The 140,455-nt window shown below is 45.4% G+C and overlaps 8 protein-coding genes and 1 long non-coding RNA gene across 21 annotated transcripts in view; 6 read left to right on the top strand and 3 right to left on the bottom strand.

Moving 5' to 3' along the window:
• The window catches only part of ilf3a (interleukin enhancer binding factor 3a), a 23,248-nt gene extending 18,998 nt beyond the window's left edge, over window positions 1–4,250 (top strand). For 2 of the 4 annotated variants that reach the window (XM_035404890.1, XM_035404889.1), the window contains exons 17-19: window positions 147–194; window positions 2,192–2,632; window positions 3,219–3,349. In XM_035404890.1, coding sequence (XP_035260781.1) covers window positions 147–194; window positions 2,192–2,632; window positions 3,219–3,349 — 620 coding nt within the window. Of the gene's footprint in view, window positions 1–146; window positions 195–1,009; window positions 1,905–2,191; window positions 2,633–3,218 lie in introns of those variants that run through there. The other 2 variants (XM_035404891.1, XM_035404893.1) reach the window with 2 other exon arrangements.
• Window positions 4,251–6,404: 2,154 nt separating this feature from the next.
• acp5a (acid phosphatase 5a, tartrate resistant) lies at window positions 6,405–12,984 on the top strand. Of its 3 annotated transcripts, none has more exons than XM_035404894.1 (7): window positions 6,405–6,921; window positions 9,052–9,148; window positions 9,335–9,534; window positions 10,102–10,226; window positions 10,810–11,155; window positions 12,464–12,748; window positions 12,947–12,984. In XM_035404894.1, exons 2-6 carry the CDS (start codon window positions 9,052–9,054, stop codon window positions 12,719–12,721), a joined length of 1,026 nt encoding a protein of 341 aa, XP_035260785.1. In that variant the 5' UTR covers window positions 6,405–6,921; the 3' UTR covers window positions 12,722–12,748; window positions 12,947–12,984. The 3 variants fall into 3 exon arrangements, with proteins under 3 accessions (XP_035260785.1, XP_035260787.1, XP_035260786.1); XM_035404896.1 differs by lacking the exon at window positions 6,405–6,921 and adding an exon at window positions 6,960–7,021; XM_035404895.1 differs by lacking the exon at window positions 6,405–6,921 and adding an exon at window positions 8,315–8,632.
• An 11,379-nt stretch (window positions 12,985–24,363) lies between these two features.
• gcdha (glutaryl-CoA dehydrogenase a) lies at window positions 24,364–32,204 on the bottom strand. Of its 2 annotated transcripts, none has more exons than XM_035406651.1 (13): window positions 32,073–32,204; window positions 31,126–31,191; window positions 30,373–30,484; window positions 29,825–29,857; window positions 29,571–29,711; window positions 28,930–28,992; window positions 28,379–28,549; window positions 27,799–27,928; window positions 27,037–27,253; window positions 26,579–26,682; window positions 26,226–26,351; window positions 25,846–26,006; window positions 24,364–25,431 (listed from the first exon to the last, which is right to left on the bottom strand). In XM_035406651.1, the coding sequence occupies exons 3-13, from the start codon at window positions 30,473–30,475 to the stop codon at window positions 25,358–25,360; spliced, it is 1,323 nt and encodes a 440-aa protein (XP_035262542.1). In that variant the 5' UTR covers window positions 30,476–30,484; window positions 31,126–31,191; window positions 32,073–32,204; the 3' UTR covers window positions 24,364–25,357. The 2 variants fall into 2 exon arrangements, with proteins under 2 accessions (XP_035262542.1, XP_035262540.1); XM_035406649.1 differs by lacking the exon at window positions 32,073–32,204 and adding an exon at window positions 31,410–31,493.
• Window positions 32,205–34,956: 2,752 nt separating this feature from the next.
• slc44a2 (solute carrier family 44 member 2) lies at window positions 34,957–58,988 on the top strand. Of its 4 annotated transcripts, none has more exons than XM_035406643.1 (22): window positions 34,957–35,142; window positions 44,848–44,896; window positions 45,013–45,086; window positions 45,645–45,726; window positions 46,038–46,122; window positions 46,500–46,616; window positions 46,774–46,834; window positions 47,292–47,418; window positions 47,907–47,990; window positions 48,170–48,282; window positions 48,928–49,059; window positions 50,674–50,773; window positions 51,629–51,721; window positions 52,342–52,426; window positions 52,827–53,089; window positions 53,378–53,472; window positions 54,024–54,127; window positions 54,347–54,420; window positions 54,540–54,610; window positions 54,695–54,783; window positions 55,088–55,172; window positions 56,200–57,363. In XM_035406643.1, the coding sequence occupies exons 1-22, from the start codon at window positions 35,106–35,108 to the stop codon at window positions 56,673–56,675; spliced, it is 2,496 nt and encodes an 831-aa protein (XP_035262534.1). In that variant the 5' UTR covers window positions 34,957–35,105; the 3' UTR covers window positions 56,676–57,363. The 4 variants fall into 4 exon arrangements, with proteins under 4 accessions (XP_035262534.1, XP_035262537.1, XP_035262535.1 ...); XM_035406646.1 differs by lacking the exon at window positions 56,200–57,363 and adding an exon at window positions 57,801–58,988 and having other exon boundaries at window positions 34,961–35,142; XM_035406644.1 differs by lacking the exon at window positions 34,957–35,142 and adding an exon at window positions 42,849–43,143.
• LOC118221520 lies at window positions 37,620–42,474 on the bottom strand. Of its 2 annotated transcripts, XR_004764126.1 has the most exons (4): window positions 42,077–42,474; window positions 40,540–40,649; window positions 38,105–38,254; window positions 37,620–37,660 (listed from the first exon to the last, which is right to left on the bottom strand). It is a non-coding gene; the product is annotated as an uncharacterized LOC118221520 (long non-coding RNA). The 2 variants fall into 2 exon arrangements; XR_004764125.1 differs by lacking the exon at window positions 37,620–37,660 and having other exon boundaries at window positions 37,699–38,254.
• A 598-nt stretch (window positions 58,989–59,586) lies between the features above and the next one.
• ccdc151 (coiled-coil domain containing 151) lies at window positions 59,587–73,020 on the top strand. Its single transcript, XM_035406648.1, has 13 exons — window positions 59,587–59,923; window positions 60,448–60,569; window positions 62,291–62,368; window positions 62,557–62,736; window positions 63,608–63,709; window positions 64,311–64,436; window positions 65,020–65,142; window positions 67,460–67,606; window positions 67,930–68,090; window positions 69,038–69,194; window positions 69,579–69,731; window positions 71,186–71,270; window positions 72,096–73,020. The coding sequence occupies exons 1-13, from the start codon at window positions 59,842–59,844 to the stop codon at window positions 72,224–72,226; spliced, it is 1,647 nt and encodes a 548-aa protein (XP_035262539.1). The 5' UTR covers window positions 59,587–59,841; the 3' UTR covers window positions 72,227–73,020.
• Window positions 73,021–76,234: 3,214 nt separating this feature from the next.
• Window positions 76,235–96,059, top strand: rgl3a (ral guanine nucleotide dissociation stimulator-like 3a). Of its 3 annotated transcripts, none has more exons than XM_035397749.1 (19): window positions 76,235–76,295; window positions 77,251–77,634; window positions 78,583–78,809; window positions 85,463–85,758; window positions 86,361–86,405; window positions 86,535–86,704; window positions 86,870–87,036; window positions 87,145–87,396; window positions 87,491–87,594; window positions 87,925–88,009; window positions 89,483–89,554; window positions 90,000–90,086; window positions 90,752–90,784; window positions 91,185–91,306; window positions 91,498–91,593; window positions 91,847–91,982; window positions 92,344–92,643; window positions 93,196–93,310; window positions 93,844–96,059. In XM_035397749.1, the coding sequence occupies exons 3-19, from the start codon at window positions 78,618–78,620 to the stop codon at window positions 94,035–94,037; spliced, it is 2,466 nt and encodes an 821-aa protein (XP_035253640.1). In that variant the 5' UTR covers window positions 76,235–76,295; window positions 77,251–77,634; window positions 78,583–78,617; the 3' UTR covers window positions 94,038–96,059. The 3 variants fall into 3 exon arrangements, with proteins under 3 accessions (XP_035253640.1, XP_035253649.1, XP_035253658.1); XM_035397758.1 differs by lacking the exon at window positions 76,235–76,295 and adding an exon at window positions 76,676–76,919; XM_035397767.1 differs by lacking the exons at window positions 76,235–76,295; window positions 77,251–77,634; window positions 78,583–78,809 and adding an exon at window positions 81,454–81,944.
• Window positions 96,060–106,681: 10,622 nt separating this feature from the next.
• The window catches only part of LOC118220656, an 84,931-nt gene continuing 51,157 nt past the window's right edge, over window positions 106,682–140,455 (top strand). The window contains exons 1-2 of the mRNA XM_035404698.1: window positions 106,682–107,098; window positions 139,686–139,771. The gene's annotated coding sequence lies outside the window, so the exon portion shown is untranslated. The remainder of the gene's footprint in view (window positions 107,099–139,685; window positions 139,772–140,455) is intronic.
• Window positions 121,029–135,138, bottom strand: nfil3-5 (nuclear factor, interleukin 3 regulated, member 5). The gene is made up of 2 exons (XM_035404701.1): window positions 134,736–135,138; window positions 121,029–125,997 (listed from the first exon to the last, which is right to left on the bottom strand). The coding sequence occupies exon 2, from the start codon at window positions 125,396–125,398 to the stop codon at window positions 123,599–123,601; it is 1,800 nt and encodes a 599-aa protein (XP_035260592.1). The 5' UTR covers window positions 125,399–125,997; window positions 134,736–135,138; the 3' UTR covers window positions 121,029–123,598.

The following is a 140,455-nucleotide window of genomic DNA, read 5'->3' as shown; positions in this document are numbered from 1 at the left end:
GTGTGTGTGTGAGTGGGTGAATGAGAGGCATCAATTGTAAAGCGCTTCGGATAAAAGCGCTATATAAATGCAGTCCATTTACCATTTACCATTAGAATGTTGTGAGCTTACCACAGCTAAGATTTGCGCATTGTCTTCTTCTGCAGGAGGCTACGGAAGCTACGGCTACGGGAACAGTGGAAACTCTGGATACAGTGAGTACCTGTTCTCTTCTCCCTGTCGTTCCCCTCCCCGCCTCTCAGGCTTTCACACTGTCTGACAGGCTAGAGAGTGGCCGTTGGGAGGGGACAGTGAGCCATTACCGCTGCAGCACTGCTACAGTGCTGAACGCACACAGCCTCGTGTACAGACGTGTGTCGCGGCTCCATGTCCGCCCTGCAGGCGTGGCTGTGTGTTCCACAGCCCCAGAGCCCCGGTGTGTCGGTGCTTCACCTGAGACGCGTGGCGCGCTGTCCCGGATGAAGCTACCGCACATACCGAGCGTCACTGAGGGTCGCAGAGGGACATACTCTCTACACCTGTGTGCTACTTTAAGACACAATGTGCTGAATATGGGGAGTCACTGGTGATGCAGAGTAAGACTAAATGTGTAGAGTAAGACTAAATGTGTAGAGTAAGTGTGGTAGATGTAATTTGGGAGTAGCTCTTGCCCCTCCTGACTTCAGAGGGCAGTATTTGAGAGTGGTAGTGGGTACTGTCCTTCCTGGTGACGCTGTAACACTTTTACATTTCTCTGCTTTGGTAAGCCGCAGGACTCAATCCATCAGTTATTGAGTCCCCCACCCCCAACCCCACCCCCCCCAAATCGGCAAAAGGCACAGCAGCATGTTCTGAGGAAAAGCTCATCTAGAGGGTGACAGGAGCAGAGAAATCTAAAAAAAAAAAAATATTTTAAAACGGCAAACGCAGAATCCAGCACCAACAATGGCAGGACCTGCCTTTCTCAGGGACACGAAAATCAGAGTCTAATTTTATTTTTTTTCTTCTTCTCTGCTCTGTCTCACTCTAGGTGACTTTGTCTCAGACTGCTATGGCTACCACGATTTTGCATCGTAGAACAGCCTGCTGGTCCCTTAAATAAAACCTTTTTAAAAAATATATATAGTGGAAAGACCTGGGGCAGTCGTCCCAAACAGACCCCCCCCCGCCCCCAAGCTGTAGAGGCGAGAGTGGGGCTTCCTTCTACAGAACAGCACTGCTGCTGGGTGGACTCCCCCCCCTCCTCCCAAAACAACGCCGATGGCCCGCAAACAACGCCGATCGTGCTCTGGATGTGGAAAAAGCTTTAATTTCCTGAAGGACCGCGAAACAAGAAAAGTACTTTAAGACGAGACGTTGAGTCGGATTTAGTTTTTTTGTTTTTTTTCTTCTTTTTACTGTGGACTTCTGTTCCTTTTACTGTGATCATGACATATACTGTGTTGCTCAATTTTTAATAATCGCTTTGAATTATCAGTGTTAAGAAGAATCCTGACTGCAGATTTTTGTACTTTTTTTGTATTATATTGTATTAAGTGGACGCGTTACGTTTCTTCCTATGCACCCTCCAAACCTGTGTGTGAGAGGGAACGTGAGAGAGGGGAAAGACTGAACTGTTGTGGAGACTTCGCTGTTTTGACGGAAACTGCAGAACTCTGTTAGCGCCGTTAGCGTGCGAAATGTGCAGAGCAGCCGCGTGCGCCGACGTGCTGACCCCTCTGGGTGCCGCCTCCCGTCCCCCCCGTCCCCCTCCACTCGACGCGTTTCAGACGGAACGACGCTGCTGATCCTTGCACGACACTGTCATTTTTTTATTTTCATTCTAGAACCATGTGTTTGTATTTTTTAAAAAAAAAGGTCCATGAAGAGATTTTCTTTTAAAAAAATAAAAATAAATGTTTTGTCCCTTGGCAAGGGACAGAAACAACATTGTAGTGTATGTCTTTAAAATGCGTAAGTGTCCCAACGCATGAAGAACCTAATGCACATAAATGGGACTATTCCTGCTGTGTTCCTCTCGGTTTTTATGTGAAATCGTTCAACCCTTCGAAGAGTAAGTTTTTTGGAACGTTTTTTCAAAATTCTCCGCCAGTGTTCTAGAACTCCCGTCACTCATTAATAATAATGAGGTAGTTCCCCTGGAGTGACATCATGCATACTGTTTTTTTTTTTTTTTTTCTCAGCACGCTTATGCCTTGCCCTTTGTTCCTAGATAACTACTACAACAACGGTGGGGCCGGCGAGGGCGTCGGGGCTGCGGGGGGCTGTGCCATGGGTCCGGCCGGCGGCCCTGCGGGCGGGGGCGCCGGGGCCGGCGCCGGGGGCTACGGCGGCTTCTATCAGAACGATGGCGCGTACTCCGCCCCTCCGCCCGCCGTGCCGAAGCCGCCCGGCAAGAAGCCCCCCCTGCACCAGGGCGGGAAGCCGCCGTTCGCCGCCCCCCCGGCGTCGGCGGGGGGGGCGCCGGGAGGCTACCAGACCACGCCCCCTCCGGGGCAAGGCTCCTACAGCCAGTACGGCCAGGGCTACGGGCCGGGCAAGAAGAACTTCAGCCAGAACCAGGGAGGAGGCGGCGGCGGCTACTCCAGCTACAGCACCGCCTATCCCAGTCAGGTGACAGGGGGCGGGGGCAGCCAGGAGTACAGCTATGAAGGTGAGCGCCAAGGGCCTGTGAAGAAAGACGCCATGTATGGCATGTGTGTGTGTGTGTGTGTGTGTGTGTGTGTGCTTACCAGCCCCCTATCTTCAGTGAGCTCACACAGGGCTTGGAATGGCAGCTCATGCCTGATGTAGTCACAGGTAGTGCTGCCCTGACGTGGACAGCTTTCCTGAGAACTGGAAGGACTCATTCAGGAAACGGGGTGACATGCCTGCTGGTCATCTTGGGGCGCGGTGTCGGACAGTGGGGCACAGTAGAGTCTTTGCTGTGCCTCCGGTGCAGTGGTTTGCGTGTGCTTGTAATTCGTTCTTTGGTTACTGTAGCAACAGCATATATGAGTCATGTCCAGACGGGGGGGGGGGGGGGGGATAGCAGCTACCAAAGTCAGCGCCTCTGTGACACACTTGGTGTTTACTCTGTCCTTGCTTGTTAATAGTGCACGTTCAGTCAGTCGAAGACCTTCAGGATACAGGATATGTGAGTTGCATTTGAAATGGAAGGATGCTGGTAGTGTGATACGAAGCTGCATTAAGAACTGTGCCTCTTTCTTTCTTTCTTTCTTTTTGGTCTGTGTTCATAGGTTACAACAACCAGGCGAACTTCAATGTGCCAGGTGGCACCAACCCAAGCTATGGGGGAAACCAGGGTTCCTTTGGCAGTCCTGTGGGGTATGGGAGGGGGGAGCCCAGCATGAACTACCAGTACAGATAGACTGAAACTCCACTTCCCATAACCCCCTGTCCTCCATCCCTCTCTCAAGCTTTTTCCCAAAGCAGAAACGGCTCCCTCCTAAGTCAAGGTCCTCTCAGAGGAAAAAAGGCTAATTTTCATATTTCAGCTGCACAATTTCTGTTTGGATGTGTAAAAAAATGATTAGGTAACAGTGTTTATTCTTTTGTATGGAGTTTTCCTTGCACCCCCCCCCCCCTTGAGCAATGCATTGCTGACCCATTGATATTAAAAAATAAAAGTCCCTTTCGCAAAAAGGGCTCCCTGTCTGCTGGGCCGATAAGCATATTGTTACCTGTTCGTTTGGTTAACACTGTTGAGATCCCTGTTTTCTCCAAAAATTTTATCTCCAGTTCATAAGCTGCTCGTTGTGGAGGTTTGCTGAAGTGACCGAATCGCATTTTGATGTGAGACCGGTCATTTTCACTGTCTCCGATGGATGGTTAGTCAGGTTGCCTCATCTTAACTTTTTTTAAGTTTTAACTAAAGTAGGTTTTGGTCTCTGCCTTTACCTGTGACCGTTCCTGTGTCCCTATTAAAACGCACCTGTGCTTGTGTTAGGATCATCTTTGGCCTAGCCCGGCGTTACTGAAAACAATGACCTACTTGCCTCATTACCAAACAATGTATAGTTTTTCTTTCATTTTGCTTGTAATTTTAATGCTTATTTTTAATGTTTGAATTTATTTTATTTAGCGGTTTTCAGCCAGTGATTTCTTGAATGTAGGTGACTGGCAATTGAATGATTTTTAGTTTGCTCAATGAGTTATTGGGGGGGTGGGGTTTTTATTTTTTATTTTTTGTCCCCCCATTATTTTTCAGAATAATGTGTACCGATGTGCATCAGTTGTGGTTTGTATCAATAAAGGATTTTTATTTTGGATGGTGCCTTCATTTATGGTTCCTGAATTATACATGTATGACGTCAGTGCTTTTTTGTGTCACATTGCATTAAATTACGTTACGATCATTTGGCAGAGACCGTTATCCAGCGCGGCATACAAAAGTACCTAATCGCCAAAGAGACACAAAGGGCCCTTTTGTCATAAAACTGTATTTCACCAAAAATACCACTACATCGCTAACGTATCTGTACACAGCTGTAACTGTCCCCAAAGAAAAGCCAAAAACGGAGGGACGATAAGCAAAGAGGGCCCGAAAAGCTGGCGTCTGAAGAGGTTTGGTCTTCAGTCTCTGAAAATTGGTTCCGCGGTCTTGACCACTGTGGGAAGCCTTTTCCACCACCAGGGGGCCTAAACGGCCTAAAACAGACAGGAGATGTAATCTGGAAGCGCAGGTATGTAGAGGTGGAGGGGGCAGTTTCAGAATGTTACAAAATGTAATTTTTTTTATTGATTTGATTGGTCTAACTTTATTAGTTGCAGCCACAGTCCAACGATTTTTAAAACATTTTTGGTTATACTACCCCCCGTGGTAGATCACGCTCTGCTGGCTATTGAAAAAAGTAGATCACAAGCCAAAAAAAAGTCTGGGCATCCATGCCCTATAAAGTATATCATAGTGAAATTGTGGCTTACAAAACTCCTATCGGAATAATTTCATGCCGCGTAGTCAATGAAGTTCTTCCACGTTTAAAAATGTACAGAAGACATCCACCGGGTTACACCGCATTTGTGCTAGAAGAGCGAAGCTTCGCCAATCCCGTAGTGATACAGAGCCAAATCTTGCTTCGATCAGATCCACGGACTTGGCACACGATCATTACACACATTTTTAAGGTCATGAAAAAAAATGTATGTTACTTGTACAACTCGGGGAACAACTTAAAGCAATAATTATAAGCCTTTACTGTGTAGCCTACATTTAATGACTCGTCAATCCTCAGAATCTGTGGGGTCAAAATGCCTCCACCCCCAATCAATGTCTTTTCTTTCTATTCATTTTAGTGATTTAATTGAATGTGCTTCGCAGCGCAGATCATGAAATATTACAAGCGTTCTCGGGCGGTCCCTTCGTAATAAAATGAAATACTTAGCCTATATAAGAGTGGCAGCCTATTAAGCATGGACTTTAATCTTCATACCAGAAGTTCAACTTTAAATGGTTCGCAGGGGTGATTATACCTTTTGTGCACTTACCAATCGGAAGCCTCGGTTCTGATCATTCTCTTTAGTGATGTCTGCTAAATTAACACCCGTGAGTTCGTTCCAGCCCTATCTGCATCACAATGGCTGGAGTAAATCAGAAGTTCCGTTGGTAACTTCCGAGAACAATGAGTTCTCAGGAGTGTCCGAATCAGCACACTTGTCTACGATTTAGTACACATTACATTACATTACAGGCATTTAGCAGACGCTCTTATCCAGAGCGACTTACACAACTTTTACATAGCATTTTTACATTGTATCCATTTATACAGCTGGATATATACTGAAGCAATTTCGGTTAAGTACCTTGCTCAAGGGTACAACGGCAGTGTCCTACCCGGGAATAGAACCTACGACCTTTCGGTTACAAGCCCAGTTCCTTACCCACTGAGCTACACTCCGTCCTTTACACAAGGTGTATACAACTTGCATACTCACTAGTAGGCAAGTGCGTTGATTTGGACACGGACCTAGATGGTTTATCGCGTAGGATACAGTAGTTTCACTTATCACACACATTCAGTTTTGCAAAACAGTTGTTAATCAACCTACACTGTCATATTGCCTTAATCTCACAGAAGTCTATATGTACATGTTACGTTTAGGAGGGTATTGTTTTACAAAGTATTACAAAGTTTGCTATGTGAAGAGAACTTGTTTATATAGCCTGTTGCAAAGTAAGTAACATGTTCGTAGGAGAGAAGTGCCTGCAAACATTGGCTCCTTAAAAATATTAATACCCTATATGACAAAATCAATCTACCTTAAACTGCAGGAACTGTTTTCCAAATCAATGCAAACCCAGGACGAAGGAGCGCCCATATTCTCTAGTCTCCCTCTCCTTCCGCTATGCCCCCTAATCAATCGATCCAATGAAATCACTGACATAGCCGACCACTCAACTACGACCACAGTTGTCTGAGAAGTTTTTAACCGGATACAGGCCAGTCGGTTTCTCGGACACTATAGTGAGATATAGACTAGCCTACCCGAAGCGTCGTGCAAGAATTTGATATTTACGATGTGAGAAACGTGAATAGATTTTCCGGATATTTTGGTTAGGTGGTCTTCACATATTTACGCATAGTACTCTGTATTAACTTTTTAAATTCGCTCCAGCACAGTGCCGGTTCGATAACTTGACGCTTCGTTTACCCAAAAACTTTCAAACGTGAAGTTGGAGAGAATAGTCGATTAGAGAGAGTCAGCAAAATATTTTCTCTTTCAAAATGATTACTTTAAAAACGTATTTTTACCGCCAGCGCATTAAGCGGTAGCAAAGGTAACAATTAGTATTCGTTTAACAAAGGGTTCCAACACTTGTAATGGCTACGACGACTCGCAGATTGTCCTTATAAACAAAAAATACAGACACAGCCTGCTTGGCAGGTCCTGTGTGTTTATCCGCAACAAAATATACCCGGAATATCCACAAATTCCTGTAAGGTGAGTTATCATTATTCCTCATCTGTATTGTAAATCCGCATGCCTCTGTAATGCATGGAATGAAGTAGCCAACACTTTGCGAGAGTTACCATGCTGAAATGTAAGTTGCTGTAACAAAGAGTTACTGTTTTTTTTAATGCACGAGCGGTTGTACTGCCAGCACGCCAGTGGTATACTTATTTGAATTGCATTTATGGAAGACATTCCAGTAATGTGTCAAATACCGAATTGCGTGGTCGATAGATGTGTCAGCCTTTGCTTATGTTGTGCCTTTTTATTTCGTGAACTTTGCAGCACACTACGCGACTGAGTAACAAAATGTCATTTAGGTAGTGACCATTTAATGCAAGGTTGTTAGCAACTCCAAATTAAAAGAATAAAGAACAGCTTTATTGTAGAAGAAATGAAACTGTCATAAGAGCAGTAGAAAGACACTTGGTCTGTTGGATATTCAGCGTGCGCACGCGCGCACACAATAATAAACGTGGCTCGGGTAGGTTCTGTTGGTAGATATTGCTCAGACATACTAGTTACTTATATATGGTATTGTCGGTGTAGTAGTGCCTTGAGTTGTACTCACAAGTGTATATAAATAACACAATAAATCATTCACTATTTTAGGCTGATCTCATGATTCTTTGTAATATGTGGAACCTTCCTGTCTTGGAAAAGCAGATTATTTTACTTAATTTTTCCCTTCGTTCGTTGCTCATATTTTGTCGTCTTTGTGTCTCACCTCCCCGCTGTCTCACAGAGACCAGATTCCTGGCCGGTTATGATAACATCATGGTTTCCAACTGTAGTGATTCACAAACAAAGGAGTTACCATTTTATGTTAACTGGTTGCATCCATTTCCTCATGTGAAGTGCCATTTGATAGTCTGGTTCTAAATGGCACTATTCAGATAATGACTGACCGGTGGACTTTGCATCAAATCATTGGGCATGTCATGAATGGCTCTGAACGAACCCAAGATTTGGATGTGGCCTTTGAGAAGAAGTTTAATGATTAGTCCATTATGCTCAGAACACTCCCCCTGTGTTCCACTCGTGTACAGTCTCTGTCTGTATTCTAATATAGCAATCAGGCTTTATATGATTTTGCTGTTCAGTCTTGTCTAATGGCCAAAAGGATGGAGGAGATTTAAATTTAGCATCACTTAAAACAAACCTTAAACAGTCTGGCTGAAATGTGCAACTGAAAGAACTTTATTTCTTTTACTTTCGATGATAGTTCGCGTCAGCAGTGATGCCAGCTCAGACTTGCCACGGAGATATAGATGAAGTGTGATACGTGGGTTTCTGAGAGTGGGTGTGTGTGTGTCTCTTTATGTGTGTGGTCATTTAAAGCATGTGCCTACGTGAGTGTGTGCGTATGTGCGTTTGTGTGCTGTTGGACGAGGAGGTAGAGCAGGGGTCGGAAATTCAGTGTTCATATCTGACTCACGGCCAGAAGGCAAAAAAAAAAAAAAAAGGAATCAGAACTCAGAACCAGGGCTGTGGTCACATGTGTGCAGGGTAGCTAAAATGGACACTTAGTCAGAGTCAGCAGCATGCGCTGCCCGCCTGGTCCTGCACTCTTCACCTCTGTCTCCGCGTCCCCCCCCCCTGCACTTCAGCTGATAAAAGCCGCCAGGGGAGGGGTACGTAGCGCAGAGATAGGACTGGAAGCACAAACAGGAGCACTGGAGTACAAACCTATCACCTCACAGTGAGTCAATTATTGAACCAAATCATGAGGCCCGTGATACCTGATAGCAGATTCTGTGTCTTTGAGGACACACAAATGCTTATTATCAGTGGATATTTAGTGTGTGTGTGTGCGCCAGCAGGACTCTCATCATTGTTTACTTTGTCTAGCGTCGTGTGGCATCTTGAAGCATGAAGACTTGCACTGCTGTTGATAATGTTCATTTTGATGTTCACTTTATTCTGTGTTGGGTATTGATTTTTTTCTTCAAGAAATCATCAAAGAACGCTGCAGAAATTCTATGACCGACAGTCCATGGCAGCAAGTTTTCTGTATGACATTTTGAACAGCTGTGTCTGTAGTTTTATTTTTTATATGAAGATGTACTTGAAAATGTACTTGAAAATTTTCTCCCTGCTTCCCCATTGTTGCTTTTTCAGATGGCTCCACCTGTATTCCTCCTGTCCATGCTATTGACTACAGTTCCCACGATTCTCTGCTACCCAAGCTCTTTCATGGATCTCGAGGACAAGGCTCGTAAGCCTACTTCATTACATCATTGCCCTCATCTCAGCTTAAATGTGCTTATTCTCATGTATCACAAATGTAGCTACAAATGGATAAACCGAGTTTGCTGAGAAAGGCTGATCATGCTGTTACTGTCTGATTGGTTGCTTATTGTGGACGAGAATTTGCTTTTATAGTTTGCTTATTGTGACTCAGGTAACAAGTCCTCAATCCGGTTCCTGGCGATTGGGGACTGGGGCGGGCTGCCCAACCCCCCATACATCACCCCAATCGAGAAGGCTACAGCGCAGGAGATGGGCAAGGTTGCCCAGCAGCTGGGAGCTGATTTTGTGCTGGCTCTGGGAGACAACTTCTACTACAAGGGGGTGAACAGCGTGCATGACCCCAGGTTCCAGGTAAGACAGTTCTCAGAAAAGCGGTGTAACGCACGTGAATGCGGAAAAGCCAGCTATTTTGTCTGTTACACTGTGTGAATGGACTGCATTTATGTGGTAAATGGACTGCATTTATATAGCGCTTTCATCCAAAGCACTTTACAATTGATGCCTCTCATTCACCCATTCACACACACACTCACACACCAACGGTGAAAGGCTGCCATACAAGACACCAATCAGCTCGTTGGGAGCAATTAGGGGTTAGTTGTCTTGCTCAGGGACACTTCGACACGCCCAGGGCGAGGGATCGAACCGACAACCCTCCGACTGCCAGACAGTCGCTTTTACCTCCTGAGCTATGTCGCTATGTTGCTGTGTAGAACGTTCAGGTTGCTAAACAGTAAAGCATTGATTGGGTACGCTGATTTTGTTATGTGCTTCTTTTGATTTAGCATTCCCGTTATGAACACACACCAGTGTTTTCCTTCTTTGCCCGATATTTCAGGGTTTCCTTATTGGCTCTCTTCGCCCGAGCCCATTGTGACATAAGAGGAAGTAAGCCTGCTCTGATGGTTTGTCTCCCAGGACACCTTCGAGAACATCTTCACCGCGGACTCCCTGAACATCCCGTGGTACGTTGTCGCTGGCAACCATGACCACGCGGGGAACGTGAAGGCTCAAATTGAGTACAGCAGGCTGTCTGAGAGATGGTAAGGAGTCACTGTTGGCACAGGAGAAATAAAGACGGATGCACCCACCTCATTTATTTAGACAGGGAAGGCGGTTCAATTGTGGGCTAGGACTCGTGTCTGTAGGAGTAGTTCAGAAACTAATCTTTGAGTTTAGCTGTAGTCAGATTTTTAAATTCTAATCTGAGGTTAAAACTTGGAATAAGGCTCATTGGATATCCCATAATTAAGCGCAGAAGCACTCTAGGCGTCAATACTTAGTTTTTACGTCTTCTCTAACTGTTCTTGTTTTATTGTGATGGAAACCCATTCAGGGTTTGTAAATACTGATAATGCTGCTGGATGTGTATCGCCATTTGTAGTTGTATCTGCATTTCTTATGTATATTAGTTTGCAGGTAATTCCAGTGCAATGCCTCAGCGTTAATTTTTCTATTAAATTAATTTGATATTAAATATTGCGACGTTGTCCCTTTGAAATAAACAAAATAAAGTCAAAGTTATTGTGCTTCTGCCCATTACATTTCTGTCTTTACCCCTACCTTAACTTTTCTCCCCTTGTCCTGTACCCCCCACCCTGCACCTCCGTCTCCTCCACCCTGCAGGCGCTTCCCCAACTACTATTACGAGCTGAACTTCCGCGTTCCGCGCACGGGCAGCACCCTGACCATCCTGATGGTGGACACGGTGCTGCTGTGCGGGAACTCCGATGACTACGAGGACCAGAAGCCCCGGGGGCCGGTGAGCGCCGTGGAGGCCAATCGACAGCTGCAGTGGATCCAGAAGAGGCTGGAGAGATCCAAGGCGGACTTCCTGCTGGTGGCGGGACACTACCCTGTGTGGTCCGTGTCCGAGCACGGCCCCACGGAATGCCTGCTGAGGCAACTGCGCCCTCTGCTGGTCAAACACCAGGCCACGGCTTACCTCTGCGGTCACGATCACAACCTTCAGGTTAGTTTAAAGTTTTATTTCTCTTTCTTTTTTTTTCTTTCCCATGTAAAGCGACTTTAAGTACTTAGAAAAGCGCTGTATAAATCTAAGGTATTATTATTAGTTTACCAGCATTGGTTTATTTTTTTCCTTTATGGGGGCGTCAAGATCATCATCAGTCATTTGGTGTGGTGCATGTGAAATATTGCCTTGGTAACAGACAGTAATGCTCCTAAAATAAATCCCAAAATAAAGATCACACATTTTAAATGGCTAAGAGACATACATGCATAAAGAATTTGAATGCATTGCTATAAAGGATCAAGCTAATGTTTCACATATATTACAGGAACTGTTGAAAGAAGATCTTTAAAGATATATGACCAAAATACCTCTTTATTGCCTCTGAGTAAATTATCCACGCTACACTACCAATGGGCACTGTTCGCCTTTCATCCAGATGTGCTGCAAATTCCCATCGTAGGCTTTTAGCCCCAGAGATTATTGATATTTCTGTGCATATGTGGAGGTTTTAGATTGTTATTGGGAACTCAAAAAAAAAAATTATTGATTTTCTCAGTCGGTGCAGACAGTCTTTCACCGACTTGGCGGCAGTGTAGTAAAATGGGTAAGGAACTGGTCTTGTAACCTAAAGGTCACAGGCCCGATTCCCGGGTAGGACACTGCTGGGCAAGGTACTCTTGAGCAAGGTAGTCAACCTGCATTCTTTCAGTGTATATCAAGCTGTATAACTGGATATGATGTCAATGCTATGTAAAAAAAAGATGTGTATGTCACTGTGGATAAGAGTGTCTGCTAAATGCCTGTAATGTAAATGGAAATCCCTCTGATGCACAAGATAACTTTTGTACTGTGACTGTGTATGACTCGACACAAGGTGCCAGTGGAAATAAGCTGGAATCGCCCAGCAATCTGCGACAAATGCAGAGAAAATAGTTCCTGCTTTTTCTCTTCTCCATTTGTTGTCAATCTCTCTCTTTTTCTGAATTAGCTGCTGTGCACTCTGTACATACCGTGTGCGTTTCAAAATAGAGCTCCAAAAGGGTTACATTGAATATCATTGTATATGTATTTTCCTTTTGTGAAAACAGTATGTTTAACGTTTGCCTTTGGCTGTGTTTTACCCCAGTTTTATACCACACACCCCCCCCCCCCTACCCACAACCTCTCTTAGTGTCTTTTCTGGTGGTGATGTCACATTTTGAATGTTGGCGGGGAAAACAAGGGCATCATTAAAATCTTTGTTAAAATTGAACTGAAGGATGTGGTAGAAAGTAAAGCCTGACCTGCCTCTCTGATTCCCCACAGTACCTGCAGGAGTCGGGGGTGGGCTACGTGGTCAGCGGTGCGGGAAACTTCATGGAGGCAGACATGACTCACAGGCACCACGTCCCCCGCGGCTCCCTCAAGTTCTTCACCGGGGCCGCGTCCACCATGGGCGGCTTCGTGCATGCGGAGGTCACCAAGAAGCGCATGGACCTCACCTTCTACCAGGCCAGGGGCACCTCGCTGTACCGCACGAGCCTGCCGCGCCGGGACATCGACCAGTCAGACGCAGAGAATTAATGACAGCGGTCACACGCATGCTCACACATCCCTACAAACACGCGCATGCACGCAGGCACATCCCAACAAACGCATGCGTACACACACACACCCATACAAATTCATGCATGCTCACACATCCTTACAAACACATGCATGCACGCAGGCACATCCCTGCAAACACATGTATGCACGCACACACATCCCTACAAACACATGCACGCACACACACACGCATGCTCACACATCCCTACACACGCATGCTCACACATCCCTACAAACACGCGCATGCACGCAGGCACATCCCAACAAACACATGCACGTACACACATGTATGCTCATTCACTCACACACGCACACACACACGCACACACACACACACACACACACACACAAATGAGATCACATTTCCTGACAGGCACACAGCAGTGACATGGACAGACAGCAGTGTAAATAGCACACAAAAGACACTAGCACACAAGACCCGATTTGAATCTGAAGTTAAATACATTCCATGGAGTCATTCAAATTTATAAAGTTACATGTAATCAGATGTTTTTTTACAAGCATTTCTTATTTAATCAATGATTTATTCAAAGACGAAAAAAATATCAGAACACCCCAAACTTTAGTTTGATTATACCATTATGCTTACATTATAAATTACACTTTTGGCTTTAAGGTGATATGCTGTATTGATAAGGATTCATTTGATATGACAAGGAGATAGAACTATAAAATAATTTTAAAAAAAAATAATTTATGAAACAAGGTATTTTGGTTAAATTTAATGTTTCCAAGAGAAATAATCCAGTTTTAACTTAATATGTAGGTTAACAAATGAAAGCAAAAAAAAATAAGTTTAGATCATTATTAGTGTAATGATTTTGTATTAGTCTACTAGGCTTGGGATCACAGCTATACATTACATGAACACTCATTGCTTTAAATTTGGAGTTTGTGTTAGTTTTAAAATGTGCACAGTATAGTAGTGTCTGTCATTGCACCACAGATTGGATATAGCTGTGCAAACACCAAACGCCATCAAACACCATCATCTGATTAGAGTGCAAGTTAGAGATTAATACTGAGGACAGATAGTTACATTTTAAAAGATAACTGGTGTCAAAATATATGAATGAAAAATTGTTGTTTGATGGGACACTCAGCATACGATTTTAGCCATTCTAAGAAGCGATCTGTAATATTTCGGTTTGCACCTTAATTTATGTGAATATTTTAATCAGTTGTCCCTTAGAAGTATGTAATGGGGCTGTTGTATTTGTGCTGGCAATGCAAAATCTTAAATGTTAAAATTAAGGATAATAAATCACATCACACTACTCTTCAATTCATCAATGAAAAAATCTCTAATGAATATATGTGAAAGTGCATAATTGAACTACCTGTGTCTTAATAAATTATTGCTTAAGGCACTGCATTTCAATTCAAAGATCTGTCTGCCTTTTTGTGGTAAAAAAAAAAGAAATTTAGTATATTTCTTTGAGGTTATGGGCGGTACACAGTGTACAATTGTGTAGAAGGCTTGATCTTAAAGAGGAGGGCAAGACGAGACAATACTTTGTCAGTGGCACTTGCCTTATTCATGAGTTCATTCATTTGATTTATAATGGTCATTATCCTTTTAAGTTTATGAATTGTCTTTGATTTACGCAGGCCGTCTGATGGAGCTAGGCTCGCTTAGGCAGAGAGCGCGCTGGGTTGCAGAGCAGCTATGTACACAATCATCAGCTGCTACACTCCGCTATAAATCATCTAAAGCGAAGTGTTTATGTCCTCCAGGGGATACGTACGGTGGCCTGTTTAATTACTACAGCTAGTGGTACAGAGAATATTTATTACTGTGCTTGCAGCTCCCTCCTTCTCCGCCTCCGCTTGTTTTACCACATCTCCCAGGAGTATTAGCAGTTCTGCCCCTGACCATAAAACACTCAGAGCCGGCATGTTACTGCAGGTCGTGGTGAAAGCATTTCCTTATTAACAATCCAAACAAGGGGATAGGAGTCGCATACTGAAGGACACCTGCTTTCAATCAAATGCAAACTTCATAAAATGGAAAAAAAATAAAACGTTATGGCTGGGACCTGCAGGCCATATTGTCCGAAGCGTTGAGAATAAGTATTCTAAGCCAGTAAAATCGCTGCAGGTTTTTTTTTTTTTTGGCCTGTTTGACGTGTGTCAGACCAGCAGGGGGCAGCAGTAGCTTTTTGTTGTGATCTGGGGCACAGCGATAGACATCAACTGAAGCTTCAACAGGCTTGTTCCATACTGAGGTGCATTACCTTTAAAATGGTCTGCAGGTGAGCTGAGTGATTTTTAAAAATTAAAACGATGACCACTGGCAAATGTGAAATTTTAAATTTGAAACTTTAAACTTATTTTCCCTTAGTGGTTCTCTTGCCTCTTTAGTGGAAGCCTGCTTGGGTTAATTTGAATTAACTTGCATGTTTCAGATGTTTTTTGGCATCAGTATTCAAGGAACTGTTGTATTTGTGCGTCGATAAATATGCCATGTATATACATTTGTGTGACTTTTTCAGGCAATAATTATTTAATGAGCTACTGTACAGAGTGTAACTAACAGTATGCTTAACTGTCTCAGTTTGAGAATCAGAAAGTTAATGTTCACTTTATCCTTCAAAAAGCAGCTGTAGATTCAGACTACAGTATTGAAGAGTTATTATTGCAGTACATCATATTAGTGGTTATTTATCTGCCATATGCTTATTTTAATAATTTTCCGTTTTTATTTTCAAGTCATAATTTATTAAAATTACACATTTGCATTGTGTGTGTGCATGTATGCATACATGCAGTGTGTGTGTGTGTGTGTGTGTGTGTGTGCGCGTGTGTGCATATATGCGAGTGTGTGTGTGTGTGTGTGTACAGGCTTGTATGCAGTGTGTGCGCGTTCGTGCAGTGCCTGTGGTCTATTACCCCCCAGCTGACCTGGTTATTTGACTGGGAAAAGGGCAGCCTAATCCCATTAGCACTAAAGAGGCACTGCATCTCTAATTGCAGTTTAATCCAAAGCTAGAGGTGGACGGCCATGGATGGCCAGGTAGTGATCGGGTAGCCCTTCTCCTTCTGTGTCTCTCTTTCGTTCTCCTTCTGATTTCAATCCGAATGCCCAAAGGGCGTCAGGTTTAAAGGTCATTTAAAGTTCCCCCTGCCGTTTCCCCTGACCCGTTCTGACCTCTCTTCTTCTTCTCATGTCCCGCCATAATCCAGCACAAGATCAGCGAGCATTGTGGGACGCAAAGGTGACCTTCTGACACCATCTGACATTGACTGTGCGTGGACCGTCCGCCTGGTCGTTCCATCCACTGGACCCTTTTCAACAGGGCTGTGCAGTTAGGTTCTCTCTGACCTCCTGAGGTTCCATACATAAATATATAAATATATAAATAGATAAATATCACCTCCCTCAGGCCTGATTATTGTACAGTTCAGCGCTCGGTCAAAAGGATATTTCACTAAGCAGAGGCGGAAAAGCACCATATCAGTGTAGCCTGAAAACTGCAGACCTGGCTGCACGCCAGTGTGCTCGTCAGTCCCTCTGGGCACTATAGGGCCCTGTATTCTCAACCGAAGGAGCACACTCACCGGGGGAGACAGGAAGAGAGAACGTGAGGATCTTCAGTTGCGTGATTGTGCGGACAGCGCGTGCGATACGCAACACAGTACCTTTCCTTCCCATTTAATGATTATTCAGACACTCCGCCCACTTTCAGATTGCATTTAGTTTATCGTTACCCAGTGCTCAGTGTCCGGTTTGGATGCACCAGGGTGTTTTTTTTTAGAGATGATCATTTTCCTCTTAATCTCTCCTCTCAGAACCCAGAGATTTTACAGATTTTATATCATGGGTTTTGGTCGGGACACAAAATGCCAAAAAAGAGCACGAGGAACACTATGACAGGTACCCATGTACGCGTATTTACTTATCCTGCATGTCCGTGTGCAGGATTTACACATCCTAAGTAGAAACATCCATCTTAGACAGGAATCCGGAAATCTCTGGTGTAGAGCAGTGTCAGGATAATTCAAATGAATGGCCAGTGGACACCATGATCAAACAATACGCAAAAGAGTATGAACGCACTTGTCAATGAAAGGCAGCTGTGAAACAGTGAGACAGAGGCGGAGGCTGACGACACGTCCAAAATTCAATATCATCTCTACCTGTGTCCCAGCAGGTAAAACAGCCAGTAAGGGAGAGGGAACGTAGTGTGACAGCAGCAGACGCCAGACATCGAACAACGCTTAGTTGTGAATTCATGCCATCGCCTTGATTGTCCGATTGAATTAAGCTAAGTCCGCTCCTTAAATCCCCCCGGTCAAGATAATCCGCTACACTGAAAATAACATCGGACAGGCCTAGAAACAGGTGACGTCACCAGTTCAGTGAAGGCTGCACAAAGGGAAAGCAGGAGAGCTTTATGACCTAAAAGGTCACAGGACAAACATGCAGTTTATCACTGATCCATCAATGAATTTGAGCCATTTATGTAAAACGTCTTCAAATCTAAGATATGGATGTCTGTCCCGGAGCATGTGATGCAAACATGATTTAGTCAATGTGGATGATATCTGTGCACTGTTGATACCCATCTACAAAGAAATAGGCACAAGATACCTACATTACATGTATTATTTTATATATGAGGTTTCATGTATTTAATACATTATGTCATATATAGGTCTGAATTTACGCAGAAGTGATGCCACTACATGAGCTGAAGCAGAAGCGATGTCACTACACTACATCTGTAGATTACATTACTTACATAAACCTTAAACCAAGTAAAATTTGGTTTGTAGTTGTACTATAAATAGGACAAGAGCATGGTCAAAAGTAGCTATCAAGCTCAACATTATTCCATTACAATTTCAGTCCAATCCTTCAGTCCAGTTCAGTCCAGCCCCAGGAGGAAGAGACTTCTCATTTTAGGATGGATTTCAATGCAAAAAAAAAAAAAAGTGTTCAGTTGGCACCAATCAATAGAACTGTACACTTCCAAGCACGTTACTTGAACAGATCTGTCAGAAGGTCTTAGATGTGCCAAATATCAAACGAGAACCAAACACTCCCATCCAAGCTTGCATTCGGCTCAAGTGGCCAATATCCAGAAGTCTGCTCTAAAATTGTTCCTGCTCACCCCTCTTTCAGTAGTGGTCTGGTCTGTGTTGACGCTGCAGATTTGGTAGGTGGTGGGTGTTCCAGAAATTTCCCATTTTGTGTTCCTTGAAATAAGCAGATCTGAAATAAACTGGAGTCTATGACAGTCAAGCTATCAATCAAATCTACACAAATGTCCCTTCGTCTTACAGATCTTCGAAAAATCCCATTCTATCTTTGTATTCTTTCGCATGTTATTCAGTACATTTAGGAAACAGCCAAATCGATCAGCATATTTACCAGCAGGTAACGTAAACTTATGGATCTATCTGAGGTGTAAGCGCATTATCCTCATTTTTGGTACCCTTGTATTTTTGCTATTAAGGAAATATTTAACAAACAATTCTACTGCAGGTGCTTGAAATTGTTTATACTAAATGAAAATGAATGGTCATCCCCTGTATAATGTATACACTCCATAGTTGTGAGCGTGCCGGTATAAATGATGCCCGAAACCCGAGAGGCGTTACGGCAAACGCGGTCTGTTGCGACCGTAACCGGGCGCGGGATCAGCCGAGTCCTCATGCCTCAGGCGTCGGTAACTTCCTGGGACTCCCGGGACTCTTAAATCTGCTGGGGGAGAGGCTGAGCGCGGGGCTGCCCGCCGCCCCGTGGGCGGGGAAGAAGGACGGGATGTAGGGGATGGAGGCCAGCAGCGAGGGGCTGTCCTCCGGGTTCTCCTGCGGCGACAGCGGGATGATGACGTCGTCCTGGTCCCACAGGTGGAAAGCGTTGGGCTGCGAGTGGGTGAGCGCGGCGGGCGTGTGCTCGAGACTGAGGCTGGCCATGTCCTCCTTTTCCCGATCGTCCTCGTTGGGCCCCAGCACGCAGTCTGCAGAGAGAGAGAATGGAAGGAGCGGTGAGACGCACTCACATTGAAAATGGACTGTAGAAACAAATGCGGTCTTCAAAGGATCCATTTGCTGGTATAACTGCTGCTTAGTGACAATTTAGCTGTAGTTTAGTCTGTTCTGCAGCTGGCACACAATTACTGGTTGATAAAACTGATTTCACACATTCTCAATTATTCAAGAAACATTAACATTTATACCAATTAAAACGACTTGGAAACATGGAGACGTGCCTGCAATATCGTGCGCGAGGTCCTTGATCAGATGACCTACAATGGCATAAGCAACGGCAGCCACTACCAAAGCGGCCATCAGGAGGTACAGAACAGCTTTAGGTAATTGGATGATGTCCTTTGGAGGTGGTTTGTAGTCCTTGTACAGTGGGTCTTCGCTAGAAATAGAGTATTGATAAGCATGCCCCACTTCGTTGCTCAGGTTGAAACTCGAGCTATTCATGAAATCCATCGTCACTTTTGAATCGTGCAAATTTAAATTGGCATCGTTTGCGGATGCCTTCGTCGTCCGCAGATTTTTAATCCAAGTTTTGCGTCTGAGACTTCATTCCCCATCACTGAACATTCATCGGTGTTCTGATAATTCCCTTGTGGTATTCCTGAAGACTCTTTTCAGCCATTGCTACACTGAAGAGGGAAAAGTTTTTAAAAATCGACTGATCGAACACGCGGCGTAAAGCCATGAGCGGATGATTTGTGAAGTGCAGTTTCAATTAGCGTATATTCTAAAATCAAGTTTTCTATACCATGAGAACGATTATGTATGTTTCTTTGCCACTTGATAATAAAAATAAATGACACCAGCTAAAAAAAACGCTCTACATCTAGGCTAAAACCTCACAATTTGTTCAAGCACTCACTCAAGTGTGATTAGGCTATAACATAATTTAACTACTGGAATCTCCCATAATATAGCAACATTTAACAGCTGTAATGTCGTTTTTCAAAAACATACTTAAAAATAAAAATTCATACCTTTATTTTACACGAGCCAAATTTCCGAAATAATGGTTAATATTATATTTGTTGTGAAGAAATCCATTTCGGAAATGTAGCCTACTTCTTGAAGCGTAATTTTTTTGTCGAATAATTATCTGTCATGTTCCCAAAAAATTCAAATCCTTCCCTTTTCAGCGCAAAAATATGTCATCTTGATAATTCAGCATTGTGGGCTTCGCTTCGTGATGCTTAACATAGTCGCATAACTCCTAAACGACATTTCCCCAGTGCAAAGTTGACGCTGACTGTAGAGTATAGCAGACGGACTCATTTTAAATCATCCGTGTCACCAGATGGACGTCTCGTGTTGGCCCGCCTCTTCCGCACACACAATCACGCAGTCCATGCCAGTTTTTTTCTTCCCTTTATTCCCCCCCCCCCCTTTCTTGGATGCCAGTCCCACAATACAGAATCACTGTGGTCACTTTAGAGAAAATTTCTATGATGAGCAAGATAAAAAATTATGTTGTCTTATTATACTCAGTTCAGCTGTCTGATATTATCCATTCCTGGTTCTTCTATTCCCTCTCCCGTATTTGTTTGGAAACAGGTTTAGTTATCTGAATGTAACGGCAATGTGACGTATACATTCCTACACAACTGCTGTTTTTCAGTATGTCAGTCAGCTTTGCGTCGGTTAAACCTCTCTACTTGTATTTATACCATCTGCCACATTATGGGTTGGTACAACAGAGCAAATACACCAGGGTGGAAACATTTTCAATGTTTCCTTTCTATACTTATCAGTGTTTTTTTTTTACTGTTAATTCTCTATCTCTCTCTCTCTCTCTCTCTCTCTCTCTCTCTATACATATATATATATATATATATATATATATATATATATATATGCAGTGTGTGCTTCCTCTTCTTCTCATTAATAGTATTGCTATTATTGTTCTTGTTGCTGTAGCTAAGACACATAATCACATTAAGATCACTGTGACCGTAATCCATCCCCTGTTTTATTTGTGTATTCTGCCACAGCAGTGAATTCACACTGCATTGTGCTTGAGAAGCCACGAGGCTTTGCGTTCAGAAGAAAGGAAATGAAAAAAGGCCGCCCTAAGCTGTGCTTCAGTGTGTCGTTGCGTAATTCCACAGGCTTTAGCTCGCGTGGGATTTGATACTTTCATTATGTCCGACATTCCACAGCAGGTGCTGACATGAAAACATCCGGGAGAGGGTCGTAGCTTAATGCCCTGCTCAAACGAGGCATCGTTATCTGCGTCGACTGTGAACCGCGGTCACATTGACTACAACAAGAACGACAGCCCCCAAGAGATTATCCAATCAGTGGGCACAGAAGGCGAGGACCTGCCGCGTGGCATGGCTTTGGCATGCAGAAATGCATCTCTTCTCTCTCTGTGAGGTACTGGGTTTACGTACGGAATCTGCACCGCTTGTGTGCAATAAGCAAAGCACAATGGATCCGTCTGTCATATACGCGTTTATACAGATCTCACGGGGTTCAGATGCAATCTACTCCAACCGAGTAGGATTTGCACCATCAAAGTTGATTTAACAAACACGTATTCAGTAGTAGGAGACTGGCTTCCCAGAAGAGGGGAAAGCAGAAGCCATCAACATGAAATCCGGGCTTCGTACGAGAGTTGGATAACCTGAAATACTGCATGTTATGAAACCACAGAAGGATTTAAAATAAGCTTCTGTTATTGTTTATGTAAACAAATGAAAAACATTTGCAGTGTAGTCAAGTCAAGTCAAGTCACTTTTATTTGTATAGCAAAAAACAACAGGAGTTGTGCCAAAGTGCTTTCCAGTCACGACAATACAACACAACAAACCACAACACACATTACATCACAATACAATACATGTATTAACAATACAACATAAAACATAAAAAGAATAAGGAGTAAGAGGATAAAAGTACAGGATAAAATCAATTTAAGAAAGACTGAATAAGACCAACAACAGATTAAAAACGCAGTGAGAGGATGTTAAAAATAACTAAATAAATTAAGAGTGGAGAAAACCATAGGGCAACCTCAAACTGCACTAAAAGCAAGAGAAAAAAGGTGGGTCTTTAAATGTGATTTAAAATGATCAATGGTGGGACAGGACTTAATGTGGGAGGGAGATTGTTCCAGAGCCTGGGGGCAGCAACAGAGAAAGCCCGATCCCCTTTAGTTTTAAAACCTGAGTGGGGGACTGAGAGGAGTTGTTTTGCTGATGACCTCAGTGACCTGGGAGCAGAATATGGAGTCAGTAGATCAGTGATGTACTGTGGAGCTAATCCATTTAGGGCTTTAAATACAAATAGTAAAATACACAAATAGTAAAATACTTAATTTTGTATAGTTGTGGATACCTAAAAGTCAGATAAAGAAAAACTAAATTCAAATGTACATTTACGGTATATCCGACTGACCCTTGAAGAAACGATCACATAGCAGACAGAACCTGTTAAGTTCTGAATGCTGCCAAACAACAAAGACTGGACCGGCAGTACAGCTACACAAAATTAAGTCTGAACAGCCACAAGCATATTTAGCTATTCATATATATGCTGAAGACTAATACAAAATGACACTTAGACATTTTCAAAAGATAGTGCCCTATTCAGTACACAGAGTCATATGTCCACTGGTGTAACCTTGTGTAAGAAGCCTGGACAGAAAAGTTGAAAATTAAATAAATAAATAAAAATAAGAAGAAATAAAATTAGATACTAATTTTTGGCCTTGGACCTATTTCTTGGATGGCCTAGCGTCAAAAAGAGAGCTTGGAAAGACCTATCATGCTTTACAGAAGGTAACAAAAAATCATTTTATATCCACCCAGGAAAACAACATTTATTCTAAAACCAGATGATAAAACCAGATGGTAGAAAAGATGAATCAGTGTTGCATGATGGGAAGGAGATACTGAACATCTTCAAAGACAAGATTGTGGACATTGCATTTATTATGCCGTGAAAAGTCAATAGCCATTTTATTTTTTATTAGAATTCTTAAAGTTGATTTGTTCCATTAACTGTACACCTTTTTGGTGATATTGCTCTTTTGTATTTCTGAGACCGACACCAGTGTCCTCCGCTTTTGTAAGTTGTTCTGGATGAACGTGTCTGCTCAGAGATTGTAATGTAAACGCAATGGCCTACTTGATGGGTAAACACTGTATTACCTGCTCTGTGGCTCAACCCTGAGTGGAATTGCATGTGTGAATAACAGCTGCATGTACATTAGCCAGCACAGTGCTGATAGATGTGTTGATTTATAGATGTCAGTGCCAACGGTAGGGTGTAACGTGCTTTCCTCCCATGTGTGTTCTACACATGTATCTTTGAACCCCCCCGCTCCCCCGCCCCCCCCTTTCTCATGATCCCCCACTGGGCCCCAACCAACGCATCACTGTTACATAAAGAACAGGTAGAGATATCGAGGGAAATGGTTTTTTGTACATTAGGCTCATTTAGGTAAAGCGATAGCAATTTAAAATGTGAGAGTAGTAAGAGAGCAATAATTTTTAATAATTAAAAAAATTTTTTTTTTTGTTGCGTGAAAATTACAGCGACCAAAGTGGAGCGTGTAGGGACGTGTGGGCCAGGGTGGGGCACAGGCACCTAAAAAAACATCCCGGCCAACCCATTTATCTCGGCTCTACCACCACACCCAATTGTGAATGCCCACCTACTGTATATAGTTCTGTCCCCCTAGTTCAATGCAGGCCCAACTGTGTGAGTATCATCATCATCATCATCATCATCATCAGAGGCGTTTAGCAGATGCTCTTATCCAGAGCGACTTACACAACCTTCTGCATGGCATCCATTTATACAGCCAGATATATACTGAAGCGATGCAGGTTAGGTACCTTGCTCAAGGATACAACGGCAGTGTCCTACCTGGGAATTGAACCAGTGACCTTTAAATTACACGACCAACTTCTTACCTATTATACTACACTGCTGCAGTTATAGTTGAATATTTGAATATAGTTGAATATTCAACTATGTATTATTCAGTTACAGTTGAATATTTGAACATTTCTGGCCACGCCGCTGCATTCAGTAGTTTGAAAGCGAAGTTGTCCCTGCTGTTCACAGCCCTAAATAATAATTAAATTCAGCCCGATGGCTCTTGTGGTTTTACAGCCTCTATTCATGTCCGGTGTAATTTTTACCATTCTGGTGACCATGAATCTGTAGCAGGGGGAGATGTGCCCGCAGTCAAAGGAGCTGGTATTGAATGGATCAATGACGGGAGCAGTGGTGTGATATCCTAAAAGCTCCATGCCCATGGAGAGAAGCAGCCATCATATCTCTGAGCTGCAGGGTATCAGTCAGTCTCCCACTGCTTTCAATCAAAAACTTTACAAACGTCCAGACCAATTAACACAGCTCATTCAAAAAGATCTTTCCCTACCCATAGTGCCCTAGTGATTATTGTTACATAGCCTGCCCCAACTCTGTGCCAAAACAAAGCCAGTAAATTTAATCAGAATGACCAAAAGTGATCTTAAACAACATTTATCATAGAAAACACAAAAGAAAACCTGGTCATATATTGTTTTGCCTTTGTTTTCCTTTGTCCTTGTCTGTCTTTATACACAAGACTCAAACGGCTGACATATTGTTTTCACAACTTCTCATTTTTAATGTACCAATTCATTTATGCGCCTCCTTTGTCCAATTATACATAGTTATAGTTGATTTTGCAATCCTCCATGAAACCTGAGAAATGATAATACACTGACTACCGTAAAATTATCTGAGCAACAGACAATTCCCCAAAATCCCAAAAGAACACAACAGTGTGATTATGAAACATAAAAAAGTCACAGAAAACTTTTACAGGAAGTAAAAGCAAGGTTTGCTGAGTTTAACATCGTCACAGAGAGGTAGATTAGTTGGATCATGATGTCCATGTGTCAGTTATATCATAATAGAAATAGAAAACCCAAATTTGTGAAAATGGGGAACAACATTTAGCAGTTTAACAGTAACAGTAACCAGTAACAGTAGTCCTGCCTGAAGGATACAATAAATTAGTCAATCAAAAAATAAATTCCAATCGTTATCCTATATTATCATCACTCTTTAATAGTTAATACTTGTCATGATAATTAGGACAGCAAACTAATTTCCTTGTTTGCACAATGTCAAGCAAAAACCTCTGTAGCTTTTCTCCTTTCTCACTTTCACCACTAGAGATCATTTTCCTAAACATTACTTTTTTTTTTTAGATATTTTCTACAGTTCTAAAGTTCTGAAAAAAATCTGTTTAAATGAAACATACCCTCATTGTTCCAACAGTTCATTCTCAGAGTAAAACAATTACAACTGCAGATCTCCTACAGTAATGACAGGCCCAAACAGCACTGCCTTTGAAAGTGTGTAACGCAATATTCCAGAACTTTGACCTTTTCCGACATGCTTACATTGCAAGCTGTCCCAGGACCCCCGCCATTCCGAAAATGAAAAATTTTTTAAAGGCACATTGGAGTGAAAATACAACACTGTGCTCAGACTACAGTCTGTATCTCTTTCTCAAGAACCAGGTCATGATTTAGGTCCAGGTTTTTTTCGTCGCCACTCAGGAAAAAAAAAATCTTCAGTTCAGATCTACTTCTCCACTGTGAAAGACTGCAGTCCGGTGATGGCTCTGCCTAAGATCAGGGCATGGATGTCATGGGTGCCTGCAAGAACAGACAGGGGAAGACCCGTGAAACATGAATCACAAGTCATATGTAATATAACAATTAGTTAAAATCATATTTTGTTCTATACATGAGCTGCTGTCGTCAGAACACATGGACCATTACTGACCTCTACTGGTGATATGTTATAGTGCTGAGGATATGACAAAGATATCCCAGTCTTGTCTAAAGTTCTACAAGTTCTGCTTCTCACATATCTCATGTCTCACAGTGTATCTCTTAGGCTATGACTTTCTTCCATTTTTATCAAGCCTTTGCATCTTGTGCGTTGGACCCAGCCTCTGTGCCTGTCCTTCTAAACTTCTCGTTTCCCTTCCATAACTTTCCATTCCCGCATTTCTCTTTCTCTCAGCCTCCCACTCCCCCTCTCCCTCCCCCTCCCCCTCCGCTCACCCTCGTAGGTGTTGACGGCCTCCAGGTTCATGACGTGGCGGATGATGTGGTACTCGTCGGCGATGCCGTTCCCGCCCAGCATGTCCCGGGCCTGCCGGGCGATGTCCAGCGCTTTGCCGCAGTTGTTCCTCTTCAGCATGGAGATCATCTCCGGGGCTGCCCTGGGAAAAGGATGGACAGACGCATGAACAAGGGCGCGGCCCCCCCCCCCCAAAAAAAAACTAAGAAATGCATTTCTCTTCTCTGGCATTAATTGCCTTTTTACTTTCATGACTTTTTAAAAAATCACTTTTTCCTCATATTGTCTCAAGGGGAAAAAAAACACAAAACAAGCTCTAAGATGTCTTCAATTCCCCAATGACGGAATAAAGAAAGCTCACTTCTTCTCATCGATGAGTCTGCCAAGCTGCAGACAAGACTGCAGTCCTATGGTGATCTCTGTCAGCATGTCGGCCATCTTCTTCTGCATAAGCTGGTTCCTGGCCAGGGGAACGCCAAACTGTATCCTGTCACATGAGGATGGAGGAAGGGAGAAGGAAGATTTCAGACGGGGCACACAGCTGCACACTAACCCTTAACCCCTATTTCCCCTACTCCAAATCCAAAGTTAAACACACACTGCTGCACGCAAAGTGATTTCTCTAATAATTTATCACATCCCGCAGCAGGGCTGCTACTTGTCCCCCAAATCGTCCCCACCATTCACAGACCAGACTTTTTCCCGCCTCTTTACCTGTCCAGGGTGTACTGGCGGGCGGCGTGGAAGCAGAACTCAGCGGCGCCGAGGGCGCCCCAGGCAATGCCGTAGCGGGCGTTGTTCAGACAGCCGAAGGGACCCTGTCCAGAGGCGCGGAGGGGAGGGCAGTTCAGGAAACGAGCTCACGATTCGCTGTGCAGCAGCACCGATTACAACTTGTATTCATTGCAGCAAGTACACTGTGATTACTGTGTGTGTCTTGTTTCATTACAACTAGTGCAGCTGTGTTAATTGAAAGATATTAATTCGCCTTTACTTGTAAAGGGATGGTACAGTCTTAAAGGCCAGAATCAATAAATCAGTTTAAGTGGGTGTTTGGTTACTACACTAAGCGAACATTCATTTTAAGATTCAGAAACTAATTTTGACTTCTTGTCTAGGTTGCCTTTAACAGTATATAATATAAAATATTAATATTATGGTAAGTCACTCACTCCCAGGCCGGAGACTTTGGGCAGCAGGTTCTCCTCGGGCACCTCCACCTCATCCATCACGATCATGCCCGTGGCGGACGCCCGCAGGGAGAACTTGCCCTCGATCTTGGGCGTGGTCAGGCCCGGCATCCCGCGCTCCAGGATGAAGCCTCGAATCCGGCCGTCCTCACACTTGGCCCACACCACGCAGACATCCGCCACGGGGGAGTTGGTGATCCTGGCGCGGGGGGGGGGGGGGGGGGGGAGGGGGGGGGGGAGGCATGGGGAAGCGACACGGATAAAAGCCGCTGTGACGTTCCACTTCACGGACAAGGACATCGTAGTCAAGGGCGACAACGCAACAGAGTCGCTTATGCATGAGCACCACGGCTAAATATAGGGGTGGGGTCAGAAAGCGGGACGGCTGAGCAACAGGGGTTTCATAAGCTGCCAAAGTAGCGTGCGAGCACACTCAGACACCCGGATTAGGCTGTACACGTTAAAGTGCAGAGCGACAGTGATCTCAAACATAGCTGTAACTGACCTTCGCCCTGGCTAGCTCAAACAGAATTCGATTTGCGCCTCTAACTGAGTACCTCCTCCCGGAGCTGAAGGCAGTGCAGTAACGCTGCGGGACTGAGAGCTACAGCGTTTCCCCGAACCCTGGTCCCGAGGGCCTAACCGTGTACGTTGGGGTCTCATCCCAGGGGAGCTCTAGATTGAAAGTCAGGCTCCGGGTGAAGCGAGCGGAAGCTTCCCCGGGAGCTCGGATCCCCGGCTCACCAGGTCTTGGCGCCGGAGATGGTGAAGGTGCGGCCGGAGGGGTTGTACTTGGCCCGCGTCTCCATGCCGCCGGGGTCGCTGCCGTGGTTCGGCTCCGTCAGCCCAAAGCAGCCCAGGATCTCTCCGCGCGCTGCGACAAACACACATTACATTACATTACATTACAGGCATTTAGCAGACGCTCTTATCCAGAGCGACGTACAACAAAGTGCATCAGTTCAAGGTGCAGAGGTGCAAAAGAAACACACTAGAGTGAAGTAAGGATCGTAGTGCCAGAAGTGACCACAGAGATCAGGACTCCAACCCTGTAGAGTAACCTGTTCAACAAACAACACACGACCCGGGCGCGGGGGCGCGGGGGACGCATAAAAAAACCAACACATTTTACATTGTATAATTGATACAATGTAAAATGCTATGTAAAAAGTTGTGTAAGTCGCTCTGGATAAGAGGGTCTGCTAAATGCCTGTAATGTAATGTAATGTAATGTGCGTGCGTCCGATTCCTGAAATGCGCTCCGGCGCACAGTAACACGCAGCGTCGGGCCGAAGGGCCTCTCGGGGCTCGACGGTTCCCTTACCTAGCCTGGGCAGGTACTTCTCCTTCTGCTCCTCCGTCCCGTAGGCGTTGATGGGGTGCATGACCAGCGAGGACTGCACGCTCATGACGGAGCGGTACCCGCTGTCCACCCTCTCCACCTCCCGGGCGATCAGCCCGTACGCCACGTAGCTCGTGCCCGCGCAGCCGTAGCCTGGGAGGGAGACGAGCGCGCACCCACACGCCCGCGCAGCACGGGGGGAGAGGGGAGGGGCACAGGGGAACGCATCAGATTCAACACTGCAGTTACCACTCCGCCACACATAAGCCCCCTGTTCCTGTTCCCCGTGTTTGTGTGAGAGGTGGTGGCTCCATCCCACACTGAACTGGACAACAACGAAAATAAAGACAAACACTGATGATGCTAACTGGTCCACATGCACATCCCTGACGTTGTAGCTCCCAGCAAAGAGAGGGTACATGAGACAGGGTACAAGAGACGGTAATAATAATAATAATAATAATGTTATTATTACAACAAAGGCATGGCTACTAATTACTAATGTATGGCTGTTGCTTATGTGAATCGTTTACCTGTGATGGTAGGGCCCAGAACTCCCAGCTCCCCCATCTCCGAAACAATATCACGATGGAACACTGAGCATAAACACACACAGGCACGCACTCGAGTCCACAGACTTTCAGTCAGCTGCTGATAGGTGAAGGCAGACATCAATCCCAGCAAGATACACTGCACGCACTGCAACTTAAAAACACCGCGAATCAAAATGAACTGTTTGTCAATAGATATATTATATAAACAGAACCAGAGAAAACAATGAAATGATATACATGATACTAACACTATTTTATTCAGGGGATATTTTAAATAGTCTTTTTTTTATCTTGCTAGAATTTGTTATATCATTTGCAGACCGTGTTAATTGCGTACTTGACATTTTTCCATTTGAACTACTCAGCAGTGCAATGTTTATCGGAATGCTAATCAGAAGTAATCTCGAACTGAATATCCATACAGAACAAACATGCATGTCAGACCTTCTGTGCCCAGGTTTATAAATGATTTTTGTTACACTAAAAGGAAATATTATTCTTTTTGAAAAATATATATACATATCAATCTTGCAGCTTAAATAACATTTCAAATGCAATGAAGCACAGGGTAGTTAAATTCCATAACCTGTTCCATCACTAATGTACTCATAAGCACTAACCCTCCTTCCTGTTGGCCATCAGGATGCGGGGCATGAGTTTCTCCTGGCAGTACGTGCGGAAGGAGTCCCGAATCATTATCTCATCTTCGGTCAGAAGCCCGTCCAGATCCAGGGCATCTTGCCAGTTGAACTGCACCTTGGCTGGGGTTGAATAAAAGCTCTGTTCATCCCAATACAATTCAGAACTAACACTATTTTTATTTTAGAATATAAATTTCAATTTCAACCAACAACAACATCAAGAAAAGACTCACGTGTTTTAGCTGCTTTTTTGTCCTTTGCTGTCTCTGTAAATGGAAAAAAATATAAAATTGCTATTTACGGTTTAAAAACTGGAGCTGCACAGTTACATAAATACAAGTGTCATCGCAGTTAACTGTGTGAAACCAAGCGATTATTAATCTTTATTTATACAGGGAATGCATGTTATTTTGCTCTGTGAATACCTCCCCCCTCCCCAAAGTAGACTAACCTGCATGAATTTGGATTGTGGGAAGAAACCGGAGTACCCGGAGGAGTACCCACGTGAGCACGGGGAGAACATGCAAACTCCACACAGAAAGGCCCCGACCGGGATTTGCTATGAGTTGACCGCGCTACCCACTGCGTACATTTTCTATTAAGTCTTGTGGGAGTTGTTAGTGCATGCAGTGTCTACATTTTTTTTTTTAATGTCAGTTTTTAGAGTATGAGCAATAAGAAACTCTGTTCAAATACTTTATAACTTTAACAAAATATCTCCACTTTTATCATAAGTAGTACTTCAAAAAAATGAATTCTTAAAGAACATGAAGTGGTTTACCTAGTTGAATTTGCGCGGCAGTTCCCTGTGCTCTTGATATTGAAATAGGAGCACATCTCTGGTAATTGGTGAGCAAACGAAAAACTGCATTTCTTAAAGCCATATCTGGTATCTGGAATAAAAAAAAAGAGAGATACTGTTACTGTACTTTAATGTGCACAACAATTTCATTTCTTAAATGTAAATTTTCTTGTTTATGGTAATTTAATTGTATTTTTCATATTTTGTATTTTCTGAAATATTAGCGCAAAGTATTAAAACGGAATCAGTATGCATAATCAGAGCTGGTCATTTAGCTTTGAATTGAATTTTTTCCTACTCATTTTCTTATAAATTTAGAAATTACAATTGCATTTTGATTATATCTTTGAAGTGTATTGTGTACTGTACTTTGAAAATCTCACTACTTAGTTGTGTTCAATATTTTATCCTTCACTACTGTTTTTGTGTGTCTTTGTAAATTACTTTGTTAGCGTTTACCTAATTTGCAAACTCAAGCAGTCGAACCATAAGGGGTATAAAGCTGATGCACGTTTCATAATATGGTTATTTCGCGTTGCATAACTTCTCAGACTATACCATACTATACCAGAGACTGTAAAAAATACATACGACACAACCAAGACAAACAGCAAGGGAGGAGATTATCATAAACTCCCAGAAGTAATGCTTTCCTGCTTCACAAGCTATAACGTCATGTTATAAAGTGATGCTTGATTTGTACAGAAATATAGCAACACAAAAACTGTTTACCTCTAGAAAGCCCGACAGCTCCCCGTTCCAATACTGTACGCCCAAGTATCACGCCTACAGAGCACGCTGTTAACAAAAGATCAAAGCTGACGTCACGGTGAGAATCGTCACGTGACTTCCCATAAACTGCTAAGGTAACTCCGCCATGTCTAATGTGGCCAAGTCTGAAACGGTGTACAAGTTGCCTATAAGTTTTTTTTTTAAACCGAATGTAAGCCACCGTAAAATATTTACGCAACGCAATGCCAAATATTAAAGCTGTTAATAATCATGCAGGGACTAACCCGCTTTGATTTACGAATAGTGCAAAAACATTGCGACAGTTCCCTCATTCAACATGGCGTTTGAACGACTGTCAGACAACCGAAACGACGCAGGTGGTGTCAGTTAAACTGGTTGCTTGATTGGTTTGTTGTAGAGGCGTGGTAAATCTAGACTGTCCATTGGTAGTAAAGGTGCGCTCAAAACATACCGTTCATATATCTTGGCTATTTTCAGATGCGGCAACAGTTACACAAGTGTCCTACCACTACAGTAGTTCATGGAAGAATTTGAACAACCACTGCCTAGCCAACTAATATGCATTCATGCACAGGTCATACTATGCTTTGGTATACATTCTACTTCAATGTCAAATGTTTCAGGAAACCATCACAAGTATTCATGGAAATATATTAGGGAGAGTTGTCACAATGGAATATAGCTCCTGAACTGCTGATTTTTCTGTTTTTGCCTTTTATTATGGATGTGGAATGTTCCATTTCTCCTGCAAATTATTGGATAATGAAACAAAATGCAGCCATTTGCTGAACTGGAAAAGTAAGTTGGAATTGTATGACACTGGGGTGAACACTCATTTTGTTTGAATTAACCCCAATGAATTAGGGGTTATTAATTTGACTTATCGCCTGAAGGATGACAACTATTAACGTGTAGAGCCTCCTTACCTTTGCTGCGGCACTAGATTTATACTTGGTCCAGCGGGAATAGTGCCCACTACTGACCCATCAACACCTCAAAGCTGCAATTCTGTTTTCCCAGGAGGTCTCCCATCTAAGCACAAACAAGCTCACACCGGCTAGCTCCAGCAGCTGGACGTGAGAAGGGTATAGTGTGGTATGACCCACACACACACACACACACACACACACACACGATGAAGGATGACTCATCTGACCATATCACTTTCATTCCACATCTTTGCTAGCCAGAGCCTATGGTTTTAGCACCACTGAACTCCAAAATGTGCATTAGTCTTTGTAATGAGGGGTTTATGCAAGGCAACCCGGCTGTAATATCCCTCTCTGTGTTGTTGTTGTTGTAGGCAGTCTGTTCTTGCTGACACAGTCTGATCGCATCCTGCATTGACATTCTCAGTCAACTGAGGAAGGGTTGCTCTTCTGTTTTTCCTTAAATATCTCAATAATGCACGAGGATCACAGTCATCAAATGTGCGCTTTCGACCACAATTTCCGACCTTATTTACTGATGTCTTTCCCGTAGATTTCAATGCAGATGTCACTTTAGTCACCGTTCCTATTGAAACACCAGCCAGTTGAGCAGTCTTTGTGACTGAAACTCCTGTCATCTGTGCCTCAATAATGAACCCTCTCTCAAAGTCACTGAGATCTTTTCCTCTTGCCGTCTTGATCCAAAATCGAGGTCAACTGGGCCTGCTCAGCATTTTTATACATGCCACAGAGAATTATAGGATGCTAATTGCTTAATTGTATCATGCAGTACACCTGTATGGAAACATCTGCATTCATTATGTTTCTCCACTCATTTATTCATATTTTTCCATTATTTTGCCACCCTTCTGTATATTTATATATATATATATATATATATGGTGATGTAGGACTGGGGGTGGCCACTGCTCTATGTGGTGAACAGGCAGGAAAACATAAAAAAGTGTTGACTTGCCACCTTTTACTGGTCAAAAGAAAAAAAAACCCAGCAGAATTCTCAACCAAAAAAAAAAACTTTAAAAAGGAATAACAAAAACCACACAAACAAAAAAAAAAAAAAATTAAAAAAAATAAATAAATAAATAAATAAATAAAATTCTACCACCCAGTGCATCGCTCAGCTCCATGGCCATCCAAAAAGCTCTCCCCCTTTAGGCCTGCGAACCAGGCCTTTTATTAAGGGCAGTGATTAGATTATGAGCCACAGCTGTAGCGATTACAAAGCATCAGAGATGTGGCCATACCTTCGTATGGGGTCAGTGATGCCCCCTAGTGGCCAGCACCCCAACTCCCTTACTCGCAACACATAATATACTGTATATATTTTTATGTACACATATATATTCAATATATTGCTATTTCAATATATATGCTATTTATGATTTTGATAATATGACTTATTTGAATATATCATATATTTTAATTAGGTTTAAGACAAACCTTACATTAGAATTCTGTGCTGCAGATTAAGTAAATAATTTGCACATATACATGACAAATTAATGAACAGTTTCCTGCAGGTTTGGGCAGTCAGCCACATTCCATCATTAAAAATTCAACAAACAGCCTGTGACTGCATGAGCGTGTCTGTTTCTTGCTCTTTCTCTAACAGCTTGGCAGACAGAGCAGTATTGTCACCCAACTTCTCAGGGATTCCTTATGGGACAAATCATTATAATCTGATTCACCAGTCACCAATCTTTTTCTGACGTAGTTAATTATATATAACTAATAAACAGCCACACAAATCATAGTGCTTGTGATTACTGTATTAGAGCATTTGTTACAATTCTTCTTTTGCACGCAAATTGAACAGATCTACCTACAAAAAACGAAACAAAACTAAACAAACAAACAAAATAAAAACAGTTACAAATGTCAAAACAACAAAACAGTGATGTTACTGTTCTGTTGCATTCTTCTATCGCCCAGCAGCAACATAATATGAATAAGAAATGCTGTGAGTGTGAAAACTGAAATGTCCAGCACTTAAGCCAATGCTACTCAATGGAGGTAATTCCTTTCAACAAATAGCATTACAATCTGTGTTGTATAAACCCAGACAGAACTGCAAATGTGAAGAGTGAGGCAGCTACGTTACACTTCCAAGTAACTGTTCTGGGTGTTTAGTTGAACTCACATCTTTGTCAATTTGTGCTTCAATGTGAAAGTTAATTTTTAAGTTGTTTACATTTTGTAATAGATACATTTTGTCTGATTCCTATAGTGGTAGGCATAGATCCCTGGCTCCTAATAGAAATACCTATGAAGACAGAACATTAAAACAAGGAAACAATTTTGTAACGTTTTACCACATAATTGCAATGCATTTTGACAGAATCATATCCTTACCGACCATCAATGTAATCATTGCCAAATACGTTATACAGAAATTACAGAAGCAACAACAATAACACTGAATAGAGAACAGCCCAAACACAGCGAATGAGAATCAAGTGGAATGGCCGAACAGAGCAGAAATACAGCTATTATAGCCAACAACCAGTAATTCATATCATATTGTACCTGTAGACCTCATAAAGCATAACAATAATCTTTAATAGCAACATTTCCCTGTGGTTGCTACACGTAGGCTACAGACGCTCATTTCAACACTCGGGTACAAGTTTAATCGTGTTCAACAGTCTATGGTTCCTCCTCAAAGTTCTCCAGTCTCCACTGTAATCCAAAACAGTGTAAGACTCAGTCTTATTTTTATACCGTATATGCTAAGAGTAGGGAAATCATTCATAAAGGCCCGCCTATCTAATCCTTGATATGTCTGCACGGCCGTCAGTCATGTTTTTAAATTTCCAATTGGTCTGTTCGAGCGATGGAATGTATTTTTTGTGTCGGTAGTCTAGCCTTTATTTCGAAGACGCCTAGCGGTCAGTAAAAAGCATAAATGGCAACGTAGGCTACCTACCGTAGTGGTCTTCTCCATTTTTTAAGATATTTGATCTGTCATCTCCTCAGTTTAGCTTTTGAAATTTAAAAATAAACTCTAACATGGATCTCGAGGAGAAAAGCCCCGACTCGAAATATGGTAAGATTGATTGATTTTGTAATGTTTTCTTATTATCCCTGCCTTCCTTTCGTAGGGAAGCAATGATCACGAGAGGGTGGGGACAGCTGTGTGGTGGTCACATCTCTTTACTATATCTAAAATAAAAATTATCCTGCTAGCTACCATTAGTCAAGACAAATAAATAAAATCTTTTAACATCGTCCCACGGGGCATTACCAAGGCAACAAGCTGTACATCGCTCTAGTTCGAAACACCAAGAGTCTGCAGTGAAACGAGCGTGTCCCGTGCCAGCATAACCAAGCCTTTGTATAGTAAACAGGATCAGTAGGCTATGTGTTTGGGAATTCTTGGGGTTAAATTTTTGCTCTTTTTATTTGAAAAATGTAAATGTATTTTATCGACACGATTGTGTGCCAGTCTGTTACACTTTAAGGGCTGGGTTGGGGTACGGCGCCCGAATATAATTCCTGATAGCGATCTTGCCGGAACTCCTCCCATGTTTCCTGCTCCTACCGTTATTTCAATGGGCAAAACACTAAAGCGAAAATAAAATAATTTGAAGTCGCCTCCGAGATGTGGGGGAGAGCGGGGAAATACCTAACGGTTTTCTTATTTGAGTCAATTCTGAAAATATGACTAGAGATAGATTAATCTTTTTTTAACACAAACAGTCTGCGCCCCTTGGCTATGATTAGGGTCGCTGTAATGAAAATTCTGGGATATACGATTTTCTAGCAATCTGACGGAAAGTACCGAGAGTGAAATGCTACGTTTAAACCAGAGCTTGGGGTAAAAACTGACGTGGGGCGGCGTACACCTAACAGTCTTAATAGCTTAAGTTAACTCAAAGTTAAGACAATTCAATACAATTCCATGTCATATGATACAAACAGTCTTTAATTCATTTTTTGATTATATTAATATGTTTTTCGTTACCACCTATACCGGTGAAAGTCCATCACAAGACTAAATTATTCTCCGGTTCCCGTTTAATGTCTGTTCGATCTAAACAGCTGTATCAGTCGGATGTCACTGATACTGATACTCGCAGTTGGTATTCCAGTTCATTCCAAAGGTGTTTTGATGGGCGGTGTACTATGCACCACTCCAGCCAACGCTTGGCATTGCGCATGGTCATATTGTGTATGGCTGACTCGGCCATCGAAACCAAAGCTCTTGGCGAACAGTTCTTGTGCTGACGTTTCCAGTTGCAACCTGAGGACAGAGGATTTTTACGCGCTTCATGCTTTACCACTCGGCAGTCCCGTGCTGTGGGCTTGTGTGGCCTACTGCTTTGCGACTGAGCTGTTGTTGCTCCTAGGCTTTTCCATTTTACAAGAACAGCGCGTACAATTGACCGGGGCAGCTCTAGCAGGGGAGAAATTTGGCAAACTGACTTGTTGGAAAGGTGGCCTCCTATGACAGTGCCACGTTGGAAGTCACTGAGCTCTTCAGTATGACCCATTCTACTGCCAATGTTTGTCTATGAGAATGCATGGCTGTGTGCTTCATCTTATGATCCTGTTAGCAATGGGTGTGGCTGTAATAGCCGAAAACTATTAGAAGGGGTGTCCTAATACTTTTGGAAATGTAGTGTGTGCGTATATATATACTGAACTTTAAAAAAAGTAGCATCATTGTGATCAATGGGAGTTGTCATATATTCAGCATTTCCCCTCAAGTTTCTTACTTCCTTTTACGACCTTATTTCTGTCTCATTTCTGGGGGGGGGGTGGTTTCTGATATGGGTTTACTTGGTATACCGTATGTCCAGGCAACTCTTGTTTGTTGTGGCAGATTTTTCGCTTCATGGCTATTGAATCACTTGCCAAGATCATGTGGAGTCAAAATCTGGAGTCACAAGAGCTGTTTAGTCATTTTCACAACAAAGTATACCACATATTGTACAGTTACAGCAATAGCCAATAGCTATATTATTGTAGTAAGTAGGCAATACTGCACCCTGAGATGTCAAATTCCTGGGCATGTGGTTGGTGTCATTTTAATATAACATATTATAATCTGTTTCAAATCAATATTGCACCCTTTCAAGACGAGCTTAAGCTGTTTTAACAGGGCTCTCCTGACTGTTTCGTCTTCTGTAAATTGTAGTCAATGTCAGACCTAATGCCGATTTTAGCCATATGCTGTATAATCTGATTTTGCCTTTAAGACAAAAGGGCCATGTAACCATAGCCATAGACCCAGAACAGTACCTCTTCATTTTTTTAAGTTTATGCCATTTTACTTTGTCAAATAAAGCCAAGTTGTGAATGGTGTGGGTATTTGGTTCTGTTATGTTGCAGCCCCACAGACACATAGACACATGATCTTGTTAGTTTTGTACTTGGCAGGATTGTTGTTTATTTGCTGAACAGGTTACTGTTAGGTTACAGGGTTGGAGTCCTGATCTGTGGTCACTTCTGGCACTACGATCTTTACTTCACTCTAGTGTGTTTTTCTGCACCTCTGCACTTTGAACTGATGCACTTGTTGTAGGCCTACGTCGCTCTGGATAGGAGTGTCTGCTGAATGCCTGTAATGTAATGTAATGTAACATAGCACAAATACATATTCAGTGAGACATTATTTTTACTTGAATTTCAGGAAACTGTCAAGCTGCACACAGAAAGCTGACCCGCCTATAAAAGTATTGGATGCAGGCCTTCTCTATATATTCCCATCTGTTTCGCAGATCCTTTTCTCTGCTTGAGTGTTGCAATACCCTGCGTCAACTGGAACCACTTAAACCTAAAGTGGATTTGCTTCATTTAGTAATGTAGAGTAGGCCAGTGCAAGCTTACACCAGCCCGCCTCAAATGACTACATTGGCCCATTGACAGAACAAAAATTAAATTAATGAACAGCAGAAAAAATATGCTTATAGGTCTACTAATAGGTCTACTAATAATACTACTGCTGCTACCATTGCTGCTACTACTTCAGTCTTGGGGGTAGGAGGTTGGGAATTGGAGCTTACTGTTGCTGGTTCTTTCTGGTTGTTCTGAGCTTTTAGGGAAGATTTTGGTGAAGCGGTGATGTCATCCTCAGCAGCTCCGCCCTTCTTAGTCTCCTCTGTGTCGAGACAGGACAGTGTCTCGCTGGCGAACACGTGTTACTCCTGGAAACACTAATAACAAGGTTGCATTGCTTGGATTACTGTTGAGAAACACACAGGTCTAGTAACACTGCCATTAAAATCTATTATGAAGCCCAGAGATTAGCTGCTGTAGCATGAAGCTCTGTAATGATACAGTATGTGGCTGATTAGGCCTTGGCCTACCTCAGCTTCTTTCTGAAGGCTCTGTAGTGCAATTTGGCAAACTAGTGTTTCCTTTTTATTTATTTTTATTTTTTAACTTTTCTTAAGAAAGAGCAAGAGAATGCTAAAAAAAAAATCCCTCAGGAAATCCTTGTCTATTTTAAGCTGTCTCTTTACACATGCTCAAAACATCGACAGGTTTCGCAATAGCTGCCATTTACAGTATACAGTCTGCTAATGCTATTTTGTCTACAAGTATTCGACGTGTGTGTCAATCTATTTTTTACAGTCTCTGGTGTCAATGCTGCAAAATGCATCACAAGAGAATGAGTGGGCGGGCTGCCCTGTGGAGCACACAGCATATTAAGAGACTTTGGCTGTGGTGATATTGCCAGCGCTGAAGCACAGTGCCCACTGGTGCTGCCTTAGACTTCCATCCCTCAGTGTTTGTGTTTGTTATCGTATCCTGCTTCCACACATTAACTTGCGGCTGGGCGTGGCTTTTGATGGCTCGGAAAGGATGAACAGCCCGGGTGGAGAACAGCACAATCAAGCCAATGGCCAGGGCGGCCATTGGCTTGATTGTGCTCTTCTCCACCCGGGCTGTTCATCGTTTCCTCGGAAGCCTGCTGCCTGGCTGGGCGTCAGCTGGGAGACAGTTTGAAAAGGGCCTGTATTTCGCCCATGATTTTTTGGGCTCCAGTACAGTACAGTGCAGTGCAGTACAGTACAGTCAGGGACTCCGGATCAGAGAGATTTATTGTTTTAACTGGCTCTTGTATTGTGGAAATGACATCTCAAAGGGACGCGAGTCAGTGCAGCCCACACCACATAGCGAATAGGGAGGAAGAAAAAATTGCACTGGGTTTTTTTGGCGACAAGTCGAGACACTTCAAAGTGTATAATAAGCGCACCTCTTTGTCATTGGAAAATTTGCAAGATGATTCTTAAATGTTTCATCAAAAAAAAAAAACAAGTGTCATGAACAGTTTAATCATTTCTTGTTATTAGGTAATGTTTATGGAAAGGGATGTGACTTCTCGCAGTCTGAATGAATAAGCACTTTCCTTGATCTACTTGGTAATCGGCTCACAAGCCTGGTAGCACCCTAGACTGATTTCCAAAAGACCCAAGGTATTCACGTCTGGCTGAGTCTTGTTCATTGAAGACAGGAGCTAATTCAATGGTTGGCAGAGGCTGAAGACAGTGGAAAAACACAGCACATTGGCCGAGAAGATGAAGTGAAATTACACTTTGGCTGGTGATAACCCGCCCATAAACACCAAAATGTCGAAAGTGAAGACATAAAATACACTATATGACCTAAAGTATCTGGACACCCCTTGGCCTGGGGCTGTTTTCCATGGTTTGGGCTAGGCCCCTTAGTTCCAGTGGAGGCAAACATTTATGCAATGACATTCTAGATGATTCTGTGCTTCCAACATTCTGGCAACAGTATGGGGAAGGCCCTTTCCTGTTTCAACATGACAATGCCCCCGGGCACACAGCGAGGTCCATATAGAAATGGTTTTGCTGAGAATGGCATGGAAGAACTTGACTAGCCTGTTCAGAGCCCTGACCTCAACCCCATCCAGCACCTTTGGGATGAATTGGAAACCAATGCGAGCCAGGCCTCACTCAATCAGTGCCCAGCCTCTCTAATGCTCTTCTGGCTGAATGGAAGCAGATACCTGCATCAATGCTCCAACATCTAGTATAATGCCACCCCAGAAGAGTGTAGGCCTTTATAGCAGCAAAGGGTGGACCAACTCCACATTAATGGACATAATTTTGGATGACATGTTGGATGTCGGGTGGCCATGCTTTTGGCCATGTTGTGTATGTGTTACCCAGTCATACTGTCCAGAATAAGACAAGCATTTTACTATGTTCTTTAAGTTTTAATTGTATAATGACTGGCATAACCACCCTTCCACCATAGTCAATTATCCTATCTATCCTATCAAAATTTTGGAGGCATATTTATTGTCTTTTAGGGGACTTTTTCAGGAATTAAATATATTTGGGTTTCCAAATGTATCAAATTTAAATGTACTGATTACATTTTAAATAATATTTTTTGTATGTACGGTAATGTTTACCGAGGTCGGGTTTGAAGGTTCGATATAATGTGGTGATGTGGTGAGACTCACATGGCCTTTCAGTAGAAAGAACCCTAGGATCAGTGTATTTTTCCTTCCTGTTGTCCCTCCATGCAGAATCTGTTCCTGGTTCTGTCATTACGTCTCATGACTTTTCTTACCTATAACTTAACATAACATAACATAACGTAACATAACATAACATAACATAATATAACATAACACAACATAATATAATGACGAGAACAGGCCATTCAGCCCAACAATGCTTGCCATATTGCACACAATACTCCCAAGTGTGGTCTAACAAATGTATTGTATAAGAAAGTATAACTTCCTTGGATTTATACTCAATACTTTTGGCTATACAGCATCTTGTTGGCCTTTTTTTTTACTGCTACAGCACAGTGCCTAGAACCAGAAAGGCTTTGATCAACCATTACTCCCAAGTCTTTTTCAAACTGAGCGCGTTCCAATTTTGTTCCTCCCATAAAGTAATCCTGCCTAATGTTTTTATTTCCCACATGCAGAACTTTACTATTTGGCACACAGCGTTGCATGCCTGAACAACATTTAAAACTGTGTGACTCAACTTCTCCGAAGCAGAACTGCTGTGACTCCTACGCCCTTCCTGCGCTACAGTCTCTCTACCCTCCCCCGACTTAAGCGAAAGCAGCATACGCAATGGACTGGCGCGACCTCGTGTGACACTTGATAACAAGTTGGCTTTCACGGATAAGGCAGTATCTGTGGTCCACAGCTTAGAATTTTTTACACAGCGCCTTGTTAATTTTTCACCCAGTGCCTGACGCAGACTCTAATCCAGGCCTTTGCGCTGTCCCGTCTGGACTGTACTCTAACTCTCTACTGGTCCCTCTGTGTGTGCCACCAATTATTCTAACGAGAGGTTCCTCCTTCAGTGAGATACCAGTCAAGGCTCATGTCCTGCTAGTGGTGAAACAAACCATCTGCCTCTGTCGGAGTCTTGGGGTGAATTGCCACATTCTGCGTAATTGAAAACTGACCTTAAGGGCACACTATGCAGGACTTTTTTTTTTTTTTTTGCCCGTGTGTACTATCAAAGAAGTCTCCTCCTCCGTCTTCACCCCTGCCCGCTCACTCCTGAGTACCCGACCGAGTCCCTGATGTGTGATTTCATTTGACACCATCGGTTAAATTTCTCCCATCAATTGCTCGGACCAGCGTTATCTACATTGTCCGGTCGGGACCAGGAACCGGACATGCGCAAATAACTTGAATACCGGACATCCTGGTAAAAAAAAGAAAACAGACATCTAGCAACCTTAGCTGGATAAATTGTTCTTGGTAAATTGGTAAATTGTATTTGTCCTAATACTGTAGCTTATTCTTCTGCCTAGTTTGGCTTTGCAGATGTTAGACCAGGATAGTGTTCATTGTTTTTGGCTAGAAATAGCTGTACAAAATAAGTAATTGTACCTTACTGAACCCGTGTTCAGCAGTTGTCTACGATCATGAAAATGTACTTTTGTACGTCGCTTTGGATAAAAGCGTCTGCCAAATGAATGTAATGAATGAATGTAATGGATAGGTAGTGTATGTCACTTACCCCAGGGTCTCAGGTTGGATCCGTTCTGTGCCAGTGGCGGCTGTGGCTGGTAGATCCGTAGGGCAACATGCAATGGGGTGGTTGCGTTGTCCAGGGTGTGGGAGGGGTCGACTGGTTAGGGGGTCCTCATTTCATTGTTCTCTAGCGACCTCCGCGGGTCAATCAGGCACCCATGGACTGCAGGTCAAAGCCACATATGACAGGTCTTCCTCTGACACCACTCTATGAGAGTAGTTTTCGCTGTAGTTTTCTGGGTTCTAATGATTGGCCATTCCAACTTATGGAGGGAATTGGAGTTGCTCAGTCCCAGGTTGGGTGCCCAATATATAAAAAAATATGTGTACAAAACTGTTGTTGAATTATTTCATTTTTGCATATTCACGTAAAAAAAAACCGTCTGTTGCCGGGTTTATTTGCATTATTACCGGTTTATCCACCTTCCCTCTGGTCTCATTGATGTCAGTTACGTAGCAGATTACTGTAGCTCCAAATCATTTCAAATTACAGTTTCCCCACCCCAAGCCAAAACATGTAGCGAACATTAAGCATGTTAAAAGATCACGGAAAATAGTGCTAAACGTACACGGATAATAAAATTTTCTGTTAATTTCAGGTTAAATTACTGAAATCTGAACACTGTACCGCACGGCTCTGTACCAACGAGTGTGTGTAGTTTACGTGTGCTGAGCCTTTTGGGGAGTGTGTGGGAGGGTCTTCATGAAGGGAAAACAAGTGGCTGTGTTCAACCACTTACCCATCGCTTTCCGGCGTGTGACCTGCTGCCATTGGAGACGCCGAAAAAGGGCGGCTGAGACTGTCTGGGGGGGGTGTGAGATAAAGGGGTTAAAAAGCTACAACACAAAGGATAGCACCGGAAGGCAGCACGGGCGGTGGCTCGACTTTCAGTTTGCATTCGCGTAGCGAGGAAGTGCGTCTGAGCGAGGAAAAGAAGCGCGTTTGGCTGAAAGACAGACACCCCGCCGCGCACCGCCGCGCATCGCCAGGCCGTTAAAGCGGTTGATGTTTAACGATGGCAAAGGAGGAAGAAGAACATTATGGAAAATATGGTACATTTTGCTCCTGTTTTTCTTTGTTTTTTTTTCTAGTTTCGTTTTTGAGTTCCTCTGTGTTATTGCTGGCAGCGTAAACTGGATGTTGTGGCGCCGTAGTTTTGATAAGAACAGAGGGCGTCGCCGTGCAAAGCACGTCAGTTCAAAGTTCATTTTTAATATTGACACCACGGAATGACGTTCTGCGTATTCTCTGCATATTGATATTGATTAATAATAGAGTGAGCAGGGGAAGTGCCCGGGGAGCAGTGGGTGTAAATATGTCCTCGCCAAGGGTGGAGATGGGGGTGTTAGGCCTGCACGTTCATTTTCCATTGTCTGCCTTTTGCTGTCGTTTTCAGCGCGACTAGCTTATTAAATAAAGTCATACAATAGACCGGCTGTTCATCGCAGAAGCCATTCATCTAGAAATGTAGTGCACAATTGACCGTGCGTCTGGTGTTTAGAATTAGGAATGAGTTTAAACCGACGGCGACACCAAGGAAGTCTTTCGCGGGCAGGTTTCATTTTCCGTTGCTGCCGTTTGGTGTAGGCGCACATTTCAGATGCGTGTGCGGGCTCTCTGAGCACGCTCTAGCCACGTTGGGTGGCGAAAATTCTCACCTATCCGTGTTAATGAATGCTCTTGTATTAATGTTCCAGCAACAAAGTGAGCCTGTTGTAGTTCATAACACTTTAGATGAGTAAAGCCAAAAAAATTTTTTTGTGGGACGCTGTTCCTCATTTGACAGGAAGTTAGGCTAACTGTTCTCCTTCTGAACGTTTCTGTATAAAAATATGCACAGCTTGGTCAGGTTGTGTATGTTACGCCACCTTTCTATGTGCGCGGTTGCGTGGGAAACTGTTTTTCAGGTCAGTTCCTGTGTTTCAGGAAGCCCTGTGCTTTGTGGGTGTGGGTTAGTTGGGGGTTGGGGTTACGCCATGTGGCTTCTGGTAGCATGAGAGGCTTGTGGTTCAGAAAGAAAACATAATTTTGTTGAACTCCTTGGGATGGAATGGAGGCTTTGATGCGTAGGCTAAACTGTGTCTTACCAATCATCTCAACAGTGGTTCTATATCAGAGCTCTACTGTGGGTGGCCTGCACACTGAATAGCCTATATTTTCTTTTTTGCAGTTGACAGCTCTGTGACTCTGCCTTGCGCTATAAACCGAACCATCGTTTTTATTGTGCCTCTGCTTGTACTGAAAGTAGTTTCTTGTGAGTATGCCAGTGTTATACGTTTCATCGTTATGGGTAACAGTCCAATTCTACAGAAGAGCAATAAAGAGCAAATAAATCCGCATTGGTCTGCGAGGTTGCCTCTCGTGTGGTTGCTGAGCAGCGTTGCCATGGTTCCCTGTAGCTCAGATGGTACTGGGACACTGGGGAGAGGTTTTGCTGTTTGTTTGGTGTGTCTGCCACATTGTGAGACCCTCTTTGCTACACACAGCGTGTTTACGCGTTGGCTTGCTTTTTACTTGGAAATGCAATGTCGCATTTGCCGGCACAGGTGTGTGTGCACACTCATGCATACATGCACACGCACACACACACATGTACAAACTTATAGATGCATACACTTGAACCCAGCTTATCACTCATTTTATTTGTGAACGGTGTGTTAACCATGTACAATGAGCAGTAAGCCCCAGGGATCTATCTGACGGACTTCAACCTTAATTTTTAGAATTCTAAAAATTCTTCAATTTTTTTTGTACAGGTGAACTAAGGAGGTTTGACCCCACCTTTAAAGGCCCTATTTATAACAGGTGAGCGGGTGGTGATTTTTATCCTTATAATTATTGATATTGGCATATTCTAAAAGACAGAAGAGTCTGTGTTCGCTCTTAATGTTCTTATCCCCTGCCTGTTTTCTATCTCACAGAGGCTGCACTGACATCATCTGCTGCATTCTGTTCATTGTGGCCATCGTGGGCTACTTTGCCGTGGGAATTCTGGGTAAGTGGCTCATATCATTAGGTGGAGAAATATGATGCCAGAAAATTCCACGTAAGAAATCACAGTGAAGCTCGGTGATATATTTTAAAATTGATATTTATGTTGCTGTATTGATATTTTGTATCTGGAGGGTTTGCAAATTGATGAATTACTGGTAATAATATACGCAGCATTTCTTCTCAGAATTGTACCAGCCATGATATTTGTCTCTTCTTTCTGGATAAAGGAAAAAAGATAAATGAATGTTTTATTGGCAGCAGTGCGAAACAATTATTGGATTATCCAAAACTATGTAGAAATGAACTGGGGAGCGAGGAACCGCTTCCATCATCTGTGTGCAATGGAGGTTTGTTCTTTGACACAACGGACTTCTCCTGTGTGCCGTATGGCTGCTGCTAAATGCTGCTCTTGAATAGATGGAGCACAGGGAGCACATTTTTACCTGAACGCCACAGCCTAATGTAGATTAGTGGAAGTAATGGGGATGGCGTGTAGGCGGTGAAGACAGATATTGCTGTTAAATGTCGAGTAATGATGCCCCACCACCCTGTCCCTCAGCCTGGTCTCATGGTGATCCTCAAAAGGTGATCTACCCCACTGACAGCAAGGGTCAGTTCTGTGGACGGTCACCCAACCTGGAGTAAGTGTTGACCTCCTCTCCGTGCTGTCTGTTGATTGCCAAAATGATGGTGTAGCACTGTAGTAAATAGGTTCCCCCGTTTTTTCCCTACTTGATTCCCAAAATGTGTTTTGTCTCTTGCTCTTTATCATCTCTCCCTTTCCTTTCTATTCTCCCCCATCCCCTTGACCGACCCCCCCCCCCCCCCATCCTGGAAATGGTATTGATTGTATCTGCCTGTTTCTCACGATTCCACTGCAATGATGGTGGCTTTGCCAGGTTCCCACCATTTCCTGATGCTGATTGTGTTCCTCCGCTTTTTTTTTCGGCAGGAAGAAGCCGTACTTGTTCTACTTCAACATCGTGAAGTGCGCCAGCCCTTTGGTGCTCCTGGAGTTCCAGTGTCCCACCATACAGGTCAGACTCTTCCTCTACTCCTGCTGTCCTCATGTGCTTCATTTACTCTTTTCTGTCTGCATTCAAGTCTTCTTCTTTTTTCTTATTGCCCTTGTTCCTCCCTTTTTCATGTCAAACTCTTACTCTGCTTCTGCTCTGTCGTTTCCATCCACCCCCTGTGCTTCATTTATTCTTTTCTATCTGCATTCAAGACTTCTTCTTTGTTATTGCCCTTCTTCTTTACCTTTTTCCTGATGTTCTGGTCATTACGTCATGAAGGATTCCTTCTCAACAAACCATTCAGCCATGGCGTGTAATCACCTTTTGTTCAGTGTATTCCAGTAATGAAATCAGGTGGTTTGTCCCTCTCTCTCACATTTCTCTGTATTCCTGGTCAGCTGTGTGTGGAGAAGTGTCCTACTAAATACATGACCCTGGTGACAGCCAAACTGAGCAAGGAAGCCATGGACGAGTACAAACCGTTCTGCAAGGAAGGAACAGACATTCATCTGCTGGTGAGCATCAGAAAATTCCAATGGGAAAGAAAAAGAAAATGGATCTCTCCAGGTCAGAACAGTGTTGGTTATGATGCTGGATGAGTTGCTGGAGGGTTGGGTGAATAGCTTGTCCTGGATGTCCTTTAATGGTGTTCCGTATTCCTGTGCATCTCAGAGTGTTCCTCAACTCCTGAGGGAGCCCCTGTGCCCGGCCATGCTCATCCCCAGCCGACCATGTGAGCTCTCTCCTCTGTCTCCTCAGCCTTACAGCCTTTCATTCATCTCTCTCTCTCTCTCTCTCTCTCTAGAACACTCTCCAAACCCTTTGCCACTATTTTCTGGGTACTCCAAAGAAATCCTTGGCCTGTTGTGGCTTCCCATGCTTTCGCATTAATCGAAAGCAGCATAGAGTATTTACCTATCACGTGTGTGTGCGTGTGTGCATTTGCGTGTGTGTGTGTGTATGTGTGCATGTGTGCATTTGCGTGTGCGTGCGTGCGTGTGTGTGTGTGTGTGTGTGTGTGTGTATTTCAACCTTTTTCATCCTTCTGTGTATTTTCACCTCTTCCCTCTTGTCTAGTTCAGGACCTAGCCCCCCTAATCTCTATGGTCTCTGTCTCTTCCTGCCGCATGCAGTGCATGATCGCTGAGGTTTGTAGAATGGCCGCTGAGGGGCTTCTTCTCTGCCAACAGATGCTCACCGGTGTCTTCCTGCCCTCTCCTCAAAGAATGGCAAAGTGTCCGTCGAGGGGAACAACGTCACGTTCAAAGATGAAGACAACAAGGCGATAACCGCTACCGATCTCCTGGCGGCGGCAAAGTTAGTCCCGAACCTGTCTTTGCTTGCGTTACTGTATGCTAGCGCCAGAGTGGCTTGTATTATTTGCATAGACTGCTTTGTTGCTGTTTTTGTTTGTGTCAATCAGATTAACCTACAGGGTCCAAGTTAAACTACGCGGTCGTTCCCTGAACTTGGAACTGTGCTTCCCACTAGGGTTTTCAACACACTTGTGCCTGGTTGTGGTTATACACTTTGTTGTACGTCGCTCTGGATAAGAGCGTCTGCCAAATGCCTTTAATGTAATGTAATGTAATGATGTGGAAGCATTGCTCAGGAAAAGTCAATGAACTTTTTTCAAAGTGAAAGTAAAGTTCCACTTAATTGCATACCGAAGGTAGACATTTATTGATCCCTTAATAATAAAAAAAAACAAACCCTTGGATGGGAGTGTATTGAATGTAGCTTTATGTCACTTGATGCGATCTCAGCATAAACATTTGGCGCTTATGGTTCTTGTCCCTCTTTAGGAATGCTAACAGACTTTCGGAAGTGCGTCAAGTGGCCATGAACATCTTTGAGGATTACACACAGTCCTGGCACTGGATTCTGCTGTGAGTGCTTCACCCAGAGCGGTCTGGCCAGTCTCACTGTCTCGGAACTCCCCCCAGCTCACATCCTTGGCTGTGCCCCTCAGTGACGTTTAGCTAATGGCAACCTAGTGTGTGGTTCAGTGTGAAATCCTTATACCCGTTTCTTCTATCTCTCTCTGTCTCTGTACGGCTCGGTTCAGGGGTCTGGTGATAGCCATGGTCATCAGTCTCATCTTCGTCGTCCTCCTCCGCTACCTCGCAGGAATCATGGTCTGGATCATGATCGTCCTCGTCATCCTGGTCATCGGATCCGGTACGAAATCTCTTCCTCTTAAGTCAAGTCAAGTCAATGAGGGGGTCAGTAAGGACAACAAACAGTCATGGCATTCAGAGACATTAAACTGGACAAGATGCTGAACTCACATGCTGCCACAATACATACAGTGATGATCAATAGAGATTGATAAACCACAGACATGCTCAGTCAGTGTACATTCAGTGACAGAGAGATCAATTATCATATGAAAACAGTAGCTAAAAATGCAGAAGGAGCACAGCTGGCACAGCCCAGTTACAACAGTATATATCTTGTGATTATGCTGTGGTTTATGATGGTAAATGGTAAATGGACTGCATTTATATAGCGCTTTTATCCAAAGCACTTTACAATTGATGCCTCTCATTCACCAATTCAGACACACACTCACACACCAACGGTGAAAGGCTGCCATGCAAGGTACCAATCGGCTCATTGGGAGCAATTAGGGGTTAGGTGTCTTGCTCAGGGACACTTTGACACGCCCAGGGTGGGGGATCGAACCAGCAACCCTCCGACTGCCAGACAACCGCTCTGACCTCCTGAGCTATGTCGCCCCTGATGTGCTGACTGGTCTCCCTGCCCCCCCCCCCCCCCCCCCTCCAGGACATCCCTGATTTACTGCTCTCTTACACACTGCAGGGATCTTATATTGCGCCGTGGCGTACAGCAGACTGAGGGGAGAACCTGGAGCCGACGTCACCATCACGGAACTGGGGCTTCTGACCGATGTCTCTGTCTATCTGCACATTAAGCAAACCTGGCTGGTGTTCCGTGAGTCTCACGCTACACCGCTCAGTCACATTCATAACGGCATGGAGATCGTTTCCAAAGGCTGACACTATGAGATATGCATATTTTGTGACGACTGTGGAAAAGAGTTGATTGAAATCCATGCTTGTATCTCAGTATGTACGGTATTGCATAGTGCAGCAGACTGCGGGTTTTGGTAGTGTTTCTTCCCCTGTCACTAGAAAGTCGTCTCTGGCAGCTGTGTCTTTGTGTAAATGCAGTTCTGCTTATCCATGGCCGTAAAAAATACTCTGAGTTATCTTTTCTGCACTTGCAGCCAGTGGCGATAAATTGCGCAAGGCAGTTCATGTGCATGTGTCTGCAAACTATACTTCCACATTTATGTTATGTGGCATCAGAACTCAGAGAAATGCATATGCACTAAGGCTGATGGGTAAAATTAAACATCTGGGAAACAAATTGTGGTTATATTCCCCAGAGGAGACAATTGATTGTCTTCTTAATATTTATTTCAATTTTTCCACCCAATGAAAAGCATTAAAAAGTTCAAGCAGGTTACCGACCCTTAGAGCGTGATGTTGATGAATCCACGCTCTGGCTGATAGGTTTATCGTTTAATGCGTTGGTCAGTTGCTACAAACAAGCTAACGCAGGTCTACATGTAAATTTACTGCCAGTGCATTAGCATTTTCCAGTAACAGCCATAATGTGTAGCATCTGGTGTTTACCTGCTTATTTAAAAAAAAAAAAAAAAAAACGCTATGCTTTCCTACAGTAACAATAACATTATAATACCAAACGACATGAAAGAAAGCCACATAAAACTAGGAAGCAAGGCTTTACCATCCTACAGTTAAACCAGCATGTCATTGTGTGTGTGTAATATCGTCGTGACGCTGAGCTACTGTACGCTAACATTAGACTCGACAGCAGTCTCAAACTCCAGACGTTGCTCACGGAAAGGCCTTGATTCTGAACGCCTGAGCTTGAAAGCTATTTAATTTTCCCTAGCTAGGTAGCAGAGCCAGCCTGTCCATTAGGCCATGTAGACGAACACCCAGAGCCCTGGTGTGGTTAAGGGGCACCCGTGTGACGTTTTCTTTTGTTTATCATTTTTATTATATATTATTTGGGGGTCCATTTTCAAGATCTGGCCTAGGGCCCCACAGACTCACGGGGTCCAGCTCTGCTAGAAATAATTTCACCGGTCATCGGGTCTTAATGATGCGATTCGTTTTCGCCAGACTCGTTTTCAAATGTTTCTGGGCCATTTGCGGATGTGAGAGAGCGTTGAAACAACACAGCAGCTAAGAATTCACAGATTTTAAAAGAGCTTCTGCTTTTCTCACTTTTCACGAGCGCTGGAGGCAGGAGAATCAGCTCGGCGAACATTGGACGAGAATAACATTGCATGGTTTTGGGTGTATCCCCCCCCCCCCCAAATGCTCCGTATATCTATAAATAATTTTGCACCCTAAACGCAGTCTGATGTCTCCATTTTGTGCTGGAGCTGTGAAAGCTGGTGTCACGCAGCCGCCGCACTTTAATACTGGCAGTAATGGATAATGCTAATAATAAGTGAAATATGCATTGCGGTGAATATAACCCCCCCCCCCCCATTTCTTCTTCTCACAGTGATAATTCTGTGCATTGTGGAGGTGGTCGTCATCCTGCTGCTCATCTTCCTCAGGAAAAGAATCGTCATCGCCATTGCCCTCATTAAGGAGGCCAGCAGGTCAGGCAGTGTGAACAGCCCTGTATATTTAACAGAGCAGGTCAGGCAGTGTGAACAGCCCTGTATATTTAACAGAGCAGGTCAGGCAGTGTGAACAGCCCTGTATATTTAACAGAGCAGGTCAGGCAGTGTGAACAGCCCTGTATATTTAACAGAGCAGGTCAGGCAGTGTGAACAGCCCTGTATATTTAACAGAGCAGGTCAGGCAGTGTGAACAGCCCTGTATATTTAACAGAGCAGGTCAGGCAGTGTGAACAGCCCTGTATATTTAACAGAGCAGGTCAGGCAGTGTGAACAGCCCTGTATATTTAACAGAGCAGGTCAGGCAGTGTGAACAGCCCTGTATATTTAACAGAGCAGGTCAGGCAGTGTGAACAGCCCTGTATATTTAACAGAGCAGGTCAGGCAGTGTGAACAGCCCTGTATATTTAACAGAGCAGGTCAGGCAGTGTGAACATCCCTGTATATTTAACAGAGCAGGTCAGGCAGTGTGAACAGCCCTGTATATTTAACAGAGCAGGTCAGGCAGTGTGAACAGCCCTGTATATTTAACAGAGCAGGTCAGGCAGTGTGAACAGCCCTGTATATTTAACAGAGCAGGTCAGGCAGTGTGAACAGCCCTGTATATTTAACAGAGCAGGTCACCAGCACTGATGACACAGACCCAGGCATAGGTGACAGTGGAATTAATGGAGTTAATGCTGTTATGATGTTATGAAGCTCTGATGTGAGGACTGGTGGCAGGCTTTAGGATTGTGTTTTTGGTGGGGGATATAGATAAAGCAATGAATATGTTTAAATGCTCATTTAAAATGCCTGATAACTCTTAATTAAACATATTATACTGTATTATAGGACCATTGGCCATGTGATGTCCTCGCTGTTTTACCCTCTGCTGACCTTTGTCATGTTGAGCCTGGTCATTGCCTACTGGGCCATTACTGCAGTGTATCCTTTCTGACCTCTGACCTTCAGATGAACTCACATATGAATTTGTATGAAGAGTAGAAGAAACAACTAATCGCACTAGTCTATTCTTGCTGTTGGCAATGACATGATTAGTCTTACAGCAATAATATCTGTTGTGCAAATATATACAGAAATACTATGTGAATTGTGTAGTCTGTATCATGTAACAGCAGTGGCATTCATATGTAGTAATCTTACCTTTTTTCAGTTTGAGGAATTTTTCCAGTGCAGTGTACTGCACTGTGATTAGCACACCTGGGTCAAATACGCAATTGTTTTGGATTCAAATACTATTCTACGCTTTACTGATCTTGTCTGGTGTATTGGAACCAATGAAATGCTCTAAAAAAATGCAAACCCCGCCTTCTGGTCATAATTGGCAGGCCCAATTACACTAGGCAAGATCAATAGAACAAAGAAAAGTGTTTGAATCCAAAACAAATATGTATTTGACCCAGTTCTGGTGATAAGTCAATAAGTAAAGAATTTATGAAGAGTATAGCTAAAGGCTGCTGTCTTTTTTTGAATAACTGCAATTAATTTGAATTGGTCCCAGATACATTGTGTGCCATTTTAGGTTCCTTAAGTGTCGTGCTCAGGTTCCTATCCACGTCTAAAGAGCAGGTTTATAAAGTGGTCAACCAGACAGAATGTAACTACTCTATGCACACTTGCGATCCCGAGGTAAGTCATGTGGTTGGCAGTGCTTACGACAGGAAATAGGGGCTATTTAATGAAACTGATGTTACCCAACTTTTCCAGTCAATTGATTCCTTCATTCAGCCGTTTTATTGCTTATTCACGCTTTATTTTTCATTTTGTTGTTTTTCATTTTAATGTTTTATACATTAATTTTTCATTTTAATATTTTGTGAATATTTTTTATTCTCTTTCTTAATCTTTATTTTTTTATCTTGTATAATTGACTATGATCGTTGTGTTTTTCCCTGTCTTCCTTTGCTTTTTATTATTCCTGTTAAGCACTGTTGAGCTGCGTTCTGTATTAAATGTGCTATAAAAAGAAAACTATTATTATTATTATTATCCATCCTGACTCAACTGTCTGTGTCCCTCACTCCACCAGAAATTCAGCCAGTCCAACATCACGGATGCGTGTCCAGGCGCTGAATGCCTGTTTGCCTTCTACGGAGGAGAGACCAAATATCACAAGTTCCTCATTTTCCTGCAGCTGTACAATGTCTTCCTCTTCTTTTGGTGCGCCAACTTTGTCACCGCGCTGGGACAGGTCACTCTTGCGGGGGCCTTTGCCTCCTACTACTGGGCCTTCAAGAAGCCCAACGACATTCCGGCAAACCCCGTCCTGTCCTCCCTGGGGCGGGCCCTCAGGTACCTCATTTACCTGAGAGCATCGCCTTAATAGTGTGTGTGTGTGTGTGTGTGTGTGCGCGTGTGTTTGTGTGTGCATGTGTGTGTGTGCGCGTGCATATGTGTGCGTGTGTGTGTGTGTGCGTGTGCGCTTGTGTTTGTGTGTGCATGTGCGTGTGTGTGTGTATGCATGTAGGTTATATTGCATTTGACTGTAGTTCAATAACACATGGGAGACTTCTCCCTCCATCTTTATTTCCTCTTTCTCTCCCTCCCTCTCTGTCCTTGCCTTCCTCTGACCCTCCACAGGTACCACACTGGCTCCCTGGCTTTCGGGTCCCTCATCCTCTCCATTGTGCAGGTGATCAGGGTCGTGCTGGAGTACCTGGACCAAAAGCTCAAAGGTGAGGGAGATGAACACGAGGCATCTCTCGCTGCAGAGCTAATCAAAGCTGTGAATTACAGATCCCCGGCTGACTTGTACAGTCAGCAGTTTCTGTCGGTCTTTTGGCTTCCGCATCAGGCTTTGCTGTATGCATGTTTTGTCTTGCACAGAACATGTCTGCCCGTTTCCTCAAAATAGAAGTGAAACGACTTCTGACTAAATGAAACATTTGCCTGTGCAGATTGTTGGTTATGAAGTCAGTGTTCTTAAGTATGTCAGCTATGTTACTTTATATACTTAATATTACTTGTTTTTTTGATGTACATTCAGATAATAATAGCAAACTGTTCTATGCCTGAACAAGGTGTGATAAGAGACTTAAAATATAAAGTTACAAAACATGAAATTTTAACATTGTTTATAGTTTCGACACTTAATTTGAAAAAGAAAGTCATTAATACATTAGCCAATATCACAGAAATACTTGATTCATGTGACATTTTTAATTGAATTCTTATAATATAATATTTAATATGTTCAATTTATGTATTATTTTAATTTCATTCTCAGGAGCCCAGAACAAGTGTGCAAAGTTTATGCTGACCTGTCTGAAGTGTTGCTTCTGGTGTCTGGAAAAATTCATCAAGTTCCTGAACAGAAACGCCTACATCATGGTGCGTGTGTCTGTTTGCCTGAGTGTTTATGAGCTGAGGCCAACAGCAATTGTGTCACGTTATTAATTAAACAATAATGGGTGATTAGTGAAGGCACACAAGGTCAGATGTGGCAGTCTTGCTGTTAATTGATGACTAGCTATTTTAATAGTTAATTTTGTGAGCAACAGTTGCCACACTCTGTATCCTATGTCATGTTCTACCATGTCCTTCCTCTAGATCGCGATTTATGGGAAAAACTTCTGCACGTCTGCCAGGGATGCCTTTTTCCTCCTGATGAGGAACTTCCTTAGGTGAGAGCTGAAAGCTGGGCTCTGTGTGGGGTATATTCAGGTATATTCCAGATCCGGTCATAATTCTTCTCCCAGCACAATATGACCAGGGTGACACACAGCTGCTTTTGTCTCTGTAGGGTGGCGGTTCTGGACAAAGTTACAGACTTTCTGCTGTTTCTTGGCAAGCTTCTGATTGTTGGGATTGTGGGTAAGTGGTGGTCAATGAACAGGAAGTTGGACCATTTTTAAAAATTTCTCTGACAGTTCCTCTGTTTCTGTCTCGGTTGTCCAGGAATCATGGCATTCATCTTCTTTTCTGGGAGGATAAGTGCCATTGAAGAACAGGCCCCCACTCTCAACTATTACTGGGTCCCAATTGTGGTGAGCCATAACGATCATTTTCATGGCTGTTCCTATTCCAGAATTGTGTGCTACGGGCAAACCGGGGTGGGTCTGTGGGGTGGCCCGCTAGCCTTCTGATGGATTTCTAGCCTGTTTCAGTAGCAGGGCCAAACAACACCACTCTGAAGTCCCTGCAAAAGTCATGTAATGCCAGCGGAGACTGGTGCATGTGTGTGTTTGTGTTTGTGCGTGCGTGTGTTACTGATTATCTTGATACGTGAATAGTTAAATATACAGTGAACATAATGGCTCACAGGATGATGCTATGTTGGTTTCTCCTCAGACTGTGGCGATTGGCGCCTACCTCATCGCGCATGGCTTCTTCAGCGTGTATGCCATGTGTGTGGACACACTCTTCCTCTGTTTCTGTGAGTAAACAACACACACTGTACAGTTTTTTCCATCTTAAACATACACACCACTTTCAGAAGGGCGAGTTCTGTGGCCCTAAGCCCAGTAACATTTTTTTTTTGTTAACTACAAGAAACCTGTGGCAGAGTTGCTGCTTCTGTCGCTAAATCTGTCAGGTTCGTTTTAAAATGATTAAGATGGTAGACAACTTCCAAGAAAAATCTGAGAAGGAAATATCTGTTTTAAGAGGTTATCATCAGATTAAGTCAGCCTATGTAAGTATTCTCTGCTCATAGGTTCAGAGAATGTTTAATATAACCTCTCTTAAAACAGATATTTCCTTCTCAGATTTTTTGTCATTAAAAACACTCTTTTCTAAACTGTAAGTCAGATTACCATTAGTAAAACATTGACTATATTGGTGAGACATTGTTGAGTCTTTACTAATAGACAGTGAACATTCCAGGAAATGACAAGTTTGTAGTCATATAAAATCTTTTACATGTACATTTTAGCTGCCTAACGTTCAAACATTTCAATACACTTCAATAATAACTGTTTCTTTTCTGCGTTTGGTGGTGGCGGATTGTCTTCTTTTCTGTTAAGGAAACGTAATGCCTCTTGATTACCTATGATTGGTCGAGCCTGGCAGTGGGAGGGTCAGTTGGGAATAACTCTGTTAAAGGAAATTCAGTGGAAACACAGATCTCAGGTTCTGATACTGTAAAATGGGTTGTCCTGCATAACTGGATCTCTTTCTAGCCAAGGAACTATTTGCATCCCAAAATTGGCTATGTGAATTAGAATCTGGATTACATATGGTTGCTTTTGCTGGCTTTGTTTCTGACTACTCTCTCCTTTTTGTCTTTTTTCCTCCTAATTTCACATCTCACGATTCCCATCATTTGCCCTTCATTATCCCTTGCTCCTTCCTTGTTTCTGTTCTGTTGTGTTCTGCCTTGCATTAACCCAATAACTCATTAACCCTACTAACACATTATGCACAAACACACACACACATACATACATGAACACACATACAAGGCGAGGACTTGGAGAGAAACGACGGGTCAACTGAAAGGCCCTACTTCATGGATCCGGAACTCCATGAGATCCTCTGTGGGTCCAAGTCAGTGGGGAGCAAGGACGAACCAGATCTACAAGAAATGCAATCTGAACCACAACAGCGGGAGATGGTGGAAGAAATCAAGCTGAAGCACCAGCTGTTGCAAATGCGAGAGAATGAGGAAGAGAATGCCCAGGAGACCATCTTGGAGACCATAGAGGAAGCACCGCTGGGGACACCTCAACAAACAGACGTACCTCAGGAGAAACCAGCGGAGGTAGCACAGGAGAAACCTGCTGAGAAGCCTGGGGAGACACCTGTTGAGACACCTCAGGAGACACCTGTTGAGACGACTAAGGAATCACCTGCAGAGCTAGCTCAGGCGACACCAGTGGAGACAAACCTGGAGGAACCTACAAAGATGACAAATGAGACGTCCCAGGAAAAGATATAGTTGCAGGATAATCGTAGGGATGACCGACGAATCAAGTTGATAGAAAAGTATTGTGGCAATGCCAGGAAAAATCAAGGATGGAGAGGTGTGGTCAGAATTCAGTTATCTATTGGGGTGTGGCTCAGTTTGGTTTCTCGGTGGGGTAGCGGTGTAGGCTCCACTGACGAAATGCTTTAATATTTGGGACCTTAACTGTACTGGCTTTAGAAGGCACTGTTTCGTATTGAGGATGTGTAAAAGAGTAGTAGTTGTGATGCAGAATTAACCGTGTGCCTAACCTCTATTGTCCATTTTTATTATTGTAGTGATCGTATTTAAAAACAAATGCAACACAGCTACTTCTATTAATGTTTACAGTTGAAAACTAACAACGCGCATTACTGTCAGTTTACACTGATACCAGCAAAAGCCAAATGGTAACAGACTTTGATACTGTATGTATATATTATTTGTTACTTTGATTGATTTGTCCGTGTTGTAGCTCCTAGTGAATGCATTTGAAGAAAAATACAATACCTGATTGTCTTCACATGTTAGATATGGTTTATTTTGTGTTTCCGTGTGAACTTTGACTGTAAATCCACCGGCCCTGTCGCCAGAGGTGCTGCCTTCCTGCCTGTCTTTCTCTGTATCGCATGCTCGTACCAAGGCCTTTCTTGCTTACTATTAAATCTGCCTTTGTATATTCTTTCCTGTACGTTCTTTCTGTGTTCTTTCCTGGATGGTGAGAGCTGCAGAGGGAAACAGGTTCTGTATAAGGGTATTACCATGTTAATCCAAGGGTAACTCAAATTGGCTTTAGTGGATGCCTTTCTGGTAAGTTAAAGGTCAATTAACAAAGTAGGGTGCGGTGCACTCTGTATGGAATAATTAATTCTGGTACACCTGTAGACTGTAGGCTTTCTGTGAATGGCAGGTAGTATATGTTGAGTTTTTTTCATCTGTATGGTACTGTATGAATTATGAGGATGCTTTTTAATAAAATAGTCCAGGGCTCTTGAGTTCATTTATCAGCTCACTGACAAATGTTTTATTGTGTCTGCTCACATTTTGACCATTTGCCATTTCTCTTCCTTTGCTCTATGGCTCACACCTCCTTTCCCTTGCTCCGCCCCCGATCCGCAGTGGAGGATTTGGAGAGGAATGACGGCAGCACAGAGAGGCCATACTTCATGTCTGAGAATCTGCTCAAAATTATGAAGGGCAATGAGGGAAAGAGCTCCAAGTAGCCTGGGCACGAGCGAGGGGAATGGACTGAGTGAGGAGAGACTGCACTGGGCACAGCTGTGGTCTACTGTGTTCAACTCCCATGTCTGTATAGAGGAGCATCCCTGAAACACAGAGTTTTGTGCTGCTTTGTTAAAAGGCTACAGAGAGAGAGAAATTTCTGTTACAGACTCCCCAAAGGTATAAATAAGGACGCATTATAATACGCAACAATATAAATCAACTTCTTTATCTGTTGCAAAATGAATCATAGGGAGTTTACCTCCCTGCCAGATTACTAACAAAATGAACATTATCAAGACAAAGTTGTGACTTATAAATAGATTTTTAGATGCTGTTGCATGGTTGTAAGGATAAAAAAATGTTTCTACGAATTCTACGAATTAGCAGCTCAAGATCTCTCGCTGTTGAATGAAAACCTGTGAAAACCTGTAGGACGGTAGATCTCCAGGAACAGGACTGGGAACCACTGATGTAAATGTACTATTGCATTATTAAAATGTCCTGTTAATTCTGAAATATTGTTTTAGTAAGTAGCTTTTTTATTTTTTACATTTTGGCTATTTATATTAATGTTTTATGATATGTGCGTATTAGCTTTCACATAATGTATGGGGGTCCATTTATGTCTGTTTTCATATAAGCGACGAACTTACCACACAATTTGCTCAACCTGATTTTTTTCTTATTAGTTTCTGCATTGAATCTAGTTCAGCTCAACTCAAATCCAGGTCCTGTGGGACACAGTGCCTACAGGTATTTGCTCCAACCGTCCACTACACCACCTGATTTCACTAATGATCTTACTTCCTGAACCAAGGAGGTAAAGTAATTAGTGATATCAAGTGATCTAATGCAGAATTGGAGGAAAAACCTGCAGACACACTCTGCAGGAACTGGAGTTGGGCAGTGCTGATCTAGTCTATTGAGCTTGTAGTGGCATAGTAGTTCCACTGCAGAAACTGTTTTGCTTTTTAATTAAAAAAAAAAAAAACTATTTGTGTTGTGATTTGTTTTTCCATCTGTTCTAATTTACACTGTAAAACTTGTAAATGTAAAATTTGAAGTAAAAAGTATTATACCTGGCTCTGTTCTACATATTTCTTTTTATTCATGTACAAAACTAAAGAGCCTTATCAGTGGACCTCAGATTTGACTTAAGTTAGATTTTTACCTTAGGTTAGAAATGAGGTTGTCAACTGTCATTGATCTCATGAACATACTGTATGAGTTAATCTCTGCTTCAGTATGTGGTTGTGTGGTTACCACAAAGGTAATGTTGTGAATCTTAATGAGAATATTCCTTGTTCTTTATGTTCTTTTAAAATAAATATTCCTACAAACCTGTAAAAGAAATTAGGTGCAAACAGTATTGACTTTTACTCTTTTGTCCATTGCTAAAGCTGTACCAGATTCTGTGTGTGTACAGGTTTTCATCTTATGCATTTTTGGAGTTAGTTGACTACTGGCTACATCGTATTTTCCCGGAGTTTATTCTTCCCACATGGCCAGCAGGCGATTACAATTTAATGTAAAACATTATATTCCTCAAAGAATTACACCACACAAAAGTGACAAAGAGTTTATGGCATGCTACTTTCTCTGACAATACCACGTGTGTGTGTAGCAAGCAATCATTTTCTATCCTGACATGACGACATATGTGGGGTGAATCCACTGACTAAAGAATATGCGCAGGAACCTCTAGGCAACCTCGAGGTGTTTTGTTTACTGCCATTACTAGCCTGCCTGTGGGACTGGGGTAGGTTGCTAGGCGACCAGAGAAGCTCTGTGTATGCAAGTGTGTAGCTATGCGTTCTCGCTAAAGACAGTCAAATATCCTGTAGTTAATAACGAAAAGTCCGTCTCCCTGAAAGTTTTGTGTTTTATGATGTATGTAAATTAATCCTGGGTTGTGTGTTTAAACAACACTCAGAAAATGCCGGGTCCCTTTGAGTTTGAAGGCATAAAACCTTCCCTTCGTGACGGGGCGGACCTGCAGCGGAAAATCCAGCTACTTGGTAACGTTATGTCGTTTGTTGTTATAAATTTGGCGTTGTACAACGAAATGTCGATTGTTTCTAGAATTAGTTAACTATTCGTAGAGTGCAGGGTGCAGTTAGCGTTATTCAACATTAGCTGCAGGTAGCGCATTTTAACGTTCCGTTAGCAAGCTAGCAATCCATTTATACAAACAGCTACAATAACTAGCGAGCTTAACGTGATTAACCCAGGACATCAAGATGCGTAGCTAGCTAGTCAGTTTGAATACTATGTTTTTCGTATTTTTAGCTGTGTTTAACCGTTTTGATTCCGTTTAAATAAGAATGAGTTGGCTTTTTTTCCGTCACTCAGTTTCACTGGAACATGTCTATCGCTGGTGCCAACTAACGTTACCAACTAGTTAAACTTACCTAACTACGCTAACTTAGTTAAGCGGGTTTGGAAGTCAGCTAGCTTGGTAATGGTAGAAATGATGCTGACTAACCTGTGCCGTGTGATACATGAGCGGGTAAAATAAACGAAATCCTTTTCTGGCCAACAGAGGGAGACAGAAGTGCGTACTACGAGAGCTCGCAGTCCGCGATTAAGAAAAACAAGGATGTCATTCTGCAGCTCCGACAAGAGAACAAGCGGCTGCATAAGAAGTTGGCCGACGCCCTCACTGTATGTAAATAGATTTAGCTAATAATATCTTTCATCTAACAATAGCTATATTTATATATAGAACCAATAGATTTGTCCAACGACTATTTTAGTTTTAGTCCATAAACGCGTGACTGCTGCGAACTTCAATGAAGTTAGCTAAATAAAGGGGCGACATAGCTCAGGAGGTAAGAGCGTTTGTTTGCCAGTCGGAGGGTTGCCGGTTCGATCCCCCGCCCTGGGCGTGTCGAAGTGTCCCTGAGCAAGACACCTAAACCCTAATTGCACCCAACGAGCTGATTGATACCTTGCATGGCATCAAAATCGCTATATTAATGCAGTCCATCCATTTACCATTCATAAGTATATTAACTGCGTTAGCAGCAGATTTCACGCTTGTATCTCAGTGGCGGTCATCAGAATCCAGTCAAAGTCTTTGGGTCCAGGGGTAGCTAAGTGGGTGTAAGAATGCTTGCAAATTCATTTACTTGTTAACATTGTTGCAAACATAAACAAAATATATTGGGGGTAGTGAAAGCAAAACTTTCCAAAATACAAACGAAACATCTAAAAGATGACAAAAATCAGATATTAGTTATTATTACCATTGCTTTCACAAGTTTTGGCATCAGAGACCACACAATGAAATGCTAATTCCTTATCTAACTCCAGCAGAATTTATACAAATCCTAGAGGAATCAAGTTCTGTTAGAGTGAAATATCACACTGGCCTGTTCACTCTAGCCTAGCTTGTTCACACCTATCACACTAGCCTATTTGCTCTATCCTAGCCTGTTCACTATCTCACAATAGCCTATTCACTACCCGAGCACTATGCAGCCTTTATTGAGCTTCAGCCAGCCAATTAGTGCTGCCCTATCCAGTAACAGCATAGTAGAATATTAAACAGCGCAATAAATAATTCAGAGTAAATGGTAAATGGACTGCATTTATATAGCGCTTTTATCCAAAGCGCTTTTACAATTGATGCCTCTCATTCACCAGAGCAGTTAGGGGTTAGGTGTCTTGCTCAGGGACACTTTGACACGCCCAGGGCGGGGATCCAACCGGCAACCCTCCGACTGCCAGACAACAGCTCTTACCTCCTGAGCTATGTCGCCCCCACAATCAAAGAGTTTCATGCACAGAACTAGTCGTGCTGGTTATCTAGCTGAATTGATTTGAATATGAGAGTAGAAGAGAGTATCTTTAGGCGTAATTTTCATAAATGATAGGGATAGTTTTCTTTGTCTGAAGTTCAGTTTGTCTTGTTGCTTAGTAGACATCCCATTGTACAGTAAGTAAGTACAGAGGAGAGCAGAGAGGCTATTTCACTGTGATTTTGACAGTAGCACTGTTTTTCCTTGAACTTTTATGCAAAATTGATCATTTATGTGTTTTGATTTCCTTTCTTCCTTGTTATTGTACTATTGTAATTTTCTTTTTCTTGTGAAGTTATACCGAAGACCTGAATTAAGAGCCATATAGCCAAAACTTACATTAAACTACTTTAATTCTGCTGAGAAGGAAAAGGATGTTAACACCAGTATCGTATAAGCATACATTTTTGTTCCTTTTTTAAAATAACTAGAGTTAAATAAATTGTGCGGAGCACACAATTACAGTGCTAATGCATTCGTTTAATAGAAACAGCATGCTGGTGGGAGGGGATTGCTTTTCAGACCTTTAAAAACAGATTCAGGGCCGTGTTAAAAGCCGGGGCTGTAAACGTGTCCTCCCAGGGGGACGAGCAGGTGATAAAGGATGCTTTCCAGAGCCGAGGGATGGAGATCGCTCCTTTCAGGAACAAGTCTGGGAAGGTGAGGCGTCCGAAAGTCCACAGATAGCTCAATTTTGAGCGTTTGTTTTGAGTCTGGCCGTGTAGTCAGAACACAGGCCGAACGCGTGCCTGATGTATAAATCCGCAGGTGTCCGTTTTATGATCTCTTAACGAAATGGTGCTGCAGCGTTGCCACAGACCCGGTCTCCGTCTCCCCCTGCTGAACAGGCGGCTCTTCAGATCCTGGACCAGAAAGTGTGCGACAGGATGAAGAAGCTGAACGCCCTGCGGCACAGCGCGGAGACTCGCCGGCGCCGCCTGGAGGAGCTGCAGCAGCAGTACGACAGCATTCAGGCCCAGGCCCAGGCCCCGCAGCCAGACGCCACGCGGCGGGAGGAGGACGCACAGGTACGGCGGAGAGAGAGAGCGCACCTGTGCTGTGCCTGTGTGCACAGGTACGGAGGAGAGCGCACGTGTGCTATGCCCGTGAGCACAGGTACGGAGGAGAGCGCACGTGTGCTGTCCCTGTGTGCACAGGTGCAGGGGAGAGCGCACGTGTGCTATGCCCGTGAGCACAGGTACGGAGGAGAGCGCACGTGTGCTGTGCCTGTGTGCACAGGTACGGCGGAGAGCGAGAGCGCACATGTGCTGTGCCTGTGTGCACAGGTGCAGGGGAGAGCGCACGTGTGCTGTGCCTGTGTGCACAGGTGCAGAGGAGAGCGCACGTGTGCTGTGCCTGTGTGCACATGTACTGGGGAGAGCGCGCGTGTGCTGTGCCTGTGTGCACAGGTGCAGGGGAGAGCGCACGTGTGCTGTGCCTGTGTGCACAGGTACGGAGGAGAGCGCACGTGTGCTGTGCCTGTGTGCACGTGACTGCACAGCCCGTGCTGAGGATGAGCCCTGTTGGTGTGCCCCTCGCTGGTGTGCCCCTCGCTCGTGCGCTGCACTTGCCCACAGAATGAATGGGAGGCTGCAGAAGAGCGGCCCCAGCGGGTTCTGCTCACGGCTCTGCGTGCACATTGCTGGTGAACAGCGCCCCCTAGCGGTGCACACCTTTTTAACATGGCCCACTTGCAGCATGAGTGCTGTGTGATTACACTCAGAAAACCAGGGCCTCCTTTGCACGGGACAGCCGTGCTTGTTAATCACATCAAATCAATCAAAACTTTATTTATATAGCGCATTTGGTGCAGTAAAACGCAGTGCGCTTCAGTCCTGCCGCTTTGGCCCTGTTTTTCCCAGCTGTGGCAGCCTGTCTGTGTGCCTGTGTGTGTTTCAGAACCTACGCGTGCTGGAGAATCGGCTGGAGAAGGCCCAGCTCAAGTGCCAGGAAGCTGAACACATCATGCGGAGCTACTTAAAACTGAAGGCTCACCTGCAGGTAGCTGCCAGAATAATAATAATAATAATAATAATAATACAATAAAACAACAATAATTAGGTGCTTTGTAGAGTGCTTTCAGGGCACAGGATCAAAGGACTTTACAGTGACACCATAAACATTACACATGGTAACACATAAAGAACTGCACTGTGCTGGGGCTTTCACAGATCTCTTTTCACAGAGTACTGTGAAATCCCTCTCTGAGTTTAGATCACATTTAGGGGCTGGGATGTCTGGGTGCCATTTAGCAGACTGAAAGGTTGCCCAAGAGTTAATTATCAGGTAGGCAAAGGACACATAAATTATTTTAGAGCTAGTGTCAGCATAATGACTGAGCAGCGGTGAGAGCTGTGTCAGGCATGAACAGGCACCTTATTTCCATCGTCAGGAGGAATTTTGTGTGGAAGGCGGTGTAGACCCAGAAGCGTTCTGCCCTCTCGCCCAAAACACAGAGTGCTTAATTCAAACCGGCTGAGCTCCATTCAGCAGCCGTGCTAACGCTGCACCAGGCTAGCCCTGCCCCCGCCCACCCCCCCGCCCCCAGGTCACTGCACTGTGTTCTCTCCGTCTCCCGGGGCGACCGGGCCTCTCCCCGCAGGACGAGAGCCTGACCTTCCAGTCCCAGCTGGACCGGCTGGAGGCGGAGATCCTGAGGCAGAGGCAGGAGCTGCAGGACCTGCAGGTGATGAAGAACGACGCCAACCTGTCCAAGGACGTGGCCAGGGTGAGTCACGCGCTCCCAGCATGCCTGCAGAGCGTCACCGCGGTTACCTGTCCTCCAGACAAGCTTCCACTTTAGATTCAGTTTATGAACAGATAGCGGCTATAGGAAAAGGCTCTAAATGGTCTATGCAGTTCAATTCATTTGAGACCATTTGTAGGTATTTCTCATGTATTAAAAGATATTGAATGGTTTCCATTTTAAACACCCGGCAGATTATGCCCCCTGATTTTTTAAATGTGAATTCAGAACCCATATGATCATGTCATTCAGTGCACCTTAAATGTGAATTGATTTATTTTAATAGTTATTTTAAAAGGAACATTGTGAATCCTGTGTGTGTGTCTGTGTGCACGTGTCTGTCTGTGTGCGTGCTTGTCTGTGTGTGTGTGTCTGCGTGCAAATGTCTGTGTGTGTGTGTGTGTGTGTGTGTGTGTGTGCCTGCGCGTGCATGTCCGTGTGTGTGTGCGTGTCTATGTGTGTGTGTCTGCGTGAAAATGTCTGTGTGTGTGTGTGTGTGTGTGTGTGTGTGTGTGTGTGTGTTCCTGATGCATACTCCCCCCCCCCACCCCGATGCTGAGTGCAGGCGGAACTGCAGCGGCAGGAGGAGTTGGTGTACAAGGAGCGCAGGGAGAGGGACGGGATCCTGGCCTGCTACAAGAAGCAGGCAGAAGAGCTGAAGGCTCACAGCGAGAGGCTGGAGAGGAGAGTAGGTGTACCGCACACTGTCTGCACCTGCTGTTCTCCGGGTAACCCGTTAGGTGTACCGCGCACTGTCTGCACCTGCTGTTCCCTGGGTAACCCGTTAGGTGTACCGCGCACTGTCTGCACCTGCTGTTCCCTGGGTAACCCGTTAGGTGTACCGCGCACTGTCTGCACCTGCTGTTCCCCGGGTAACCCGTTAGGTGTACCGCGCACTGTCTGCACCTGCTGTTCCCCGGGTAACCCGTTAGGTGTACCGCGCACTGTCTGCACCTGCTGTTCCCCGGGTAACCCGTTAGGTGTACCGCGCACTGTCTGCACCTGCTGTTCCCCGGGTAACCCGTTAGGTGTACCGCACACTGTCTGCACCTGCTGTTCTCTGGGTAACCCGTTAGGTGTACCGCACACTGTCTGCACCTGCTGTTCCCCGGGTAACCCGTTAGGTGTACCGCACACTGTCTGCACCTGCTGTTCTCTGGGTAACCCGTTAGGTGTACCGCGCACTGTCTGCACCTGCTGTTCCCCGGGTAACCCGTTAGGTGTACCGCGCACTGTCTGCACCTGCTGTTCCCCGGGTAACCCGTTAGGTGTACCGCGCTCTGTCTGCACCTGCTGTTCTCTGGGTAACCCGTTAGGTGTACCGCGCACTGTCTGCACCTGCTGTTCTCTGGGTAACCCGTTAGGTGTACCGCGCTCTGTCTGCACCTGCTGTTCTCTGGGTAACCCGTTAGGTGTACCGCGCTCTGTCTGCACCTGCTGTTCTCTGGGTAACCCGTTAGGTGTACCGCGCACTGTCTGCACCTGCTGTTCTCTGGGTAACCCGTTAGGTGTACCGCGCTCTGTCTGCACCTGCTGTTCTCTGGGTAACCCGTTAGGTGTACCGCGCACTGTCTGCACCTGCTGTTCCCCGGGTAACCCGTTAGGTGTACCGCGCACTGTCTGCACCTGCTGTTCCCCGGGTAACCCGTTAGGTGTACCGCGCACTGTCTGCACCTGCTGTTCCCTGGGTAACCCGTTAGGTGTACCGCGCACTGTCTGCACCTGCTGTTCCCTGGGTAACCCGTTAGGTGTACCGCGCACTGTCTGCACCTGCTGTTCCCCGGGTAACCCGTTAGGTGTACCGCGCACTGTCTGCACCTGCTGTTCCCCGGGTAACCCGTTAGGTGTACCGCGCACTGTCTGCACCTGCTGTTCCCCGGGTAACCCGTTAGGTGTACCGCGCACTGTCTGCACCTGCTGTTCCCCGGGTAACCCGTTAGGTGTACCGCGCACTGTCTGCACCTGCTGTTCCCCGGGTAACCCGTTAGGTGTACCGCGCACTGTCTGCACCTGCTGTTCCCCGGGTAACCCGTTAGGTGTACCGCGCACTGTCTGCACCTGCTGTTCCCCGGGTAACCCGTTAGGTGTACCGCGCACTGTCTGCACCTGCTGTTCCCCGGGTAACCCGTTAGGTGTACCGCGCACTGTCTGCACCTGCTGTTCCCCGGGTAACCCGTTAGGTGTACCGCGCACTGTCTGCACCTGCTGTTCCCCGGGTAACCCGTTAGGTGTACCGCGCACTGTCTGCACCTGCTGTTCCCCGGGTAACCCGTTAGGTGTACCGCGCACTGTCTGCACCTGCTGTTCCCCGGGTAACCCGTTAGGTGTACCGCGCACTGTCTGCACCTGCTGTTCCCCGGGTAACCCGTTAGGTGTACCGCGCACTGTCTGCACCTGCTGTTCCCCGGGTAACCCGTTAGGTGTACCGCGCACTGTCTGCACCTGCTGTTCCCCGGGTAACCCGTTAGGTGTACCGCGCACTGTCTGCACCTGCTGTTCCCCGGGTAACTCGTTTGGGGGCATTCTGTTCATTTGCAGGTGGTCACGTTCTTCTCCTGTTTTCTGCTGGCTGCCAGCTGTTCCCGTACTTGTGTATGATTGACTGGGACTCGGTGCTTCCTGCAGTTGCCTGGAGCTCCCTGAGTGACAGGCTGTGCTGTGCTGTGCTGTGCTGTACTGTGCTGTACTGTACTGTACTGTGCTGTGCTGCCCTGTACTGTGCTGCATGTGCTGTTCTGCCCTGTGCTGTACTGTGCTGCCCTGTGCTGTACTGTACCGCACTGTACTGTGTTATACTGTGCTGTGCTGCCCTGTGCTGTGCTGTACTGTGCTGTCCTGTACTGTTATACAGTGCTGTGCTGCACTGTGCACTAATGTGCTGTACTGTGCTGTGCTGCACTGTGCACTAATGTGCTGTACTGTGCTGTGCTGCACTGTGCACTAATGTGCTGTACTGTGCTGTGCTGCACTGTGCACTAATGTGCTGTGCTGTGCTGCGTCCGCAGGCCCAGCGCACAGCGATGCACCCGGATGAGCTGAGCAGTGAGGCCCAGCGCAGTGCCGCTGCCGTGGCTGAGGAGGACAAGGTCATACACACCTTCGAGGAGGCCTTCCACCGCATCAAAGAAGCCACCGGAGTCACCGACACACACGTACGGCCACACGCGTGCACACACACACATACACACACACACACATATACACACATACACACATACACACATAAACAGACACGCGCGTGCACGCACACACGCATACACACATAAACACATACACACACACACACACACATACATATACACACATAAACACATACACACACACACACACACATACACACACACACACACACACATACACACACACACACATACATATACACATACTCACAAAAACACACATATGCTGTTTAGGTAGCGTGTGCATGACTGTATCTGCCTGTGTGCATGTGTATGTCCTGTGTGCGTGAGAGCAGGAGGTGGTGGAGAGGTTCATCTCTCAGGGGGACACTCAGAAGCACCTGGAGAAGCTGAAGGAGGAGAACGAGCGCACGCTGGTGCAGCTGAAGGAGGAGAGAGACCAGCTGCAGGCCCAGTTCCAGGAGCTCAAGTACTCTGGGGAGGCCAAGCTGTCCAGGTGCAGAAAAGGGGCCTCACTCTGTGCTGCACAGGCACATGTGGGAGGCAGTGTGAGACAGGGCTCAGTCAGCCCTGAGCCAGGCAGGCACAGCGCAGTCTCTGAGCCTGTGTGTGTGTGTGTGTGCCGAGTGTGTGACTGTGAGGCTGTGTGTGTGTGTGTGTGAGGCTCTGTGTGTGTGTGTGACTGTGAGGCTCTGTGTGTGTGTGTGTGTGACTGTAAGGCTCTGTGTGTGTGTGTGTGACTGTGAGGCTCTGTGTGTGTGTGTGTGTGACTGTGAGGCTCTGTGTGTGTGTGACTGTGAGCCTGTGTGTGTGTGACTGTGAGCCTGTGTGTGTGCCGAGTGTGTGACTGCGAGGCTGTGTGTGTGTGACTGTGAGGCTGTGTGTGTGTGACTGTGAGCCTGTGTGTGTGTGACTGTGAGGCTCTGTGTGTGTGTGACTGTGAGCCTGTGTGTGTGTGACTGTGAGGCTCTGTGTGTGTGTGTGACTGTGAGGCTCTGTGTGTGTGTGACTGTGAGCCTGTGTGTGTGTGTGTGTTATTGTGAGGCTCTGTGTATGTGTGTTATTGTGAGGTTGTGTGTATGTGTGTGTGACTGTGAGGCTGTGTGTGTGTGTGTTATTGTGAGGTTGTGTGTATGTGTGTGTGACTGTGAGGCTCTGTGTGTGTGTGACTGTGAGGCTCTGTGTTTGTGTGTTATTGTGAGGTTGTGTGTATGTGTGTGTGACTGTGAGGCTCTGTGTATGTGAGTGTGACTGTGTGGCTCTGTGTGTGTGTGACTGTGAGCCTGTGTGTGTGTGTGTGTTATTGTGAGGCTCTGTGTATGTGTGTTATTGTGAGGTTGTGTGTATGTGTGTGTGACTGCGAGGCTGTGTGTGTGTGTGTTATTGTGAGGTTGTGTGTATGTGTGTGTGACTGTGAGGCTCTGTCCTGCTCTCCCCCGCCAGTGGGCAGCAGATGGTGGAGGAGTGCGAGGGCCACCTGCAGAGGGAGCAGGAGAAGCGGGACGAGGCCAGCGAGAGGCTGGAGGCGCTCACCCGCACCCTCAACGCCGTGCGCGCCGGGGTCGATCACCTCAGCGACAAGCTGCAGCACATCAAAATGGTACAGGAGCCTTTTCCTTTACACCCCCCTGAGACACGGACTGCCGGGACACTGCCCCACACGCCTCTGATCAGGCCTGGCCAGTACACCGCAGCTTTATGAGCACAATAACAAGGCAGCATTGATGACATGCGGCACATTGGCTTTCTTTCGCCTTTCCAACCAGCCGCGAGTGATTGACAAAAACACATCACGTGATCATATGGAAGCTGTAGGACCTTTGCTGCTGATTGGCTGTCTTTTCAACACCCAGTAGATATCAGTGGTGATGGTTTTTTTTTTTGTCTGTCTGGGTGCTGCTCTCTCTCGTCGCCCTCTTTCGCTCTGATCTCTCCTCCCTTCTCCCTGCCCCCCCCCCCCCCCCCTTCCCCCCCACTCCTGCAGAAAGGGAAGCCCTCGAAAACTCAGGTGTCCCCCAGCTCGGACGAGTACGCGCTGGAGCTGCTGACGCAGTCGGAGCTGAGGCTGGCGTCTCTGGTGGACCTGCTGCAGGGCAAAGACCTGGCCGCCGTCCTGAAGGAGATGGAGGAGGAGGAGGTGAGGGAGCCCCGTGGCTCAGCTGGAATAAAGCAATACGTTCACCTTTCACCAACGCGTTCCTGTTATAACTCCGTGTCCATTACTGCTCATCCCTCTCCATGCTAATGCACGCAGGCGCTCAACCACCCCCTGTGGCCGAGAGAACACTCTAGGTTTGCTCCAGGTACAGCCGTCACTCTGTATTCTGGTTTCATGTGGCGCAGTATTTTCCATTTTCCTGGAGTTCAACTGGAATACTTTCTTTGCAAAGGAGAGCAGACAGTCTGAGTTCCTTTATCCTGAGTTCCTTTATTTGCTAGAGAGAGGATCATGGTACAGAAAGTGCCACAGCGGGGGCTAGTATGGAACCCCCCAGCCACACACTGGGGGTGGGGAGTCTGTTGACCATGCCGCAGGAACTCCCCTCGCAGTTTTAATAAGGGGCTCAGAGAAGACCTTTCTGCTGCTTTCCCATTCTCTAGCTTCTCCTCCTGTTCCCTTAGGAAGAGTCGGTGCGATTTCCAACGGCGCTATTATAAATAAAGCTTTGATTGAGTCTTTGAGAAGAGGGAACAGTTTCCCTTAGGAAGAGTCGGTGCGATTTCCAGCAGTGCTATTATAAAAATAAAGCTTTGATTGAGTCTTTGAGAAGAGGGAACAGTTGTTATTCCTAGTTGTTATCTATTTCCCCTTACCGTTCAGGAGTGCTGGCGCTGCAAAAAGCGACCGTGATGACCTCATAACGCGGAGGAGAATGTGAAATGGCCGCTCGGCGTGAGAGCGTGGCCCCGGGGCCTGAGATCAGCATCTGTCTGTGGGCCAGTCTGTCTGACGCTCCCCGCCCAGCACGGTTCCTTCGTGAGGAACAGCGATTACGCTGAGCATCAGTCAAGGCCTTGTCTCGGTGCATTAGTGACAGTCTGCTTCGCCTCCTACAGAAGAAAAAAAAGAAAACCTGTCTGTGGACAAAGTGTTCCCGGCCCAGGACTCTGATAACCTTGTGGTGTACCTGCCCCGGGTGATCTGGCACGTAGATTCGTAGGGCTGACACGTCCCCGGCATCATTCTGATTTTAACATCTGCGGTTCCTTCAGAATTCATTCACATGAGGAATTCATGGTTCTCGTGTGGAAGAGAACTGTTATCACTGTCACTATTCTGTATTTTTAGACCCTTTGACATGCAACTCTCACAGCTTATTTAGCGATTAGCTTGTGTTTAGCAACAATGTTAAGTATTGTAAACTCCCCATCTTCTTCACCCCCTAACTGTCCGAATGTCCCGGAGAAGAGAAGCGTGGTTTTGTGCTCTGGCCAGTGCGATGACGCCAGCCGTGCTCTCCGTGCGGTCCCCTTCAGCCCCCCCCCCACCCCCCACCCCCCCGCTGTGATCTCACGCGCTGCACAGAGTGTCCCATTGTCTGCCGTTGTGTGTGTGTGTGTGTGTGTGTGTGTGTGTGTGTGTTTGCGCAGTTCCAGACCAGCATCGAGGGAAAGCTGCCGCAGTACAACATGCGCATCCAGCTGCCCGAAGCGCAGAAGCAGGGCCCGTACGACGGTGAGCGTCCCTCGCCGCGTTCCCGCGGTCTCCGCCGCTCCCGCCGTTCCCCCTCGGCCGCGCTCGCACAGACGGGGGTGGGGGGAGGGGGGAGGGGTGCCGCTGGCCGTCCGCCTCGGTGCGTTCGCTCCTTTCTGAGATCTGACGAGGCGTCGACTCACCGACACCGCAAACGTTGGCGGTTGTCACGCCCGTGCTTTGAGGGCTTCGGTGCCTTCGCTGTACGACGTTTGAAATGAGAAAAATGTGTGAGAAGAATATGCGTCGCGTTTTTGAAAGTAAACAAAGATAAGATGATGTATGGCAGCTCTCATTCCAGAGAGCTTGAAGTCGTGCTCCGTGTGTGATGGATCGACTGCTACTTCAGGCATGTGCTCTTGGCCTTTAAGAGAAGAATGCTTTCTTTAGCCTTAAAGACACAACAGCTTTTAGAAATCCCTTGTGCAGACCTATCTTGTCTGACACATTATTGGGGTCATCTCTTGGAGACATCTAAGTCAGTCATTGGAACTTGGCCTTTACTGTAAAAAAAAGAAGAGGTCAGCAATCCAACTGGCAGTCACATAACATAAAACACAAAAAAACTCAGTTACTGAATACAGTTTAGAGCCAAAGTAGTAGGTCTGTATGAAAAAGATTATTTATTTATGGGACATCAGTAAGAGAATGCAAATTATTCCAAAGCAAAATTGCAGCCTGATTAAAACTTTAAAAGTTATTGTGTGAAAGTGTTTGTATAAGGCAACAATAGCTTTAACTTGACATTTAACCATTTTAACTGGTCACCCCCCCCCCCCCCCCCGTGACCTTCATCATCATCATCAGAAGAAGAAGAGAGCGGGGACGACGAGGGTGACATCATCACCCGGGCCGCCCTGAAACGCCAGTCCCAGATCATCATAGACTCCAAGACCAAGAGGAAGACGCGCACCAAGAAGAAGAAGGGCAAGCCCTGAGCCGCTCCCGGGACGCTCCGTGGCTGGGCGTGTGGAGGGCCTGTGTGAGGAGAGCTCAGACACGTTCCTGATATTTAACTAATTACAGGCTCTGGTTCAAATCAGGGATTGAAACAATTTTTGTCAGTTGTATGTGGTGTTTGAATTATTTCAGGGTTTATTTCAGCAGGTTCAGTGGGGCACCCTTTTTGAGCTGGTGAGGCAGGGGACTTACCTACATTGTTTAGGTACGGGTCGACCTCATGCGCAGGATGGAGCAAGCACAAGGCAGATGGCCCACCAAACACATTCGGAATGGGAGTGTTCTTGTAAGGCTTGTGCGAATTAGTAGTGTAGCAGTGAACCTTATTTTATTATCTTTTTTTCTTACAAGAATCTTCTTCAATTTTCTTTTGTAGATTTGACCCCTTTAATGATAGAAAAGGAAGGAAGGTGAGGGGAAGGAATTAAAATACTGAAACAGGTATTACGCAATTCGGTGAAATCCCACTCCCCTTAGGTCCGCATATACAGAGATTAAAATTGTTACGGCCAGATTACACGGAAGAACCAAACTCACCTTTCCATGACATGAGCCATTGTTAGTCTGAAGGTGCAGTCTGACAAGCCGCTTCACTTTGTATGACATTCTATTCATACCTGAAACCTTAGTGGACTGCTGTCAGTAAGGCAGAGCTTGCTGTGGCTCTCTAGAGAGCTATTCATATCTCTTCCAAATAAACGCTAATTCATTGATTGTATGGTTGAACTATTAATAATCTCTCTTCTAAATAAAAACACATGATTTGATTGCATGTCCTGGTGCGTGTATTCTACTTGACAGTTCCTGCAGACACGTCTGCATTTTGTCTTTTGACAGTTTTTGTTTGATTTTAAATCGAAAGGAAACAAAAAAAGTCCCTTTCAATGAAGGGATGCTGAAAACCTGTTGCTACATAACACAGTCCCAAGATGCACTGCGGCTCTCACGCAAGACCGGGAGCACAATGGCGACACAACAAAGACATGGGCACAGAGGCGATGTCATGTATCCAATCCCGGGGGGATACTGTCTCATTGTGAATGAAACCTAATAATGATGTGACTCATGAACTTACACAGAGGAAAACTGGGTCCATTGTGCGGTCTGAACGCACGGGTCTAAAAACATGACGTTCCGGAACCTTCGTGAGGCACAGCTCGCGTAGTTACCGTCGTGAGGGATCGCTGGGAGGCGCGCGGAGGCCAGTCCCGTAGCTAAGCGGTCACCTTTTCGGCCGAGCCGTGCGTCAGCGCCGATGCGGTCTGCAGGGGGGGGGTGGCTCGTTGACTTGTGGTCTGGGGATTCTTCTCATTCTTGACTCTTTTTGAAGTTTGAGTGCAAGGCCATTCACGGGCGGCCTCCCCCCCCCGTGCAGCCCGCCGCACGCCGCGTCCCCCTCTCGCTGCGTTTGGCTCTGCACCCTCCGACTGGATACAGGGTCCCAACTCTTGTAACTGTTAACCGAAGAAACAGCAATGGCAATGGCCATGTTTGCTAAATGACGTGGGGCTGCATGAAATGCTCCATCGTAATCCGCAATTAATATTCATTATGTGGTTGAAACAGCCCGGGCTCACAAGAAAAAGATGTTTATCTCAGTGGGGGGGGGGGGGGGGGAGGGTTGAGACCACACAGACCACACACAGGGGTAACATCGAAAGGCCCTTGGCCAGGATCAGTGGAACCTGCCTGGATAAATAAAGGATAGTAAAAACCTACCAGGAAGTGTATTTCAAATTCATTCTCGGGGGCCGTGGATCGACAACGCTGCGGTGGAACATACTGCTGGACAGACTTTTACTAAATCGAAACAAATCCTTGTTTCTGCCTTTAATGCTTCTCGTTAATTTTTTTTACTGTTACCGTGTAATCCGTTGTTGTTCTTTTGTTAACGGCACAGTGTGTCTTTGCTCAAGAATATCAGACCCTCGAGAACAGTCAGTCGCCACTCACGCAAATGGCGGGAATTGTTGGGCTCTTAACATAATCTGACCAATTACTGCGGAGGACGGAGGAAGTTTCTCGAAAAACGATCCCGCGTGAGATCTTAACTCTGTCATGTGCCCAGTGTGTCACTTGCCGTTCGCATCGTTTGGGCTGGAATTCAGTAGTACATCGTTTCTGACAAAATGCAGATGGATAGAGGATAACAGCAAGGTGGCTTTTTCTAATCACAAGGAACACAATGTATTTGGAATAAGCATGAAACCAACATGTCTATCTACAGAACAGAAAGTTAATATGTTTATTTTCCATGCTGAAACTGCATTAGCTTGGATCAAACAGTGCCTTTAATGCTGGCTTGTGGCAGCTGAAGTGAATTATAAAGGGGCCGTAAAGCTGTAGAACGAGAACTATGTTAACATTTCCGGGTTTCTATAAGAAGCAATAGCTGCGTTCTTATTCAGTTGGGTCTTCATACCTGAAAATATTTGGATTTTTCATATTGTGTAAATGTAGTGTCCAACAATGGAAGCGGTGGTATCAGTGCCCAGCTGAACAGGTAAAAGGTAGGTTAAAATGAGTATTTGCTATTTGGTGAGGAAAACTGATGGTGAAGTGGAGGGGCGGTTGGCGGGACGTGGAATGAATACTCAATCCATCATGAGCTTAAGGGGCTCGGATAATGAAGAAAGTGATGAGATGAAAGTCAGCGCACGCTGAGATTGTTGTAAAATGTCATAGTATTAAAGAAAATATATTTAGAATGAGAACTATTGGAATTCCGTGTCCATCTCCCATTTTTTTCCTTTCAAACCCAGCTGAAACTGCATTTCCTGGGCTGCAGTTAGTGTAAAAAACTTCTTTTATAAAGTACCTCCCCAGTTCCTGTCACTCAAACTGTACATAATGCACACGAGAAGCACACACAGTTCTGTTTTGCTTGATCAAAGGGAAGGCTTATAAATAATAATTATTCACATTATGTAATTCTGAAATGCAGTGTGAACACATTGTGTTACAAAGCTGTTCACCCACTCAGTGCTGATGGGAAATAAGGACACGTTCCAGCCAGGTGTGAACCAACTGTCTGATAAATGTACCTATGATGGGACTGTGAGCGAGAAATTTAAACCTGCTGTAAGAAATGTGTAACATAATGCTCCTGATCTGCATTTACAATAAATAAATAAATTAATAAATAAATAAATTAATTAAAAATTCACAATGATCAATATCATTTTCAGAATAAGAGAACATTTCAAATAATTTGGTTGCTGGTATTTTGTCAAGAACCAGATTAATTCAACAAAAAAACAAAATTAAAAAAAATTTCTAATATTTGAAATTGGCAGAATATAGTGTCAGCAAAAATATGGTTTTTCCTTGATGAGTACAGCCATCAATAAACTGAGTTTAAAAACACACACACACACACACACACACACGACTACAGCAAGGAAAAAAAATTCTGCATAGAATGCCTTTAAGCTGTGTGTGACTTAAAAGTGATGCGTTTGTTTTCCATTTTTAGCATTCCATCCTCTTGGCTGATGCTTCAACGTGTGGCAGCCCAGTACGATATATACATTCCGCTGATTTATCACTGTTCTCTCGTCCCTTTTAATGACAGGTGGGGCTCCATCAGAACCATCAACATCACTTGATACGAGCACATGATGCTCATAAAACCAGTTTGTCCTCTCCGATTTTTGGGAGACGCGGTGCCACATTTGAACTACAGACACATGGCAAAAACTCAAACCTGATTCTAGTCACACGCACACACATAGGCCTCTTCCAATTTCATGGTTCACTTAACTGCGTTCATAATTTAGCTGACTTTACAAAAGCCAATTTAAATTAAAAAATGTTTAAAAAAAAATTTTTTTTTTTAGAGATCATAGCTAATAGATAAATGTGGCTATGAACAACTGTCTTAAGGAGACACGCGTGTAGGTAGATTAAAGTTCCTACTACCAACCTGCAGCACTGCGCTCTATCAGCGTCGGTCCCTTGTCTCTTTTTATAATGGATTCAGAACCGGTAGTAATTACGCACGTGTTTTATAATTTGAAGACGCTTGTTCTGACTTTGCCAGTTCAGGTAACAATGTAGCATATTTTTGTTCTAATTCAAATCAAAACGTGTCTATGAAATATGACATTCATAAAATGGTTATAATCATGGGGAAAAGTTGGGATTTCGTGTTAACCGAAGCTAATGTGGCCACAGAATGCAGAAAAAACTACGTAATACGACTTTGGAAGGAATTGTCTATATACAGAGTAGCCTACGGCAATGTCAGGCGAATCATTCAAACTGTTGACTTATTGCTTTTTTTTCCTGGACTCACGACGTTTCTCATTTCCCCCCAAAATAACATATAGGAATAACGAAAAACCTTTAAACTAGTATGGCATTTCCCAAATTTTGTTGTTCATCCAGTTTAATAGATCGATGAGGTCAAGGGGTCGAGCTGAAATGGTTTTTACGGTCTGCCTTACATCAGCAATGATATATAAGACGTGATATTTAAGCGATTATCCGCCTGACGGGAAATAGTAGAGTTCTCTTGCCAGTTAGTGAGCAGCTTCGCATATTAGGGGAAGGAAACGCTGAAGTACAAATAAAGCTTTGTCTCGTGTATTTTTGTTTAGTAACAATTTTTCTGACAGGCTGTGCCATTTCTGACAGAAAGCCTGGTTATTCATTCATTCACCATTTTCAGTGAGTCAAACTTTTTTAAAAAGCCTTTTCTAGTGATACCATTACCAAACCATTTTCTGGTTGAATAGCCTACTCACTTATAGGCTACCTTTTTATCGCCATGGAAAGCTGCCCTCATTCTTTGCGACGATATCTACGAATAGGAAACGGATAACTGCCCGTGCGGTGCGGGTATAAGCATTGTTCCATTCATTTGAACTTTCGGTCGACGTAGTGGATCATTTCCTTGTACTTTTAATACACTGTGCTTTTTATAAATTCGGATACGCTCTATAATTAGTCACATGAATTGGGGATATGTCAAGTTCACGTGACTAAATTCTCTTTGCAGATGGCCACTGCCGGGGGAGAAAAGAAAGGAAAGGCCAGAAAGTGGGTGTTCTTTTTAATGATGCCTGCTGCTTATGCAGAATAATTTGATCTGACAGCTCTATAATCACTGGGGACAAGTTTACAAAATCATACAAAAGAGAGGGGATGCCTTCCCCTTAGCGTTGGAGATGGGACCCCGTACACACGGACGGCTGTGCCACGGAGAACAAAAAACAATGGCCTTTCCACAAGTGTCATTGTCACACTGAGCTGAACACAAACCCTCTACTGTAAAATCACAGAATGTTCTTCCCACTGGAATACTCTAAGCATGCCTCACAGGACCGTTGATTGATCTGCCCTTTTGAAGTTTTATATCATTCTGGAGTCGGTGCTCTTAACCGTAAGTACTGTAGCTTACCGTTTGTACGCGCGTGTTTGTGTGTGATGTGTATGTACATTTGTATGTGTAAATATGTTTGTGAAAGTAAGAGAGGAGGCATGGTAAAATTGAGAAAATGTGAGATTGAAAATTAATGAATCACGAAATCAGCAGGAGACCAGACTGAGTGTGTTCACGTCTATTTTGCGTTTAATATTGAACAATGTCCAGAACTAATGCTGATTATTCAACCACCACAGGATTTTGCTGATGTATTTCACGCAGCCCATCTGATTTTGTTAAAGGAAGTATTGGTCTATGTAGTGGCATGTTTTGCTTTGTCTTGAAGATGGAGGAAGATCTAAGCAATGCTAGGGACTTTTTCCTTTTGTGACACCAACTCTGAAACTGTTCAGGAAGGACAGATCATATCTGCTGTGATTCATATTCTCTGGACCTGCTTTTTGTGAATGCCTAACAAAGGATTAGAGGTTCCTGAGTAATGAATTTAAACAAAAATTATGTTTGTCTTCATTTCTTACACCCCCCCCCCCCCCCCCCCAAGTTGGTAAGCCACTGGAGGTAATTTGGTGTTTAATAAAAAAAAAGTATAATGGTTGCCTGAATGTAGCGCACAAAGTTGCTGACAGAATTCCATGGCAGTCCGATGGAATGGCTCTGGTGATCAGTAAAAGGAAATAACGTGCACAGTGCCCTCTGAGAGGAACATTTTTTAATCTCCTCCCTCCTTTAGAGAATGGCTGTAATGCTGTCTAATGAAAACAGGTGTGCGTTCGTGCAAAAGGTGGTGCAATTGAAATATTTCTCGCCGGTTTACTGTGGGTGCTGTCATAGGTTTCTAAGGTAAGGTGTGTCTAATGATTCAGGGCAAGAATTTCCCATAATGTGTGTATACATCTGAAAATCTCCAGTACAGCTCACTCAGAGTGTCTTTCTGTCGGTGAACAGTGGATCCTGGACTGCCGGTACCGCGTGTGAGAGAGATGCGACAGTGGAGCCGGTCCAGGCTGGTTCTGGCTGGGCGGGACCGGGGCCTGCGGGCCCGAGTGGGCCAGGTGAAGAAAAGGCTGTGCCTGGGGAACGCCCGCCACATGGGCCTCGGCCTGGAGCTGGACCTGGAGCCCGGGGTCTGGCTTCGGAGCTTCCAACTCCTGGACACGGAACGTCCCAGTCCGGTCAGTGAGTCCATGCTGGGCGCTGATGGTTCTCTTCCCTTTTTTTTTTGTTTTTAGGCGAACGTTGGGGTTCGGTTCAGTTTCTGTGTGTTCGCAAATACCAAACTGAGAGTTGGGGTCAGGCTTAGTATTGTAATGTCAGTCATGGTTTGCACTTTTATTTTTGGGGTTAGTACTGAGAGTTGGGGTCAGGTTTGGTATTGTAATGTCAGTCATGGTTTGCACTTTTATTTTTGGGGTTGGTACTGAGAGTTGGGGTCAGGTTTGGTATTGTAATGTCGGTCATGGTTTGCACTTTTATTTTTGGGGTTGGTACTGAGAGTTGGGGTCAGGTTTGGTATTGTAATGTCGGTCATGGTTTGCCCTTTTATTTTTGGGGTTGGTACTGAGAGTCGGGGAGCATGCTTCCAGACCCGGAATTGTGGCAAACTTTTATGTGGGTGTTCAGCCTCTGAACTGAAGTGCACATCAGTTCACAAAGTAATGTTTCCATGCGATTAGCATAGTGGAGGCGAGTTTGTTAGGCTGTGGGTGCTGTGGCTTAACATGGGCTGAAGCTAGCAAGGAATTTCCACATCTTAAGTTTACAAAACATTTTATCTTACCACTACGAGCTCTCTGAAGTGGCAGTTAGAGTTCAGTTTAAAACCTGTGCACAAAGCTACTGAGGCCAGCTTCTACTAAGAAATAGGGACGACACGTAACCTAAGAGAAAGGGCAGATATGACATTGTTGCTATGGACGACGTGTTTCATGAATGAGTTTTCTTATTCCCACAGTAATTGGACCGTAGGAGATGGGTCTGTGTTGGTGAATTTATCATAGAAGTATTGCAGCAGGAGGTAGAAATCATGTTGCCATATTCAAATAAAGATTTTTATTTAAAAATGTAGGCTAAGTGTCGCTGACTATACAAAGCACTGAAGTATGTATTCGGCTAATTGTCAGCTTCTAACATGTCTGCCATCGTCTAAAATAATTTACAGATATGCATTTAAACTGACTTATTAGGTTATAATAACTGTGGCTGACGGCAACAAGGGATCTAAGTGATGTTTTTCATTATTGTTTAATTATAGATTTTATTTCCTTGGCCCACCCTGCAGGTTTTAGCAGTTCTTCTATAGATGTCTCTCCGCCATGCCCTCCCCTGGGGAGGACATGGCAGAGAGACAATGTTTTAGACGTCAGAGAGTAAGACAAAACCTTCAGCTTTGTTTAACTATGTCTTTCATTTCTCCTAGCAAATAATCAGTTCGGCAGCTATTTCAAATAAGAACCTTAGTGGAAAGGGACATCAATGAAGAAACATGTTTGTTTGAAAGCGATATATTTCTGCATGTGTAAGGAATCATGGACAGTGTGTGCAATGCTTTGCTGTGCAGGGTTACTTTGAAACTCCACAGAGTAGCATTTCATTCAGAATAATTCTTGACCAGTCACTGAAGCCACTGTTCCTCCACTGTATCAGTCACTATAAAATAATTAAAGTTGAGAATACTGGATATTGATTCAGATTCAAGCTAGAACTGAAGCATTATTTTCTACTGTGTTTGCAGTGCCTGTTTAATCTTAGGAATTTTACAATGCCAGTTAATGTGGTTTCTGCAAAATTCATTTTCTACCATGTGTATTCGAAATCAAGTTACTTTCTAAACATGCATTCATATGCAAATACAGCAATAAAGCACCATTTGGTCTCATCTCTTTTGAAGGAAAATTGAGCATTCGTAATCTGAAAAGAAACTGGTTTCACTGAGAAACGTTCAACCACCCCACCCCTAACGTCATGGGTTCTCAGAGGCTTGTACTGATTGGATAACAGCAAATGACAGACCATAAGATCCTCTATGATTGTCTCCAATCGGCAAATCACAGAGGCCAAATGCTGGTATCACGTGTCATCTCTTTTTTCAGCCATCATAAAAAGAGATCACCTCACATTGATGAAATCTTTCTAAGATAACTCATTGTTGCACACTCATGTTGGGCAGACTCCACGTATCATATTGCATAAATGCCACATCAATGCCAAGTAATGCAAAAGTATTTTAAGGACGGGACAATTGGCAACATCACAAATCTCATCAGTGTCATGCTATTTTAAGCACTTTGTTCAATTAAACATTGATATTAAATGGTTTCCTGATAGCTACGTGGTGATGATACCGTGTACGTGCCGAAGGAGCGCATATACACCGTACTTCTTTTACTTCCTGAAGTAGACTATGGCCTGAAGATGGGCTTCCAAAGAACAAAGTTTCAGTTGTCCTATACTCCGGGTACCGCAGACTCTGAATTTATGATTTCTAATTGAACAGTCTGCTGGATACTTTCCTAACAACTACACTTCTGAAGTTTGATTTAACAAAGCTGTTCATATGGAAGTGTTCCTCTGTATTTTATGAATTGTTTTAGATTTTATGTTTGCCCCAAAAATATGTATTTGCGTGCATGTATTTCATATCAGAAGTATAGCTGTGTGCCTACAATTGAATAATAATTCACTTTAATTTCTTAGGCTTATCCCATGAGATATGCAGTGCTCATCATTTAGTGAGCTTTCCTCGAGCTGCTGAGATTGTCGCCCGCATTCGCTCCACCTTCCTGTTAAATTTCGTTTAAAAACTGGCCCCTCCCACCGCAATCGTGTGGTTCTCAGGTGAGCAGGTGTTTAATACCCTGAGCGCTGCTTGCTATTCGGAAACTTCTTGCCACGGCTCCGACAACTTCGGGTCTACGGGGATTTAACACAGAATTTGGAGAGGCTGTTGCATTATAAATAATGCAACTTTAATTTTAAGAAAACAGCCGGTCGCGATTTAACCATTCCGTTGTAACATTTAATTTATATGATAAACCTTTTTATATTAATTTAAGTTGTAACCCCGTCTCGCTCGTCAAGATGAAGCACATATTGCGCCGAAGTCGACCAGCAAAAGTCAAAGCGCTCAAATCCCCGCGCATTATGCAGCCTTAAATCAAATCAAGTTTCGTGAAGCGGGATTTCATTCTTAAAACACAGAAATATCGAAGATGGAAGAAATGGCTCCATAAGTAACGAGCACTTGGCGGCAGAATTTCATTATCCTTATCATCAGCTTTGGAAAAATGGGAAAATGGCAGTTAACAATGGTAATTATTATTATTATTATTATTATTATTATTATTATTATTACTTGGTAATTGTATGTAAACTGTTCCTTTGCACCACGGGAATTTCTGAGGAATGTGTTACACTATACACCACCAGCTTGTCAAAATGTTATCAATGGGGTATGTAACACAGTTTATCCATTTAAATCTTTTGCGCGGTTATAATTTTTGCTCATGGCGGGCTTATGCTCATCCTCTTGCTGGTTGCTTCTCGGCGGTACAGTCGTTGCACATAGTCAATATTCCTCTGACAGTGTTGGTTTGTGTTCTGAATCTTTTTGCTGTTGCTCTGCCGTGATGAGGGCACTTTGGCACAGCTGTATGCCCGTGGCCTTGCAGTCTGAACATGCTGAAATAAGCATGCAGCTGTTAACTGTCAAAAAATGTCTCTACTCTTCAGCTTCATTCATCCAGAAGTGTGTAGGCTAGCTAAATCTTTTTGATTGAACACAGGCTCCTGTGTGTGTGTGTGTGTGTGCGCGTGTGTGCATGTGCATGCGCGTGTTTGTGGGTTTGCGTGTGTTTTAATAAGACAGTCGCACAGTTGTTGATGAAATTTCTGTCCTTGTAATTAACAGACAGTTTGTCTATGCCAACCCAGGGGTGTTTTACCTTGTTGGAGCAAGGATGGCTCTTTAATGATTGGGAGTGCAGTACCTGCTTTGGGGTTCGATTAACTCTTCTTCATTGGCATGTATTGGCATGTCTGAACTGGCATTCAGACACTGTGTATGTTCATCTGGGTAAAACAGTGATTTGGATTTGAGCACTGCTCCTTGAAGCAGTCTCTGCCCCAGAAATATGGAAGGAGTAGTTGGCACATCTCTGTTCCTTTTAATATTTTATATGGTACAGGCATCTTCCATCACAGGAGCGTTTCCTTAAGGTACTATACTTGTTTACTCTGCACTTGTCTTACAAAGGGCAGGCCTGTCTGAATTACCTTGTTTGGAAAAAATATCCTGTCATTAAACCCCCTTGTACAGTTCCTTGGACATTTTACCTGCTATATCTCAAAGTGTCTCAGGAGCCCCCCTCCCCCCTGATGTTTTTGCCAGCACCCATGGTTTCTGATGATTGACTGCTAGACGCGATGTTCGCTTCAGTTGATGGTTTTTGCTGAGTTAAATGGTTACACTTAAAAAAAAATTTTTTTTTTTACTGTATATGACAGTGTGTCATTTATGATATCTACACTTCCCTGTTGCCCATAATCATCCAGCTTTAGTGTTATGTATGCTTAATTGCTTGGAGTTCTCTATGCTGTAGTAGAGGGCAAATGGATAAGCGTGACCTCATTACCCTTCCCCAAGACTTGCTTGTCTTACATAAAAACCGCAGGTACCCTTAACTGCATTGATCATGGTATGTGGGACCTGTGCAATATCCCAAAAAGGAAACAAATTGATCCATATGGGTATGGGACATTGCCCAGGTTGAGATATTGTCTTCTGGTGTTCTGGTGATAACAGGAAAACTAGTCCTATGTGACGAGGCCTGTGAGGTCAAGGCCGTCCTATGGAGGTTTGTGAGTGATTTTCATGTGAAGTAGTGCAGCTGTGTTCTGCCTGGGTGGCTGTGGTTCAGAAGAGCTTAGTCTCGCAGAACGGTTGAAAAAAGAAAAGAAAAAAAAAAACAGCATCAAGTTTTTTTTCTTTTTCATGTGCCTCTTTAAATACTAAAGTGTTGGTGTCAGTCACCTGCTTTTTTTTAATCTTAAAATGCAGGTGACTGCATTCTTTTTCCATTGAGCCTTGAGTACTGGATCTGATCGTCTTGTGCTGATTCCTGGCTTGATTAGATCAAGAAAGTTCCAGTGATGTCATAGTCGGGCTTTTTGAGGAAGTGTGAACGGAGCACCTTGACACTTGGAATACCCACCCTCTCTATGCTCAAGCAATTCAGTGAAACCAAAATTTTACTAATGTGTCTGCTGCCAGATGTTTTTTTCCCCATCCTGTGAAGTTGACTGGTGTGAAAACCCGGGACCATTAAGCCTCCAGGTCCATGGGATACGCAGTGTACTCAAGCTCACAATGCGCAAATGGGTGTTTCATTTTGTCACATTCTTATTCAACTGGTGATAATGGATTCTTTACAGCACACAAGCCAAGCACAGGGTAGTCATGCCCCCTCCCACCCCACACCTGTGAAACTGGAGTGGTGGTGTACTTCTTCCTCATGATGCGCTGGTACCGACTGGTAGTCATTATTCTTGCAGGTCCGTAGGCCTTACGGTGGCTGCTGTTTTAAAACTGGTGTTCAGCACTGCCATGCAATGTTGAATTTTTTTGCCGTTTCGCAACCCATCAACATTCCATCCCTTCCCAGTGAAACCTGACGGGCAGGGTGGGTTTCTGGGCTCTGATGTCACCTCTTAAACACACACCTTTTGAAAGAAAGACCCGTCCCTTCAGTTTCACGCAGAACCTTATCTGCATTTGAATAATAAGCCAAGCAAAGGGGATAATCACTCCATTCACAGCATTAAGGCACCCACACACTTGGAAATGCATTTCTGTTAAAAGAGCTGAACCCTCCCCATTCCCATTGGACAGAACTTCTCTCTTTTTTTTGCTACACCAGGTAAAGAAATTAATAAGCTGTGTGAATAACATATCACTGATCTGTCCTTTCCCATGAATACAACCCACATTGATTCGATAACATGATTAGAATAGTTGCAAGTCCAGTTATCTAAAGCAATTTTCCTTTAGTTTTTCTCCTCTGTTCTGAGATTTCTAGATGTGAAGAAGGCATATCTTCCTTACTGGTATACTGAGACATTCTTTGTGGAAATTCCACGGCATTGTTTCGGTCACCTGACAGATAGTGTTTCTAAGTTGTATTTTTTTTTGTGTTTTCTTTTCCTGGATTCCTGTGTCGCATGACAACACAGGAATTAAATGGCTTCTCTTGAGAGATTTACCGAGCAGCAGTTGACACTGTGTGTGTGAGGCAACTTAGGCTCATGTTGTGTAGTTATGTGGTGTGTATTGTGGTGTAGTGCAGTGGAGTGCTGTTTTGTAATACTGTGTTTTAGAGGGGTATATAGTACAGTGCAGTGTGATCTGGTACTGCACTATGGAGTGTGATGTGCTATAATGTTCTGAAGTACCTTTTTTGGATATATGGTTTTGTCCTAGCCTAGCAATCCTTTGTCATCAAAATCTGAAATAGAGTAAGGAACGATAAGTGAATAATATTCTCGTTTCCAATGTATTTTTTTGCCTAACAACTGTTGGTCTATAATTGTGCATCTGCTAATTGATAGAGTTAAAATTTAAATCCTGACTAAGAATACGTAACATTTGTCTGTTTATTACGCATGAAACTCCAGTATTTAAAGTTAACAGTACGACACATTCTTTTTTCAGCATCACAGTAATGATTGCCTGCAGATTGGTTCTGCCATTGATTTGTGTCCTGTGGCCACAGTGGCTACATACATCATTTATTTAATGGCCTAAAACCCTGCCTCTCGTTACATTACCCAGGATCCCGTGCAGGAGTGGGGGGAGGAGGTGGAGGACGGGGTGGTGTACGGGATAACCCTGCGGCGGGAGGCGGTTCAGGACCCCCCCGGCCCCGTCCCGGCCGCCGCCCAGCCGTCCCGGGCCTTCGTGCAGTACCGCACCTGCAGGCTGCGGCGGCTGAAGGCCGCCACCCTCAACCAGCTGATCACTCACCTGCTGGACCCCGCCCGTCCCGAGCCCGACTTCGCCCGCATCTTCCTGTCCACGTACCGCGCGTTCTCCGACACCCGCACGCTCATCGAGCTCCTCTTCCAGAGGTACGGGGCTGGGAGGACCAGGGTGCCCTTCGCCGTCATTGTGCTCTTATCTTCTATGGTCTCGCATTTGGTGTCTTTTTTATTTATTTTTTTGGTGCAGAAATTCCCATTAGTAGTCTTCCTATTAGCCATTCTTAACCGTAGCTTTTTCTCATCATCATGAAACTGGGAGAGAGGGTGCCTTCTTTGCTGAATTTCTTCAGTTAAGTTGAATCTTTTTTGAAGAGGGTGAAAAAATGTAACGAAAGAACAGAATACCACACAGATTTCTGCACGCAGAATATCAAAATGTATAAGCCGTATTCTGGGTAAACCTTTAGCAGTGACACAGACACTTCACACCATGTTGCACTGAGTAGACTCATTGAGTAGATAAGTAGTTGTCCTCCTGACCTTAAAACTCTTGCTCAAAGTGTAGGCAACTCAACTCAAATCAGACGGCAGGAGACACCAGGCCATTGAGAAGGAAACCTTCAGCTTGCTCTCTGTGTGAATCCTGTCAGACTGAGGTCCAGCCTCTGCTCTGCTATGCCTCATGGAGCTTGTGAGACCCGTCCTGTTCACACTCACCCCTGACCGCTCCTCTCTGGCTCTTTCCACAGGGATGACATGGTGTCTGAGCTGGACAACAGCGAATGCCAAAAAAGGTGAGGGGCCAATTTTATGCCAGAATATGATAATTCACCTGGCTTTGGATGTGCTCAGACCTCCCAGGACATGAGTTTCATTGTCATGTCACCCCCTCCACCCAACCCCGCTCTAACCCCCCCCCACAGTGCCCTGATGCCCCTGATCCGGACCTGGCTGGATGAGTACAGCGAGGACTTCTGGGAGCCCCCCCAGCACCGCCCCCTGCGGCTGCTGTCGGCCCACCTGCACCACCGGCCCTGCTTTCGGCGCCTGGCCCAGCGCACCTCCGCCCTGCTGAAGAAGTTCCAGAGCGAAGGTACGGAAGGGCGGCGGCTCCTCCCCGGACGACGCCGGGAACCGTCTCCGCCGTTTCCGGAGGACGTCAAAACGCTGGACTTGTGTCAGACCTGAGATGAGATGTTTGAATGATTTGTACTTCCTTACCCATTCGCTAAAATATCACCCCCCCCCCCCCATGCAGAGTACAGACCTGCTGGCCTGATTACTGCAGTACAGAAGCCAGCAGTGCCGGGGGAAGAGGAGGGGACTAGAGAGGAAGGGCCCGTGTGGGAGACCAGCGAGGAGCTGGGAGACTTTATGCACTTCCCTGTCCGAGACATCGCAGAGGAGCTCACGCGATTGGATGCGGTAAATGTCAATCACTTCGGCTGTGTTATCGCTGTGGGGCTCCCAAAAGCCAAACTGTAATAACCCGCCTCTTCCCTCTCTCTCTCTCTCTCTCTCTCTGTCTATTAGGGACTCTTTGTGAAAGTGGTCCCGTTCCAGTGTCTGGGCTGCGTGTGGTCTCAGCGGGACAAGAAGGAGAGCCGAAACCTGGCCCCCTCTGTCCGCGCCACCATCGCCCAGTTCAACGCCGTCACCAACCGGGTCATCACCTCGCTGCTGCTCTGCCACGCCCCGCCCGCCTCCCCCCCCGACCACCGGCGCCAGCCCACCGGCCCCGCCCGCAGGGCCCGCATCGTCGAGAGGTGGATCGGCGTGGCGCAGGTCAGCACGGCTCCTGCGCCGGTTAGCGCGCGCGCGTTAAAGCTAGCGGAAGCGGCCGAGGCGTGACGCTCTGTTTCCGCTGTGTCTCTCGCAGGAGTGCCGGCAGCTGAGGAACCTCTCCTCGCTCCGGGCCATCCTCTCGGCCCTGCAGTCCAACGCCGTCTACAGGCTGAAGAAGACCTGGGCCGCCGTCAGCAGGTGTGAAAACGAGGGGGGGAGGGTGCTCCAGGAGGGGTGGGGCAGCGCCGCAAGCGGCGACGCGTTCTGTGACCTTTGTGGAATGAAATATATGTTTACGAGCCAATCTATTTCTGTAATCTGCGTTTCTGTCATTCATGTTGCCATAGAGATAGGAATTCTGTGTATTGTGCCGTGATTCACTTTGGGCGCAAGTAATTTTGGATAAGAAATGAAATGTCGATAATGAAAGTGAAGGGTACTCCCTCATTTAATTGAAATGATTCTTGGTGTCTGATAGCTTGCAGTTGCGCTGAGTTAATAAAGCATCTGCTGTGCTGGTCATTGCAGGGAGTGTGTGGCTATCTTTGAGAACCTGTGTGAGACCTTCCCGGATGAGAACTGCGTCCTGACCAGCAGGGAGATCCTGGTGGAGGTGAGTCCTCTCCCTGTGTGCAGCGGCGGGACCCTCCTGTACCCCACAATGCATCTGGAGTAATGTGTCGGTTGCTCGGGCGAATGCTCACCTGTCACCTGTCACATGAACACAGGCGGGCCAACATATTTAAGATTGTTCTTGTGCGCAGGGCGGTTGTTCTAGTCGCTGCTTCTCATCACTCTGAGCGTTAACAGGAAAGAAGGTTTAGTTCAATTCCTGAGGAGGAAATTTGCGCGTGTGTGTGTGGCGATTTATCAGCTGTTGTTTTTGTGCTCAGCGGGAATGTTTTAATAATGTTTGAAACATTCTGAATATGTTACCGAAGTCTTAATTAGCCTGTGGCTGTAATTATGTGCAGGTAGTGTAGAGGGTCTGTTTACACATACTGCATGGGGAAAGGGTTGTCTCTGCTCCTGTGCTTTTGTGGTGAAAAAGGGGCTTGTTGTTGGTCGTGGTGCGATAGGAGTGTATAAGCAGTTCTGCGTGGAGCTGCAAAGCCGAACCCCTTTGCTGCATTTCTGAACCTGAATTGTTAGAGGTGGGGGTGTGGCTCTTTTGGTACACTGTGGTCTGTTTTCGATAAAGGGGTCTGGAATCACTAAAGGACAGGGCCGCGTCTGTTTGCTGTCCCCGTGTTTGAAATGGTTTTTGTTGACCCGCGGCCTCATTCTGACACCCACGGAGAGGTGCGGTGTTGTGAAAGGGTTTAATTGTTAACTGCGAAAAACCCCAGAGGTGGAAAAACATGAAAGGGCCCCTTCAGCAGAGCCAGAGATATCGGAGTCTCGACTGCTTCACATACTTGCGCAGAAGTTTTTTTTTTTGTTCCAGTTCTTTCGCATTAGAAGTAAATAAAGTTTAAAAACCAAATTAAAATCATTTTTGTTGGGGTGGAGGACTGTGGGGCATGTAGTTTTCTTCCATTCAGAATGAGGGGTGCTGTCAGTGTTTACAGGGCGCTTGGATTCGTTCACGTGTTCAAGCTGTAACGGCCTCTTGCACAAAAGGACTACAGTGCAAATGCAGTCAGGCTGAAAGCTGCACTTTTTGTGTACGGTTTGTTGGCTTTTGCTAGCGTTAAAATCGCTCGCAATTCCGCTACGCCAAGAGCCATTGCTTGAAATGAATGAAACACAGAGCAAGACTGAAAGTCAGCAGAAGCTGTGAATCATCTCTCAGTCACTGTAAGCCTGCTGCCATTTGCACAGGTATGCGTGCTGGCGCAAAAGAAAAAAACAAAAAAAAAAACAAAGCAGTGTAATTTTAGCACCTGATCTGAATTTTATTACTTCTTATTTTATCGTCACAAATATTTCTGCTGCCTACTTACGAACACGAGAGCAGAGTTATATATGTAGCAGGGTGGGGTTGGTCTTGGTATCTAGCTCTGTGAGCCTTTGTGTCACACCCAAACCCAGTTCACGGTGCTAAACGCAGGTGTGTTGCTCTGTGTTTTTGTTCGTGACGTAGGATGGGAACCGGCACACTGAGGACTCGTCCACCCCCAGGCCTCCCAATCTCTGCACCCTCCCCCGACAGATGGTAAGGCTTCCCCTGGAAAGGTCACGTTGCGATGGTGTCATCCGGTGCGCTGTGCAACCTAAAGGGCGTGAAAGTGAAAGAGTCAGAAATAACATCAGTGACGTTAGAGTGACATCATTCACCGCTTTCCTCATTCCTTCAGAAGAATGGAAGAGTAATTGGGAGTATAAAATTAGACCTGTCACTGCGTTGATGGACGTGCGCCTCATAACCTGGCCTTTAAATAAATCCGCGAAGGGATTGCCTGTCTGAGGCCGATATCAGTTTCACTTAATGGACTCAAACAGAACTCTTCAGTTTTCCGTTCAAAGCAGCCATTTCCCAAAAAACTGAATCTTTCCGTAAGACCAATATAGTTCCTTGTTTTTCGTGGCTTGGCTCGTGACTTCAGTGACTATAGGTAAAGTTTTAATTTCGAAATAATGTTTACCTACTCTTTGTGCAGAATGGCGCTGCTGGCGTTGTCCCATACCTGGGCACCTACCTGACTGTTCTGACCATGCTGGACACGGCACTGCCTGACACTGTTGGGGTGAGTGGACACCAGAGATACTGACATGGTTGGAGTGAGCATGCACTGGAGTGACTGTCACACTGACTGACTCTGTAGAGCTGAGTTCTCACTGGAGTGACTGACCACTAACTGACACTGTAGAGCGGAGTTCTCACTGGAGTGACTGTCACGCTGACTGACTCTGTAGAGCTGAGTTCTCACTGGAGTGACTGACCACTAACTGACACTGTAGAGCTGAGTTCTCACTGGAGTGACTGACCACTAACTGACACTGTAGAGCTGAGTTCTCACTGGAGTGACTGACCACTAGCTGACACTGTAGAGCTGAGTTCTCACTGGAGTGACTGACCACTAACTGACTCTGTAGGGCTGAGTTCATACTGGAGTGACTGTCACACTAACTGACACTGTAGAGCTGAGTTCTCACTGGAGTGACTGACCACTAACTGACTCTGTAGGGCTGAGTTCATACTGGTGTGACTGACCACTAACTGACACTGTAGAGCTGAGTTCATACTGGAGTGACTGTCACACTGACTGTCTCTGTAGGGCTGTTTTCACACTGGAGTGACTGTCACACTGATTAATACTGACGGGCTGAACCCACTGGACTGTGAAGTGCATGGAAGTTGCTGTTGAAGTTGAGGGCAGCTCTCATGATTTCTCTCTTTCTCCTCCCTCAGGGTGGCCTCATGAACTTTGAGAAGCGGAGAAGGGTAAGTGTTCCATTCCCCGTCCTCTTACGAACCTCAGTACATCATAGTCAGACTTGAAAAATCACATAAACATTTTTTCCCCCCATGATGCTTTGCCCTTTGGGCAGTGAGTTCCTTGATTGGTGTTATGAGTACTCTGAGGACACTTATTTTTAATGAGCTGTAGTACATTTTCACTCCGGGGTTGGGAGAAGATTTGCTTCTTTTTGCTTCAAGATGGGTTTATGTCGCCAGTCAAACGACTCCCTAGCTCAAATGATTTTTTCCCTGCTCATGGCCATACAAAGATATGTCAGGCATTTATACATTACTTATCTATGCAGGTGGCTTGGGTTGTGACCTCTCTCTCTTTCTCTTTGTCCAACCCCCCCCCCTCCCCCTCACCTTCCCCCACCCTCAGGAGTTTGAGATTCTGTCGCAGATCCGTCAGCTCAAGCAGGCCTGCTCCCAGTACAGTCTACCCCACCACCCCAACATCGCCCCCTGGCTGCAGGAGAACAGACTGCTCACTGACCAGGAAAGGTGAGTGAGGCGCAGGAGAACTGAGGGGCTTCAGGTTGGACGGATGTGTTCTCTTGGCTTTTGTCCGACCTGTCCTGGGTGTGGTCGTGATTTCCCGGTCGAATTCCCGGCTGTGGAGAACGCTCCTGTTTCTGTTTGCCGGTGTGGTGTGTGCAGTTTTGAACACCTCTGCCTTTTTCTCTGTCCCACAGCTATGAGCTGTCCCGGGAGCTGGAGCCCCCTGTCGACCCCTGTCCCACGTCCCTCGGCATCTGGAACCACCTCCTGAGTTCCAAAAAACTTGCCTCGTAAGTTCCTGTGCCCCTGTCCCATCCTGCTGTTTATGCTGAATATTTTTTTTACAGTCTCCCTCCATGTCTCTGACCTCTCCTGCACGGATCAGTTATGTAGTGTTGCATCATCATTAGGATTTCTGTTTTTGGCTAACGGTCATTTTCGGGGTAGCTAGCAGAAAAACATGTTTTCACCTTCTGCCCAGCCAAGTGTGCTGCTTGTTAGAGTGAAATGTGATTTGTTAAATGTGTGTGTGTGTGTGCGCAGATTTTTGACTTCGAGTGAGGGATCGGGGCGGAAGCTGCATGCCGACCAGATCAGCGTGTCGTCCTCCGGATCCAGCGGATCCGAAATGGAGGACCTCGCCTCTCCCCAGTCCTCCCCCTTCAGACTCAAACTGAAGGTACGCACCTCTTTTCAGACGGGGCTTTCTCTCTTTCTTTATTCAGGCCTTTCCCAGCTTCCATTTCAGTCCCTTTTGTCTTTTTCTTTTTGCCAGTTAGCCTACTCAGGTGTTAAAAATGTGGGCTAAGCTGATTGATGTATTTCTTATGTGGGCTACTGTTGAATATACCTGGGCACAACTGTGATCCCTCCCTGATAGGCCGGTGAGTGATTGTCATAGAAGCGTGTTAGTCAGCCTTTGTGGCTGGGGCAGGGCGGGAGTCGGTGTTTTCTGCGTTCTGAGTGTTGTTTGCTCAGTGTCAGGCGCGCTGTGCTCGGCGAGGGGGGAAAAGGCTCACGTCCGTCTCCCCCCTCCGCAGTCTCTCTCCAGGTCCTGTCAGGACGTGGCCGAGGCCTTCCCCGGCTCCTCGTCTTCCTCGCCCGCCCCCGCCTCCGAAACCTGCTCCTCCCCCTCCTGCTCCTCCTCGAACTCCCAGCCCGACCTTTCGTCGTCCGCCTCCCTCTGCGCCCCGAGCCCCGGGGCCTGCCCGCCCGGGCAGCACCAGCGATCCGTGTCCATGGTCTCGCTGCCCGTCTACAACAAGCAGGTGGACGACTCCTGCATCGTCAGGGTCAGCGTGGAGAGCAGCAACACCGGCAACGTCTACAAGAGCATCCTGGTGCGTCGCCGCCGCCGCTGCCGGCCGTTAGCATTCAGGGCGTTGTCGGGGAGGGGAGAGGGGATGTTTGAGACCGTTTGGGGGTCGAGGCTCAGGGACGTAAAGGATGTAACTGTACATTTGTGGCCCTGTGTCAGTTTAACCACAGTGAAACAATAGAAAAAAAAAAACATTTTTCCCCTCAAAGAAGAAAGCGCATATGTTGATATGTTGTTGTTGTTGTATGTTGAATCTAGGCTTTGGGATTTGGTCTCAAAAATATTCCATGCACAGTGAATGGTCTTTATCCTTCACCTTCCGCTATTGCCACCTTTGATTATATAAACCCACTGTAAACTATGGAGGGAAGAAACAGTGCCGTGGAAGAATTTGGCTTCTTCTCCTAAGTCGTTGCTTCAGATGTAATAATTCAAGTTATCTGTGAATACAAGGAACTTAGATTTTGTGTCCACGCCGAAAAAAGAGAAAAACAAAATCCAGAATATTAAAAAAGTGCGTACGTAACGACGAGTTAGAGTTTAACAGTTTTCGCCCTCTCTGTGGTGCTGTCAGCTGACCAGCCAGGACAAGACCGCGCAGGTGATCCAGAGGGCCCTGGAGAAGCACAGCCTGGAGGGGGAGCGCTGCCAGGACTTCACCCTCAGCCAGGTGCTGTCCCGGGACAGAGGTGAGCGCTGGCCTCAGACCGCTCCGCTGCGGCACTCGTCCCCCTGCGGCTTCTTCGGCTACGTTTCCGTTGTGTTCTGGTGGCTTCACGAAGCGGAGCCAATTATTTTGACTTGGCTGGTTATTTGGTGTAAAACACAGCTGGGAGCTCGGCTAGCACTTTGCTACTTCGCTCTGCTTTGGCTACTTACTTGGAGGCTTTTTGCCATCCAGTGGTAACGCAAAGGTTCTGTCTTCTCTCTGGGGGAAGTGGCCTGCTCAGTCAGACAGGCAGCGAGTGAGGCACTCTGGCCTTTTTGGAGCCATGTAGTCATGGCCTAAAAACATCCTGAGCTGTAAACAAAATTCCAAAATGATCTCACGGTTTCATGAAATTAGAGTAATTAACGACTGTGTATTGTTTGACAAGTAACACAGGTTAAAACTACCACGGTCATTGTCTTTGCCCTTTCAACACTAACAATGGCTTAAACGAAGATGTTTTTAGGTGAGCGATAAACAAATAGAAAGAATGTTCCCTTCCGTTTCTTTCAGAGCTTCGTATTCCCGAAAAGGCCAACGTGTTCTACGCCATGTCCACGTCCGCCAACTACGACTTCATCTTGCGCCAGAAATGGAGAGGCAACTGCAGACCCCTGGGATCTTCCTCCAGCTTAGGGTCTCTGACAGGAATGCGCCACGCCACCTCTGGTCTGGAGGATTTACTGCACCCGAAAAGAGGAAAATGACTCAATTGTTCAAACTGAATTTGGCACGCAAGACATTGGAATGGCGTCTCTTTTGAAATGTAGCTTGTGTTATATTCAAATGAATATACACGTGACCATAGTCAAAACAGCCAGAGGGCCTCAGTGGCCTTTTTAATTTCACAATGAAGCTGCTGACTACGAACTATTCATGGGTCTACATGGGACTACCTACATTTATGCTACCCTGGACTTAACTGTTTTTTTTTTTTTCATTTTGAATGAATTTAAGATATGGAAGGAAAGCTAAGAAGCACTTTATGAAGAGTCCGAGTAAGTAGACGCAAGATTCAGAATACCTGTGAAGATGTGAAATGCTGGGATGTCAGCTGGAGACTTCAGAATGGAACTGTGGTCTGGGTGACGCCAGTCATTTATGTGGAAGCCTTTTTTTTTTTTGGCTTTCTAGTCTGAACTCTAGTCTTACGTGTTGAACAGTTTGTGCTAAAAGGACACGTTGGCTCAGACGACAAAGTCCACCCGGACCACAAATAAGCAAGTTGTAGCACATGAACATATTGCTCGCTTTATCACTCCACTGTAGTTGTTCAAGTAATTGTGCATGCAGTGTCTGGCTCTGAAAGCCCTCTCCTCCAACCTGTTATCTGAATAAGCAGCAGAAAGTGTAAATGGCCCAAAAATACATGCCTCTGCCGTTGAACCCGAAGCTGACGGTGGCAGGAAGGAGAACCTCAGAACGTGAGAATTTTAGAAACCGGGTTTCTTCTCCATTCCTGGATTTTTCAGTAATGAGAGAGCGGAGGTGCAAACGGCAGACAGGTGGTCCCCGGGATGGATACTGCATTAGTGTCGCCTGTGCCACAGAAGCTTCTGAACTGGAGGGAACGAACAGAGGGGGAAAGCGGCCAGAAACGGTGCCCGTTGGGACCCCAGGTGTGGGCATGGCGACGCGCGTGCGCGCGACTGGAGAAAGCATGCCACCTGTCCGGCTGAGTAACATTCCGCAGATGCCAGGAGAGTGCTGCGTTATGTAACGCAAGCGCTGCTGTGCGTGCCAACGACGAGAACGTCGCGAGCAGTGAGAACGGCTGCAGGCCTGGGTCAGAGGAGACAGTGTTAGTGGTTTTTTGAAGGATTTTGAAGTTTACCTTTTTAGTGGTCTGTTCTGTGACACGGCGTGCCCCATTGTTTCAGTGACTGACACCGAGCTGAATGAAGGGAGGTTTGTAGATTAAGATAAAGATCTCTGAATGCCTTGTGACCCATAGCAATGCTCATGGGCAAACTGTGTATGTGTGTGTGTGTGTGTGTGTGTGTGAGAGAATGTGTGTGTGTGTGTGTGTGTGTGTGTGTGGGGAGGGTGAAGGGGTCCATTTGAATTTCAAGGATATAGACTCTATGTGAACAAGAAGTTAACATTTACATTTTTGTCTTTTGTGTATTTAATGGATCTGCAGTTTTCTTTTGTCTTTTATACGTTTGTTTGACAGAAATACTTTCTGTGGAAGTGCAGAGTGTTTCTCTGCTTCCCCCCTTGTGGCCATTTATTGCTTTCTGAGGTATGGGTAGGTGTGTGAAGAAGCAATTTTTTTTTTTAAAGAATTATAGAACAAATTCTTTTAAAAGGGAATTAGAACCAATCCAGTTCATGTTTCTGGAGAAAAGCCACAGAACTTCATGGCGTGCCAGTGTTGGAGTGTGTTTGCGAATGCGGAAGTTTGGGATTAGTTGGAGATTTGGACAGTGATATGTCATTGATCGTGGGACTTCTATCAGATGGACCGACTGTGGAATTACTGTGAAGCAGAAGCTATTTCCCAGTGGGTCCTGTGAAAATAGCACCTTCTCCAGCCAAGAACTGCGTTGTGAATTGGATGAAAGTTTCTCAGAAAAATAGAAATTGCACGATATGTGTTATGTGTTAGAGTCTTCTTGCACACTGTCTTTTTTATGTAACTGTCTGTTTTATCTTTAGATGTTTGAGCACTTTTAACATGCTGTATTTATGGAAAATTATTAATAAAAATGTATCAGTGCACTGTTCCCTTTGGAATTAATTGGGGTCAAAAAAGACCCCATGGACATAAACCAGAGGCAGTAAGTCTAAAACACAATTACCACATAAAGTAAAAAAAGACCTTCAAATTGGTGAGTGTTCAAAACAAATTCCTCTAGGAATGCGTAGAATTTCATATGATCAAGTGCATTTGTTGAGATGTTGGCAAAAAGGACCCCACCCAACTAAGGGTTACAAACAAGGTGTCAACACACAACAATTCAGGGGGTAAAATTAAGAATGAAAGAGGTAGACACAAAAGAGTTAGGAAACATGTAGGCTATGAAAAGGTATCAGACAAAGTGTTAACAGGGATGGAATAGGCTCAAAGAGTGCACACTGTGAGGATGGCAGGCAGTCAAAGAGGAGGCCGAGAAAGAAAGTGCAAAAAAAAAACCCAACAACAATATAATGACAAAACTAAATAAGCAAATAAAGAAACTAGGCAATCTCTTCCCAAATGTTTCCTTCGGTAGGATTGAGTAGGCTCTTCACTTAATCACAAGCTCTACCCAACTGATCCAAATGGAGGCCCAAATAAGTTTTCCCCCCTCAGACCACACCATTCTTACTATTAAAATCAATTAACTTAAGAGAAATAATAAAGTGTGATTTGCTTTCCCACATATGAAACATGAAAATACACAAACACACATTCAACAAATACGTACACAGAATCCGTTCCCTCTCTGGCATAAACCACCCTGAACTACACTACCCACAAGGCATAAAACCCCCATGATCAGTGCAACACACTCCTTTGGCCGAATGCTGCAGAAACGATTCACTGTGAGTAAAACCGAGGTTTCCTTACTACCGAAAGTTTGAAATGTGGTATGATATAACCGGATATAAACATAGTGTACTGGAAATACAAATTAACGTGTGCACACGTTAAAATGCATATAAGCAGTTCGCAATTATTAATACAGTAAAATGTATGGTTTCCATTTTAAAAATATAAACCTGCAGAGATTGTGGACTTGGTTTAGTTGGATGTGTAATGACAATCTGCCATACGACTAACAAATAAACGAACATGAAACGGACATGTGGCGCATTTACGATATATATACGCTTCTTAAAAAGACGCGCGTTTCCCTTCCTATAAGCGAGTCGTAAAGCGAATTTTGGGGGAGATACAAACAGAAGTAGTTCGTCACACACACACACACACACACACACACAACATTTAAAGCAGGGAGAAGTGGATAAAAGTGGATTGCCAGATTTATTTTAAAATAGCGACCGATTTGTGATTACACAACTAGGCCTACACAACTAGGCCTATAGGCCACAGACTGTTTTACAAAGTGAGAGCTCCATAAGAGAAGGACCTACCACCTTCCAACCTTTTGGAAATGCTGGGACTAGTCAACAGGCTGGAATTGCAGGTGCGTAGTGCACAGACTGGAATATAGGGCTTGAGTAAATCCATCAAGCAGGATGGGGCTAACCCACATAACCCACTGGCCAGTAAGAGGACTTTATACTCAATCTTACAATTTATTGGGAATCAATGCAGCAATGCAAGGATGAGAGTAACGTGCTCCGACCTTCCGGTTCCAGTAAGGATTCTGGCTGCAGAGTTTTGGATGAGCTGTAGATTGAAGGTATTGTTTGAGAAGCCTAACTGGGATGTGACTAATGCATGAACCAATTTTCCAGCATCATGGTGAGGAAATGTATAATTTTCGATGTGTTGTGTAGGCTAAGTGACAGAAGGTTGCTTTGAAGATGTTCTTAATATGGGTGTCCTGGGAGAGATCTGATTCAAAAGTAATTTTAGGTGTAACTGTACAGCTGGCTATTTTTAGGGTTGTATCATTTAAATTGGTGTTTTGTGGACCAAGAATTAGCATTTCAGTTTTTTCAATTTTCAGTATAAGTGACTCAGGCCTTGAGAACAGTCATCTGAAGAGCCTCACCTGATTTTGCTGATACACTACATGGCCAAAAGTTTGTGGATCTCAATACCCCAATATCAACACCCCTGCTGAGGGAAATGCCCCATTAATCCCAAGCTCTCTTTCAGTCTGTATTATTATGTGTGATGCATACACCTCATTACTTATGTTCTGTCTGTAACTAATTCTGTGTTCAGAGATTGGAAACTTAATTTCACAAAATTAGTGCTGTCATGTGGTGGTTTTGGCAGACAGTTTGTTGGACCGTTTTCTATTCCACTCTGGGGCCTTGGATTAATGTTTAAATTTGGGTTTGTTTAGACTAGAAGGTAATTCATATTGGATTAATTAAGCACTTAATGTCTCTAAAAAGCCCTTCAGCAACAGAGTTGCCTATCCTTGATATTGTATACATTATTTAATACAATTGTATCAGTCAAACTGAACCAAATAATATGTTAGATTAATGGCATATCTTACATGGTTGTGTCATTCCAGAAACAGCTTCATGTACCACTGTGTCTAGACAGGGTGGAAAGTGGTAGAGAGAGTGGGATTCATGTAATCTATCATTTATTTTTAATGAACTATCTTGACGGTCATTGGATAATCATAATGGAATGGTCTATATCTGGAGGTTGGCCAGGACTCTGGGACCAACCATGCCCTATGTCATTGGTGATATGCTATATTTGAAGATAACACTGAGTTGGGACTTTCAGTTTTTTGTCTCCTGTAAAGAATTGTGAATTGTACCCATCACAGTGCTGGGGTTGCGATAGGTTGGCGGCCTGTTCTGGGTGTATTCCTGCCTCTCGCCCAATGCGTGCTGGGATAGGCTCCAGCACCCCCCGCGACCCTGCTCAGGATAATATAATGGATGGATGGATGGATAGATGGATAGATGGATAGATGGATAGATGGATAGGACAATGCTGGGGTATTGGCCTTTTCTGCGTGGACGTGAGTGAACACTGCACCCTACTGGCTCGGTGTCAGCACTTCAAGCAACATTCAAAAGTCCTATCCCATTTAGCCATAGCAGTCAAACAGGAGATGATGACAGGGTGTTATATTTGAATGTTTATTCTAAGAACTGTATTCCATTTAATTTAATTTATCTTTTTATATTTTTGGTGTTGGGAATACTGTTAATAATTCCTCCAAAGTATGACTGAAAGTAATATGAAGTTTTATTTGAAATAGACCTAATTCGGTTCTGCAACTTTTAAGATACACACTTTTATCTGAATTGGCGTTGATCATTAAACCAGTGATTAAGGAGCAGTCATTTTAAACAAAATTTTGGTTATGAAAGCAACAACAAATTCTATAAGCCCAAACCATGAGCGTATGTTTTTAGGGTTCTGGATTTATCAACAGTGCCGCGGTTTTGTAGTCATCCAGTAGATGGCAGTAAATACCAGAGGTGGACGTAAGCAAGCTTAACGAACAAGACCAGTCTTTCTACGATCGACCACAGGAGTGCAGTAGAAGTCTTGTGAGTTGACAATGAACTTAAAGGTTGGTCTTTTAAAATTACATTTCAGGTGGTAGTAGGTGGTTAGGATGTCGGTCCAGGAAAAAGACTACAGATAATTAACCATATTGCTAGATATTTGATACACTGTCGAAGGAATGGACCTTGCAGAAAAAATGTTGTCGTTCAAAAGAAAAAAATCGTATTTGCTGGTTGTCTTCAACAAATGTCCAGTTATGTAAGCAGGTTACATGGAAGCTGTACACTGTAAATAGCCTTTTAAAAGGGCATTGGCTGAGCTGTATTTATAGACTTCGTTTGAGTTATTCTCATAATCTTTGTGCAGTTCCTGCCATGTGCTGACAATTTTAAAATAAACATCTATTTACACCAGTATCAAGTGCTTAAAAAAGTGATACCTTTGCCCATCCAAATATATTTTTCCTGGTGTACTGAGCAATAAATGTCCAGTAATAAACAAGTAAGTCCTAAGCACTGCATCCTATGCTAGTGTGTTTTTCGCAGTTACATGTAAAATTCTCTTGGATCCGCAGGGAGTGATCTCCTGCATTACAGACGTGTCTTGTAATGTAAGCACTTTTAATCTAAAAGTGTGTTTGTGGCCTGTGTGTATTTGGGAACCTCTGTAATCCATGTTCTGCCGAGACACCCCCTTAAGTTATGTTATCAGTTGCATTGCGTCTGTGTTCGAAGTGGAGAGTCCTGAGATGGAATTTCCAGATTTCAGACTCGTCCTGAGTGGGAACAGTTCTGAAATGTTCACTGCAGCGTCGAACAGGTGCTCGAGCAAAAATCAGCGATGGATGAGATAAGGCAAGAACGTGCAAGCGGATAGGTCAAGAGTGCCGTCAATCAACGTTGCGAGCAGCTCCGGTTTCGGCCGCGGGCCCGGTTTGCTAGTCTCTTCATTGGAGACCTGGAGGCGGACGGACACGCCCCTCCCCATCTTTTGTACCCCTGCCCACCCGGGCTCCGGTTCTGGCGAGTCATCGTTGAACTGGGTCAGATGGTCAATTCATCACCCGCCACGGCGTCGGGCCGAACGTCAGCCAAACCGACGCGCTTTTCTAGTCGCGTTGATGAATTGCGGCGGAGTTTTGTGGACGGTTCTCGGCCTACGGAACCCGGATCGTGTTACCGTGGCGCAGTCAGGGGCTGAGTCAGGCCCACCAGCCTGACGGTGTGAGAGGTCGCGGTGAGTCACCGTCCCGGGCCCAGACCGGAGCTGCTCGGCGGCAGCTGGCTCGCACGTCGGCTGCATTCAGCGAGCAGTATGTCATCGCAGCCGGTAAAGGCCGAATGCGCTAATGTGTTCCAATGAGTGAAACGGGGGAGGGAATTTAGATCATAGCAAGAAAAAAAGTTGTCGGCAATTTGCTTAGCTTTTTTTTTCCCCCAGTAATTTGCTTTGTCACTCCTGACAGTAATGTGCAATGTGCGCTGACTAACTGACATTGTGGCGCAGCCAAAATGTCCTCCTTGAATTTGGCTGGTGATCTTTTAAAAAAATCACACTTCTCATTGAGGCCTGCAACCTTTCTTTAAAAAAAAAAAAAAAAAAAAAAAAGCTTTTAAAACCATGACTTTAACCTTGTTCAATGAACCGCACAGCTCCAGCCCCTCCCCTTACCACACACACACATTCACACACACACACACACGTGTGCGTTCGTACAGATAGCCCCCTTTGGCAGTGAACTCCGTGCCCTGATCTGAGCAGCCGTGGGCGTGACCTGCAGAGCTTTGATCAGCGCGCGTGGGGCGCGATCCCGCTAATGAACAGCCAGGCTGAGGAGGCCGCTGCGGGGGGGTGTCTCGGCGACCTTGCTCCGGTGCGCTCGAAATTCGGTCACCGTTCCTCCGGCTTTTTCGCACATCACACGGGAGGGGTGTTCGGCGCCCCCCCTCCCGTGTGATGTGCGAAAAAGCCGGCGCCCGGAGAGGAAGAGGGGGGGGCTTTGCGGGAGACACACGTGTGCTCGCTTGCCTTGTGATCCGCGGGGGCGTGGCTGTGCTGTAATCCAATAGCGCTGGTGCTGTGGGCACGGTGCCTGCTCCCCGCTGACGCTGAGGGGAAGGGGGTGGGGGTGGGGGGGGCAGGGGGCGGAAGGCCGGAGCGGGGCAGGGCGGCGCAGCGCGGCGGACGGGCCACCCTCAGTGGGGGAGAGCGGGACGGGGAGAAGGTCAGGGTGGCAGGTGACAGCACACCGGGTGTATAAATAAAGCCGTTTGCCCTAGAAGCAGGGGCCTGTCCTAAAAGTAAGACAACCCCCCCCCCCTTCACACCCTTCCCCCCCCCACCCACTCCAACCAGCACATCAGCAGATCTGAGGCATGGACATGCTGCGCTCCCTAAGCCCAAAACCAGCTCGTCCCAAAAAAGCCCTGGTCAGCCAGCCCTGCCATGTGTGATGGTCGATGATTGATATGCTCTTAATTCTGTACCGTCCCGCAGGGGTCTGTTCCTCGACTCCGCTTCTGCGACCCCCTGAAGGATGAGCTGCGCAGGGCCGGCACAGGGCTCGCATGCCATTTCAGCGTTACCGAAGCGTGTGCCAAAGTCATCAACTGACAGTGTTTGCAGTGTTCATCGAGCATGTGGTTTGGTACTGATACAAACCCTACAGCTGAGGAAGGTTTTCTGTCAATTCCACTTCAGCTCAGTTAATTCATTTTAAATGCTCCGAACACCTGCATCTGCCAGTAACAGCATAAACGTATCGGAATATTACCTCATCCGCATAGGCCCTATGCTGTGATTATGGCCGATATGATGACGCAATCTTCATGCGCCAGAGGCGAGACATTTAATGCACCACTGGTGCTGTAAATGAAGTGAAAACATCATACTAAAAAGTAGCCTAATTACAAGTCATCTGAACCTCTTATTTATTATTTGTTTAAAAGAAATTTTCACAAAGAAAGCCATACACATACTCCGCAGGTCTCTAGACTCATACTCTCTGCTTAATAATTACTAAAAAGTTTGCATGTTTTGCTATACAAATGAAATTTGTTACATTTTCCCTTCGTAGGCTGACAGCTGTGTTCATCTACTTCCTCTTTGAATGTGGAAACTTGGTTGCTGTTTGCATTTGTACGCTAATGTGAAACAGGGAGGTATCATGATTGGCCAATACGACTAGACAAATATTGATTATTGATATCAGCCTTGAATTTACACAGTGTGCAGTGTACACTCCTGAATTTCAGTTCACTTCCCGACTTATTTAAATGAGCTGAAATTGACCCCAGCTCTGCTACTGTTTGCATTGTTGTGGAGCCCAAATGGGCAGCATTACTCCACGAGATAGGAACACAGAGATCTCCTGAGTTTGGGTGTTAGTGACAGACTGACAGGTGGAAAATCCACGTCCAGAATGTAAAAGTCATACCCTGTACTTTGTTCCGGTCACCGCAGTTTGCGAATTTACACAATTCTTCACCTGGGAGGATGGAATTAATTGGTGAAATCAGCTGACTGACTTAATGGGTGGAAGAAACGCAGGACTTTTTTAAACTTCCAAACCCCTGGACTTTCCACCTTTGCAGACTGATACAACTCGCATGTGCTGGTTAACTGCATGTGCGTGTGTGCGTGCGTGTATGTGTGACTGTGTGTGTGTGTGTGTGTGTGTGTGTGTGTGACTGCGACTGCGTGCGTGTATGTGTGTGTGCTTAGGTGCCCTTTGAGTGCGTGTGTGTGTGACTGCGTGTGTGTGTGTGTGTGTGAGAGACTGCGTGCTTGTGTGTGTGTGTGTCACTGTGCGTGCGTGTACGTGTGTGTGCTCGAGTGCGCGCTTGAGTGCGCGTGTGTGTGTGTGACTGCGTGTGTGCGTGTGTGTACGGTCGGGGAGCAGACAGACAGACAGACAGACCTTGCATCAGGAGTGACGCAGTGGTTCTGCACAGTGTGCTGTAGACATGTAGTGCAGACACATTCCTAGACCGCGGCGGCCCACAAGGCCACAGTGCGTCCCAGCCCTCGTGCTGTCTGCTGTCATCGCCCGCGTCTGGCCGTGTTTGAGGAACTGTCACAGACCGCACTGCGGGCTCATCTTAACCACGGCGACAAGGGCCTGCTGTCGCTGCTATCGCTCACGTATGCGCCGCTGCTCGTGTAGCCACTGTCGCTAATATAGGCGCCGCTGCTCATGTAGCCGCTGTCACTAAGATTGGTGCTGTTGCTCGTGTAGCCACTGTCGCTAATATAGGTGCTGTTGCTCATGTAGGCGCTGTTCCTCATGTAGCCACTGTTGCTAATATAGGCGCCGCTGCTCATGTAGCCACTGTCACTAATATAGGTACTGTTGCTCATGTAGCCACTGTCGCTAATATAGGCGCTGTTGCTCATGTAGCCACTGTCACTAATATAGGTACTGTTGCTCATGTAGCCACTGTTGCTAATATAGGCGCCGCTGCTCATGTGTAGCCACTGTCACTAATTTAGGTGCTGTTGCTCATGTAGGCACTGTTGCTAATATAGGCGCTGTTCCTCATGTAGCCACTGTCGCTAATATAGGCGCCGCTGCTCATGTAGCCACTGTCACTAATATAGGTACTGTTGCTCATGTAGCCACTGTCGCTAATATAGGTGATATTGGTCGTGTAGCCACTGTCGCTAATATAGGTGATATTGGTCATGTAGCCACTGTCGCTAATGTAGGCGTTGTTGCTCATGTAGCCACTGTCGCTAATATAGGCGCTGTTGCTCATGTACTGATACTTATGTAAGCACTGTTGCTCATTTAGGCACAGCTTTTGATGTAGGTGCTGTTGCGGTTGTAGGTGCTGTTCCTGATATAGGCACAGCTTCTAATGTAGGTGCTGTGGATGATGTAGGTGCTGTTGCTCATGTAGCTGGTGTTATTGCTATAGGTGCTGTCACTAACGTAGGTGTTGTAATTGATGTGGGCGCTCTTGCTGATGTAGGCTCTGTTACTGATGCAGAACAGTTCTACAGGACATTGTGACTCCAGGGCATTGGCTTCTGGGTGTGATGAAAGCACCACACTAGGCTGACCTGTGTGCCTTTGTGCCTGATGGTACTCTTGGTTCTCTGTGTGATTTGAGCTGTGCTTGATAACATTAGGGACGGGGTATTCCCCTGCCTCACGGTCCATGTACTCAGCCACTTAATCAAAAAAGCTAAATGGGATTAAGGGAGTAAAAATAAAATACTGAAGGCAGCACCTGCAGATTTCTGAGTGATGATTCCCTGCTGGTATTGCTTTTCCATTCAGTTATCAATGTGCAATAGGCACCAACGTGTAGCTGGTATTTGCCTGTGGTTTAGCTTTTTCTATTAGCTATTCATTAACTATCCATGCAAATGCATATCTCTCCTTGTGTGTGAGTGTGTTTGTGTGTGTATGTGTTTATGTATGTGCATAAGTGTGTGTGTGTTTGCTCATGTATCTGTGTGCGTAATTATGTGTATTTTGCAGGGTGGAAGATTCACAGTTGTGCATTTCAGTTTGTGGTATGGTAATCATGGTTTAAACCTGGACCCAGGAGTATAAATGTCTGTAGCCAGTCCTTTTAGAGTACGGAGTGAGTAATTATCATAGAATGGGTTCGCAGGCAGTGATTCTCCAGCTGGCCGGGGCTCTGTTTAAAGTCAGCGTGTGTATATCGCCGCAGGACGCGGGGCTGGGTCTGTTTAAGTGTGAGGCTTGCGGGGTTGCGTGAGTGTGATTGCGCGTGCCCCTCCGTATGACTGATGGCAGGCTCCTGGGAGAGGAGGAGCGCAGAGAGCCTCACTCGCACGCTCACCTCAGGCACATGGCCGCCAGACGCCGCACACTCAGCCTGCACATGGCGGCTTGTTTGCCTCCCGCTCGCTCCCTCTCCCTCCCTCTCTCTCTCTCTCTCTCCCTCTCTCTCCCTCCCTCTCTCTCCCTCTCTCTCTCTCTCCCTCCCTCCTTCCTGCCCTCCCTCTTTCTGCTGCTGGAACAATAACACCTTTTTTTCCGCCCATCTATGCCTGCATTAGTGCTGCCCTCGTCTGTTTGGGAAAATGGCCCATCGAACCCCAATTACCTCAGTAGCCCTTCCTCTTTAATGTTTTTTTTTTTTTTTTTTCCACTTCAGATTATATTTTTCTTCTGCTTTTCTCTGTGCTCTCACTGATGCAGGTTCTTAAGGTTCTGCTTTTTGATCTGTTACTCAAACACCTCTTGTAGTTTGTAGAACATTCTGTTCTGTAGTTCCGTAATGCATGTTCTTCATTTCTCACACTCAAACACAATGCTGGCCACTCTGTGGCTCTTTCATCGTAAAGATACCAAGCGCACAGCACGAGGCCAGTGATGCTGAACAGCCAGCTGGAAGCTCACATGCAACAACATATTTGTTGTTCTTATTACTTTGATTGACAGCCTTATCCTAGGCAGAAACCAGAGCATTAGAAATGCGGTGAGAAGTTCCAATAGCACATTAGCAAGTGCAGCACAGCACGCACGGTGTGGCTGACGTCCGAGGCAGAGCAATCCTTTCCAATTATAACAGCGATTCCTAAGCCAAACAATAAGAGGCGATAATACATCTATGAGTCATGTCCCTTCTGCACGCTGAAAACATTGTGTCGCACATACAGATGATTGTTCTGAAATGGAATGGAATGGACAGTTCCCACAGTTCTCTTCACGGACTACATGACCCCCTCAGCTGGCTGAACACCCTCCCCCCCTCCCTTCCCGCTCTCCCTCCCCCTATCCTTCAGCCACCCACCGCAGGACCAAGCCACCCTTACCACTCCCCCAAAAATGCACCCACATATTCTGCGCCTCTTCATATCGCAGATAGTGTTATACCTTGACATTCTGGCATCGCAGGTCTTCTCATATTAACGCTCGACAAGGCCAATTAACTAGCTCAGCCATTTAGTGAACACGCAGTTACGGCGCGGTAGTCAGGCCGCCCTCGTATTGCGTAGAATTCGCACCGGTCCAGAGATGCACAAAGCCGACAGGCCCGTGAACAACGGCGCTGTTTATCGCGCACCGTCTCATCCCACGCGCCATTTTATTGGTCTTTTGTTGTCTTTGGCAACTTGGCTGCAGCTGGCTGCATCTCCTGAAAAACTGTAAACAAAGAATAAAAAAAAAAAAATAAAAAAAACATTGCCCTGAGGTAGTTTATGCAGTCCGGAGTTCACGTGGCAGTCGGCCAATCGAAGCACCGCTTCCTTCGCCGCTATACGGAACCGTAATTTTGTAGATGTAAACATTCGGGAATAAGTGTCATTTTTCTTTGTGCTACAGAGAACAAACAAATCAAGGCGTGTCCGTTGGTGTGTTTTTGTAGCAGTGCTTAGCTCGGGCTATAGGTTGCATACGGTCGTTTTATGAAATTATTTTTCCCGATCTGTTTTCATCCGTTCGCCTCGCTGCGTTCCAATTGATTACCGTCCGTGTTCAGAACCGCTGGGTATGTTTGCTTTTGTCAAAATCACGCCAGCCGACTCTCATGTACAGCCAACGGTATAGAAGCTACTGTTGCCGCCTACAGTCACGCTCTTTGCGCTGACATTCCAAAAAGCAACGAGGCCAGTACGCCGCTGGACACACCTGCAAACACAGCTGTGGATTTAGAGTCCAGAGTGGACCGTGCAAAGGTATGGGCCGGCTCCCTCCTTTTCTGATGGGAAATTATACTAATTGTACATAAATGTAATACTGGTAAACCAAGACGGAATACATTTTCCTTGTGTTGGCAAATGTACCATTTACACCTACCAAACCTATTGTGAAGTACATAGTATATGCCATTATAGTGCCACTGTTGTATGAGTGAAAACCCCTAAGGTTTTTCCTTATCTCTGCGGTGGTAGGCGAGCGCATATACCGCTACACTACCCAGACGGTAGTTGGGTAGTGTAGTTTTTTTACGTAATTTTCTACGGGCTCTGGGTCAAGGTGCTCCACTGACACATTGTTGCCCGGCTGCATGTGAGTGGTCGGTCACATGGGCTGTGCTCGTTTGCTCAAGCTGTTTGGATTGTGGAGCAGGAGGGCGCAGGAGGGGGGTAGGAGGAGGGGGAGCTGTAGACCAGCTTCTCTTCTGTCACGTCAGTATTTGAAGGATCCTCCGCTTCCTCTGAGCTCTGGTTCTCGCCGTCCGGCTGCCGGCGTCGTCATCGGCGGGTTTCAGTCGTTCCGGTTGCTCGGCAATGAGTCCGGTGTTGCTGTAATGCGTGACAAACAGAATGGAAGACTGTTCCCTGTTGAGTCCTTGCCAAGGCTAAAAGTCTGCTTGGTGGGGTTCTGGGTCAGGGTTCTTTTTGTTCCATCTGGTCCTCCGGTAAGCAGATAAGAGAAAAGGGAAATGTCACCCCCTGTTTAACCTGCGTTCCTAATATTTCACTTCCAGTGAAGTGCCTCTCGCCCCCATTTTTTTAAATTCAGTAATGACCCTCGATAATAGCCGACGGATTTGAAATGTAATCTCTTGACAGTTTAAGCATATGGTTGAAAAAGAGAGGATTTTCTGCTTAACTGTGTCAGAAATGTGCGCTCTGTCAGATGCAAGCATGCGTAAGTGTGGCAAACACTACGCTGATGCCAGTTAATTGAACTACAGTAGACAGATGGGAAGAGTTGTTGACAGTAATCTATGAGGTAATCGGATTAGTGTGCTGTCAAGTCGTAGGAGAAGAATCTGGACACAGCCCCCAGAAACAGTTGATATTAAAAAAAAAAAAAAAAAAACTTATACGTTTTATAACTTTTTTTTTTTTTTTTACTGCACAATACTGTAAGGGCTAATTTCCTTGTCGCATGTTTATGGGCAAATAAAGATAAGATTCAAGGTTTATCTTTTCCCCGCACAAGGAGGAAGTGCTGGCCCATGTGAAGGCTGTGTTTTATGTGGGGGTCACGTTTGTCTGTGTTACACATCGCAAGCAGGTCGGTTCACAGTCGTGTTGTTTACTTCTTCAAGCCCGGGAAGGGTCACATGGCTGGACGATTGGTCACGTGACCCACAGGGCGTCTGCCATCCCTCTGCTGAACCTGTGCATTCAGCTGCAATATACTTTAGGCATTACATGACTGCTGGGTGGCTCATTCGGGTAAGGCACCGTGCTGTGGTGCATAGATGAGTCCCAAGGTCGGTTCTGGATTGTGCCAGCTCTCACAGGAGGCAATGCGCAATTGGCGATGGTGCCCCCCAGGGCATGGGTGGTTTCAGTTGCCCCACATTCGTTTTGCAGACCCGCCAGGTGTGATTGGGGCGGCCGTGCTCTGCGTGCCAGCTGCATGCGAGTGGTCTTCCTTCGATTCCACCCTGTGCGATTTCCCAGCTGGGAATCGAACCTGCAACCCTTCAGCTAGAGGTTCTGTTTCTTTACAGTTCTGCTGCCCCAAAAGGGTTCTTGGATAACGGAGACATTAACCCTCTTAGGTTTTTTGGTAGAGCTATTTGTTTAATTCTTAGCGTGAAGGCCAGACATTTACTGATGTGTGTTTTGCTCGAGGATGCAACGGCAGTGCCTCACCCAGGAACGAAACCCGCAGCCCTCGTAGTTACGAGATCAGCCCTCTGGCCATCAGGCTACGCAGCTGTGTGCACCACAGAACGCGCCACGTTTCATGGATCACGCGAGGTCACGGCGCTGTCGATCGCGGCGGTTGAAATTCAGTGTGAAGTGGCACACAGGCGCAATCCCAAAAGCCTGCGCAAATTTACATGCACATTAAAATCAAAGGGATGGGAGCGCAACAGTTTTAGCGTGATGGATGGTTGCCAGCATTCAGTACACGATGCCAGAGGCACTGAGGATTAGCCCTGGAGACTGTGAGCTTGTGCTGTACGGCTTGTTGTGGTCAGAGCTTCCTGACCTGAGAGGAACTTTGCTCTTCTGACCTATAAAGGATATCTTACCTCAGACAGCCTTTCTACCACTAAATCTGGGTACGTCTCATTCTTGAATCCAACTTTGCCACAAATAAAACCCACACAATGCACATTTCCTGTAGTAGTACACTCTACTAAACTGTAATGTTTTTTTTAATTTTTTTTAGCAATCTTTTAAATGACAAAACTGAGTTTTTGTGCTGTGTTCAATCCATTTAACTTCAATCACTCAGGAAATTAATTAAAATTTTAATCAATTGAAAAAACTGCCCATGGAACATTCTGCCTCTCATTCTTGAATCCAACTTTGCCACAAATAAAACCCATGCAATGCACATTTCCTGTAGCAGTACACTCTGCAAAACCCTCTGATGTTTTCTTGGCAATCTTTTAAATGACTAAACTGAGTTCTTGTGCTGTGTTCAATCCATTTACAGTAACTTCAAACACTCAGAAAATTTTAATCTATTGAAAACTGCCCGTGGAACATTCTGCAATTTTTCAATCAGTGAGTTTAATTGTCATTCTTTTCTTGAACTGGCTGAACTGAAAGGGGATTTGGAAATGCGTGAGCTACCGTACGGAGAGTAATCACCTCTCGCTCTCAAATTATTCATTAATTATTTTCCGCCAGAAACGAATACAATAAATAATGCGTCAATGGAAAGAAAAAAAAAGAAAAGAATTCCCAGAGCACGTGCGCTGATTGGTCGTTTGCCAGTCACGCCCCACCCCCCCCCCCCCAACACGCGCTCTGTGTGACGCAGGCTGAGCGCAGGGCCGGTCGCACAGAGCCTGACCTCCGTCGCTGTGCCAGCGCGCTCTGCGCTCTCAAAGCCTGGGTTTGTGCGCAGGTTCACAGGGACACAAAGGCACGAATGTGCCCTGTGCGCGTAGCTCTGCTGGAATGCGTGGAATTCTTCTGTGTGCTTTCTTTTTATTTTTTTATGCCTCTGCCCCCACTCTTCCAAATCCCTGCTCTTATTTTTTTGTTATGCATTTTTTGGAGATTAATATGATTTAAATGTGTGTCTGTATGCTCCTCCTGGGCTGGGTGGGTTTTTTCCATTGAAGTCACACCCACGAACACGCAAGATCAGAGTTTGATATTACTCTCTTCACCCGGGGACTGCACAGGCTTTAAAAAAACAACAATAAAACAGCGTTGAAGGAATAATTGGTCAGGAATTTGCCATAAAATTACCTCCCGAATGCCTGCCTGTTTCCTCCACAGGTGTTCCGCGAGGTCACTGGCACTTTCGATGCCCTTTGACCCTGCACGACAAACAACCTCTCCTCTGCTGCGTCTCTCTTTTCTGTTCTGTGGAAGAGTTCCAGACTCCCATTCGAAATTCTTTCATCGTGCTTAATATGCACCAATGCACTGTACTTGTTTTTTAACGCACTGCTGCAGATAGGTAGACTGGTTCATTTGGACGTTCCCTACAGGAGGCAGTCTGATCTTAATGTGATCTCACAACGTGTCTTCTTCAAGAGAAACGCGCTTGTCTGTGCAGGACGACTGAAGGGAGGACCGTGTTGGCATGACGCCTCTCTCACTCCTCGAGCTGAGCCCTGAAGGGGGGGGGGGGGGGGGCTGTGTTTGCTGTATTTTGGCTTTTCATCTTCGCGTCTTTTGCATCTTTTTTCGAAAAACACAGAGCAGTGACTCATCGGGAGCGGACGGCTCCGACTCTATTTTTGTCCCTGGAACCTTCGTCACAGGCAGGATGCTGATGCACGAGGGGCTGTTTACCGTTGCATAATCTGGAGTTGATTCATCGCAGTCCAGCTACCCGACTCCCGCCTGCTTCACATTTCACATCTGCTGAATATCTTATGCTCCAGATAATCTTGATTTTTTTTTTTTTTTTCTTTTGCTCCTCGCGTATCACTGTCTCTGGTTTCATGGCCGCACTGCCGGGGGGGGGGCCAATCGCCACAGCTCTAACGCGGCTGTCAGCACCTCCAGATAACGGCGGCTGCAGCGCCGGTGCGGCTGCTCTTCAGGCGCATTATGAGTCGCGGGCACGGACTGCGATTCGTTTTTGTTTTTTAACCTCCAGAGACCCAGCAGAAAGAAAGAATTGGTCTTTTAATACCGAGTTTCTTAGGCGACAAAAACATGTTGCAGTGAAAATTATTTTTCTTTTTAAAAAACCCTGTTTATTTTATTTCTAGTGCGTGTCCCTTGTAGTGTAGACTTCAGCGCAGTAGAACATATGTGCTCTCGTGATTTAGACCAGAGACTCATGTCCCCCTACAGGGGGCAACAATGAAGCGCTGGGCCTTAGGAGGATAATAGCCTGTATGAGCTAATTCTGATGCCTAATAAAAATAGCTTCGGGGAGGCTTACGCCACACAGGCGGTGTGTGCTCTGAAACGGGGAACTCTTAACACGGTGACCTACAGAAGAGCCGCCGCGTTGAGCATCGCTGAAATGAGCCAGGGATGAACAGCGCGGGGGCGGTGGGGGGGGGGGGGGGGGGGTTTTGGGCATGGCTGAGCTGGAACCTGTTCACTCACTGAGAGAGATTCCTGTCTGGGGTAGAGGAAAGGAAAGAATCGTACGCACAAGACTGGACTGATGTAGTCGGAGTGGTCAAGGAGACCGAGCGTTAGGGTAAACAAACAGAGGCTGGTCGGGACAGCAGGTGTGGCGGCTTTGGCTGGGGGGGAGGGGGCTGGGGGGGGCTGGGGGCTGGTCAAAGGCAGGAAGGCGATCAAAAGCTCTCGTTGTTCTGCGCTGCCAAGCTACACTGGGCACAATTAAATTAGGAAGCAGGGCTTGCAAACAGATGTTCTCAAACGGCACAGAAAGTTTGGTTTTGTTACCTGCAGTCCAGAGTATTTTATTATTTGTTGAACAGCAAGCATTCTTCAGCAAAAAATAAAACAGAATCAGAATACACCTCTTGTCTTTTGGGAGTGGCTGTCTAGAATAGATAATTAAAAAAAACGTTTTTTTTTTTCTAGTGGAAAACGGTTGAAAGAATTCAAAACACACACCAACTGTAAATGATTAACCCGCCCTTCCAAAAACATGGTGGGTTCATAGACTTTCCAGGCTGTGTGCTTTGTTATGTCAACAGCGCTTGCCCAAGTGGAATGATTCTGTATGAGGTAATAGCCAAAAACACCCGACTGGTTCTGGTCAGTCGTTATCAGATCGCGTCATCCGTTTGCTGAAAAGAAGGCCTTTTCCTCAGTCTCAGTGCTGGAGCTTAATGGGAGAAACTGAGGACAAGAGCGTCACTTGGGTCTCGTTTTGATATTGCAGAGACTGTACCCTGGGTTTCTCACTGATAGCAGATCTGTCAGTCGGGGTAGTCTGGTGCTTTTTTGCCTCTTGCATTTCTATCAAGCGCGACCCTGAAATAGCTCTGTGACCACAGACAGCATGTTCCATTGCTCCCCAAGGCTTAACTGGACAGCTGACAAGAATCCTTTGCTGAAATGTAACAATTCACCCCCCCGCCCTCCCTCCCCCCCCCGCCCTCCCATCTTAAACTGCAAGCTGCAAATACACCTCACAGTTTTTCTGGGTCCTTAAATGGATCTGTTCTCAGAGGTCTTTCAGTATTTCAGTATCCCCAAAGACTAATTTCTTAAAGCAGGCCAAATAGACCATACTGTTATGTTACAAAAAGCCAAGTGGTATAAACTGCGGGAAAGCATTCCCTGAGAGAAATAGGGGCTGGAAAAAAAAAAAACCAAAAAAAAAGAAAAAACATGACAGATGTTTCTTCAGTCTTTGATTAGAGCTGTATATGGTCTGGCTTCTGAGAGAAGGGAGTGGAGCTTGTACAGTCATAAGTGTGGATTGAATGAGGAGGGCAGGGGGGCGGGAGGGGAGGGGAGGGGGGGGCCCAGGAGCCGGGGGGACAGGAGCGGGGTATGGCCTAGTTTAACGGGGCCGCGCCCTCACCCTCTGCCTTAGCCTCTCAGCCCAACGGGCTGCAGATATGTTGCCAGCGAGGGTTCACGTGAGGTTGTAGCGGGGAAAACGTGTTTTGCTGGAGGAAGGCGTTCGGTGGGTGGGAGGGGCTACGGGGAATGGGGAGGGGCTGACCTACATTCTGAATTGTCCTTTTCTCCTCTCCTCAGCTCTCGCTCTCTGTGTCTCACTCGCCCATTTCTTGGAAAACTGTTAGTGACACGCTGTACAGCTTAAAATTAATTATGTCATCAAGCTATTATGCCACCGCTCCTTTGTCCTGACTGTGGTTAGTCAGCATTCGCCTTCCTTGAATTTTCTGTTCTGCGCAGAAGCCATTTTGAACTGAGGATCTTACGTAAGCGGCAGCTCTGAAGGCTCACAGCTTCCGCGTGGAAGCTCGCTACGTCGCGTCGGCCCCATAGCCAGCAGAACAAAGAGGACAAAAGGAAAAAAATAGTTGTGGTCGTGCGTACGCCCAGAAAGTGGGGCAGACGCCAGCTCACGCTCGGTGGCCCAGTGGTCTGCCGTGACACGCGCTGGCACATAATGCAGAGCTGTGAATTTTCTGAGCGGGGGCGCGCTGGGCATTTTTTACCCAATTCGTACTGCGGCCCCCATCTCCCTGTTCTTTTTTTGGCCCGTCCCAAGCTTTCTCCCACCCCGCATCCCCTTTTTTGGTGCCCCCTTTGCTCCTCACATGGACGACTGACCTATTTTTTCCCACCGGGTAAGGAAAAAAAAAAAAAAAAAACGAAAAAAAAAAAAGAAAAACGAGTGAGCGAGCTATGACAGCAGCTGTGATTCATTTCTGAACTCCGTCTCCCTGCATGCTTGTGGCCAGCCATGTCATGTCATGTCCAGGGCCTCTCTGGTCCTCCCCAGTACCACCGTCCTCTCTGGCTCACGTGTTCCGCTCCGCACTGTTACCTAAGAGCCAGGTGCACGTGGCCCGTTGAGCTGTGACGCCTTATCAGGACCCCGGTGCCGTCCTGTACTAATCCTAGAGCGGTTTTCAGACTTCCCTCAGATAAGTGGAGGCTTTACTGCACGTGAGATTTCCGAGACCTCCAGAATGGCATTGCTCTACTGAGCTCTCCTGTGAGTCATGTTGTGCCAAAAGTGTTGCAGATTCAGAGTTTTAAACCAACTGGTTTTTAAGAAACGGGGTAACATTACATCCTACAGTCATGAGTAATGATAGGGCTGTTGCGTTTTTTAATACAAATACCTTTTAAATCCAAATGCGTACTTTTTTTAATGTATTGGGGTGTGCATTTCATATAGCCCTTTGGTGATGATTGTGCATCCATCCATCCATTATCTAACCCACTTATTCATGGTCAGGGGCGTGAGCCAATCCTGGCATGCAGTGGGTGAACGCCGACTGGTCACCAATCCATCACAGGGCACTCAAACCATTCACTTACACACTCATACCTGTGGGAAAGTTAGGGTCTCCAGTTAGCCTAACCTCCATGTTTTTGCACTGTGGGGAAAAACATGCAGGAAACTGGAGTACCCGGAGGAAAACCACGTAGACATGGGGGAGAACATGGAAACTCCACGCAGAACTTCACAGACAAACTGAATGATTGCCATTTTAAATAATCACGTACTGCCCGCACAAATGTGCATCATATGCCACATAACCTTCGGCAAGGTTTTACCACAAAGGTACATGTTGTCAGACAGCCCACTGAGTCCTCAAAAAATGCTTCTTTAAACTTCATTAAACCATTCATCCCTGTACAGTTTCTGGGCCCCGCGATCGCTCGCAAAGAAGCACACACTTGAACAGAGCGTCTCTGTACTTTGCACATGAACGCATATCGAGTTACATAATTCTTTTGGTTACATCAGCAGTTTATTTTTGCCTGGCGCACAGTGTTGCATCCAGACGGCAGCGTGGTTGGTCGTTGAGAGATTCTTTGCATTTTCGCGTCGGTGGGAGAGCCGCGCCCTCGTCCTCTTTGCCCCCCTGTTTGAGTGACAGCCGGGCTCGGGTTGGTTAGGTAAGGCGCCAGCGTTGTGACACGAGGCTCTTAATCAAAATCTAACAGGGGCTGGGCTCGGGTCCAGCAGGAAGGAAATTTGAGAGGCAAAGATACAGTGAGCTCTTTGTTTGGCTTTGAGTTCCTCTCTGCTCCCCTTCTCCCCCCTCCCCCATCTCATTCCCGCTTCCATCCCTGCCCTCCCTTATTCTCTCTCTCCCACTCCGCCCTTCTCTCCCTCTCTTTTTCTCTCTCTCTCCCTTTCTCTCTCTCTCTCTCTACCCCTCCCTCTCTCTATCTCTCCCCCCTTCTCTCTCTCTCTCTGCCTCTCTCTCCCTGACCTACTTTCTAGGTGCACTGGTTACATAACCGGGCTGCTTTGCTTTATTCACTCTGAATGCCCAGTCCCGGCTTGCCACAGTCTCTGACCTCCAGAGAGCTTTGCTGGCTCTCTCGGGCAGGAAGTGGAGCAGACGGGGGGATGGGGGGGGGGGGCGGAGGGGCCCGAATCTGCCCCGGTGCCAGGAGTGAGAGAGGGCACTGGATACAGGGTCGCTGCCAGGGTAGGCAGGGAGAGGGAGCGTTGGCCCCTGACTGTACAGTGAATAGTACAGTCTGTACAGAAATGCGCTCGGGGCTACCTTCGCAGGCCCGTGTTGAGCGTAAGGGAGTTTGCCAGCGGTTCGCCCTCTTTGTGTGGGATCAGAGGAGACTGAGCACAGCGGGAAAATGGGGGATTTGACTGTGTAACCGTTTCCCCCGGGGTCCAGTGAATTATTCTGACAGTACTGCAGAATCTGTGCTACACACTCGGGATTCGGATGACAGAGAGAAGGAGAAGAGACGGAATTAAGGGGGAAAAAATGGGCATGAGATGGTTTCCTGAGGCTAAGGGGTTTGACCAGCAGAAAAGTGGTGCATCTCTCAGACTCGCCTTTTGAACATGGAAACATTTGAAAAGCTTTTCTGAGTCGTCAAGTACAAGGTGGTGGTGCGACGTTCAACGTTGTTGCTTCGCACAAAAGAGGTTTTTCAATGGTATGTAGCCCAGGCACCACAGATAGAAATGACCCCCCCTGACTAATGCTGGCACATATATTCATGCGTATTGTCCCTGTCAAATGAAAGCAAAAAAATGTAATCAATCTGTTTTGAACAATAACCTGGGCCTTTATGAAACACCTGACTTGGACTGGTATACGGTGTATAGATTGAAGGCTTCAGAAGAAGACCTGTGCCCTCAGGTTGAACTCAGTGACTACTCAAATGTGTGCAAACACGCTGTGGTTTGAATATGGAAATATGATCCGTGAACTTCGGACCGTGGGCTGCTCTGTGGTGGCCTCATTTAAAAAAAAAAAAAGTTTTTATATAGCTAAGGCCTGCATTACTATTACGAGCCACTGTGGACCATGCTACTCTATCCACAAGCAACTTGGTCATGGAATTAAAACAAGAAAATCCTGGTAGTGTTATAACCAGGCACCGCTCTGGCCTTCCTGCTGCCCTCAGCGATGTTGCGGACTGGTAGTTTGGGGGTGGGGGTGGGGGTGGGGGAGGGGGAGGGGGAAGAGAGCGCCAGGCCTGGTTACAAAATAAACTCACAGCTACACCAAAACCCCCCTCACCTTCCCCCATGATTTGTATAACTGACGTAAAACAGCATTTGCATGCAAACCACATGTGTATCCCAGCGAATGTTTTTTTGTGGTGAGCCTTGTCCGTTTGTGTCGGACATCTCTGAACCTAGAGGTCCACCTCCCTAGATGTCTAGATTCTGTCTTTTTTTGCTCACTGGGATATAACTTTCCAGTCAGGAGTGTGAATGCAGTGTATTATGAAGAGTCCTCAGGCACTCAGCAGTAGGATGAAGCAGAGGCTTAGGGGTTGTCCCATTGGGTTATTTTTAAGTTTGGGAGGTAATGTATATTTATTTGTTTTTTTGTTTGCCAGAACCCCCCTGAACACACCTGAAGGTAGTGAAACACTGTTTTGCTGTAATGTTTACATCAACTCATACGCTATGTAGCAACCAGGCACTAGAATCGGCATAATGAAACACCTTCCTCTTGGCGTTCTGAGATCCGGTGGAGCGGCTGGCTGACTGGGTCCAGCTCGTTTCACCGCATGGCCTAATCCTCATATCAACAACAGAGCAGAAAGCGAATGTGAGTCACCAGGCCTGGTTTTCACTGAGACGTGGACTCAGTTTAGATCAATAGCAGCAGTGGGATACGAGTCCTTTGTGGCGGGGGGGGGGCGGACGGGGGGGGGATGATTCTCACCCTCGCCCGTTGGACAGTATGCCATGAGGCCAATAATGAGTGGATGTGCACAAGCGAGGCTAGCAGGGCTTCTCTCAGAAGATGGCTCCACACAAAGGGAGGAACGCCGGCGTTCTCCTAGCCGACGCTAACGTAGCGGGGCAGCCGAGACACACTGACTGCAGGTGCCACGGAAACCTCCTCCTCAGGCTCGGACTGTAGGAGCCAGATATCCCCACACCCTTGTTTCTCAGTGCATGCCTTGAGCATGTGCAGAGGCCATTTTGTGATGTAACTCGCCCCCACCGCACCCTCCCAGCCACCCCCCCGACTCTGCCCCCTCTCCTGACTCCTCATTCCTCTTCACTCCCCTCTCCCCTCTCCCTGCTCTGACTGCCTGCTCCCCCCCCACCCTTATTCACTGACCTACTTTCCCTTGACCTGTTTTTCCAAGCTTCTGCGTGTTTGGACTGACTCAAAATGGCTAAAAAAAGGGAAGGGGAACCACAGCGGAATTCGCCGTGCGCTGGGTTGGGCCTCGTCAGGAAATGTCGCCTTGTTATCGCTTGGGCGGAACCGTGGCGATGGGGGTGGGGGGGGGGGGGGGCGGTGGGGGATTACTCAGGACCCGGGCACAGGACAGGCCTAACAAAGGGGACAGGCGGGGGGCGGGGGGGGCCGTCTGATTTGAAAGAGGCGCTTTATTCGCTGGCTTCGCCCAGGTTACAGCTGTGTGAGCCCGGACCACCGTGGGGCTCTTCCTTTGTCCCGGGCCGTGGTTACGAGCGTGACCCCCTTTCCAGCGCCGCGTGTGCGGGGAGCTGGTCCTGACTCACTGCCCTCATTCCGCTTTTCTGAATGGCCCTGCTCGTCCAGTCAGCCCCACTACTCCGCTTTCTATTTTTGTATTGTGTCCTTTTTTTTCTTTCTCTCGGTCCATTTGCGAGGGATTGTGCTGTTTGGCCAATGACGCTTTTGCACATATTTTCTCGTTGCTGTATTTTTCGGCTCAGTTGTTTTTTTTTGAAGGATTTCAGTCCCTGCCCATAGAGCTGCATTTTTACATGACTCTGCTGGCTTCCTCCATGCTGTCTTAAATTTGTAGCTTCAGGAGGGAAACCAGCCAGTGGATGAAAATCGTTATTTCATAGTTGTAGGGGTAGTATTATTTTGGCCCCTTCTTCAGTGCTGGGAATACATTGTCAGTGTTATATAAACGTTCTGGCTCAAGAGTCAGGCTGAAGTGGCAGCCTCTATTTTTGCTAATTACCAGCTGTTGGATTAGGAACTTACTTAAGGTGGAGAAATCGTGATAGTCAAACTGAACATGTGAAATTTCAACCATCAGATGTGCGCGTGTGCGTATGTATATGTTTGTGTGTGTGTTTGTGTGTTTGTCTGTCTGTCTACCTTATGTAACTAGGCCACTGTCAGTCATGTACATAAGCCACACTGTTGGAACACTGTGTGCCCATGTGTCACTTTAATGCTCATCTCATTTCAATTAATCCTTTGTGCCAGGAGAGAGAAAGGCGGTATGTGGAGGGAGGAAGATGGACAGACAGAGACAGAGAGAGAGAGAAACATGGAGCGCGTTGTGTAAGAATATAGCGGTTTCTCCTAGATGAAGGCACAAAGGCTGTTTTCAGTCACATTCAGCTGTGTTAGACAAAAGAAAAGGCTTGGTCGTGTTTCCTGTGAAAGATAATCTTTATTGTAGTCCTACAAACCCACTATATGTGTCTTATTGTTTAAACGGGTTAATTCAACTGTAATCCTTTGGTAAATAAGGAATGTCATGCTGAGGTAGGGTCACCATTGGGGTGGGGTGTCTGTGAGAACGCTTAGGAGTCAAGAGTGCAATTTTTGTAACTGTGTATCAACCCAAGAACACACGAAACAGGCGCAGGGACTTGCCCAATTAGGCCAGGTCACGGCTGTGCCACACGGTAATGCGCACTGGAGCACAAAAACAGCCACGGGACCGATTTCTGCTTAGCGTGCTCTAACCATCACCCTCGTGCACGCGTATAGGACGAAGTGTAGCACAGTGCGTAAGGAACTGGGCTTGTAACCGACAGGTCGCAGGTTCGATTCCCGGGTAAGGACACTGCCGTTGTACCCTTGAGCAAGATACTTAACCTGCATTGCTTCAGTATATATCCAGCTGTATAAATGGATGCAATGTAAAATGCTATGTAAAAAGTTGTGTAAGTCGCTCTGGATAAGAGCGTCTGCTAAATGCCTGTAAAGTAATGTAATGTAATGTATAGCGCTTGTGCTCATCCCTTTCTTCTGATGCGGCGTCACGGACGTGACTCACTCTTCCTCCGGCGCGAGGCGCGCCGTCCCAGCTGTTCTCCCTTCCGCGGCACATCTAGGCGTGACGCCGCGACGCCGTCGTCTGTGGCGTCTTCTCCTCCCGGGCCGCCCCGCACAGCCTCCGCGGGCCGGGGCCACGGCGTTCGTCTGGTGGCCGGAGAAGCCAAGTTGCTCTGTTGTCCCCCGAGATGGCTCGAGGTGGAAGGACAGGATGTAACGGCAACCGCTCGCATCCCAGTCAGCGAGTTGACCGATGGTGTGGAAAGAGACCGATAGGAACCATAACTGGTCATGTTTAAGAGCGTAGTTTCCTACTGTTCTCGGCTGCTGGGCATCTACCCAGACCTCTTTTATTTAGCTGGCTTGAAGCACGTTGGGCGTCTTCCTCTTATATCATAGTTGCCTACGGTTGATATCACAGACTTGACTGACGCAACTCCTGTTTTGTTTGTTTCTTCCCCCGGACAGCTTGGGTGCGTGTGCGTTTTTTTGTGTGGGCACACACACACACTACACACTGCTGCTGGCTCGCTGCGGTCCCCCTGGCACTCTATAATGCTGGCTGCCCACTGCCATACAGCTGGCACACCGTAATGCTAATGGCTTGTGAAATATAGCGCAGCTGGCATAATGCAAAATTGCAAACATTAGCATAATGCTGTACTGCTGACACACTGTAGTCATTCTGGCACGGTGCATTGCTGTTGCCTCGCTGCAGTACTGCCAGAGCAGACCGTGTAACACTGCTGACATAATGTGATACTGTTGGCGAAGGGACATCAGTGCTGACGCACTGTAATTTTGCTGGTGCGATTTTTTTTGTTTTGTTGATATAGGCCTAGCTGGCACACAGTTGATACTGTTGACACGTACTGCTGGGAAATTGTGATTTTTTTTCCTGATGCATTTTAAAATTTGTACAACACTGCGATACTCCAGGTTTTCTATGACAGGAGTGACATCCTACAGTATTCTGCCTGCCATTAACACTGAATTTGGGTAAAATGGCCAAATGAGAACGATGTCTTTGAATTGTTTTACCCGGCACTTTTTACAAGTGACCATTGAACAGTGAGTGTCGGTAACTTGAGCAGTACTTGATTTCATTCATTAACTGAGGGGAAAGTGGAAGTTGAGGACAGACAACAGCAACAACAAAATTCACTCGAATCTTATTTTGAGAAATTCGTCTTTTTTTATTTGTGTTTTCCAGCCTGCCTCTGATAACATTTACCATCTTTACTTGCACATACAAGTCTTAAGGAGGGCTAATGAATACGGAGACCGCCTTTCCTTTCTTTTTCTTACAACCGTTTGGCAAAAAAAAAACAACAACAAAAAAAAAACATCACTGGTGAAAACATGTTTATAGGGAAAGGAAGGAGCAAGTACACATCACTGTCAAGACAAGGAGAACAACAAAAGAAAACGGGAAACAAAAAACCTTACCAAAAATTCAACAGAAATAATAATAACAGAAATCATAATAATAATAACAATAATAATACAAAATAATATAATAAACCTTACAACATTGTCCAAGAGAGAAAAAACTTTACACAATTATACACAAGGGCCAGTGGCAGGCACCTGAAACGAGAAGAACACTCAACACGGACAGACTTTTATAAACTTTACGATCCAGTGCAGGCTCACAATTGCCACACAGTATGAAAAAGACAGGGGGACGAGTAGAGGTGTATATTACAGGGAGGCACCTCGGAAAAAAAACAGAAGAACAAAAAAAGAAAGAAAAGAAAGCAGCGTCGCTTCAATAAGTGATGATTGTCCCTGCAACCGGTTAAACATTTTTAAAACCCAATTAATGATTCCAACCATGGATACAGTTACTGTTACATAATTACATACGCTATCTGTGCACCCGTGTAAAGTTAACAGACCAATTGGGAAAAGCGGGATTAGCTGGAGCTCCTTCAGTGGGCAGCATGAGAACTGTCTGACTGCAGAAAGCTTCTCTGGGTGCGAGAGGCAATGTGATCGCCTTCTTCAAATGCTAATCTCAGAGGAAGAGCTCATGATATGCTTTCATGACTCCCAGCAGTGAACAGTGAACATTGAGCTTTGTGTAATTTGCATGTATGTGTGTGTGTGTGTGTGTGTGTGTGTGTGTGGGGGGGGGGGGGGGTTCAGTTTAGGATACTGTGTGCATGTGTGCACTGGCTATCCAAATAATTTCAGCATTGTCTGGTTGAACATCACATTCCTCTACTTACACAGACCTTGCAAGTTCGTGTTTGTCATTTAAACTTGAATCCTAAATAAATTCACACTTAGTTACTTTACTGGATGAGTCATTTACTTTAATCAGTCATGTCGCCGCAAGCTTTTATCTCTCAGCAGCAGATGTGGGCAAAAAGAAGCTCAAACTAATGGGATAAATATAGAAATGCAAATTTTGAAGTGTGCAGACCAGTGTTCGGTTACAGTAAATGCACAGTGGACTGGCGGTTTGCTGGAAAGTATACGGACCCTGTTGGGAAGGCACTGGTTTAATTTTGTACTTGAGGTCGATCCTGTATGGCCTCTGCAGATTTTTTTGTTCCCCCACAAAACAATTCAAATTCCAAAAAAGTGTTATTGCAGTTGATTGGAATATTAACTGTCTCTTGAGCGTAGCCAGCCAAGCTGAATGACTTTCAGTCTGAAGAAGTTTCGTTGCTGAGGAGCAGTGCAGATGGTAGATCTCAGTTCTGGATATCTGACCAGTTTGCACTGCCCCTGGGGGCCGATTACAGTGAACCAGGGCTCGGGGCTGATAACAGGAAACTAGCAGTACAGTAGTTTTTAAAAGCTGTGGTTAATAATGCCATTAAAAAAAAGAGAGAAAGTAAGAAAATAAAAAAATTACATTGGAAGCTTTCTTTTTTTTTTTTAATTTTCTTTTTTTTTTTTTTTTACTTAAAGTGGTATCTGCAACAGACAAGATAGGACTGTACAACAATTCCATCGCTGGCAAACTGATGACCTTTCAAGTCCGCCCTCTTGTTTTGTTTTTATGATTTTGTTTTTTTTTCTTAAAATATATGTATATATTTATATTATATGTATATATCACAGTAAAATACAATCCAAGTGCTTGCAAAGTAAAGGGTGGTGAGGCCTGGATGGACAAAGAAAATGTACAAGAGGCCTGGAAGTGATGGGGTTACAGAAGGAAGGAACTCTGGGAAATGGAACTTTGGTCAGGGATGTTTCCCAGAATGCCTTGCTGGTGTGTGGACTCCACCCAGCGAGTCCAAGTGAGTGTGACCACACACACCGTAACAAGGGCACTTGTTGAGGTTGCAGCCTCTCTTTCGAATATGAATTCATGGTAATCAATGTGTCGTGGATACTGAATGTCTCATGACATATCTAAGAGAGTTCCATTCCCCTTCCCATTAATACATTTAATCCCATCTGTAAGTGCCGCTGCTGTGTGCTGCCCAGAGAACAGCCCACTGGCTGGTCCATGCCATGGCATCAGATAAGAGAACCCAGAAGTCCAGCAGATACATTTAGGGGTTTACATAGTGAGTCCTGCTCTCTGGTTCTGAAGATGAGGGGTACTTATGATGCTGGAGCAATGGCAAAGTACTGGACACAGTGTATTTGGGTAGATGGCGAGTGTAGGAGTTGTCTCTGGAGAGTTTCTTTTTTCTTGAGTGACAGTTAAGGAGAGGCATTTTGCCACAAAACGCAATGAGTCTATTTCTCACATCTCGCTCTCTCTGTCTCTCCCTCAGTCATGCCTCTTGTTTCGGATATTCTGACCGGCAAACTCCTCCTTCCCGTTCTCGTTCTTCTCCTCCCCCCCTTCTTGTTGCCTGCCGAAGCTGAAAGGCGACGACCTGTCCCCCTCCCCGTAGCCACAGCTGCTGCCGGCGTGCTGGGCGTTGTGAATGAGGGCCAGGTAGGGGTGCTGGGGCAGGGCTGGGGAGGTGGCCGCTGCGGTGGGGGAGGAGTCACACTGGGGCCCGCCCCCTCCATTGCTCAGCGCCCTGTGTTTGAGCCTGAGCTTGTGGGGCAGGGCAGTGCCCCGGACCTCCACCTGGTTCTCCTCGCTTTGGTAGTGGGACCCCTCGGCCGGCAGGCAGGCGGAGGGGGAACCCAGCCGCCCGGTCGACAGGCTCCGGCGGTAGCCGCCCGTCTCAGAGCAGGAGGAGGAGGGCGACTCGTCGTCTGTGGAGGCCTCTTTGTCCGAGCTGCGGGGGTCCCCGTCGCTGGAGGAGGTGTCCTTGGCCGAGGACGAATGCTCCTGGTAGTACCCCTTGGTCTTGATGCTGCCCTCGTAGGTCAGCACGGGCGGCTCCTCGTCCGCAGGGCTGAGGTAGGAGTGGCGGCGACGGTACCGGTGGGGCTCACCGTCCTCGCTGCTGTGAAGGAGGTCTGGGGCGAAAGAACTGCGGCCGCCGTTCTTCTGCAGAGTGTGGCTCTGGTAATAGTGTCCCTGTGTCTCCTGATGCTGGTGGTGGCTGCCTTCAAAGCCTGGTCTCTCCCCTTCGTCGTTATAGCCGTTGGCGTTGTCGTACGGAGGGGAGTCTAAGGACTTCATCTCCAGCTGCTTTGCCACCTCCGTCATGGAAGCTGCTGAGCCCTCCAGCCTGGCTGGGTCGCTGCTCGCCTGGCTGAGATGGACCATGGGAGCGTTGTGCTGGTGAGGGCCCGGCGGCTGCTGGTCCATGTCCTGCAGCCTGTGGCTGTCGATGGGGTAGGACACGCTGCTGGAGCGGTACAGGATCACGCTCCTCTGGGGGGCGGGAGCAGGGGGGGTGGAGCTGACCACGGCCTCCTGGTGACCGCGGTGATAGTCCATGACCTGGTCCATCTCCTGGGCATGGTGGAGCTGGGAGGAGGAGGAGCCCAGGCCGTGGTGGACGCTGAACATGTTGGCCTCCATCCCGCCCATGTCCATGGCGGCTTCGCGCTTGACCTCGTAGGCCATGGGCTCGGGGCTGTCCCGGGACGAGCCGTCGGACATGTCGGACAGCGAGCCGCGGGGAGAGTACTTGGGCAGCGGGGTGTGGCGCTCGCCCTCGGAGGAGTCCGAGTTCATCATCACCTGAGAGGAGCTGGAGTAGCCGCTGCTGGAGAAGTAGGGGTTCCTGGAGGAGGCGGAGCCGCCGCCGCCGCCGCCGCCGATCTGCTGGCTCTTCTCCACGTAGGAGGCGGTGCTGATCAGGCCGAAGCGCAGCTTCAGCTGCAGCAGCTCGGTCTTCAGCCGCACGTTCTCGTCGTTGAGCGCCATCACGCGGTTCTCCAGCACCATGTCGTTGTGCCGGCGCTTCTCCCGCGAGCGCTTGGCCGCCTCGTTGTTCTTGCGGCGCTTCTCCCAGTAGGAGGCGTCCTTCTTCTCGTCGGAGATGAACTCCCGCTTGCGGCGGCACGTCATGCTGGGCTTGGGCTTGGCCTTGGGCTGGCGGGGGGCGCGCGACGGGCTGCTGTGGGGCGACTCCGCCCGCTCGCTGTGGCAGGAGAGGGTCTCCAAGTTCTCAAAATTGCTGGGGTCGGATGACAGGACGTGCAAGTTCAGGCTTTCCATAATTCTTCGCCGGTGGCCAGATTTGAAATGTGGCGCATTGCCGTCGTCGAAATGGGATTAACTGAGAAAGCCGAAGAAAATGCAGAAGTGGAAGGAGCAAAACAAAAGCGGTTCTTATTTTGATCTGGATTTGATTTCTAAGTGGTAGGGTCTGCAAAAAACTCCAGGTGAGGTGTTTGTGCTCTTTCGAGAGGAAACCTCATTGATTTCGCCCTAGGATTAAGTGAACCCTCACGTGTCAAGTTCAGCCAGGAAGATCAAGAAGAGGTGGAACTCCACGCAGATCTTCCGCATTTATCTCGCGGTCAGGTGGCAGACGGTGTGATTATCTCGGCACGGGGTGCTCACGGCGAATCGTTCGACTCGTCACTTTGGAAACGGCAAAATGTGGGTCACGGGTGTCTGAGGGGATTCCTCGGGGTCTGGAGAACACGCCGGATGTTCTTTGTTTCGCAACCTTCCGGAGATGTGACCCACTGCTCCAGGCTGTCCCCGCGGATCTAGGTCACTCTGTCTGCCTCAGGATTTTCTGCACCTCGGTGGTTCCTGGGGGGCACCAGGATCTGTGTCACTGCTCACAAAGAAAAGGAGTCTGGAGTCTGAAAAGGGAGAAAGAGGAGAAAATGTTTTATTCGTGTGTCATGAGTGCACAGGCTGAGGTACAGACACAAGAGCATCAGGGCATGAAATGCATAAGATGTCTCGGTATGCTAAAGGTGAAGGAATTAGGGGGGGGGGATTTGTTACTTCTGAATTACATTGGTTTGCAACCATATTGAGATGCAGAGGCCACGTACTTCCAAAGCTGCTAGTTATGAAAAAATGAGAATTCAAAAACGACAAAAAATTTCTTTTTTTTTTTTTTTAGTTTAAACAAGTAACTTTGGCCATATCCCAAGCAGTCACCGCATGGTGTGTTGCCCATAGCAACCACGGCCTGACCTCGTGCCCCTTGTAATCGATCGGCTCTGCTTTTGACCTCCGACCTCTCTGGGTTGATGCTGAAGTAGGGTGATATGATGTAACCACACATATCACATTACTAACTGCGCCCCAAACTTCTACCGGACATCCAGAAATGTCACATTAATGGATATACGAGGTATGAGGTAATGAGTGTGGAGTACAAAAAAAGCTCCAAAATATCAAAACCCTGTCATCGTTAAGTACAGGCGCTTTCCTCAATTTATTTTTGAATGATCCGAGCACTTCGGTGTACTGTGGCCCAAAAATAATAATCGGTACCACATGTCTGGCATAAATGACGAGGGAAATGAGGCGGTGACATTATTTGGCAGTTTCGATAGTAAATACATCATCTAAGCTGGAGGAAGCCTATAAGCTATTTGAGACATTCGAACGCTTTTATCTTGAAAGGGCGACACGCGATCGTGGACTCAGGCCAATGTGGTCAGACAGGACCTGAGATAAAGCTCTGGGGGCAGTAGGTCCCACAGGTGCAGCTGGGGAGGATTAGTGCTGTTATGGAATATGGGTCAGTGTCTGAGCTTCACATACCACCGGCCTCCCAAAGCCCCCCCCCCCAGCTCCACCTCAACCCACATATAAAAGGTGCTTTTGGGATTATGGGAAATTAGCTCCTCGCGGTGAGCCGGGATCATGGAGATGTCAGCGTCTCATGTCTCGTTGAGTTTTTGTTGGCAAGGCTAATAAAGATGGAGGGGAGAGGTGGAGGAATGCGAGTGAATGAGGGAAAGACATACCAAGGGGGGGGGGGGGGGGGAAGAATATAGGTCAGTTCAGAAAGGCTGAGGGGGCCGGGGTGGGGTGGGGGTGGGGGGGGGTTGACTGAGGGAGTGGGCCCCCGTGGCAGCCTGCCTGCTGCTTGTGTAAGACCCAGAGCCTGTAACATAACTGTTGGCTGTGTCTCGTAACCACGGCGAGGGCAGAGGCGGAACTAACGACTAACGAGAGGGAAAGCCGTCATCATCCTCTCCCCCCCCCCCCCCCCAGTCTGATTACGCTCAGGTCAGGAGACAGCTTGGTGCCTCGGGCTCGATGCGGCCCGGCTTCCCGGTACGCCCCCCCCCCGCCGTGCCGTTGGGTACATGTTACATAAACGGCCATGACATGGTTTTCAGCCTTTTGTTATGACGCACATGAAATGGGGATTGGAAATTTTCCATTTCATTGTCCAAAAAAAAGTGATGATTTGGACTGCTGTCTGTGGTTCCTAGTCAGTGACTAATCGAACCCTGAAAGTGCTGAGAGGAAACATTTCATTTCCATTTTCTATCTTATCTGAATTATATATCGTAATAATATTGCTTATATCAGAAAGGCAACATTAAGCCATGTTATCAAAGAAACAAAGGTATCTATTTCCTATTTTACCGACTAATCTACAAAAAAAAAAAATACACTGCATTCTACCAGATGCCCTATCAGTGTAATTTCTACATCCATTTCTTTATTTACAGAAAAAATGCTTTTCGGTTGCAACTACTTTTGCTGTTAAAATTGTTTTACATTCTTTTCATTTTAAACCTGCAGTCAAAGAGCATCTATCCATCCATGCAGTTTTCCCACTGAGACTATATCTATCTGTTGCTTTAAGAATGCAACGTCGTGTAATCAAGCCTTCTGCCATGCTTTTTCTAGTGATATCGTTCTTATACCGCCCCCCCCCCCCCCCCCCCCCCCCCCCCCACCGCGAGTCTGTCATCACGTTACATAACCTCTAACCATTAGACTCTTTTTTTTTTTTCTTTTCCTCGTGCACTTTAATAGCCTCCTTATCCGCTTCCTCAGTTTTATGTTCTCCCCAAAAAAAATGCATTTGGGCCATTAGAGGCCTGACCGTCAGCAGCGCATCTGCCTCCCGTTCAGCCGTCGCCCTTCGACCGCGACGTAAAACGTCCCCCGCTGTTTGCGCCCGCGCCCGACAATTACTGCCGTAAATTAGAATCATTCGAATAGTCGGAGGCCTGCACAAGATGAAGGGGGAACGGGTCAGATCTCGAGAACGGGGCCGGGGGGGGAGAGAGCCGGAGGGGAGGGAGAGAATTTCTCCCAGCGTGTCCCACTGACCTAGAAACCGCGCAGCGCAGTAAGCGCTGGTTTCTGCCTTGACGCTGCGCAGGAAAAATAGGTCAGTGGAACTGCAAGTGAGGCACAGGGAGGGAGGGAGGGAGGGAGGGAGGGAGGGGAGGGGAGGGAGCGCGAGGGAGAATTAGAGCATACTCTAAAAATAGAGCAGGGGAGAGAGGGAGGAGTGTGCCTGAAGAATTTTCATTGGCTGAGAGGAGGGTTTTTTTTTTTTTTTACCAGCACTGCACGATGGAAGAAGAAAAAAATATCAGCAACGAAAGAATATATATAAATAAATAAACTGATTACACAGAGCAATGAATCACACCTAACATTAATCCCCAATGCCCCTCCTATCTCTGTGTGCCTGCAGTGACAAACAGACCAAAACAGGAAAAATACATTTATAAATTATACTGACATCACTATATGTACCCATTTCTCATTGTTTTTTTCCACACCTAGGGTGGACATACCTGAAATGTATACTCCTCTAAAACACCATTTGCATCTTTATCCCAGCCAGACATGCAGAAGGCTGCTGTTCCTTATAAGAGGCAGAATATTCTGGGCATAGATTTAATTACATTTTTTTTTTTTGGTGTGGAAATTAATTAGTCATGGTGCATTTTAGATTCACCTATGCAAGCAAGTTTGCAAGAAATGGTGAAAAACTCTGCTGAGGTATCTTTATGCTGACCTGCACTGATCCTTTTTTTGGAGCTAAGACTAGGTGCTAGGGTATGATTCACTGTTCATGGATTTTGGGTCCATAAAAATTTGACCATACAAGGGGCACCCCTGAGGACAGGTGTGGCATGTTTTTGTATTGTGAGAGGGACCCATGACACTGAGAGAGTTCACCCTGTTAGCCAGTTAGGGAGGTGTGCACGCGTTAGTGTGTGGTTCTCTATGTGTGTGTGTGTGTGTGCGCGCACGCATGCAAGGCATTTTGTTTCTCTAAGTGGACACGCTCAACCACCGCACGTGGAGGAGTCGTTTCCCCAAATTCCTCGTCTGGGTTCGTATTCCAAGAACAGGAATCCCTGAAAGCCGGGGCAGAGTTCCAAGCAAAACTCAGGTAAACATAAAAACACTCCACGGCCTCCCACGTGCCCCTCCTGTCACGTGCGCTGGGCCTTCAAAAGTGCTGTAATTCACGCCCTTCAAACAAACCGGCAGCAGCAACTTTACGCCCTTGTCTTTTTTTTTTTACGAGCTCTTGTGTTGGCCAATGCCGCGAGAGGCAGAGCCACGGAAAGACACGGAGGCAACTCTCAAAGTTCACCCACTTAAGCGGAATAACTGCGCTGTGGTCTAAACAGCTGCCGCTCTGTCGGTTACAGTGATCTATTTCTTTGTTCCACTGAATTGATGAGCCCAGATTTCGCTCTTTTAAGTGGAAGGCAGGGAAATTTGCTCTCTTTAACTACACAGATGAAGTTTTTTTTTTTTACATAACTGGCAGAACATGCCATTTTAAACAGGGGAAGGTGGCAGTCAACAGAAAAGCATTAAGTGTGTGAAGTATTAAGTGTAGCTGTTATTGCACAGCCCAGCTGAAGCACAAATCAACACTGCGAAATTTCAGGGCTGTTAAGTTTCATTTCATGTGTGATATATGAAATGAAACTTAACAGCTCTGAAATTTAGCAGTGTTGATTTTCCAATTGCTGATTGGCGTAATATTGGATAGAGCGTTATTCTCACACGGCGTCAGGTTTCCCTAGCGCAGCCGAATATTTTTTGCTCGTGTGTAATTAAGGCGGCAGCAAGAAGAACAAAAAAAAAAAAAAAAAACGTAATAAGCAAACAAGTCTCGACACTCGGGGGCAATTGGCACGTCAGGGTGACATTCTGCAAAAGCCGATAATAAGCAGCAGGATCGTCCGTGAACACGACGGAAACAAACAAACGCAAAAAGGGCCGACTGAAGCGAGCGGTGCCTGCGTGTGTGGGCGTCCTCCAGGAATACGGGACAGACGGAGTATTTAGGCCGCACGTGGAGGGAGATGATAAACGGATATCGCCCGGGCAGAATGATGAAATGGATGTTCCGAGATGAGGGCGGGTAATAAATCAGAGCTCCAGAGCTATAAAACGTCCCCGCGCACTCTTTCCACACACTGATACGACAAATAATGTATGTCTTCAAGATGCGTGTGTGTGCGCGTGTAAGTCCCAGCTTGGATGTAATGACTGCGCAGATACAGGCCTACCGTCGCTGAACAACATATTGCATGCGTGTAATAGTTTTTTTTTTTTTTTTTTTTTTTTTTACCTCTTGGTCATCACAGACACCACAAGCTGTAAACACGCCTGACACACATTATTAGGATGTAGGACACATTGGTAATATAAGGTATTTCTTTTATGTTTTGTGAATGTCCTGACTCATTTGTGGCACATGCAAAGCAAAATTCATACTGCCTGCAGTGCTGAGTATTTCAGCGTTTGAGAACCACAGCTGTCTCTGGTGAAAGGACTTTCATCTCTTTGAAATTCTGGACTTAATTACGCTTGGTTGGAGGAGACGTTTTCGACCTGCAGAGCTATTTACTTGCAGCAAATCTGTAAGACGGAGAGCAGAATATCTCAGCTGTTCAGTTTGTGCAATAAGTTGAGACTCATAATTTTGGATATCCCCCTGAGACGACCAGAGCAAAGGGAAGGCTTGTACCCATGCAATTATAATTTAGCCATTTAACAGACACTCGTATCCAGGCCAACTCACTGTAATGTAGATTTTTTACCTCCATTGCTTGCTTTCTAGGGGTTCAAGTGTGGTTTTTGCCCCAATTGCTGCTTTCCGTTTCCTCTACAAAGTATCTTTGGGACAGTGTCTGTCTCTATGAAAAGCGATATACGAATAAAAACTATGTTGAATGAAACCACAACATATTGGAATCACAACAAATGCTACAGTACACTTAGTAGATACTCTTATCGAGAACAGCGCACACAGCTCGCTTTTAGAATAAAAATAAGAATCATGTTATCCATTTACTCAGCTGGATTTCTACTGAAGAAATTAAAGCTGGGAATCTTTTTCTAGGATACAGCAACAGTGCGCAGCTGGAGGAAACCTGTAGCCACTGAACTGCAGGTTTTTACCTGACCATAACTGCACCTGTGCCTGTAACTGAGAACCACACTTTGCCAGAATGTCAAATCTCTCCCAAGGAAACATCATGGATTGACATGCCTGATGACAGCCTTGTGATGTAATAACCATGCCGGCTGCCACTTTTCTTCATGCACTTCCACCAAACAGAAAAGGTAGCCATGTAACTAATTTCCTGGAGACAAATGATTTCATTTGTCAAGTATCAACGGCACCAATAAAATTCAACGACAACAAAAAAGAAAACGAAAAAAAGTGACTTATACTCAGTACACCATGCTAGTCTGTGTTGTGTAGGTTATATACAGTATGTGTTAGTAAACCTAGTTTTTTCTTGATTATCTTACAAGTGAGAAACCATGAGTTAAATATTTAACGTGAATGTTTTTGATGTCAAGACTCTAAACTACAGCAGCGCAAACTTTGTAGTCTATGAGATTCTCATGGCAGCAAGTATATTTGAACAAATTTTTTTTTGTCTTTTTTACTTTTATGTGCTTTCATATCTGTTGTTCAGAATCAAACAAGAAGACAGATACTGCGAATTGACCTGGTGTAGACGAACAGACAGAATTACAGTGCATTCATCCAAATTTCTTATGTAAGGAAGCCTTAAATTATTCCTTTTTTTAGTTTTACTCCCCCCTCCTCTATCCTTTCCCCATGTGACGAATTTGACCTACATTTCAACGCTGGCAAAATAAACTGGGTTAAGCACCGACCAACTGGCAGATCCACTCAGTGGGAACACCACAGACTCTGGGTTTCCACTAGTTGCATCATCTCCTCTACACAAGCCGTTTAATAATTATTTTTATTACGCAACCCACTGAAGCCCTCTGGAACTGCCGTTCTGTCAAGGAAAACTACGGGACATGGTTAAGGATCGATGCACAACACACCTGTGGAAATTTGCCCTCCCTTTGCCTTGTCCCATTGCAGTGAAATGATATGTAGCCTAGTTTTATGAAATATTTGTCACTTTGCAGTGGTTAACTGGTCGCTACAAATGTGTTCGTGGTCTACTCCTAAGTGAAGATATGTTAAAAATAATATGCATGACATTATATTAATACATTAATTTAACTACACACCATACCGCATTCCTTTGCATCTAAAGGTTTCAAACTCAATAATAGTTCAGTGAAACTTGTACAGGGATATATGGCTACCTACAATATCCATTCCTCAGATAATGTTAAGCGTCCTGGGTATGTCGAACTTCTGTAGGTCACCACGTGGAATGCTCTTTTTATTCCCGTGCTGAATGTAAATCGCGTTTTGCAACGTAGGAACACATGCGAAGAAACTGTTGTACTAAGCCGACTACAAAACCACTGGAAAATTGCGGAGTCCTGAGGGCGAAAAAAATCGTTCATAATTTACGTCACACAGTACCGACGATTGCAGTCGTTACTTTTGAAGTTCACGTGAGTCAGGTTCACGTGTGGAATCCTTGCAACAAGCTGCTGGCCCACTGTGCAAGAGTAGGCTACATTTTACCGCAATATGGCTTCTTTCCTAAACAGAGTTCACATCAAAGACAGCTGCTGCACAAGCGGCCACACTTTCAAAGAATGCTATCGCCCCCTAAATATGTTCACTGCAATTAAATGTTCTTCGCTGTGGGCTATAATTCAATCTGTATTTTTCCTATTTAATATATTGTAGACATAATTTTAAATAATGTGTGGTGTATCTGAAAGGATCGGATGAATCTGGACCCACATGTATTTTAGCTCTTTTGCTTTAACACCTTGTCTTGGAACAACTGCAATGTAATTCCAAATCAAAATCGAATAGCCTACGATCGCCACTGGTCTATATTTATACAATACACGTGAATGAACTGTCTCATTCAGGAAGGTTTAGATTTCGCATATTTTGTGCAATTCATTCACCTCATACACCTGTATTATAGTCTATGTGCATAAAATAAGTTATATTCTACAAACGTCACGGTAGGCTATCGTCTTCCAACTCACTAGCATGATACAACGTTGCAGTCCAAACAAAAAATTAAAGTCACAGCAAACGTTACATTCAATAGCCTTGATGAAACTTTTGGAAATTTTCTTTGCCCAGAGTCAAAATGAGGTCATAGCTCATCGTACAAAGCGATGACCTGCACAACAGTATAGAACACGGCCATTACGAATTATATTCAGAGTAGTATACGTGAGTATCCTAAAACGATTAAATGTGTGATTAATTTATCGTACTAGTTCACTGTTACAGACTAACTACAATGAGGTAAAAGTCTACAAGTAGCTCCAGAACCACCCCGCCTTACCCGCTGCAGAGCACTACTACACGTGACAGCGAGACAAGTGTTCCCAGTTTTTCAAAGGAATTCCAATTGTCCGCGTGGACTAATAACTTCGTTAAACCACATTATTTTAACTAAGCGCTTCCTTTACAGTGACAAAGAACTCCACGAAACTGAACGGTCGTTACCAGAATACGGAAATAAGGGCGTATATTTTACAATACGCATTCTGATTTTCATAATTCTAAATTTAATAGTCTACGACTTCTTCATACGTAGGCTTATATAAAATTAATGCAAACCTTTGGAACGTTTTATATTTTTGTTAATACACGAAAACATGCAAACAACATGCAATGACTCAAAGAGCAACCAAAGGCTGCAATAGTCTTTAATACTCTAAATGTAACTATTTCAAGTATGAATTGCTCCAGCAAACTTGTACCTTCCGACCTTTTTATTTTCCAAAAGGAAATGCACCCCAAGCCCCCAATACATCAATACGGCACCGAAAGGGGGGTGTAGTTGCCTCGCCTTGACATTGAGAAAATGCGTGGCACGACGCAGCCAACATGCAATTGTCCCCGCATCACTTACAATCCGCAAAACCAACAGATTCCGTAAGAATTGCAAAAGAAAAAACAAAAACAGTTCATAATCACATTTAAAGTAATCGACAGGAGAGGCGGTTAAGGATATTATATGATATATATATATATATCCTAATGCAACACGTAGTAGGTACTATGTAAAATAGCGTACACGAATTTTCCATTCTGTTTTAGCAATATATTTCTCCTGGTTCAGTTTACAAACCTTCTCATCCAGTGCGCGTTTTTCCAGGTAATCATGCATTTGTAGGTATAGGTAAATGCTACGTAAACATAACCTACCTTAATGTCGTTTAATTACAAATCCATATCGTCGCTTCTATTCAGGAGTTATGGTTGTAGTGTATTCTCGCTTCTTTCTTTTTTGTCTCCCAAGTTTGGACTGAAATGTACTGGTGCGGTCAAACAGGAGTCTCTGGCATCAAAGGTAGTGTTTCTCAGTCTCAGCGTATGGGTTCCGTGTCTCCCTTTTTGCTTTGAATCCTCGTGTTATGTTAGTGACTTGCTCCAATTCTCTCTCTCTCTCTATCTCTCTCTCTCTCAAAATGTATGTTAGTAGGTCAGCAGTTGCATAACAACACGCTTTGGGTGCCGTGTCACGTTTTTGTTCTCCCTTTCTCTCGTCCTTCGTTTCCACTGCTTCTCCCTTTGCAATGAGATGTGAGGCGTAGAGGGGGAGGGGGCATGGGATTGTGGTATCAGCATAACGCCTGGCCAGCTCAGATGTAGGGCAGAGAGAGAGAGAGAGAGAAAGAGAGGTAGGGAGAGAGCGAGCGAGACGTTTTTAGAAACATGCCAACAACTGACGATATTCTAAAGAAAGTATGATTTTATGTGCTATTGTGTGGAAGTGTATCAATAGCACTCAGCATGAAGTGGGTGGTTAGCCTACGCAGTACGATTCAGTGAAGGATGCCAACGGCAAGTGGGTTGGAATGCCAAATTTATTGTGTTTTTAAATAATGTTTGAAAAAATATGTGACATGCAGAAATCCAGTTAGTCTTTCTGTTTATTGCGCAATGTTTGGAGTGGCGCGCCAAGTTCTCAGCCGTTAATACATTGGTCAGAAGTTTATTTGCTAATCTAACGTCCTTTACACATGATTGCATTTTCACATATTATTTAATTTGTTGGATTTCTATTCTTGTAACAGCACGGATTAAGTACTTCGCCTAATTGCACAACAGCAGTGTCACACCCAAAACTGTAATTCGCCACCCCCTTCCTGGTCTCCAGACCAAGTCCATGGCCCACACAGCATTGTTTGTAACCTGACTAACTCCCGTTCTCAGAACCTTTACAAGCGTCTTGTGTATTATGTAAAAACAAGAAGTGCAAATGCAGAACTGGAGCCATACTTCGGAAGGAAGTTACAAAGAGCTTCTTAGGAATCCAGTAAACTCAGAGGAAACCGTAATGCTTTGTCACTGTTTACCAATACAGCAGCAGTAATAAGCTTATAAAATGGAAGACAAAGTGCATGTTATATTGCTATATTGCTTTCAAATATTTTGGCACACTGGCTAATGAGATATTGTCTCATGAAGACGCAATTGTGATACAAGTGATTGCCGTTTGATGTGTTTACTGTAATCAGTTAGATAATTAATATTATTATATAATTTGTGGTAAAATTGAGAGTATCAGGGATCGGTCAGGGCTTCAACAGGGCGTTACATTTTATTTGCAGTTTGAAATGAGTTAGGTGCCCGCAACAATTTTGTTACATTACATTACATTACAGGCATTTAGCAGACGCTCTTATCCAGAGCGACTTACACAACTTTTACATAGCATCCATTTAAACTGCTGGATATATACTGAAGCAATGCAGGTTAAGTACCTTGCTCAAGGGTACAACGGCAGTGTCCTTACCCGGGAATCGAACCTGTGACCTTTCGGTTACAAGCCCAGTTCCTTACCCACTGTGCTACACTCCGTCCTTGTTGGAAGCTTGCTGTGGATTAAAAGATTTTGAAAGCATTTATTGTTTTACAGTTTAGTATAATTTATTTTCCTTCTTGTAACACAACTCAAACTGTGCTAATGTCCTATTGACGCTGCAAGTTTCTTTGTGAAAACGAACTGCGTCTGTAAATTTGGCCTGTGGCTGTCTCTGTGGCACTGATCGCGGTTCCTTTTTTTTTTTAGAGCAAATATCATTTTGTTGCGTGTACTGGAAATAAATGTAACGTATCCATGTGTGTAAATAAATAGATGTTCGAGGCCTCGTGATTTCACTGAGCGAATGATGAAAGCCACAGTGGTAGGTAAACCACAGGGCTCCAGGTTTATTTGTGTGTGTGTGTGTGTGTGTTTTTTTTCCATTTGCAGATGGATTACCTGTGTAGATGACAGTGTTGTCTTCAGTTACAGCAGGGGGTTCCGCATTAAAACATCAAGGGGGCATTTATGCTGGTTATCAATTAACTTGGAAAGTGGTTATGATTCGAATTATGCAACGCAGCAGCATGTCCAATACATCAGTTACTCACAATGTGTAATGTAGACCAGAAGATTTATGACTAATACAAGAAAAGGGACTACAACATGAATTAATTTAGGTAATTATGTAGTAAAACATGTTATTAAGCAACTTTCACAGTTTTTTTTTTAAATTTATTTTTTATTTTTTAACCAACAAATATCTACATGTAATGGAAATGTTATTTCATTTGCCTGGTATCTTCCTGGTTTCCTATCAAATTGTTTTCCAGAAATTATTTTACCATTTGCAGTACAGCAAGTATGAGATTTTGCAGATGGATCTTGGGTTAGGTGTTGAATAGGTGTTGCCTTCTTGCTTGATCTGTGTGACTTGAAAAACATACACTTTCAGACTGAGGACAGACAGAGCTGGCAGTTGGAACTATTGGCAGACCAGGGACACAAGACAAAACAAGTGCACAATTTCAGAAGATGTAAAGTGACCGGGGCAGCTTTTTTCTTCCGGGAACAGGCGCTGTGGAGTTCCTAGAGGTTGGTCACAGCAAGTGGATGGATCTTTCTTTGTTCTTCCACACTTGAGGACACAAGCAGGTACCCAGCAGGTACCCAGTCTCTCAGGTGTTCAGTCCTGGGTGGGGCTTGGGGGGGGGGGGGGGGGGTGTGTTAGTGTGTCCATGTGTTAACGTGTCACACCTTCATGCTTACCCACACACCTGTCTTCCCAGCCATTAGAATTGTTGGGGGGATGGGGTTTCAAAAAAGGTTTTACCCTGTCACCTTAGCCAGCTAAGGCTTTTAGGTTGTGAATTATGCTGCAGTTATTCCTCTGGGTTGTTTTGTATTTAGATTGATACAGTTGTGTGTGTGTGTGTGTGTGTGCATGCGTGAGTGTGTGCATGTGTCTTTTTGTCTCGGGTTTTACTTAACTGGTCTTGACAGAAAACTAGGATGGTAAACGTATGGAATGCTCAACATGGGAATTTAGTTTCAGCGTGTGTGGGATCAAATGAGTCACCTGCATTCTTTCCACGTTGGGTAATACACTCTTTGTTTGTGGCTAGATGTCCTTGCAATGGCATCCTCACACTGGAGGAATTGGAAAATAAAAATGGAGAAAAGCTCAACACCCATGATTAGGATCATCTCTCTCTCTCTCTCTCTCTCTCTCTTTCTCTGTCCCCCCTTCTTTCCCTCTTTGTTCCCTGGCTGATGAAGGGAACAGAGCTAAAATGCTGGCCTTGAACTTGCTGCCCCCATCCCCCCCTTTTTTCCCTTCCCGTACTTTCCCCCCTTCAACCCCATCCCTCCCAGCTGCGTCTGCAAGGGTTCCCATGGCAACAGCCGTGCTTCCTGCCTAGCAACAGGCTTTCTCCTCTGCAGAAGAGAAGGGGGAGAGTTGGGGGATGTGGGGAGCTGGGGGGTGACAAAGGGCTGATATGTGCTTGTCTTATACACAACCCCTGTCAACGGGGCATACGTAACTCCGACAAGTCTTCATTCCATCTCCCCGCTGAGGGCTCCTGTTTCTGAACCAAACTGCCCTGCTACTACCAGAGCACTGCACTGAGGCAGTGATGACCTCAGTCACTTACAATATGGAGCAAGGTGTGCTCTAAAGAGACGGACTGAGGATGACAAAGGGATGCCATTTCCTGGTCTACATTTGCATGGGAATTACTGCCTGTTTTTCATAGTTTGCCTTAGGGCTCATCCCTCTTCTGCCTTGTTGCGTTGTTATCTTATGATTTAATGTGTGTTGTACCCCGAGGATCCTGGCGAACATGGTTTGATATCAAATTAATCTAACTAATTAAGCAGATAATTAAAACAAAACCATTCATTATTCTTGGTGATATGTGTGCCTGCACACTATGCTAATCACCCTGCTTAGTCATACAGCCAGGAAGGGAGTCTGACCACACACAACTTTTGTGGTACATTTGAAACATCAAATGCGTAAAAGCTTGAGGAAATGAACAGTTCCGAAGAAGGGGTATATAATTAGGATTTTACACGTTTCGTGCGAATTTCGGAGTGCTTCATCAACATTAGTTGTAGGGAATGTAGCCTACACGTTGTCTTTCCTGCATAAACTCGTCAACGTGACTGGCACTACGAAGCTACGAAGTCGTCATTTTTTTACAACTCCAAATGATTCGTGATCGTTGCTGCCCCCTATTGGCGTGTAGTTATAGCAAAGTTAAAAAATAGAACGTCTCAGGAGGATCAATTAGAATTTGATTGAAAAAAGGAAACCTAAATGTTCAACAGTTGTTAAAATTGTTAGTGTGGGCCAATGTTGGTTAATGTTAATGTATGGTTAATGCTAAAATACAATTAATCCATGGATTCACTAAACATTTCACTTAAAAATGCAAGTGTTTCTTTTTTTGTTTAAATGGCTGATTCAATTAGAAATGGAAGAAATACAAAAATTAATACTTGTACTTGGCAGTGTATTAGTGTACCTAGTAGCATATGCATGTATTTGTTATTGTGATTTTTTATTTGCAAATATGTTAGTGCATGTGAATGTTTAATTGTGTATTTGGAAGAATATTAATTATTTCGTTGTTTGCATGTGCATACGTGGCTATGTATAATTGGTGCAGTTTATCTCCTGTGAACTTGAACTGTGTACCTATTGCAAATGTGGATATTGAGGTATAGACATGTATAATACAACAAATACAATAGGTAAGGAATACATCTGGATATTTCTCTCTCTCTCTCTCTCTCTCTCTTACTATTTTTCTCTATCCCTCTTCCCTCTCTGATTATAGGTTCGTGACTCACACAGAGTGGAGAGCTCAACAGTGAACCCCATTCACTGCAGCTGATGGCATCCCACAGACACCCCGTGCGCTGGGTATTGTATGAGTTGAACTATGCGGTTGTTCCCTGCACTTGGACCGGTACTTCTCTCTAGGGGTTTCGTCATACTTGTTCCTGGTTATGGTTATACACTTTGTTGTACGTCGCTCTGGATAAGAGCGTCTGCCAAATGCCTGTAATGTAAATGTAATGTAATGTGTGATACTGTAGGCTTCAAACAAGTCCTTTCAATGGAAATATACTTTCCTAAGTATCTGAGTTTGAAAGAGAGAACTCCCCCCTTCTCGAGGACTGTCACTCAGCTGCAACACAAACTCAGAAGAAAAATGAACACACGCCCTTAATTGTGAGTCAGAGTTCAGGAGAAAACGTTGGTCACATCCAGGCTGCGCTCTTTCTTTCTCAGCTGTAGACCGTAAAGACTCCGTCCAGGCCCTGCTTTGCCTGCAGCTCACGTGTCCTGGCGGCGCTGCTGCAGCAGGAGCAGCAGCACAGGGCGGTGGCTAGCTGGAGGAGCTGTGTCTGCTCACGCCGGGCCTGCCCCTCGGTGGGGGCCGGGGCCGGGGCGCGGGGGGGGGGGGGTGTTTCTGATGTCTGTACAGGCCTGTAGCCCTCCGCGCGTCCCACACGCGGCTGTCCGGACACGTCGGCCCCGCCTGCGCTCGCTGAGTCACGCAGGCGCTACGTTTAGGAAGGCGTGTACGCTGCGAAAGAACAA

Source organism: Anguilla anguilla, chromosome 2, assembly GCF_013347855.1.
Source record: "Anguilla anguilla isolate fAngAng1 chromosome 2, fAngAng1.pri, whole genome shotgun sequence".
NCBI classification, from domain to species: domain Eukaryota; kingdom Metazoa; phylum Chordata; class Actinopteri; order Anguilliformes; family Anguillidae; genus Anguilla; species Anguilla anguilla.
Note: the sequence above shows the minus strand (reverse complement) of the source record. Positions and strands in the feature narration are given on the sequence as shown.

What these genes read in the sequence shown, in the direction of transcription:
- acp5a (XM_035404894.1), top strand. Translation starts at nt 9,052, where the DNA reads ATGGCTCCACCTGTATTCCTCCTGTCCATGCTATTGACTACAGTTCCC. An exon ending in TGCATGACCCCAGGTTCCAG is followed by an intron (nt 9,535 to 10,101) that starts GTAAGACAGTTC and finishes TTTGTCTCCCAG; the next exon opens with GACACCTTCGAGAACATCTT. An exon ending in AGCAGGCTGTCTGAGAGATG is followed by an intron (nt 10,227 to 10,809) that starts GTAAGGAGTCAC and finishes TCCACCCTGCAG; the next exon opens with GCGCTTCCCCAACTACTATT.
- gcdha (XM_035406651.1), bottom strand. Translation starts at nt 30,475, where the DNA reads ATGGCTTTAAGAAATGCAGTTTTTCGTTTGCTCACCAATTACCAGAGA. An exon ending in TGCCGCGCAAATTCAACTAG is followed by an intron (nt 29,858 to 30,372) that starts GTAAACCACTTC and finishes TTCCATTTACAG; the next exon opens with AGACAGCAAAGGACAAAAAA. An exon ending in CGCCAGTACACCCTGGACAG is followed by an intron (nt 26,352 to 26,578) that starts GTAAAGAGGCGG and finishes CTCATGTGACAG; the next exon opens with GATACAGTTTGGCGTTCCCC.
- slc44a2 (XM_035406643.1), top strand. Translation starts at nt 35,106, where the DNA reads ATGGATCTCGAGGAGAAAAGCCCCGACTCGAAATATG. An exon ending in AAGCCCCGACTCGAAATATG is followed by an intron (nt 35,143 to 44,847) that starts GTAAGATTGATT and finishes TTTTTTGTACAG; the next exon opens with GTGAACTAAGGAGGTTTGAC. An exon ending in AAAGGCCCTATTTATAACAG is followed by an intron (nt 44,897 to 45,012) that starts GTGAGCGGGTGG and finishes TCTATCTCACAG; the next exon opens with AGGCTGCACTGACATCATCT.
- ccdc151 (XM_035406648.1), top strand. Translation starts at nt 59,842, where the DNA reads ATGCCGGGTCCCTTTGAGTTTGAAGGCATAAAACCTTCCCTTCGTGAC. An exon ending in AGCTGCAGCACATCAAAATG is followed by an intron (nt 69,195 to 69,578) that starts GTACAGGAGCCT and finishes CCACTCCTGCAG; the next exon opens with AAAGGGAAGCCCTCGAAAAC. An exon ending in AGGAGATGGAGGAGGAGGAG is followed by an intron (nt 69,732 to 71,185) that starts GTGAGGGAGCCC and finishes GTGTTTGCGCAG; the next exon opens with TTCCAGACCAGCATCGAGGG.
- rgl3a (XM_035397749.1), top strand. Translation starts at nt 78,618, where the DNA reads ATGCGACAGTGGAGCCGGTCCAGGCTGGTTCTGGCTGGGCGGGACCGG. An exon ending in GCAGGGAGATCCTGGTGGAG is followed by an intron (nt 88,010 to 89,482) that starts GTGAGTCCTCTC and finishes TTCGTGACGTAG; the next exon opens with GATGGGAACCGGCACACTGA. An exon ending in GCACCCTCCCCCGACAGATG is followed by an intron (nt 89,555 to 89,999) that starts GTAAGGCTTCCC and finishes CTCTTTGTGCAG; the next exon opens with AATGGCGCTGCTGGCGTTGT.
- nfil3-5 (XM_035404701.1), bottom strand. Translation starts at nt 125,398, where the DNA reads ATGGAAAGCCTGAACTTGCACGTCCTGTCATCCGACCCCAGCAATTTT.